The sequence below is a fragment of the Anabrus simplex genome, chromosome 8 (assembly GCF_040414725.1).
Source record: "Anabrus simplex isolate iqAnaSimp1 chromosome 8, ASM4041472v1, whole genome shotgun sequence".
Taxonomy (NCBI): domain Eukaryota; kingdom Metazoa; phylum Arthropoda; class Insecta; order Orthoptera; family Tettigoniidae; genus Anabrus; species Anabrus simplex.
The window spans coordinates 14,434,265-14,578,443 of record NC_090272.1 but is presented as its reverse complement, the minus strand read 5'-3'; the positions used below and the strand labels follow the sequence as shown (position 1 = coordinate 14,578,443).

At 40.2% G+C, this 144,179-nt stretch overlaps 1 protein-coding gene across 1 annotated transcript; it reads right to left on the bottom strand.

Moving 5' to 3' along the window:
* Window positions 1-60,288: 60,288 nt before the first annotated feature.
* LOC136879275 (cilia- and flagella-associated protein 20-like) lies at window positions 60,289-136,922 on the bottom strand. Its single transcript, XM_067153096.2, has 3 exons — window positions 136,839-136,922; window positions 136,564-136,755; window positions 60,289-60,600 (listed from the first exon to the last, which is right to left on the bottom strand). Exons 1-3 carry the CDS (start codon window positions 136,920-136,922, stop codon window positions 60,289-60,291), a joined length of 588 nt encoding a protein of 195 aa, XP_067009197.1.
* Between the last annotated feature and the right edge of the window lie 7,257 nt (window positions 136,923-144,179).

The following is a 144,179-nucleotide window of genomic DNA, read 5'->3' as shown; positions in this document are numbered from 1 at the left end:
GAGAGAAAGAGGAATTTAATAAAATATTGAGTGGAGTTCGTTCTAAATGAAAATTCCCTTCGATTGTGAGCCTAAATTTCCAAGACTCGAAGAAAACAAACAAAGGGCAATAATTACCAGGCAGAAGCATCGGAACTGGAACAGTATTTCAGTCATACCTTGCACCGACGAGTTGATTTCAAATTACGATTTGAAGCAAATCGAGATGTGCTCTCCGCTTTCAACATTGTATTGCCCAGAAATTTAGTGGAATATACTTTTGGCAGATTAAATGGTTCAGTCAAGGGGTTAAGTTTCACAGATGTTGAGGAAAAGTGCAGTTTGGAAAATAACAGAAAAAAATCAAGACCAAATATTGCCCCTGTTTCTTTGGATGCTTGCCGTGTGGAATCATATCTCACAATTCGTTGTCTCCTTAAAATATTTTCCACTCTCCCTGTTCCAACTGCCAGTGCTGAGAGGTTTTCAAGAATGAAATGACTTAACATATCCGAGAAACAAAATTGGAGATAAACGTTTAACCAGACTTTATTTGTTATCCTTTCACTGGGACCGAGATATAATCCAGAGGAGGTGCTAGATATAACGGGAAGAAGAAGCCGACGTATCGGTTAAGCAGTATAGAACTGTGTAAATAGTGCTGCTGTGAAATTATAAACACTTAATTCTTGTCTGCTGTGTGTGTGAGAGACCGCATTCTGCAAGTTTAAGGGGGTGAGTTTTCTCATGGTATAATTTTCTGTGCTATGAATATTGTTGTGGCAGAAAAAAGAATGTAATTATTTCACACTCCCTGCTGGAAATTAATTTTCTAGCGTGAACTGAACGACATCTTCCGTTTCACATTTGATTCTGGTCGATCATGACAGCAGACTTTTACATCCACTGGCGGGAAGAAAATGTTCAACTATGGACCTGTGTGCGGGATACTGGATCTTTGACCAGGCCGAAAAAGCAATATAGTTATGATTCAGGACAATCAAACTGGCTCAGTGAATTGGTGGTCATTTTACTAGAATTTCCTTTCTAATACTTATCATATGTATGTCAACGTGAGTGACTCTTAAATGTATCCTAAAAATGCGTTAAGGAGAAAGCCTTCTAAAACACTCTTATGGGATTTTTTAAAATGGTCTTGGAATGGAGCAGGAACAGAATTTTGTGCATCTCGTTGAATTACTCAGCGCGTAACAACTTACCTGTACCATGACGGTTGACGTACTTGAAAGGCAAATTGAATCGGCATATGGAAGAGGGCGACATGTAACAAAAGTGAAATTTTACAGGAAACACAACAAGCTGAGTATCCTTTTTAACGTTTCAAATAAAGAATGGAAGCAACTTTATTTAATTCTCATATGATTTCTTTATAATCCCATCCGAATTGGATTTCATTTCACCAGCAATTTTAGCTCAAAAATCCATTATTAATTTGTCTCGCACATCACCTTTATGCAAATTTTAATTTTTTCTGAACTGAACTGTATTGTGTATTTCCTTAAAAATAATGTGATCACATTTGTAAAATCAAATTTATATGCAATACACCGAAAATGTCAAAATAAACAATAATAGTGACATTATTACTATCACATCACAATAAAACACTAATGAATCACGTGTTTAACATAATGTGTGTTTGAGTCATCAGCCCATAGACTGGTTTGATGCAGCTCTCCATGCCACCCTATCCTGTGCTAACCTTTTCATTTCTACGTAACTATTGCATCCTACATCTGCTCTAATCTGTTTGTCATATTCATACCTTGGTCTACCCCTACCGTTCTTGCCACCTACACTTCCTTCAAAAACCAACTGAACAAGTCCTGGGTGTCTTAAGATGTGTCCTATCATTCTATCTCTTCTTCTCGTCAAATTTAGCCAAATCGATCTCCTCTCACCAATTCGATTCAGTATCTCTTCATTCGTGATTCGATCTATCCATCTCACCTTCAGCATTCTTCTATAACACCACATTTCAAAAGCTTCTATTCTCTTTCTTTCTGAGCTAGTTATCGTCCATGTTTCACTTCCATACAATGCCACGCTCCACACAAAAGTCTTAGAAAACATCTTTCTAATTCCGATATCAATGTTTGAAGTGAGCAAATTTCTTTTCTTAAGAAAGCTCTTCCTTGCTTGTGCTAGTCTGCATTTTATGTCCTCCTTACTTCTGCCATCGTTGGTTATTTTACTACCCAAGTAACAATATTCATCTACTTCCTTTAAGACTTCGTTTCCTAATCTAATATTTCCTATATCACCTACCTTCGTTCGACTGCACTCCATTACTTTTGTTTTGGACTTATTTATTTTCATCTTGTACTCCTTACCTAAGACTTCATCCATACCATTCAGCAACTTCTCGAGATCTTCTGCAGTCTCAGATAAAATAACAATATCATCGGCAAATCGCAAGGTTTTGATTTCCTCTCCTTGGACTGTGATTCCCTTTCCAAATTTCTCTTTGATTTCCTTTACTGCCTGTTCTATGTAAACGTTGAAAAGGAGAGGGGACAAACTGCAGCCTTGCCTCACTCCTTTCTGGAATGATGCTTCTTTTTCAAAGCCCTCGATTCTTATCACTGCAGACTGATTTTTATACAGGTTGTAGATAATTCTTCGTTCTCGGTATCTGATCCCTATCATCTTCAGAATCATAAATAGCCTGGTCCAATCAACATTATCGAATGCCTTTTCTAGATCTACGAATGCCATGTACGTGGGCTTGTCCTTCTTGATTCGATCCTCTAAGATCAGACGTAAAGTCAGGATTGCTTCACGTGTTCCTACATTTCTTCTGAAGCCAAATTGATCTTCCCCCAACTCAGCTTCAACTTGTTTTTCCATTCTTCTGTAAATAATACGTGTTAAAATTTTGCAGGCATGAGATACTAAACTAATAGTGCGGTAGTTTTCACACCTGTCAGCACCGGCTTTCTTGGGAACAGGTATAACAACATTCTGCCGAAAATCGGATGGGACATCTCCTGTCTCATACATCTTGCACACTAAATGAAATAACCTTACCATGCTGGTTTCTCCTAAGGCAGTCAGTAATTCAGAGGGAATATCATCAATTCCAGGTGCCTTGTTCCTATTTAGGTCACTCACAGCTCTGTCAAACTCTGACCTCAAAATTGGGTCTCCCATTTCATCAGCATCAACAGCCTCTTCATGTTCCAGAACAAAATTATCTACATCGTTACCTTGATACAACTGTTGGATATGCTCCTGCCATCTTTCTGCCTTGTCTTCTTTCCGTAGAAGTGGCTTTCCATCTGAGCTCTTAATATTCATGCACCTAGATTTCCTTTCTCCAAAGGTTTCCTTGATTTTCCTGTATGCAGCATCTACCTTTCCCAGGACCATACAGCCTTCGACATCCTTGCACTTCTCCTTCAGCCATTCTTCCTTAGCTACCTTGCACTTTCTATCCACTTGATTCTTTAATCGCCTGTATTCTTTTCTGCCCTCTTCATTTCTAGCATTTTTGTATTTTCGTCGTTCATCAATCAGGTCTAGTATCTCCTGAGTTATCCACTGATTCTTAGTTGATCTTTTCTTCCTTCCTAACATTTCTTCAGCAGCCCTACTGACTTCATTTTTCATGACTCTCCACTCTTCCTCTACTGTGTTTCTTTCGGCCTTTTCATTTAGTCCTTGTGCAACATGTTCCTTGAAACGATCCATCACACTCTTTTCTTTCAACTTGTCTAGATCCCATCTTTTTGCATTCTTTCCTTTCTTCAATTTCTTCAACTTCAGATGGCATTTCATGACCAACAAGTTGTGGTCAGAGTCCACGTCTGCTCCTGGGAAAGTTTTGCAATCCAACACCTGGTTTCTGAATCTCTGCCTAATCATAATGAAGTCTATTTGATACCTTCCAGTGTCTCCAGGTCTCGTCCACGTATACAGCCGTCGTTTGTGGTGTTTGAACCAAGTATTGGCGAGGACTAAATTATGGTCAGTGCAGAATTCAACCAGCCGACTTCCTCTTTCGTTCCTTTGTCCCAATCCAAATTCTCCTACTGTGCTACCTTCTCTTCCTTGGCCTACCACTGCGTTCCAGTCTCCCATCACAATTAGATTCTCGTCACCTTTGACATATTGTATTAAATCTTCTATCTCCTCATATATTCTTTCAATTTCTTCATCATCCGCTGAACTAGTAGGCATATAGACCTGCACTATTTTGGTGGGCATTGGTTTGGTGTCTATCTTGGCGACAATAATTCTTTCACTATGCTGGTCGTAGTAGCTTATCCGCTGCCCTATTTTCTTATTCATTATTAAACCAACTCCTGCATTACCCCTGTTTGATTTCGTGTTGATAATTCGGTAGTCGCCTGACCAAAAATCCTGTTCTTCCTGCCAACGTACTTCACTTATACCAACTACATCTAACTTTAGCCTATCCATCTCCCTTTTCAGATTCTCTAACCTACCACAACGATTCAAACTCCTAACATTCCACGCTCCGACTCGCAGAATGTCAGTATCCATCTTCCTGATGATCGCCCCCTCTCGTGTAGTCCCCACCCGGAGATCCGAATGGGGGACTAGTTTACCTCCGGAATATTTTACCCGGGAGGAAGCCATCATCAGTACATCTTTCATACAGAGAGAGCTGCATGTCCTCGGGAGGTGGTTACGGCTGTAGTTTCCCGTTGCTTTCAGCCGTGTAGCAGTATCAACACAGCTAAGCCATGCTGAGTATTATTACAAGGCCGTATCAGTCAATCATCTAGACTGCCGCCCTTGCAACAACCGAAAGGCTGCTACCCCCCTTTCGATGAACCATTCGTTAGTCTGGTCTCTCAACAGATACCTATCCGATATGGTTGCACCTGCGGCTCGGCTATCTGCATCATTGGGACACGCAAGCCTCCCCACCGCGGCAAGGTCACATGGTTCGCAGAGGAGGTTTAACATAATATTTGCATATAACACAGTTTGCTTTCAAAACATCTTTGATCTTGTGCATTACTCATTGATATCTATTTCTATCTCCTGATCATTTTCCCATTTTGATTTTGTAGGCCAATGTAAGAGTTCCTTTTAGAAGTCCATATCTGGACAGTATTTCATTACCTTTGTAATGTCTTGTTTTCGGTTGGAATTCTCTGACTGTAAGCTTCTTCTGTTGGTAGATTGATGGATACAGCACGAGATTTCAATTAAATGTATGTGATATCAAGCCATACGGGTATCATAAAACAGATGGTTGAATTGACTTATTTGGAATGGCATTTTTTGACATCTTGGGATATGTCTGCCATAAGATTCAATGACAGACAATTAATATAATATTATAACATTTGGGCCACTTAATGCAAAATTTGTTATACTCTGGTACGATAGAAAAAGAGTCAGTGTTTGATGGTCTGAGCATTATCCCATAATACTATTCTACAGTGTAGATTCGTCTAACCAATCGCTCAATCTATCCCAAATCTCTATCACACGGTAAAACGGAATGGCCCACTTACCTTCAAATGATAGACATATGAGATATTCATTCTTTTCGTAGCAATGCCTTCTTCTTTGCTACTGTCTTGTTGCTTTATCCTACGGACAATACCTCTTGAACATTCGTAGTTCAGTAAGGGCCAATAGCATTCTCACCACTGTTTGGCCTCCACAGCCGGCACTAAAGATGATCAGATTTTCAGCATCGTCGCTTCTGTCTTTTAGTATAGTCTAGGAGGAAAGAGCATGCGTACCTCATTGAGAGTTTTTCGTTCCATACTTGTATGATACACACGTAATTCTGTTTTATTAGTGTTGAAGCTACGGATTCAAAATGTGAACGACCTACAACTGACACAAATAAAATGTCCTGCACCGTTATGTTTGGGAGAGGCAGATTTTGCATGTAGTCAAAAGATACAACTATATTTCCTTGAAAAATCATATTCTTTATCACGTATTTTTCCTTCGATATCATTGATTGCGTTGTTTTTGCCAGACATCATTTAGTCTGCTCGTCTACTGTTATCAGTAGGTGTTCCGTAATTTCTGGCCTAGTTCCTCGCAATATCCAATGTTGTCATCATAATACTAGCAAAGAAAGGTCATATGACACCGTAATATCAGTATCTTGTGATCTGAATGTGCCAAATAGTATTTTAACATTAAACTAGCATCCAAATATATATATTTTTTACTTTCCCTACGTAGTGAGATTCTTTCTCATCCAGCCCAGCCACAAAGTCATGTATTTTCTTACACACTGAACCAGCAATGGCATTTACACTCGACTGTTTTCCCCTTAGGTCTTTTGGCAATTTACTTTCAGATAAATGGAAACAAATTCTATCTACCCTTTTACGGGTTATACCACAAAAAGCTACAAATTCTTTTTTGCATACTTGCATGCAATGCCCACTTACGGGACACGGGGAGTGAAATTTAGCCAAAAATTGTCGAACAATCGATTTTCTGATTTTTCATTATAAATACACCTCTAACCTTTGCGGAACGATTAGTGATATTTTTTTCGGCACTCCACACCATTTTTAAAGGTCTACCACAGGTTTTAAATGTCCGGTGCGTGGACCTTTAAACGCCCTCTTCTGATGGATTTGCCCAGCGAGTGTATTTTCTTTAATTTTCAAGCTATTTAAGTCAAATTTTTTCCCGTCGCGTGTCAGAAGACTATTTTTCAGCTATCTAGTAGCAAAGATGAAAACTATTACTAGTAGTACTACGTAATGAATATAAATACTAAAATAAAACAATATTTTTAAAATCAATTCAGGATTTGTTTGATGCATGGTGCTTTATACATGCATATTTTTACCTTACATATTGTAATGCGTTACTATAAGAATAACATATCAATACCCATCTAGTTCTGAAATATTTTACACTAAGTAAAGTAAAGTAAACTCGTGTCCTCACCCCGAGGTGGTGCAGCTCTTTTCAGGCTGCATGTACCATTTGAACCACATACCAGCCCTCCTGCCATTCTTAAATTTCTGGCAGTACCGGGAATCGAACCCGGGCCCCTGCGGACGGCAGCTAATAACACTAACCGTTAAGCTACGGAAAACACTGATTTTGATATATGATGTTCCGCTATAAACACATGGTTTTCATGTTCTGGTTTAGGGACGAATACACGTGCATTTGTTTATATCTGTGTGAGTGTTATTGTGTTTATTGAAATGCATTCCGTCAGTTCACAACGGCGTAAACCAAAAAGTAGGAATAAGAAAATTAATACTTTAGCCCGACTGTCAAGATTTTCACACCCGCGCAACGATTGTCGTTTGACATTCACTCCCGCGTAACGATTGTCGTTTGGGTTACATTGCGCATTCCTATCTACAAAATTTCATTGTAAAATTTGTCACAAATGGAACATAATAATTGCTTTTACTTAAATGAAGTGAAAAATCTGCGGTAAATTAAGAAATACCGTCGTTATTAGAGAAATATTAATACATACGTAATGCCTGTAGGACATGACTCCTTTATGTCGTATTCCGCTGCTGGTGCCGTCTTTTGTTTATTTCTTGAGGCCCAGGGCTAGCACCGAGGAATGGGAGTGCTATGCCTGTGGATTCTCATTATCTTTGTCCATATGACTAGAGCGGCCAGTTCAAACAGCAAAATGGAGGTCAACAGCATTCACGATGTTATTTCGTTCTTCAATGAGGCAAATGACCATGTTATAGTGATGTGGCTGGAACTCTACGGAAAAACAACTAAGGACGCATTCAACAACTTGGTGCTGCACATTACAGAGAAATATCATTAGTACCACAACAATGATTTTTGTTGAAAGTAAACTAGCATGATCCCTGGACCAATAAATATTTTTTATTTTTGTTCGAACGAAAATAGCATGATCCCTGGACCAATAAATCACTAGTCCAAAGAATTCTTCTTATGTACATTGGCCATAGCTTTTTTTTTTGCTAGGGGCTTTACGTCGCACCGACACAGATAGGTCTCATGGCGACGATGGGATAGGAAAGGCCTAGGAGTTGCAAGGAAGCGGCCATGGCCTTAATTAAGGTACAGCCCCAGCATTTGCCTGGTGTGAAAATGGGAAACCACGGAAAACCATTTTCAGGGCTGCCGATAGTGGGATTCGAACCTACTATCTCCCGGATGCAAGCTCACAGCCGCGCGCCTCTACGCGCACGGCCAACTCGCCCGGTACCATAGCTTTTTGTCGCCTATTAAATCTTGCATATCGCGATACAATTCAGGAAATGATGTCATTGACAACTGAAGCAATGAAACGAAAGCAAGGAACTTCAGTGAACACAGACATCACACACGAAATTGTTGAAAGTGTAAGACAAACAAAAGACATACGTGTGTCACTGTGAGCGTAGTACCAAAAGTACTTGTAAAGTATTCAAGTAGGTATACATAATATTCTCCAAAAATAAAATATCTCTTAATCTACCGCAGAATTTAGACTTCAACTGGGTAAAAGCAATTATTATGTTCCATTTGTGACAAATTTTGCAGTGACATTTCGTAGATAGGAATGCACGACGTAACCTTCGTTTGTTTACACGCTCGTTGCCGTCTAGGGAAGGATGTTGTCGAATGGTGCTCAGTGCTGACAACCTCTGTACTTAGGAACTAGTCATATTCACAAAGAAAATAAGAATTCACAGACATAGCACTCCTATTCGTCGGAGCTCAAGAAAGTTCTTGCCGTGCAGACGGTTAAGAATAGGATCTGGACAAGACCTTTTCTTGTGCTTTTATTGAGCTGGAGTTGGTAACGGATTATGATTAACATAATTGACTGCAACGACATCACATTGCACTTCACATTAGCCAATAGGGATGCAAAAAGCTACTTCATTAGGTTATAAAAGTAAACATACTTCTTCTGGCGGGATGGTGGGTTCCTAGACTTCGCAATGATCACATCTCTCCTCTGAGATGCTCTCCAAGTAAGATTTCATTATTTCCCATTTAATATAACATTACAAATAACATGACAGCCGGGCTACATTTTTGCCATAAGAAGAAACGGGAAATGGCAATGAAACGAGCTGCTGCTAAGTGGAGGTCACGAAAGGGATCGGTAGTCAGGAATGTGATTTACATGAAAACACAACTAACCTTCATGAAGCAAGTGATACTAGTGAAGGAGTGGATGTTATTCCTACTAAAAGTGAGGAGAAGATGATGTATTTTGATAATAAGCCTAATCCTGCAAGTTCTTCCAATACCCAAATGTGCAGTGGTGAGTGGTGAGTGGTGAGTGATTTTCATGAAAACACAACTAACCTTCATGAAGTAAGTGATACTTGTGAAGGAGTGGATGTTATTCCTACTAAAAGTGAGGAGAAGATGATGTATTTTGATAATAAGCCTAATCCTGCAATTTCTTCCAATACCCAAATGTGTAGTGGTGAGTACATTTTGGTACATACTAGTGCTTTGGATCAGTTGGTAAATAAACTAAACTGTAGTGAGTGTGGTAAATCTTCTCTGACTGTTCGACTGAGAGAGAGACATGGTCTGGCTCATAAATTATGTGTGAAATGTACACAGTCCAACACAGACATATACCAGTCCTCGTGACCAAACTATGGCTTCCGATTGAGATAGCTAGAAATAAAATTCAGGAAACTCAATCGTCGAAAGTTACCAGTGTTTCGCCCAGAGTGCGGCATGGGCTCATCAGTTGGATACCGCACCTTCTCCAAGACACTGGCCGGCTAGCACGCCGGTAGCGACACCACTGCAAAAGCGAAAACAAGTTATTTCATTCCACTCCTCAGGCGAGGAGGGGCGGGCCATCAGCTCAACTAAGGAGCTCTTCGGCCGTGTGAAGGGAAAATGTATTGTAGAAAAAAGAGAAAATGTAGGGGGGGGGGGTGTTGTACACACCAGAAGGGGAAGATAATGTATGAATCTGGCGTAAGGGCACCGGCACAACAAGACGGAAGCCAGGGCGAACCCCGCAAAGCACCCCGCACAGGCAAACCCCTACGAACAGCAGGGAAAAGGGGGACTAGTGACTTTATTGAAAACTGATGTATCTCGGGCGCGCGTTACAGAGAAGGACATTTATTTACAGACATGCACATAATCGTATTACATATACGGTGTGGGGAGAAAGTGGGTGTGAGGGGGTGTAGTATTGTGAGAGAAGGTAGGAAAGGGAGGTGGTAATGTTAGTAAGGAAGGTGGCAAGAAGGCGGAGGAGGTCCAGGGTCGGGAGGGGTGGGAGGAAGAAGGTAGGTTGTGGAGCTGGCAAAGGGATCGCTTGCGGTGGCGGCGGGGGTGGCGGGGCGGACGGTGGGCTAGGAGAAGTGGTAATAGGAGGTAAACGAGCGGGGCGGTGTGGGGAGCGAGATGGCTCCACTCGATATTTTCGCCCGCGAAATCGGACGCCGGCGGAGATCTGCCAGGATGTCATGCTCGGTGAGTGCTGGGTCCAGCCCACGGATGACACAGCTCGATGACGAAGGCCGGTCTTGAACTGGTATGGAGGAGTCTGCAGTGTTGGGGGAGTGTGGCTGAGCTGCGACAGTGGCATCAGTGAAGGGAGTAGGGGGCGGCCGGGAGTGAGCAGGGAGGGAGAGAACGGGGGCAGACATGATAGAAGAGGGGTGACAGGGCGAAACAGTGCAGGCGGAAGTAGACGGAGCAGAATGGACAGAAGTGGTGATGGTAGTGGTGGTAGTAGTAGTAAATGTGGGGGTGGAGTGGGTAACGATGGGAGGAATGGTAGGAGAGATGGGGAAGTGAGGAAGGGAAAGCATTTGCTGGAGGAGATGCTCCGGAGTAGCGACAGCAGCGTAGTCTGCATCATAAAGTCGTATGCCATTTTCAATGATGCCGAGCGGGGGGCCTGGAAAGCGGAAGAAGGCGACGACATCTGGAGAAGATTGTCCGGAGAGGCCATCCTGGAGGCGAAGAAGTGCGTCCACATACGTTGCGTTGCGGCGAATTTCATCACGGATTGAAGTCGGAGAATAAGATGTGTCCACGCCCTTAATGAGGCAAGAGTACATGGTGGAGAGGGGAGGCGACAGCCAACTAGGCGTCTGCCCGTTTGATTGTTCTTGGGCCGACTGATCAGAGAAGAGCGCCACCCAGCCGAAAAATGAGAGTGGAGAGGTGAAAAAGAGTTGTCACCGAAGCCCTGTTCGTAGTGTGACCGTGTATGACGACACCACTGCAAGCCATACATGTGATAAGCACAATGCAGTGCCGACGTACTAGGGGAGAATTGCATCTCCACTTGCTATATTGCCCTCCCGGCCTAGTATGACCAAACTATGGCTTCCGATTGAGATAGCTAGAAATAAAATTCGGGAAACTCAATCGTCAAAAATTATCAGTGTTTCGCCCAGAGTGCGGCATGGGCTCATCAGTTGGATACCGCACCTTTTCCAAGACACTGGGCGGCTAGCACGCCGGTAGCGACACCACTGCATCATCATCATCATCATCATAAGGTTGGTTCATTCCCACTCCTCAAGAGAGGAGGGGGCGTGCCATCAGCTCAACTAAGGAGCTCTTTAGCCGATAGAAAAGGCGAGGTATGTAGAAAGTGCGACTGGAGAGAAGTATGTATTGTACATACGTTAAAGTGGGTAGTGTAGCAACTGGCGCAGAGTAAGACTCAACCCTGCACGGGTCGGCACCGCACTCGCCCTATTGAACCCCCACTAGTCCCCGGTTTATTGAGCAAATATCAGATACAGACATAGAAATAAAGAGTTTTCAGTGAGGGAAAGTAGCAGCACAGGAGTCCGTTCGAGTTCCTGTGGTCTACATGAGACAAAAGAAAAAAAGGTACGAACATATCGTAGTATAACAAAGCATCAAGCAACGTAAGGGAAATTCGATACAGACACAGTTGGTTATTAATAGGTAGAGAAAAATTGAAGTTGGTAGAGTAGTATAATTGGACAGTTCTGCGGCCGCCTCCGCCTCAGGGCTCCGAGAGGCCCCCTCCGCCTCCGCACACGGGGGGCCCTCCCAGAGGCCTCCTCCGCCTCCGCCTCCCGAGGGGTCTTCCCAGAGGCCTCCTCCGCCTCCCGCGGGAAATTCGAATCGGCAAACAAAGCCACGTGCTTTTTGACAGCTGTCATCGACAACAACGCATCGCTAACCTCACTGCTGCCATCTTGACGGGCCTAAACCTCAGTGGTACCAACTTAACCTAACTAGCGCGAGGTAAACAAATCCACGTGTTTTTTGACAGCCACGTGCTTTTTGACAGACAACAACGCATCGCCAACGTCAGTACTGCCATCTTGACGGGCCTAAACCTCAGTAGTACCAACTTAACCTCACAAGCGCGAGATAAACAAAGCCACGTGCTTTTTGACAGCTGTCATCCGCCATCTTTAAACTATAGAGCACCGTGCTGCCCTCTTTATCGCAGTAGCCGCAAATTCATCACCTGTCATCGGCAGTGCTGCCATCTTAACGGGCCTAAACCTTAGTGCTACCAACTTAACCTTACTAGCGCGAGATAAACAAAGCCACGTGAATTTTTTGACAGCTGTCATCCGCCATCTTTAATCTATAGAGCGCAGTGCTGCCCTCTTTAGCTACTTACCTTTGAAATGTGGTGGCGGATAATTTGAAAAATGCTTTTTTGACAGCAGCCATCTTTAAGCACCGTGCTGCCCTCTTTAGCTAGATACATTTGAAATGTGGTGGCAGGCAATTCCACATGTTAGCAGCCATCTTTAATCAAGAGAGCACCGTGCTGCCCTCTATGGGGTGGCGGCAATTTGAAAAATTCTACATGCTCTTGTTTGGAAACAAACCCACGTGCTTTTTGTCATCCGCCATCTTCAAACAAGAGAGCGCAGTGCCGCACTTTATGCAGTAGCGGATAATTTGAAAAAATTCTTCTTGACAAACAGCAATCTTTATTCAACGCAGTTACCGCTATTTTACATGGCTTACTCGGCGCTGCACTCTTTAGTTGAAATGTGGTGGCGGTTAATTCGAACAAGTTTAATCATACATCGGGGGAGCTAGAGTAAGCACTGCTGCAGTGATGACGTCATCATGCATGTTTAGACTTGTCCGTCTTCTTAAGAGTAAGTCGGTGTAAAGGAATGCAATAAATATGCATCATAAAAACAAGAGATTGCATGTGCTGCTGCGATGACGTTATTGTAGGTGCGCATGTTTAAACCCGTTCGTTGACTAAAAGCTTTAGTCTTCAAGAAACAGTGATAGAGAGTGGAGTGCAAACATGACGAAAACATTAATAGTTGATGCATAGAAGCAAAACTTGAAGTAGACAGCGGTAATGAAGTAGAATTAAAAATTTCTTTGAGTGGTGTACTTAGTTGTGTTTTTAAAAATAAATCCGAGTCTGCTTGAATACGTTTAAGCTCTTTAAATTTCCGTCGGATATTGTTTCGAGCTTGGATGATATGTTTTGTGATCTTCTTGCTAGATGTTAACATGATGATGGTTTTTAATCAAGTAGTTACTGTAATTCTGTGTTAATGCATATAAAATGATCGAAACCCATGAGATATCGTCCATGCTGTACATCATTTTCTTTATCAATAACTAAAAAGCTGTAACGGTGTAATGACCAACATTTAGCAGACATACGTTTAAAGTCATCGAATGTCATATCAGTGTTAACATGATCGTTATACACATGTCGCTTGTTGCGCTCATCTTGCCGAAAAAGCACAATAACATTTGCGTTGTTGCGTATCAACTGCTTAGGCACACGAGAATAAGTTTGGCACAAATAGATGCAATCAACATACACTGACTGACAGAGCAAATGCAACACCAAGAAGGAGTGGTCAGAACTGTATGCCAATTGCAGGGTAGACTGACGTCACTGAGGTATGCTCATGATGTGAAATGCGCCGCTGTGCTGCGCACGTAGCGAACGATAAATGGGACACGGCGTTGGCGAATGGCCCACTTCGTACCGTGATTTCTCAGCCGACAGTCATTGTAGAACGTGTTGTCGTGTGCCATAGGACACGTGTATAGCTAAGAATGCCAGGCCGCCGTCAACGGAGGCATTTCCAGCAGACAGACGACTTTTCGAGGGGTATGGTGATCGGGCTGAGAAGGGCAGGTTGGTCGCTTCGTCAAATCGCAGCCGATACCCATAGGGATGTGTCCACGGTGCAGCGCCTGTGGCGAAGATGGTTGGCGCAGGGACATGTGGCACGTGCGAGGGGTCCAGGCGCAGCCCGAGTGACGTCAGCACGCGAGGATCGGCGCATCCGCCGCCAAGCGGTGGCAGCCCCGCACGCCACGTCAACCGCCATTCTTCAGCATGTGCAAGACACCCTGGCTGTTCCAATATCGACCAGAACAATTTCCCGTCGATTGGTTGAAGGAGGCCTGCACTCCCGGCGTCCGCTCAGAAGACTACCATTGACTCCACAGCATAGACGTGCACGCCTGGCATGGTGCCGGGCTAGAGCGACTTGGATGAGGGAATGGCGGAACGTCGTGTTCTCCGATGAGTCACGCTTCTGTTCTGTCAGTGATAGTCACCGCAGACGAGTGTGGCGTCGGCGTGGAGAAAGGTCAAATCCGGCAGTAACCGTGGAGCGCCCTACCGCTAGACAACGCGGCATCATGGTTTGGGGCGCTATTGCGTATGACTCCACGTCACCTCTAGTGCGTATTCAAGGCACGTTAAATGCCCACCGCTACGTGCAGCATGTGCTGCGGCCGGTGGCACTCCCGTACCTTCAGGGGCTGCCCAATGCTCTGTTTCAGCAGGATAATGCCCGCCCACACACTGCTCGCATCTCCCAACAGGCTCTACGAGGTGTACAGATGCTTCCGTGGCCAGCGTACTCTCCGGATCTCTCACCAATCGGACACGTGTGGGATCTCATTGGACGCCGTTTGCAAACTCTGCCCCAGCCTCGTACGGACGACCAACTGTGGCAAATGGTTGAGAGAGAATGGAGAACCATCCCACAGGACACCATCCGCACTCTTATTGACTCTGTACCTCGACGTGTTTCTGCGTGCATCGCCGCTCGCGGTGATCCTACATCCTACTGAGTCGATGCCGTGCGCATTGTGTAATCTGCATATGGATTTGAAATAAACATCAATTATTCGTCCGTGCCGTCTCTGTTTTTTCCCCAACTTTCATCCCATTCGAACCACTCCTCCTTGGTGTTGCATTTGCTCTGTCAGTCAGTGTATTTATGCCGACCCATACTAAAGAATGCACGAATAACGTTTTGCTGTTCTGTTGCGACATCATAAAAGATCATAAGAGAATTAGGAAGCACATCGTCTGGGGATGGTACTTGCTCATGTGAATTAAATTTAAAATATCTTATTCCATCTTTAACTAGATCGTGCATTACAGTTTGAAGAATAGTATATAGCGGCTGATAGTGCGAAAACGTAAATATTCTCGAAGCGTACACCATTTACAGAAGTAATAAGTGTGAGTAAAAGATGTTTTACCGCATCCCGACGGACCTGATATAATACATCGAATTCCAAATGGAAACAACATTCCATGACGTTTTCTTGTAGTTGTACTAGAACTAGGTAAGAGATGTGGTACAATGTCGGTGACAGGTAGTGTGTCTTGCTGCTTTATAATCTTCATGATAACTGAATCATAAAGTACGTAATAGTAATATATATATATTCTGCCCGTTTAAGCCATGACTAGCATTTGGAGGCACGCGACCCTCTCAGGGGTGCTCAGTAAGGGATTGACATGTTCCATGATAAAATGGTGTGGATCAAGGAGATGGGCAGATATTCGTAAATAATGAACCATCAAATCCAAATAAATGGTGGATGATTTATTCCAAAAGAAAATAATACCTTCCTCAAAAATGATGATTATGTGAAATGATCGCTAAAATTTAATTTTATATCAACTCTTGCTGTACATCCAAAAATTAAAACAAATGAGATGGTACAAGTTAATGAATTCTATTTAATTCTGACAAAATTGTTTCGTCCATGTCACATTGTTTTGTGAATATTGCTTTGAATATTATCTTTGATTTTCTAGAGAATGATGCTTGCACGCATGTCAATTCATGCCGGAAAATCTGGAACAAGATTTTAAATATTGAAGTTATGACTGAGCAAAATAAAAAATTAAAAATACAAAAGAATTTTAACGATTTACTTCTATCGCTTAATTTCACTTTTAATTTAATTACTTTCCAATTTAAATCGACTTTTCAATAATTATCTGCTCGTTGTAACATAACACACGTGATATTACGTGGCAAAGTAGGCAAGCAAATGAGAGAAAGAAAAAAATTTAAATTAAATCCTTAACCATGTGTCATAATCCTGACAACGCCGAAATTCGGAACAACGATGGTTACACATAAAAATCGATATTGCACGACAAAATTAAGTCACACAACCTGTGGAATAACAACATAAAATACACGCAATGATCTCCCATTACCATCATCCACCAAAGAAAAACAATTACAACCCACTACAACTAAGAGTAATATTTACAAATATACATCTGCCCGCACGTTGTCCATTCATCTCCTGGGAATAGCAGACTCCTGTAAATAATGATCTGTACCTGTATAAAATCCACCTGGTACAAACAATCTAGGTAATGATGACAGAAAGAAAAAAAAATAATAATATCGCCAATCTACGTTACCAACATTTAGCGTATATTGAGGAAGTGAATAATATTAGACAACTTCGATTTAATACCATTGGTGATGACGCTCATCCAGTATGACAAATAATTATCTCATACACTCAATTTTATTTGAAAGGAAGACATGTGGTTTACTTCGTGATTCATTATTGAATGAAGACGCTATCGCCTACCGCTCACAAATAACAACTCGCACATGCGTCAAATGACGATAAATTATTCCAAAATCTCAGTTCATCAATGCATTCAACATCGCAAAAATATATTAAATGTGCCTCTATCCATAGAAACGTGAAGATTCGCCTTCAAATAGCACATAAAATCAGCATAATTCATGCCATAATTCACCACATGGCACAAGGTGAGAGGTAAAATAGCGAAAATAACTCGCAACATCCGTTCAAAAAATTACAGGAACATTTACATAAATGACTTGAACCACATATAAATATAATAATAAGATACTATCCTTCCTTAAAAAAGTATGAAATAGGATTCAAAGAAAGCTATCCGTATCGTTAGCACAGCGTTAATATGTCAGATGAGCCGGTTGCCTCGTGTGGAAAAAAAATCATCCCTTTGTGTTTCTCTGTCGGCACACCGCGCGAGACACCTGGGGTACAGTCCGGTCTTATAAAATTCACGGCCGATCACAGTAGACCAAAATGTCACATCCACCTCTTGGCTAGATTAAAATTTTATTCCCAATAAAATTTTACTTAATGATTCCAAATGTCTGATCATGTGGCATTTTGGTTTCAGATCCAGCAGGTAATTCATAGGCGAAGTTATTGAGTGAGTCCTTGCAATGACTGTGAAAATTGGAGATATGTTGCTAACACGATGACTGTGGTTACTAAGCGTACGGGGTTTGTGTGTCTCTTCTTTCTTCTATTCTCCCATGGCTCGCTCCGTAACGTGGACACGTGCTGGACTTTCGCCTTCGGATGGATAATACCGTTTTAAGTGAGCCGAGTTGAACATAAATTCATGTCTGCCGTCCAAACTTTGCAGTTTATAGGCATTGTTGTTACAGGCTTTAATGATCTTTTAAGGACCGACGTATAAATCTGCAAATTTCCCATATTTGCGTTCAGTAGGCTCAGATAGTATGGGTTTACGGATCAACACATAATCCTGTTCATGTAGTGGTTGGCGGAACTTCTTATTCGCTACCCTCTTCAGTCGCCGTTGTGCCTGTTTATGTAGGTGCTCGGCGGTCTGAATAATACACCTTTCGAGAGTTGGTCTTGGGTCTGGTAAACATGGTACTACATTTTCCCACGGTCTCGCTGGATACTGATTGAGATGAATGACTCTTGGAATTTGTCTCGTGGATTCGTGCACCGTGTTGTTTACACATTCCATGATGATGGGTAAGACACTAACCCATTTCCAATGTGCGTCCTTGCAATAGATGCGACAAAACTTGGCGATTTCCAACATTATACGTTCAGCCGGATTTCCAGATGGGTATCGCACGGAATTTAAAGTGTGCTTAATGTCCAGTCTTCTCATAGCCTCCTGGAACTCGAGCGACGTAAATTGGGAACCGTGGTCTGTCAGTAGGAACTCTGGTTTACCCATTAATGGAATAATATTCTGGGTGATTCGTCTCAGAACGGCATTGGTGTTACCCTTTTGAATGGGAAACAGGGACACAAATTTTGAGAAAACATCCACTGTAACTACCACATGACGGTTGCATTTGACACCACGGGGCAAAGGTCCGAAGAGGTCTAATGCGAACAGTTCTTTGGGTTTGGTTGGCAGTATCGGGATGGGGTACTGCTTCTGTAGATGAGAGCTGTGCTTGACCCGCTGACACCTATCACATGTCCTAATTGTCATTCTGACACTTTCGCGTAACTTTGCCCATTGGAATGCCTCCTGGATGGTCGCGACTGTTCTATCTACTCCTCCGTGTCCAATCGTTCTGTGCGTAAGCCAGATAATTCCCTTTTGCAGTTTATTCGGTACGACAATTCTCAGTTTCGTGCGGTCTTGATCCAGAAACTTGTAAAGTATGTCATTCCTTAAAGAGTATTGAGGAGCCATACGATGTACTTGTTCGTAGTTTGCGTCCCCAGGTACCATTCGTTGTTCAAAGTAGTTAATGATCTTCCTGGTGAACTCATCTCTACGTTGCGATTGCCGTAAATACCTCAACTTACGGAGTACTTCTTGATCTTCGTCATTCAATGCCAAATAGTTTACCCTAAAGGTGCTGACGTCAGGGTTCCTGCTTAGGACGTCGGCAATGACATTATCTCTGCCATGGCAATGTTCTAGCTCAATTTGAAACTGTTGGACAAAAAGTGCCCAACGCGACACGCGTTCGCTTGACATTGTGGTTTTAAGCATGAAAATGAGTGCTTTATGATCAGTTCGTAAAATGACTGGGAAACCGAATATTATTTTTTTCCAGTGTTGCAAGGCACAAACAATTGACAACATTTCAAGTTCGGTGGTATTGTAAGAAACCTCGTGACTCCTCAATTTACGGCTGTAGAAGGCAAGATAAACTTTATGTTCTAGGTTAACCGGATCCTCTTGATACAAGACTGCTCCAATCCCTACGGTGGAAGCGTCTGTCTGGATAATAAATTTAGAATTGAAGTCCGGGTATCCTAACTTAATGTTGTCTGTCAGCACCTGTTTGGTTTTCATAAAAGCTTGACTGCACGTGTCATTCCAACACCAGCGATTGTTTTTCTTTAATAAATCCTGCAGAGGAGCGACGGTAGTAGTGTAGTTCGGGCAATGGTCAGAAAAGAACTGACACATTCCTAAAAATTGTCGGACATGTTTAATTTTGGATGGTTGTGGGAAGTTTTGAATAGCCTGGATTTTCACAGGATTAGGTCTTATGCCTGTGCCATCAATGATGTGTCCCAAGAACAATATCTTTTGCTGGCAAAAATTAGATTTTTGGAGATTAATTTTAAATCCGGTGACTCTTAAGTTTTCCAGCAGCTTTTCCAGATTAGTTAAATGTTCATCCATATCTTTCGAGGCCAGCAACACATCGTCTACATAGCGAATTGTAACCTCCTTAACTTCATCAGTCAAATTCTTATCTAATGCCCGGAAGAGAGCTGATCCAGACGTCTTAATGCCAAAGGGCAAACGTTCAAAAACATAGGTCTGCTGGTCGAATAAGAAACCGGTTAGCAAACGGGATTTTTCCTCTAATACAATGTGGTGATATGAAGATGTGAAATCTACCCCAGTGAATAAGGACATGCCTCGAAATCGTCTGATCACATCTTTAATAGATGGTACCTGATCGAACTCCGGAATAAGGCTCTCATTGAGCTGTCTGGCGTCCAAACACACCCTTAACGATCCATTAGGTTTTTGCACCACCGTCAGTGGGTTAACGAAAGATGTTACTGCCTTCGAAACAATACCATTGGCCTCCATTTCATTAATTATTTTCTTGACCTCGGAGTGGTGTTTCTCTGGAATAGGGTACGGTCTCCGTTTGTAAGGTGCCCAACTATTTACTCGTAGAGCGTACCGATAGTTTGGGATTTTTCCTCGTTTATTGTCAAAAACCTCCTCATACCGTTTTAGAAGATGGAATAATTTCCGTCTTTCTTCGTTGGAACAGTCAGTCTCTTGAACCTTCTTTCTTAATTGGTCGCCGAAGTCTTCTTCTCCCCTTTATTCCATTACTTTCTCTATTGCAGCGAGGATTTCTTCCGTGTCTTGATCGGCATTCTCCCTGTCCCACAGAAGTATTTCGTTTAAGGCTTGGGTATCAACGTCTTCCGAATCCTTGCGTTCCATTTCAATGGCCTCCAGTACAAGAGGATTATCTATAGTAAAGGACATCCTTTCAGTACTGCCTGATCCACGGAACTTGATTTCATTATTGGGAACGTCAATAATAGCATTGTGCTCCTTTACAAAATCGAATCCTAAGATAATATTGAAATTAATTCTAGGCATGACCACAAATGGATGAGAGAATATAGTGTTGCCAATCATTAAGTCAAGGAATGTCTGTTCTTTGCATGTAGCTGATCTATCATTAATTATCCCTTTAATTTTCACGTTGGATACGGGAATAACAGGAAGTGTCTCTCTTCTTTTCAATTCTTCAAACAGTGATTTTGAAATTACACTAATGGTTGCTCCTGTGTCAACAAGACAATGGATTCTAAGTCCACCAGCTCTGGCTTATATAATAGGCAAACCCTGGGATGGTTTTGCATGAAATTGATGGGCGTCTTCGATTAAATCCTCGGATTTAATAAACCATGCGTCTACTTGGGCGATTGTCCATTCTTCCGGGTGGAAATTACTGTTTTCGGCGCGCTGGAAGTTTAGTTTGATGGGGACGTGTTTTTTTTTCGGAGCCTTCATCTGGCTCGTATGGAGGTGCAGATGGACTTAAGCTATTCGATCCAGATTGTTTTCTATATTCTTGGAATGCTATACTTTCTGCATTCTCACAATCCGGATTTACAGCCATATTTTGCATTGCCTTTTTCCACTTGTCCTCTTCATGATTTCTTCTCCGTAGCTCATCGATGTATCTCATACTTTCTCTATGTCGTTCTTCCATGGTATCTCGGAAGTTCCGCTGATTTTGACTAGTATTTTGTCGTGAGTGGTCGTAGGGTCGATTTCTTCTGTCCCTTCTAGATCCGTCTCGGTATCGATTGTATCGATACCCTTCCTGTCTCCTATCCTCTCTCCTATAATGCGGAGGTAATCTTCTGCACTCTTCTTCCCTATTCAAGCCCGATCTGCGTTGTGGATTAGGGTAAGAGTACTGTCGATTTGCTCCTCTTCTCCCTGTTACATTTCCCTTCTCTTCTGATCCAGAGATTTCTACGACATTAACTTGTGGATGGTGTGGTTTCGGAGGTCTTTGCGCCAGCTGAGCGTTAGAATTATCCAGCTGTCGCAGAATTGCATCAGCTTGAACTGCATTTTGAACATTGGCAGCTATCAAAATGCGTTGGACTTCTAGTGGAAATTGTTTCTCTAAGGCTCTAATTAAATCCGTTTCTGATAATGGAGCGTCCAACTCTTTCATCCGCCTAAGCTGTAAGGCAAAGTAGTCCGCATAGCGTGTAGGTCCATTAACATTGTATTTCCTGGAGTATAATTCTAATCTAAGATTTTGTTGATGGTCCGAACTCCAATACTTCTGCAGAAATGCCCCTTTGAAACCTTCAAAATTTTCAAAAGTATAGCGGAACGCATGGTACCAGTTTACAGCTCCTCCGTCTAAGAATTTCTCCGCAGTTCTAAGTTGTCGATCAGGTGGAATTTTGTTTTCTTTCATGTACTCCTCCAGCTCACGAATAAAGCCTTTGGGAGACTGTTCCTGAGTGCCGCTAAATTTCCTAGGTTTATCTTCTCCCGTCCGTATAATATTTATAATTTGCGGAGCATTCCCAATTGGTGAACTAGCTATTTCCGGATGGAAAAGATTTAAGTTAACAGGGTTTTGTTGACCCTCTGCGTTATCCCGCTCTGTCCGGATGTTTACATTGGCCTGTTCGTTGACCGTTTCTTCGATCTGGCTCTGGCGATCCAGGATGGAATTGATTAAGTCTCTCGTACTTCTGTCTTGGAGTTTGAGAAAGCTGAGGTCCTTTTCCAGGTTTTTCACAACGTCGGCCATTTCCCCGACTCTGAGACAGTTTCCTCGAACATCCTCTGATAGAGTACTGACTTTATCCGTGATGTTAATTTTATCCTCGTCCATGATTTTCTTTAAGTCATCGACTTGGAGATTTAATTCTTCGATCTCAATCCGATTCACCTGGCAATTACTTTTGACCTCAGTGAGATCTTCACTGATATTTTTAAGATCATTCCTGATGTCGCCTATTTCCTTTGCCTGTTTCACCTTCGCATCCGATACCTCCTTTTGTATTGACTCAACTTCGTCCCTAATATTGTCCATACTGGCTTTAACAAGGGCTATATCACTTTGAAGTGAAGTGACCTTGCCAGTGAGAACTTTATTATCCTCTTGTAATTGTTGAGTTAACTGGGTAACCTTTTCTACCGTTTTATTCTGATTCTCTCGACACTCTAACGCGATGTTATCAATGCGACAATGTGTCTCGTCCAGTTTCGCAAGAAGTTCGTCCCGACCTTTCCGTGACTCTTCTTGGATTACCGCCCCCATAAGGTTCATCCGTTGTTCCACCTGTTCTATAGCTTTCCTATTCTCCTCACGAGCTACCCTATTTTCTTCTATCACTTTACTTAAAGTGTTCGTGGTTTCCTCACGAGCTTTTCTATTTTCTTCGCAAGCTACCCGATTTTCTTCTATCACTTTACTTAAAGTGTTCGTGGTTACTTCACGAGCTACCCTATTTTCTTCTATCACTTTACTTAAAGTGTTCGTGGTTACTTCACGAGCTACCCTATTTTCTTCTTGATGATCGTTCATACGCTGATTCAGCGCAGCCAACAACGCCCTAATCTCGTCCATTATGAATAAGGATCAGTTATACAATGCGAACCTAGCCAACAGACGTCAATAATGCCAAGAATCCCCCCAAACAGTATGGTCATCAAGCATAAGTGAAATTAAGTATTTACTGCGAGCATCATTCTTTCAAAACGCATGATCCTACTACAATAAAATAAATGATAAGTAATTTGTCAGAATTCAAATATAACAGAACAAGATGGTTCAAAGAATGTAAATTTGATAAAGTATCGAATATTACGATTATGATCCACCATGTCAATCCATCGAGCCCCACGGTGAAAGAAGCCAATTAATATACTTTGGACATGGCGAGGTAGGCAGGCAGTGACTTGTGCTCTAGGCTTTCAAGATTTTATAGTGGATATAGTAATGTTTGGCTGAAAAGGCTGCAATTTTTTCAAACTGTAAGTACTCATGTTTAAACTGACGTAAAAACATTTCAATTGTAGCTCAACTAAGTGCTGTAAATCAGTTTTTAAACTGTAGTGAGATTCAGTGCAATCTATAACAGTGTTTACAAAGTTGCTACCAACATAGAGTGTTGAAATTTCTGTGGCGTCAATTGAACTATCGATTGTTACAAACTGCTACCAACTTCAGTGTTCACTGTTTCCAAGGAGTAAAAGTGTATTGTACTGAATCGATTGCAACGAGTACAGCCAACATTACGAAAGTTTATCTGTAAAGAGCACAAGTATTTCCTGTTGTAATATGGGTCTGTGCGGGAAATGTTCTAAAGTTGTTGCACGTCAGGATGTAAATGGAAAAATTCAGTGCAAGTTATGCAGTAATATATTTCATAGTGCATGTGTAAATCTTACGGAAGAGTACGTGAAAAACTTGCGATCCAATGATGAGATGTGGTTATGCAGTAATTGTGAGAAAACTCCCTGTAGTAATGTGAGTGATCAGGAGGGCAGTAAAGTTGCAGAAAATATACCGACTGTAAGCGAGATATATCGACTTCTGCTTTCAATTAGTAAAGAAGTTAAGGAATCGTGTAAGAATCTTGAGGTAGAGCTCGGTAAATCTCTGAACTCGGTTCATGAGAAACTGGAGGAAAACTTTATTTTACTCAAGAGTCATGGAGAAGAATTGAAATCATGTAAGGAAGTTATCGAGAGCCTTAAATCAGAGAACTGTGCATTAAAGAACAAGATCAGCAACTTACAGCAACAAATAGATGACCTAGACCAATATGGAAGGCGGAATACACTGGAAATACATGGAATTCCTGAAACGCCAAATGAAGATGTGATCTCCTTAGTGAAAAATGTAGGTCGGGCATTAGATGTTACTGTGACTGATAATATGATTGACACATGTCATAGGTTAAAAAAGCCAGTAAGTCAACCTCACGCAGGAGTTATCGTGAAATTTGTTAGAAGATTTGATAGGGATATGTTTCTCCAGAGGCGTAAGGTTAAACGTAACTTGAGCTGTGCTGACATTGGACTTACCTCTGGGGGGCCTATCTATGTCAACCAAAATCTCACTTTAAACAGAAGGATTATTTTCAGCGAAGCGAGAAAGGTGAAAGGGAGAGAGATTTTGCATATTTGTGGGTGGATAATGCAGGAAATATTAAACTTAGGAAGAAAGCAAGTGACACTTATGTATATACTCTTAGAACGATTGATGATGTTAAGAATTTGGCATGATATAGATGGCTGTAAGGGATAAATTGTTATCATTTTACTATCAGAATGTTAGAGGGTTGAACACCAAAATAAGTGAGATATACACAAGTGTCCTTGCTAGTAATTATGACGTGATTATGGTTACAGAGTCATGGTTGACGAAGAACGTATATAATGGAGAAATATTTGATACAAGATATAATGTTTTTCGGCGAGATCGTGTTCATAAAAAGGGTGGTGGTGTTTTGATAGCTGTTGCCAATACTTTTAAATCTGTTCTTGTAGAAATTGATGTAGAGAACATCGAATGTGTCTGTGTTAAATTTATTTTAGGTGAAAAGGTATATCTCGTGGTAACTGTTTACTTTCCACCAAACTCTGATTTAGAAACTTATAATAATTTTTTTGCTGTACTTGAAAACATTGAATTCATACAACATTATAATGTTGTTATAACGGGTGATTTTAACTTACCTATGATCAATGACAGTAACTGTAATTTACTTAACTGTGGACCAAAATGTCTTGCTCTGGCTAACTTTATTGCTTTACTCAATCTGAATTCGTTTAATAACGTAAAAAATGCCAATGGTAAAACACTTGATTTAGTTCTGTCCAACTATGTAGGAAATATTAATGTATTCAGAAGAGATTGCCCCCTTGTGCCTGAAGATTCTAATCATCCTGCTTTATATTTTGAACTGGTTGCTAACATTGAGAGAGTCAAAATATTACCTGTCAGCATCTACAATTTCAAGAAGGCCGATTTTTATGAGTTGTATGCATCGTTACAAAAGTATGACTGGAATCAGTTACTATTGAGCAAAGACCCCAACAATGCAGTAAGCTATTTTTATGAAGTCCTTAATAACCTTTTCACAAAATATGTTCCTAAAAAAACAGTGAATAAGAAAAGAACGTACCCTTGTTGGTTTACATTAGATATAATTAAAATGTTGAAATTAAAGGAGATTCACAGGAAGCACATAAAGCATTCTGAATACAGTGCTCACATGTACAAACAATTAAGAAAACAGTCTAAGACACTTATTGCAAGGGCATATAAATTGTATATATTACAGTCACAGGATAATATAAAAAATGATCCGAAAACGTTTTGGGGTTTCATAAAAAGTAAACGAAATAATAGTTTGTTCAAACAGTGTATGACATATGGTGGAAAACATTTTGTAACTGCGCAAGGAATAGCCAATGCGTTTGCATGTAATTTTCAAACTGTTTATGCACCCCAGCCTTCTTTAGATATAGCCTCCGAGTCAGTGTCAATGATTACTGCTCATAGTTTGCAGATGGGTCCCATACGCGAAGACGAGTATAAAGATGCAGTAACAAAACTTAAGGCTTCTAAATCGGCGGGAATTGATCACATACCTCCTTACATTATTAAAGGATGTGCAGAGGTGCTAATGGTTCCACTATGTACCATATATAATTTAATTTTAAAGACGCAAATATTTCCTGAAATTTGGAAAATAAGTAAAATAACTCCGATCCTTAAATCTGGTGATAGTTCGAAAATTGAGAACTACAGAGCTATTTCAATAATATGTGCTCCAGCGAAGCTCTTTGAACAAATACTCTATGTTAGAATATTTAATCATATCAAACCATACGTATCAGAATTTCAGCATGGGTTTTATCCCAAGCGTTCTACTACGACTAATCTTATGAACTTTATTCAGGATATTTCTGATTCATTGAATGAAGGGCTTCCTGTCGATACAGTTTATACTGATTTTGCAAAAGCTTTTGATAAAATTGATCATGGTATTCTTTTGAGAAAATTATCATTATTTGATTTATCTTCTGAATTTCTGAAATTAATTTCTTCATATCTATTAGACAGAAAACAGTTTGTATCTTACGCACAAAATACTTCATTCAAGTTCAAAGTTAATTCTGGAGTCCCTCAGGGCTCAAATCTTGGTCCATTGTTTTTTTTATTATTTATAAACGACTTACCGAATGTAATAAAATATTCAAAATGCTTACTCTTTGCTGACGACTTAAAGATTTATAAGCAAATTACGGGGTATGATGATGCTATGGAATTGCAAGCCGATCTGAACAACTGTTACAAATGGTGTGTTGCAAACAGGCTTTTTTTCAATATTAAAAAGTGTTTTGTGACCACGTTTTCTCGTAATAAGAATGTGACTGTGAATAACTACAGTATAAATGGTGAGATCTTGCAGAGGTGTAATTTAGTAAATGATCTGGGTGTTATGCTTGATTCAAAACTTTCATTCAACAGTCACATTCACAAAATTACAAATGATGGATTTAGACAATTAGGGTTTATTATTAGAAATACTCGGGAACTTAGCGATGAATATACTTTAAAAATCTTATTCAGTCATCTTGTTAGAAGTAAACTTGAATATGCATGTGTAGTGTGGTCTCCTCAGTACATGTGTACAATTAACGAAATAGAAAAAATACAAAACAAATTTTTGCGATATTTATATTTTAAAAAATATAACCGATCATCATATTATCAAAGAGTTTCTTATAGAACTCTATTAAATGAATTTGGTTTAATGCAGCTCAGTACACGTAGAATATTAGCTCAACAGATATTTCTTTACAAGACAGTTAATGGAATATTAGATAACCAAGAGTTTCTTAAAAGAATCAACTTCAATACCAAGGGAGTAACTCTTCGTTTGAGACAAACATTTTACTGCCCCTTCTCAAGCACCTCACATCATAAAAATTCACCTGTTGTAAAAATGTGTGAAGTATATAACAAAATATCTTCAGACAGCAGACAAATAGATTTTGCTTTATCACTTCCTTTATTTTCAAAAATTTTAAAACAATATTTACATTATAATGAATAATTTATTGGAGAAAATTCAGCACTGAAATATGATGTATGTAATGCCACTACTATTTTTCAAATGTATATGTGTTCGTGTATTTGCCGTTCTTTTGAATATTTTTTTTCTCTGCTTATTTGTTTTATCTTCCTTAACTTTAATACTTTATATGTTTGTATGTTTTATTGAAAATATGTTAAAATTATTCTTAATTTAGTCAAGGCAATCTTGGTTTTTTAATTGTTATATATTATTTTGTACATATAGGTAACATTTATATATTGAATGTATTTTGTACCATCCATTGTAATTGGGGATATACCCTGTTATGGATGTATTAATAAATAAATAAATAAATAAATAAATAAATAAATATCTGCCCGTTTAAGCCACGACTAGCATTTGGAGGCACGCGACCCTCTCAGGGGTGCTCAGTAAGGGATTGACATGTTCCATGATAAAATGGTGTGGATCAAGGAGATGGGCAGATATTCGTAAATAATGAACCATCAAATCCAAATAAATGGTGGATGATTTATTCCAAAAGAAAATAATACCTTCCTCAAAAATGATGATTATGTGAAATGATCGCTAAAATTTAATTTTATATCAACTCTTGCTGTACATCCAAAAATTAAAACAAATGAGATGGTACAAGTTAATGAATTCTATTTAATTCTGACAAAATTGTTTCGTCCATGTCACATTGTTTTGTGAATATTGCTTTGAATATTATCTTTGATTTTCTAGAGAATGATGCTTGCACGCATGTCAATTCATGCCGGAAAATCTGGAACAAGATTTTAAATATTGAAGTTATGACTGAGCAAAATAAAAAATTAAAAATACAAAAGAATTTTAACGATTTACTTCTATCGCTTAATTTCACTTTTAATTTAATTACTTTCCAATTTAAATCGACTTTTCAATAATTATCTGCTCGTTGTAACATAACACACGTGATATTACGTGGCAAAGTAGGCAAGCAAATGAGAGAAAGAAAAAAAATTTAAATTAAATCCTTAACCATGTGTCATAATCCTGACAACGCCGAAATTCGGAACAACGATGGTTACACATAAAAATCGATATTGCACGACAAAATTAAGTCACACAACCTGTGGAATAACAACATAAAATACACGCAATGATCTCCCATTACCATCATCCACCAAAGAAAAACAATTACAACCCACTACAACTAAGAGTAATATTTACAAATATACATCTGCCCGCACGTTGTCCATTCATCTCCTGGGAATAGCAGACTCCTGTAAATAATGATCTGTACCTGTATAAAATCCACCTGGTACAAACAATCTAGGTAATGATGACAGAAAGAAAAAAAAATAATAATATCGCCAATCTACGTTACCAACATTTAGCGTATATTGAGGAAGTGAATAATATTAGACAACTTCGATTTAATACCATTGGTGATGACGCTCATCCAGTATGACAAATAATTATCTCATACACTCAATTTTATTTGAAAGGAAGACATGTGGTTTACTTCGTGATTCATTATTGAATGAAGACGCTATCGCCTACCGCTCACAAATAACAACTCGCACATGCGTCAAATGACGATAAATTATTCCAAAATCTCAGTTCATCAATGCATTCAACATCGCAAAAATATATTAAATGTGCCTCTATCCATAGAAACGTGAAGATTCGCCTTCAAATAGCACATAAAATCAGCATAATTCATGCCATAATTCACCACATGGCACAAGGTGAGAGGTAAAATAGCGAAAATAACTCGCAACATCCGTTCAAAAAATTACAGGAACATTTACATAAATGACTTGAACCACATATAAATATAATAATAAGATACTATCCTTCCTTAAAAAAGTATGAAATAGGATTCAAAGAAAGCTATCCGTATCGTTAGCACAGCGTTAATATGTCAGATGAGCCGGTTGCCTCGTGTGAAATATAGCAAACACTTTAGGGCAAAATATAAGAGAAATATATTTCGAAGTTTGAAAATATCACGCTTACACAATCCTCAATATCATAGTAACCGAATAGAAATGTAAAATTCCTTAAAGATTAGTAGATGGCCGATATTTAAATCAGATACATGTCCGATGACATTACTATTTGAAACCCGCATGGCCGATGATGTTGACACCCTGTCATCATCCACCTTAAAATCACGTAGTAAGTGAAACCGCAACTCCAACATCGAATAACGCCAGACACTAACATGGTAAAGATATCAAAAAGCTACTCAAACTACTGTACAATTAATAATCCCTTCAAGAAGAAAGTTAACTACATACTACAGCTACATAGAACAGATAATACCCAGTATAAATGAAATATCGACTTAACTTGGATGTCTTGATGACCATGGTGTTCTTCTAGGCAGGATTCAAGGCATTAGGACGTCGTTGGCGTCGGTTCTGGGTTATTAGTGCTGCATCATGATCCAAGTGATGTCTCCAAGGCACACGAACTTCACACTGCAGGCTTCCATGTCCTTGGCCGGTATCGAACTCGTATTACTTGTAGTACGCTGAAACTTTCACAAAAATATTAACACAAATGCATCGAACTCGTGGTTTCACAATTAGCAAAGGATGATACGTGCCTTCTTTCCTAACACTATTGACGTCTGTGAGGATGTTGAAATGAAATGTTAAAGCCGCACTGAAATAACACGGCTCCCCTCGTAGAGCGAACAACAGCTGTCCAGGCTTGTACGAGATCTTCTGTAGTAGCTTCCCGAGCAATCACCCAGCCAGCAGAGAACAGCAGCGAAACAGACTTGAGAGAATGACTGCGAATATTCCAGTACTAGCTTGCCACCGATGTTCCGAGCTCTGACGTCACACCTCGTGGTTCAACTGACATCCTGAATTCCTCGGCGTTGTAATTGAGATGTCCGTTAATTTCTTGTTAAATAATTATATAATTAATTTCCTAATTAACTTAATTTTCAATTATTACTATTCGTGCCTTCCTGAAGTATGGTATCACGGTTTTATGCATACTTGTTGGAGAGTGACTATTAGGATGTCGGATCTGACGTGTTAATCTGACGAAAGATTTTAAATGTAATACTTGTCGTGGGTGAAAGGTTCGGCTGTATTAAAATTTTTCTCGTCTTCTCTCGTGGTAATAACATGGTCTTTCACTCCTCAGCAGGTTACCCCATTTATTTGGAAAAAAAAATCATCCCTTTGTGTTTCTCTGTCGGCACACCGCGCGAGACACCTGGGGTACAGTCCGGTCTTATAAAATTCACGGCCGATCACAGTAGACCAAAATGTCACAATATATATATATTAAACGAAACAAGAGGTGGCGGTTAGTTTATGATATGCTCTTGATTAGTAAAGCATGGTGAAACAACGATATCCAAACGACATGAAGAAGAATAAAGCAAAAACTGTTGGATGGAAAGATATTATAAAGGCTGCGCAAGAAGCTATTCGAGGGTAATACAATCCTCGTGTAGCTATTACTAAAGCGTTACGCGCTGCAAGAGCGAGAATTTCTCCAAAGTGCAGAGCAATATTTAGTAAACGTGCACGAATTATTCCTGTACCAAAACGAGGAGGATTTCTTCCTGCGCGGTTTGCTGGTTTAGCAGCTTTAGGGTCATTGCTAGGTGGTGCTAGTGCTGTAGCGAGAACTGTCAAAGCTGTAGAAGAAGCGAAACAACAGTTGAAAGAGAGTGAACGTCATAACAAGACGATGGAGGTAATTGCGTTACGAGGCAAAGGTGTGAACATGAAGCTAGCGCCATACAAGAAAGGGCTTGGTATCTACATTTCTCGAAAAAACGTCTACTGAATGCACTGCCACATCGAGCTCTAACGCATGATGAAGATTTTACGTTTGCTAAACAACTAGGAATTTATTATTTTCGAGGAGTGTATATGTACGATCAACTACCAGCGCGCCCAAGTGAACGTGAAAGTGCCGTAATTAACTTAGACGACAGTCGTGGACCTGGAACTCATTACGTTGCTTATGTAAAACGTAAATCTAAAGTATGGTATTTTGATAGCTATGGAGATTTACCTCCTCCTTTTGAGCTCATACGTTATTTCGGAAGCAGTGCAGACATTGTTTACAATAAAAACCGTGTGCAAAACTTTAATACACACATGTGCGGACGATTATGTCTTATGTTCTTATATCAAACCCAGACAGTAGAGAAAGTGCATTAGTGTCTACGTGATAACGAACAGTGAAAGAACGTTTGCTGTACGTGGAGAAGGACATGAAAAAACCATCTATTTTAATCCACCAATCGAACTTAGCTATGAGCCGCATAGTCATGGACTAGTATAGTTTGAAAGCTACAATAAAATCTATAATGTGCGTGATGGTGTAAACAAGTTCTATTACGATGAGTATGTGCTAACACTACCTTCAGGTAGTTATACAGTAGACGATATTCACGACTATATTGAAAGTACGTTAATTGATCAGTTTGGGGGAAGATAGTTTTAGTAATCATAATTACAAGTTCTCTATCACTATACGCAACATTACACATAAATGTGTTATTGAATCATCATTTAAGATTGACTTCAAATCACAACCTGATTCGATTGGACCACTGCTTGGATTTTCATCGAGGGAGCTCCTACCGAACGTACGTTACGAGTCTGATCAACCTATAAAACTCTTCGATGATTATAATGTGAACATTACTTGTAATATTATTACAGACTTGAATAGTAATCTACAACCTTCACACGTCCTGCACGACTTTATTGTTACAGAGGAACGTGGATATACTATTTGTGAGAAACCAGCAGTAGTTGTTTATCATCCTGTGTCTGTAAAACACATTAGCAACATTACTCTTAGACTTGTAAATAAACATAATCAGCTTATTCATTTAGATCAGCACGCGTACGTAGCTTACAAACTGCATTTAAAACCAGTATGAAAACCATCTATAAAACACGGTGTACATTCCGAAGACATACTACATGTGTGCAGAGACTCATCGAGTTAACAGATACCCATAAGCAGATACTCCAAGATTTAGGATATACACTACTACAACAGAATGGAAGAAATGCTAGACATTACGAATACAGTAGAAAGTCGTGAAGGTGTAGTACGAAGTGAGCTTATTCCTATCAACGTTTGACGTTTGGATTAAATAACAATGATGATACTCATTTTATTATTAATCAACAAGTTGTTTACAAGTTACCACATGAAAGCTACCTCTATATTGAAGGACGACTAGAAATGTCTGATGAAAGTGGACCAAGCACTTCACAACTAAACAACCATGCTCTAGCTTTTCTCTTTTCTGAAGCGCGATATGAAGTAAATCATGTTGAAATAAATCGAACGAAGAATGTTGGTATTACAAGTGCAATGAAACTCTACCCTTCTTTCTGTGATGAAAAAAGTAATCATTTTGGGATGGCTGGATGGTGTCCAAAAGCTACTAACAACTGGATGATTAATGAGGATGGAACTTTTACGGGTATGTTATCACTGAAACATATTTTTGGATTCGCAGAAGACTTTACACGTATTATAATCAACGCAAAACAAGAGCTTGGTCTAATCCGTGACCGAAGTGATTACAATTCTCTTAAAGCAGTAGAAACACCAGTAGAATCGAAAATAACACTGCATCGTATACTGTGGCGGATTCCACATGTAACCTTATCTGATCGTGAAAAACCTCGATTGCTCAAGATTGTAGAAAATGATACACCATTACCTATACGTTTTAGAAGTTGGGAGCTGCATGAATATCCTGTGTTACCACCTACAAACAAGCATAGCTGGGCTGTTAAAACATCACGTTTTACTGAGAAGCCCTTGTACATTATTTTTGGATTTCAAACTAATCGTAAATTCAATCACGAAAAAGATAGCTCACTGTTTGATCACTGTAAATTAAGACACGTTAAACTATATCTCAACGGAATTACGTATCCCTACGAAAACATAGACATTAACTGTGAGAAAAATAAGTTTGGGATGCTCTATGACATGTTTTGTAAATTTCAATCATCGTATTATCAGAAAGAAGATCGTCCGCTACTTACACCTCAAGAATTTAAAAATAAAGCACCGATTGTAGTTATAGACTGCTCTTACCATGAAGAATCTATAAAAGAATCTCCAGTTGATATTCGTTTAGAATTTGAAACATCTGAAAACATTCCTGCTAACACAGCAGCCTATTGTCTTATTATTCATATGAGTGATGTTACTTACCATCCGCTAACGAATATTGTTACGAGACTATAAATAAGGATAGCTCTTTATCATTTTCATTAGTGTGTGCTTCGACATCGTACGCTATGGAACAAACCTGTAAATGTGCATGCTGTTTGCATGCTCATACGCAACATCTTATTTATCTTACACGAGTGAGTGAGGCTATTAAGATGTTCTATAAACATAGATCGTCGATGCCGAAACATCTTATTCAATACTTACCACCAGGATTTTTATCTACGTACGCTGCCTCTTACGTACATAATTTTTGGGACATCCTTCCTCTACACAGTAAGATGTCGATTGAAGTAGCTTTATGCAGAACTTGTGAACGACATTACAAGCATCGAGGAGAAAATGGTGATGATTGGGATGGACCAAATCCGAGGATTGAACACTGTACACAGTGTGTGAATGAACTCTCTCTAGTACCTCATGATGATGATGATGATGATTCCGAAAAGGAATAACAACAAGGTAAGAAGTATATGATCTTCTCTGTAAAGCATAACATACTTAGTATAATATATTTCTAAATGTTTTGTTTAATTTGAATATTGCAGGAGGCATTTCAGAAACATACGTTGTTAAGAAGCACACCAACCTTGTCAGCAGCAAAAAACGAACACTGTTGTATTACATTTGTAAATAAATATTTGATCGCATTCAAAAAATGTTGTACTTATTGCATTGCTTTACACCGACTTACTCTTAAGAAAAACGATCAGGTCTAAACATGCACAATGACGTCATCACAACAGCACGTGCTTACTCTAGCTTTCCCGATGCATGTTTAAACTTGTTCGAATTTACCGCCACCACATTCCTTTACACCGACTTACTATTAGGAAAACGGACAAGTCTAAACATGCATGATGACGTCATCACTGCAGCACGTGCTTACTCTAGCTCCCCCGATGTATGATTAAACTTGTTCGAATTAACCGCCACCACATTTCAACTAAAGATTGCAGCACCGTGGTAAGCGGTGTAAGATAGCGGTAACTGCGTTGAATAATGATGGCTGTTTGTCAAAAAGAATTTTTTCAAATTATCCGGTACTACATAGAGTGCGGCACTGCGCTCTCTTGATTAAAGATGGCGGATGACAAAAAGCACGTGGGTTTGTAAAGCACGTCGAATTTACCACCACCACAAAGAGGGCAGCACGGTGCTCTCTAGATTAAAGATGGCGGATAACAACTGTTAGAAAAAAGCATCTAGTTTTTAAATTGCTCGCTACTACGATAAAGATAGCAGCACGGTGCTCAAAGATGGGTGCTTGTCAAAAAAGATTTATTTCAAATAATCCGCTACCACATTTCAACTAAAGAGTGCAGCACTGAGGTTTGCGATGCAAGATGGTGGGTGACGGCTTGTCAAATAGATTTTATCTTTCAAATAGTCCGCCTCAAAGGTAAGTAGCTAAAGAGAGCAACACTAAGGTTAGCAATACAAGATGGTGGATGACAGCTGTGACGTAAAAATTACCCGCAAGATAGCGGCACGATGCACTTTTCATTAAAGATGACAGTTTGTCAAATAGAATTTTTCAAATTAACCGCCTCAAAGGTAAGTAGCTAAAGAGGGCAGCACTGTTCTCTCTGGATTAAAGATGGCTGCTTTTCAAAAATAATTTTTCAAATTATCCGCCACCACAAAGAGTGCAGCACGGTGCTCTCTTGATTAAAGATGGTGGATGAGAGCTGAAGAGCACATAGAATTTGTTTCCAAACAAGAGTACGTGGAATTTGCCGCCACCACATTTCAACTAAAGAGTGCAGTACGGTGCTCTGTAGATTAAAGATGGCGTATGACAGCTGACGAAATTACCCGCATGATAGCAGCACGGTGCTCTGTTGATTAAAGATGGCAGATGACACCTATCAAAAAAAGCACATGGCTTGGTTTCCAAACAAGAGCACGTGGAATTCGCCGCCACCACATTTCAAAGGTATCTAACTAAAGAGGGCAGCACTATGCTCTGTTGATTAAAGATGGCGGATGGTAGCTGTCAAAAAAGCACGTGAGTTTGTTTCCAAACAAGAGCACGTGAAATTTTTCAATTTGCCGATACCACATTTCAAAGGTATCTAGCTAAAGATGGCAGCACGGTGCTCTCTTGTTTAAAGATGGCGGATGATAGCTAACAGAACTTTTCAAATTGCCCGCTACTACGTGCTTAAGGTAGTACCCATAAAGAGGGCAGCACGGTGTTCTGTGGATTAAAGATGGCGGATGACAGCTGACGAAATTGCCCGCATGATAGCAGCACGGTGCTCTGTTGATTAAAGATGGCGGATGACAGCTGTCAGAAAAGCACATGGCTTTGTTTCCAAACAAGAGCACGTGGAATTTGCCGCCATCACATTTCAAAGGTATCTAGCTAAAGAGAGCAGCACTGTGCTCTGTTGATTAAAGATGGCGGATGACGGCTGTCAAAAAAGCGCGTGAGTTTGTTTCCAAACAAGAGCATGTAGAATTTTTCAAATTGCCGCCACCACATAGAGGGCAGCACGGTGCTCTCTTGATTAAGGATGGCTGCTGTCATGTGGAATTGCCTGCCACCACATTTCAAAGGTATCTAGCTAAAGAGGGCAGCACGGTGCTTAAAGATGGCTGCTGTCAAAAAAGCATTTTTCAAATTATCCGCCACCACATTTCAAACGTAAGTAGCTAAAGAGGGCAGCACTTCGCTCTATAGATTAAAGATGGCGGATGACAGCTGTCAAAAAATTCACGTGGCTTTGTTTATCTCGTGCTAGTAAGGTTAAGTTGGTAGCACTAAGGTTTAGGCCCGTTAAGATGGCAGCACTGCCGATGACAGGTGACGAATTTGCGGCTACTGCGATAAAGAGGGCAGCACGGTGCTCTATAGTTTAAAGATGGCGGATGACAGCTGTCAAAAAAGCACGTGGCTGTCAAAAAGCACGAGGCTTTGTTTATCTCGCACTTGTGAGGTTAAGTTGGTACTACTGAGGTTTAGGCCCGTCAAGATGGCAGTACTGACGTTCGCGATGCGTTGTTGTCTGTCAAAAAGCACGTGGCTGTCAAAAAGCACGTGGATTTGTTTACCTCGCGCTAGTTAGGTTAAGTTGGTACCACTGAGGTTTAGGCCCGTCAAGATGCCAGCAGTGAGGTTAGCGATGCGTTGTTGTCGATGACAGCTTTCAAAAAGCACGTGGCTTTGTTTACCAATTCAAATTTCCCGCGGGAGGCGGAGGAGGCCTTTGGGAAGGCCCCTAGGGAGGCGGAGGCGGAGGAGGCCTCTGGGAGGGCCCCCCGTGAGGCGGAGGCGGAGGGGGCCTCTCGGAGCCCTGAGGCGGAGGCGGCCGCAGAACTGTCCAATTATACTACTTGGTAGCACTGCACCGAAGCAACACACGAGTGGATAATTTAGCGAATGCTCTACACACGAGGAGCACTAATTAAACACACGAGTATAATCTTCATCACGTGGTGGTTGTGCACCGGGATAGTACCAAAGTAAGATAGAGAAGAGAAGGTGCAGAACATAAACATAGAGGAAACCAACAGGAAGAGAGATGTAGAGAGTAAACGAAAGGGAAAAAAGTAGTTAGGGAAAACGTGAAGGAAAGTAAAAGGCGGAGGAGGAGTTCGTGGGTAAAAGAGATGTTTAACAGCAATAAATTATGCGAGAGCACTGGTAGTGCCTTTGGATCAGTTAAGTTGGCAGTAGAAGTAAGTGCCACCGCTGCCAAGAGCACCGCTAGAGAGTCGTATAATTAGAAAAATATATAAAAAACCAGTAGAATAGAGGGCAGAGTGGCGGGAGTGAGAGTGGGAAAGAGATGTGACGAGGAAGGAGTGGGAGAATGACGATGTATGGCTTTAGCTAGGGGGGAGAGTGTAATCGCTTCGAGGATGGAGGAGTTATGATTGGTAAGACCATTGGTAATGTAAGCGAGCCGGAGATCATGCATATGAGTGAGGATGGAGGGAAAAGAGTAGTACGGTTGGAAATGAGCAGTAGGAGTGTCATAGGGAAAATGGTATGCTATACGGATAGCATGGCGGTCTAAAGTAAGAAGTTTGACGTCAGCAGTCACTTCACTAATGATTTGAGCGGGGCGGAGTCCCCACCTATGTCCAGAGAGAATGCGAAGGACCCGAAAACGCTCAAGGGCTTTTTTATAGATGACGGTAATATGGTGGAGCCATTTCAGGTTGTTTTGAAAACTGATGCCAAGATATTTAAGAAGAGAGGTTTCAGTTAAAGGAACGTTATTCATAGTAAGATGGACACGATTGCGGGGACGACAGAGGCGAGATTTAGCACGAAAAACAATTAATTGTGTTTTTGTAGGATTAACAGTAATGTGCCAAGAATTTAGCCATGATGCCAAGATATTTAAATAAGTCTGAACGTGACGTGTGAGGGTCATGCCTGTAAGGGTGAGGGCCAGGACAGCCAGGTCATCAGCATATTGGTAAAGGCGAATGGGGGGGTCTGGGTGAGGGATGTGATACGTAAAGAGTAAGTAGAGAATTGGGGAGATGGGTGACCCCTGGGGCAGACCTACTGCCACAGGGAAGGAATAGGAAGGCGTACCGTGTAGGAGGATTTGGGCAGGGCGATGATGGAGAAAGTTGTGAATGAAACGGATGACGGTGATGGGAAGCGGAAGGTGACGAATTTTATATAGTAGGCCTGGATGCCAAACAGAGTCAAAGGCTTTAGTAGTATAATATGACAGTTCTGCGGCTTCCTCCTCCTCCCGCGGGAAATTTGAATTTTGGCGGGAAATTTGAATTTTGGCGCGAGATTTGAATTTGTAAACAAAGCCACGTGCTTTTTGACAGCTGTCATCGACAACAAAGCATCGCTAACCTCACTGCTGCCATCTTGACGTGCCTAAACCTCAGTGGTACCAAGTTAACCTAACTAGCGCGAGATTTGAATTGGTAAACAAAGCCACGTGTTTTTGATAGCCACGTGATTTTTGACAGACAACAACGCATCGCTAACCTCAGTACTGCCGCTTTGACGGGCCTAAAACTCAGTGGTACCAACTTAACCTCACTAGCGCGAGATTTGAATCGGTAAACAAATCCACGTGCTTTTTGACACCTGTCATCCGCCATCTTTAAACTACAGAGCACCGTGCTGCCCTCTTTATCGCAGTAGCTACAAATTCGTCACCTGTCATCGGCAGTGCTGCATCTTGGCGGGCGTAAACCTTAGTGCTACCAACTTAACCTCACTAGCGCGAGATTTGAATCGCTAAACAAATCCACGTGCTTTTCTGACAGCTGTCATCCGCCATCTTCAATCTATAGAGCACAGTGCTGCCCTCTTTAGCTACTTACCTTTGAAATGTGGTAGCGGATAATTTAAAAAATACTTTTTGACAGCAGCCATCTTTGAGCACCGTGCTGCCCTCTTTAGCTAGATACTTTTGAAATGTGGTGGCAGACAATTCCACGTGACAGCAGCCATCTTTGAGAACAGTGCTGCCCTCTTTGTGGTGGCGGGGAATTCTACGTGCCCTTGTTTGGAAACAAACTCACGTGCTTTTTTTCTTACAGCTGTCATCCGCCATCTTGCATCAAAAACCTCAGTGCTGCACTCTTTAGCTAGATACCTTTGAAATGTGGTGGCGGCAATTGAAAAATTCTACATTCTCTTGTTTGGAAACAAACCTATGCGCTTTTTTTGACAGCTATCATCCGGCATCTTTAATCCACAGAACACCGTGCTGCCCTCTTTAGCTACTTACCTTTGAAATGTGGTGGCGTCAAATTCTACGCGCTCTTGTTTGGAAACAAACCCATGTGCTTTTCTGACAGCTGTCAACCGCCATCTTTAATCCAGAGAGAACAGTGATGCACTCTTTAGTTGAAATGTGGTGGCAGCAAATTCCACGTGCTCTTGTTTGGAAACAAATCAACGTGCTTTTTAGACAGCTGTCATCCGCCATCTTTAATCAACAGAGCACCGTGCTGCACTCTTTAGTTAAAATGTGGTGGCGGCAAATTCCACGTGCTCTTGTTTGGAAACAAATTCTACGTGCTCTTCAGCTGTCATCCACCACCTTTTATCAAGAGAGCACCGTGCTGCCCTCTTTGTGGTGGCGGATAATTTGAAAAATTCTTTTTGACAAGCAGCCATCTTTAATCCAGAGAGAACAGTGCTGCCCTCCTTAGCTACTTACATTTGAGTCGGTTATTTGAAAAATTCTGTTTGACAAGCTGCCATCTTTAATGAAAAGAGCATCGTGCTGCTATCTTGCGGGTAATTTTGCTTTACACCCACGTGCTTTTTTGACAGCAGTCATCTGCCATCTTTAATCAAGAGAGTGCAGTGCCGCACTCTATGTAGTAGCGGATAATATGAAAAATTCTTTTTGACAAACAGCCATCTTATTTCAACACAGTTACCGCTATCTTACATCGCTTACTTCAGTGCTACACTCTTTACTTGAAATGTGGTGGCGGTAAATTCGAACAAGTTTAATCATACATCGTGGGAGCTAGAGTAAGCACGTACTGCAGTGATGACGTCATCATGCATGTTTAGACTCGTCCGTTTTCTTAAGAGTAAGTCGGTGTAAAGGAATGCAATACGTATGCATCATAGAAACAAGAGTTTGCATGTGCTGCAGCGATGACGTTATTGTAGGTGCGCATGTTTAAACCCGTTCGTTGACTAAAAGCTTTAGTCTTCGAGAAACAGTGATAGAGAGTGGAGTGCAAACATGACGAAAACATTAATAGTTGATGTGCAAGGCTTTAAAGTAAACGCCAACAAATTTGTGTTTAAAGAGGTGGCTGTGTTAGATTGCAGTGAGTTGTGGGCACCAAAACTTGTTAGTTTAGTATTTAGTCCACCGTTCCCTTACTGTTTGCAAACAGATGAAGATAAAAAGCAGACTTAGTGGATTAAAACAATTTAGGTTTGAAGTGGGTAGAAAAAGGAATACCTTATCGTTTTCTACCTTTAATGATGAATGCACATTTGTCAAGAGCAGATCTTGTTTTTTTAAAGGGTTGTGAAAAGAAAGAATGGTTGCGTGATTTTCTAATATCATCGTGTGAAATTATCGACGTGCATGAATTAGGGTGTCCATCATTTAAAACTCTTCTGAAAGAGCATCGTAGAGGAACAAGTAAACAGTCTTTACAACATCTATGCATGCTCTTTGACTGGTTGTGTTGCAGTGCATGCCTGGAAGTGAACAACATATGTAAACTGCAGTGTCGAAATAACCTTAGTGTAAAAGAAACATTTTTAGAGTAAAGACATCATGTCATTTCTAACAGATACTAAGTGTAACGCAGTTGAAAAGGCGATCGTAAGTTTTATGCATGCAAAAAGAAATTAAACACTTTTACCAAAGGCATTTTTGGTTAATGTAGCTGCGAATGCTGTAAAGAAGACTAGGGATAAGGCTCCTCGTGAGTGGACTCAAGATCCTGTTTTGTCAGAGCTTCAAACGTGTAGTTTACATCATGAACACGTGAGTTTAGGTAGAAGACCTTCTGTGAGACAGTGCCGTACATGTCAACTAATTAAACTGTATCACGGACCTAAAACTAACGAGTTGTCTTCGCTTATAAACACTTATCATGGCTGTGGAGAGAGTAAACTAGGAAAAGGCGAAGAAACGTGCTGGGAAAAAGATGAGGAAGCATGTTGGTAGTGGACTCATCAATAGAGTGATTTATCTTTTTTCTTCGTGCTTCATCTACCTTGCGGCCCTAGAACACGTTCGCCTGACACGTAGTTACATGCTGCCTGCATAGTGTATGTCGTGTAGCTGTTAAAATCTGCTTCGTAAAGTTATGCTGTGTGTGTGTGTGTGTTATTACCTAGTGCTTTAGCTCCTCAGAAGATAGCGGCACTTGTCGTTGTTGCAGCAATAAAACGAAAACTGAGAGACAAAGACCGTAAAATAAACAAAGGATAAAAATGTATATATATTCTAAAATAAATATGAATTGTTAAAACATATTACAGGTGTTGTTTAATCCTACAGCATGTCCTAGTGACTTAGAAGAAAGGAAACGTAGAGGATTAAAAGAAAACACACATAAGATTTAAAGTACATCCTCTTTATTAATCCATGAATTAAAACTGTTGTTAAAACCAAGCCATTTAACATACACTTTATTCCCACGACGTCGAATAACACGTTCAACTAAATAGTGATCAGGAAATTTTGTTTTCTGCAGTTCTTCGATGTAGAATACTCCTTCAAAAGGCTGTCCTCTGAGATCGCGAAGTAAATACGTAACTGGATTAGTAAGCTTAACACTTCTGATTTGAAAAATTTCAGTGCTCCAGTTAGGTGTGTTTCCTTTTGCAAAGATAGACTTTTGTTTGCTGATGCGAACAAAATCACCTTTAAAGCGATGGCGACGTGGATAAGCTGTTTTAATTACAAGATGAATAGCATTTATACGAGGTATATTCTTTGTAACAAGACGTGGCTTTGTTCCGATAGTGCGACGAGGTGTATAGTTGTAGGTAGATAAAAGTCTAGGTAGCAGATCAATCCAACGATATGAACCTTGTGCTGTAAATTCTCGCCACATCATTGTTTTGAGTGTACGATTAAGGCGTTCTACAACAATTGCCTTGAGATTGCTGAACGTAGAGTAGTGTTGAATGCCAAGTAACTTGAGGTAAGAAGAAAAATCCTTGTTGTAAAACTCTTTAGCTTGATCAGTTTGAAGAAGCCTTGGGTAGCGTTTCGATTCTTCAACAATATGTTTAAATGCTTCTTTAACTTGAGCTGCTGTTTTAGAACGCACAGGTTGTGCAAAAGCAAACTTCGAGCTCACATCGATAACAGTAAGTAGATACTTATACCCCTTATTACTAGAAGCATATGGAATCATTTCTACTAAGTCTGCTTGCCAGAGATCATCTTTACCTCGTGTAATAACGCGTCTGCGACAGTAGGTGCGACGTGCTGGTTTATGTAACTCATGTGCGATGTTTACCTTTACAGGTGAGATCTTCTCTTGACGAGCCATTACAAAATAATACCGGCATAACGTACTTTAGTTCTCTTTCTATTTCTAGAATTTCTGATCCGTGACTAGTGTGACCAGCCTCTTGCGATGCTCTTAAAAGTTGTAATCTTTCAAGAGTAAGTTTTGGTCATTCCAGTATCTTACATCAACATACGGCAACAAAGACTTGTAGATAACATCAAGACTACGTGCAGTCGGAAACAGCTTACAAATAAACTCACGATACTTGTAACTCTTATTCGCATTTACAGCTTCTGTTCTCTTGTAATTACGTCGTGTTGCGTCAGTAGCAAAAAGTATTGCTTTATATATTTTAAGATCATGTTGTAAAATTATATCCTTGTCAGGTATTCGTGAGAAAAGAAGTTCTAAGAGTCCTTTCGTAGGTTTATAGGTAACACCTTTTACAATGGGTTTGTTGTTATTAATCTTAACATTTGAATTTCCTATCCAGAAACAGTCACCTCCGTAGCGAATACCGTAGGTTGTGTCAGTTTGTCCTGTAAAAAGTTTTTCTATATAAAGTGCAAAGAGAGATCCATGGGTATCTTGAATAAAAGTTCTAAACTGATTGCGATACTCTGGTGTAATCATAACCTCAGACAAAAGTGGTAGATTTTGCAGCGATGTAGTAGGTGTTTCAGCAATAACATCTGTAGTTAAAAACTCAACACGCTTAGATGGTGATCTATCATTAAGTTCTTCTTCTTCTTTCTTATCTCCCTCTTCCTCTTCTTGATCTACATCCTGCTTCTTCTCTTCCTTATCTTGTTCATGCTTTTCTTCTTCTTCTTCATGCTTCTCTTTATGATATGATGTTTGCATAGAAGCAAAACTTGAAGTAGACTGCGGTAATGAAGTAGAAGTAAAAATTTCTTTGAGTGGTGTACTTAGTTGTGTTTTTAAAAATAAATCCGTGTCTGCTTGAATAAGTTTAAGCTCTTTAAATTTCCGTCGAATATTGTTTCGAGCTTGGATGATATGTTTTGTGATCTCCTTGCTAGATGTTAACATGATGATGGTTTTTAATCAAGTAGTTACTGTAATTCTGTGTTAATGCATATAAAATGATCGAAACCCATGCGATATCGTCCATGCTGTACATCACTTCCTTTATCAATAACTAAAAAGCTCTAACGGTGTAATGACCAACATTTAGCACACATACGTTTAAAGTCATCGAATGTCATATCAGTGTTAACATGATCGTTATACACATGTCGCATGTTGCGCTCATCATGCCGAAAAAGCACAATAACATTTGCGTTGTCGCGTATCAACTGCTTAGGCACACAGGAATAGGTTTGGCACAAATAGATGCAATCAACATATTTATGCCGACCCTTACTAAAGAATGCACGAATAACGTTTTGCTGTTCTGTTGCGACATCATCAAAGATCATAAGAGAATTAGGAAGCACATCGTCTACTTGCTCATGCGAATTAAATTTAAAATATCTTATTCCATCTTTAACTAGATCGTGCATTACAGTTTGAAGAATAGTATATAGCGGCTGATAGTGCGAAAACGTAAATATTCTCGAAGCGTATACCATTTACAGAAGTAATAAGTTTGAGTAAAAGTTTTGTTTTCCCGCATCCCGACGGACCTGATATAATACATCGAATTGTAAAAGGAAACAACGTTCCATGACGTTTTCTTGTAGTTGTACTAGAACTAGGTAAGAGATGTGGTACAATGTCGGCAACAGGTAATGTGTCTTGACGCTTTATAATCTTCATGATAACTGAATCATAAAGTACGTAATAGTAATACACATATTAAACGAAACAAGAGGCAACGGTTAGTTTATGATTTGCTCTCTACTAGTAAAGTCGTGTACAGCATGGTGAAACAACGATATCCAAACAACATGAAGAAGAAGAAGAAAGTAAAAACTGTTCGAAGGAAAGATGTTATAAAGGCTGCGCAAAAAGCTATTCGAGGGGAATACAATCCTCGTGTAGCTATTACTAATGTGTTACGCGCAGCAATAGCAAGAATTTCTCCAAAGTGCAGAGCAATATTTAGTAAAAGTGCACGAATTATTCCTGTACCAAAATGAGGAGGATTTCTTCCTGCGCTGTTTGCTGGCTTAGCAGCTTTAGGGTCATTGCTAGGTGGTGCTAGTGCTGTAGCGAGAGCTGTCAAAGCAGTAGAAGAAGCGAAACAACAGTTGAAAGAGAGTGAACGTCATAACAAGACGATGGAGGTAATTGCGTTACGAGGCAAAGGTGTGAACATGAAGCTAGCGCCATACAAGAAAGGGCTTGGTATCTACATTTCTCCAAAAAACGTCTACTGAATGCACTGCCACATCGAGCTCTAACGCATGATGAAGATTTTACGTTTGCTAAACAACTAGGAATTTATTATTTTCGAGGAGTGTATATGTACGATCAACTACCAGCGCGCCCAAGTGAACGTGAAAGTGCCGTAATTAACTTAGACGACAGTCGTGGACCTGGAACTCATTACGTTGCTTATGTAAAACGTAAATCTAAAGTATGGTATTTTGATAGCTATGGAGATTTACCTCCTCCTTTTGAGGTCATACGTTATTTCGGAAGCAGTGCAGACATTGTTTACAATAAAAAGCGTGTGCAAAACTTTAATACACGCATGTGCGGACGATTATGTCTTATGTTCTTATATCAAACCCAGACAGTAGAGAAAGTGCATTAGTGTCTACGTGATGACGAACAGTGAAAGAACGTTTGCTGTACGTGGAGAAGGATCTGAAACAACCGTCTATTTTAATCCACTAATCGAACTTGGCTATCAGCCGCATAGTCATGGACTAGTATAGTTTGAAAGCTACAATAAAATCTATAATGTGCGTGATGGTGTAAACAAGTTCTATTACGATGAGTATGTGCTAACCCTACCCTCAGGTAGTTATACAGTAGACGATATTCACGACTATATTGAAAGTACGTTAATTGATCAATTTGAGGAAGATAGTTTTAGTAATCATAATTACAAGTTCTCAATCACTATAAGCAACATTACACACAAATGTGTTATTGAATCATCATTTAAGATTGACTTCAAATCACAACCTGATTAGTTTGGACCACTGCTTGGATTTTCATCGAGGGAGCTCCTACCGAACGTACGTTACGAGTCTGATCAACCTATAAAACTCTTCGATGATTATAATGTGAACATTACTTGTAATATTATTACAGACTTGAATAGTAATCTACAACCTTCACACGTCCTGCACGACTTTATTGTTACAGAGGAACGTGGATATACTATTTGTGAGAAACCAGCAGTAGTTGTTTATCATCCTGTGTCTGTAAAACACATTAGCAACATTACTCTTAGACTTGTAAATAAACATAATCAGCTTATTCATTTAGATCAGCACGCGTACGTAGCTTACAAACTGCATCTAAAACCAGTATGAAAACCATCTATAAAACACAGTGTACATTCCGAAGACATACTACATGTGTGCAGAGACTCATCGAGTTAACAGATACCCATAAGCAGATACTCCAACATTTAGGATATACACTACTACAACAGAAAGGAAGAAATGCTATACATTACGAATACAGTAGAGAGTCGTGAAGGTGTAGTACGAAGTGAGCTTCATTCCTATCAACCTTTTACATTTGGATTAAATAACAATAATGAAATTCATTTTATTATTAATCAGCAAGATGTATACACCTTACCACACGAAAGCTACCTCTATATTGAAGGACGACTAGAAAAGTCGGATGGAAGTGGACCAAGCACTTCACAACTAAACAACCATGCTCTAGCTTTTCTCTTTTCTGAAGCGCGATATGAAGTAAATCATGTTGAAATAGATCGAACGAAGAATGTTGGTATTAAAAGTGCAATGAAACTCTACCATTCTTTCTGTGATGAAGAAAGTAATCTTTTGCGGATGGCTGGATGTTGTCCAAAAGCTACTAACAATTGGATGATTAATGGGGATGGAGCTTTTACGGGTATGTTATCACTGAAACATATTTTTGGATTCGCAGAAGACTTTACACGTATTATAATCAACGCAAAACAAGAGCTTATTCTAATCCGTGATCGAAGTGATTACAATTCTCTTAAGACAGTAGAAACACCAGTAGAATCGAAAATAACGCTGCATCATATACTGTGGCGGATACCACATGTAACCTTATCTGATCGTGAAAAATTTCGATTGCTCAAGATTGTAGAAAATGATACACCATTACCTATACGTTTTAGAAGTTGGGAGCTGTATGAATATCCTGTGTTACCACCTACAAACAAGCATAGCTGGGCTGTTAAAACATCACGTTTTACTGAGAAGCCCTTGTACATTATTTTTGGATTTCAAACTAATCGTAAATTCAATCACGAAAAAGATAGCTCACTGTTTGATCACTGTAAATTAAGACACGTTAGACTATATCTCAACGGAATTACGTATCCCTACGAAAACATAGACATTAACTTTGAGAAAAATAAGTTTGGGATGCTCTATGACATGTTTTATAAATTTCAATCTTCGTATTATCAGAAAGAAGATCGTCCGCTATTTACACCTCAATAATTTAAAAATAAAGCACCGATTGTAGTTATAGACTGCTCTTATCATGAAGAATCTATAAAAGAATCTCCAGTTGATATTCGTTTAGAATTTGAAACATCTGAAAACATTCCTGCTAACACAGCAGCCTATTGTCTTATTAATCATATGAGTGATGTTACTTACCATCCGCTAACGAATATTGTTACGAGTCTATAAATAAGAATAGCTCTTTATCATTTTCATTAGTGTGTGCTTCGACATCGTACGCTATGGAACAAAACTGTAAATGTGCATGCTGTTTTCATGCTCATACGCAACATCTTATTTATCGTACACGAGTGAGTGAGGCTATTAAGATGTTCTATAAACATAGATCGTCGATGCCGAAACATCTTATTCAATACTTACCACCAGGATTTTTATCTACGTACGCTGCCTCTTACGTACATAATTTTTGGGACATCCTTCTTCTACACAGTAAGATGTCGATTGAAGTAGCTTTATGCAGAACTTGTGAACGACATTACAAGCATCGAGGAGAAAATCGTGATGATGATTGGGATGGACCAAATCCGAGGATTGAACACTGTACGCAGTGTATGAATGAACTTTCTGTAGTACCTCATGATGATGATGATGATACCGAAAAGGAATAACAACAAGGTAAGAAGTATATGATCTTCTCTGTAAAGCATAACATACTTAGTATAATATATTTATAAGTGTTTTGTTTGATTTGAATGTTGCAGGAGGCATTTCAGAAGCATACGTTGTTAAGAAGCACACCAATCTTGTCAGCAGCAAAAACGAACACTGTTGTAGTACATCCGCTACCACATTTCCACTAAAGAGTGCAGCACTGAGGTTTGCGATGCAAGATGGCGAGTGACAACTTGTCAAATAGATTTTTTTCAAATAGTCCGCCTCAAAGGTAAGAAGCTAAAGAGGGCAGCACTATTGTTAGCAATGCAAGATGGTGGATTACAGCTGTGACGTAAAAATTACCCGCAAGATAGCAGCACGATGCTTTTTTCATTAAAGATGTCAGCTTGTCAAATAGAAATTTTCAAATTAACCGCCTCAAAGGTAAGTAGCTAAAGAGCGCAGCACTGTTCTCTCTGGATTAAAGATGGCTGCTTGTCAAAAAGAATTTTTCAAATTATCCACCACCACAAAGAGAGCAGCACGGTGCTCTCTTGATTAAAGATGGTGGATGACAGCTGAAGAGCACGTAGAATTTGTTTCCAAACAAGAGCACGTGGATTTGCCGCCACCACATTTCAACTAAAGAGTGCAGCACGGTGTTCTGTTGATTAAAGATGGCGGATGACAGCTGTCAAAAAAGCACGTTGATTTGTTTCCAAACAAGAACACGTGGAATTTGCTGCCACCACATTTCAACTAAAGAGTGCAGCACTGTTCTCTCTGGATTAAAGATGGCGGTAGACAGCTGTCAGAAAAACACATGGGTTTGTTTCCAAACAAGAGCGCGTAGAATTTGCCGCCACCACATTTCAAAGGTAAGTAGCTAAAGAGGGCAGCACGGTGCTCTCTGGATTAAAGGTGGCTGTCAAAAAAGCGCATAGGTTTGTTTCCAAACAAGGGAATGTAGAATTTTTCAAATTGCCGCCACCACATTTCAAAGGTATCTAGCTAAAGAGTGCAGCACTGAGGTTTGTGATGCAAGATGGCGGATGACAGCTGTCAGAAAAAAGCACGTGAGTTTGTTTCCAAACAAGAGCACGTAGAATTCCCCGCCACCACAAAGAGGGCAGCACTGTGCTCAAAGATGGCTGCTATCACGTGGAATTGTCTGCCACCACATTTCAAAGGTATCTAGCTAAAGAGGGCAGCACGGTGCTCAAAGATGGCTGCTGTCAAAAAGCGTTTTTCAGATTATCCGCCACCACATTTCAAAGGTAAGTAGCTAAAGAGGGCAGCACTGTGCTCTGTAGTTTAAAGATGGCGGATGACAGCTGTCAAAAAGCACGTGGATTTGTTTACCGATTCAAATCTCGCGCTAGTGAGGTTAAGTTGGTACCACTGAGGTTTAGGCCCGTCAAGATGGCAGTACTGAGGTTAGCGATGCGTTGTTGTCTGTCAAAAAGCACGTGGCTGTCAAAAAACACGTGGCTTTGTTTACCATTTCAAATCTCGCGCTAGTTAGGTTAAGTTGGTACCACTGAGGTTTAGGTCCGTCAAGATGGCAGCAGTGAGGTTAGCGTTGCGTTGTTGTCGATGACAGCTGTCAAAAAGCACGTGGCTTTGTTTACAAATTCAAATCTCGCGCCAAAATTCAAATTTCCCGCCAAAATTCAATTTTCCCGCGGGAGGAGGAGGAGGCCGCAGAACTGTCCTATTATACTACTGGCTTTGTTAACATCGAGACAAACCAAAGCTGCAGTACGGCGAGGGCGAAGATAAGCATTTAGGGAGGCAGAAGTATGAGAAAGATGATCTTGTGTGGCGTGGTGAGAGCGAAAACCGATTTGCGATGTGGGAAGAAGGCCGAGGGAACCGAGATAAGAGGATAGTCACTTACTCATCATTCCTTCAAGAATCTTAGAGAGAACAGTTAAAAGAGAGATTGGACGATAAGAGTGAAGAACAGAGAGGGGTTTATTGGGTTTGGAAAAGAGGAGAATATTGGCGTTACCCCAGTGGGGGGATAGTAGCCAGTGTAAAGAATGAAAGTATATACGATACTGAGATATTCAAAAAAGATGGGAGGTGCTTCTTTAATATGACGGTAAGTAAGACGATCGGGGCCGGGAGATGTGTTTTTCTTATTCTTTAGGTATTTATGAATATCAGACCGAGTAATGGGGGCATTTAAAGGGTGAGTGTGATCGACAGTAGAGAAATGATAGAAAGATGGTTGAAATTCAGGTAAGCGACGATGGGTATCAGGGTGGAGTAGGTCTGGGTCAGCACATGGGTAAAGAGAAGACGAAAATAATCAGCGAAAAGGTCAGCTTTATCTTGATCAGTAAGAGGGCGGGGTCGGGGATGTAGTAAGAGGATTAGTGGGAAGAGGCTTAGTAGTTTTCGTGAGACGGCGGAAAGTCTGCCAAAATTGGCGGGGATCATGATAATCAGCAAGTTCAGTGTATTTATCCGTCCATAGTTTGCGTTTGATAGCCTTTATGTAAGAACGAGCGTGGCGTATTGTGTGTCGATGTTGTTGTAAGGTGGTAGGGTCGCGAGTTCGAACATAATTATGGTAGAGGTCGTGAGCCAATTGTAAGAGTCGGAGGGCTTTAGGGGGAATCGGGGGTTTGAACGGGTGGTAAGAATGGCGAGGTATGTGGAGTGCGTCAGTAGTAATGAGAGCCTGTTCAAGTTGGGTAATGATAGTGTGAATATTGGGAATGGAAGTAGGAGGAGGTAAATTTTGAAGTCGGTTAGCAAGGGTAAGACGATAAGCGTGTCAGTTAGTATGTTCGAAACGGCGGGTGGGAGGAGGGCGGGTAGAAGTTTGGGGGAAGGGGAAAGGAGGCCTGGAATGGTAATAAGGGCAGGAGCATGATCACTCCCGACAAATGGAAGTTTACGGATGGTAACGGAAGTAGCTAGAGTAGGAGAAAGGATGAGAACGTCAGGAGTAGTTTGATATAAAGGTAAAGTATGAAATGGAAAAGGGATATGCATACCCCGGATATGGGTACAGAGAACGTTAATGTCAGCATGCTGGGCGGGGGTATAAGAATTAATATTGATGTCGGCGACGATGACATAATCAGTGAACCGTTGATCTATGTATTTAATGAAATCAGCAGGAACGGAGTGACCAGATGGGAGATAAAGAGTAGCAAGTGCGAACGTTTTGCGAGGAGCAAGAATTTCGAGAAGAAGATATTCAGAAAACTTGTTATGGTAGGGTGGGAAAATGTGTTCTATGACTGTAAGGTCTTTCCGAACACCTATTGCAACGCCGCCCCTGGAAGCATGGGGACGGTCGCCACGAAAATATTGAAGTAACTGAATGTTAGGGTATGATGTGCAGTCAGATATGTCTCATTGAGGACAAAGATGTCCGGGGTGAACTGAGATAGGAAAGTGTCAAATAACGGCCGGTTAGCATTAAGAGAAGGGATGTTAGTGTAATATATTTTCATATAACTATTACATGAAGGGGAAAGTACTTAGGGGAACAAAAGCAAAGTGCATTTTGCTCCCCGAATAGGCTACATCAACATGTGTGTTAAGAACCGACCGAGCCGCTAGTTGCACTTGTTGAAGGATGTGAGGGAGGCGGAAAGGTAGAACATTCTGGAGGATCGTGGTAATGAATCGTATAAGATTCTCAGAGGATGGTGGGGGGGATAGGGGAGAAGGAAGCGAGAGTGGGGAGGTCCTGGGACATGACAGGAATGACCGTTTCTGGATGGGATGGATCCGGGAGAGGTTTTTCTTTACATTTGTAACTATAGGCCGGATGGGCTTGACCACAATTGATACATTTAGGTTGTGATTTGTTAGTACACTGAATGGTAGGGTGCTCCGGGCTAGAACAAATGGCACATACCTCCTGCTGCATACAAGGCGCTCTAGGTGCATGATCATAGCGATGGCATCTCCCGCACCGGATCTTCTGTGGGGGGGGGGGCTGCGCGATGATTCCACACGATGGCGGCGTCCATTAATGATAGCACCATCCCGGAGCAGAGAATCAAGTGTAGCATGGTCCTGAGAGAGGATTCTGATCAGGCTGGTGGGACCCTGGGCCTTCTGGATCCGAATGACTTTGTAGAGCGACGAACATGTCAACTAAAGCTGTGCCAGTACCTCTTCAGTGGTATAATCTCGGTCGACGCCATACGCGACGACAGAAAGGACATGCCTTGGTCTAGTAGGAGGCGTAGAACGTTGAACCGGACGGATCTGAGGTAGATGTTTTGCCTGACAATGATCACCAAATCGGTGAGCCCCAATTTTACCATTGAAGTAGTCGTAAAACGGCTTGCAGGTTTTCAGGTTGAAGCCCTCTCGTGTCTTCTGTATCTCCAAGTTGTATTCTGGCAGAGTAGGAGTGAACTTAGAAATGAGGTGGTAGATGGAGCGAGTGTTAGCCTTGGTAGGGTCGATGTTGGTGAGTTTTATGACGAAGAAAGATGGGGGTGAAGGAGGAAAAGACGTCGAGGAAGGATGTAGCAGACTGCGATTTCCGATATGGGAAGGTAAGGCAGGATTTTGAGCAGCTTGAGCATAACTTTTCACATGAGGTGGCATGTAGTCCGGAGCAGACGACGTACCAGGATGGTTGTAAGAAGGCGTCGGGTGTCCAAGTGGAGATATGCCCAGTTCTGGTGGTGGTGGAACTGGGGAAGAGCGATGAGTTGCACTTAGAAAAGAGCTGGACCCAGTATACGTTGAGCTGGAAGTATGTTCTGGTGATAATGGAGCCCGAATTTTTTTAGCACGAACAGCGCCCGATGCAGGGCTGTCTTCCACCTCACGACGGCGGCTGGTCTTAGTCTGCTCAGCGTCCATGTCCCTTTCTGAAGGTGTAGGAGACGGCGGCGGGGACCGTAGGCGGTGTGGTGATGGCGGAGCCTGGTGACTCATGACACTAGAAGATTGTAGAGTCGTCACGTAGTTTCGAGAAAGTTCTGCAAGAACTGCCGAGAAGAGCGACGGGTAGCTGCTCATACACGCGCGAAGATATAAACTGATCCATGACACCACTGCAAGCCATACATGTGATAAGCACAATGCAGTGCCGACGTACTAGGGGAGAATTGCATCTCCACTTGCTATATTGCCCTCCCAGTGTCTTGGAAAAGGTGCGGTATCCAACTGATGAGCCCATGCCGCACTCTGGACGAAACACTGGTAACTTATGACGATTGAGTTTCCTGAATTTTATTTCTAGCTATCTCAATCGGAAGCCATAGTTTGGTCATGCTAGCCCGGGAGGGCAATTCTGGAGATGCAATTCTCCCCTAGTACGTCGGCACTGCATTGTGCTTATCATGTATGGCTTGCAGTGGTGTCGCTACCGGCGTGCTAGCCGGCCAGTGTCTTGGAGAAGGTGCGGTATCCAACTGATGAGCCCATGCCGCACTCTGGACGAAACACTGGTAACTTATGACGATTGAGTTTCCTGAATTTTATTTCTAGCTATCTCAATCGGAAGCCATAGTTTGGTCATGCTAGCCCGGGAGGGCAATTCTGGAGATGCAATTCTCCCCTAGTACGTCGGCACTGCATTGTGCTTATCATGTATGGCTTGCAGTGGTGTCGCTACCGGCGTGCTAGCCGGCCAGTGTCTTGGAGAAGGTGCGGTATCCAACTGATGAGCCCATGCCGCACTCTGGGCGAAACACTCGTAATTTTTGACGATTGAGTTTCCTGAATTTTATTTCTCACCAGTCCTCGTGTTGAAACAGAGACTACATCACAGAGGCCTCCATTTCAGATAAATAGGAGCATTGTGGATGTATTTTTGGGCTTAGGTTTAGGGCATAAGGGAATGGAAAAGTTATGTGCTGCTCTAGGAATGTCAGGTATGGACTCTAGGACATTCACAAGTCATCTGCGTAAAAGAGAAAGTGTTGTGACAGTCGACTGCATTTGTCCGAAGGGCATATGAAACTCTTGAGTCAAATTTGGACAGTGAGACTGTGATTGATGTTTCTGTCTCATATAATGGAACGTGGCATAAGTTTGGGCACACTTCTGCTTATGGTATAGGCATAGTCATAGATTTATTAACCGGTTCGATTTATTAACCGATCTGGTGATAGATTACGAGGTTGTGTCCAAATATTGTGCATTGTGCAGCATTTCTGCTTTGGAACTTGGTATCCTATCCCCAGAATATCACATATGGCTTGAGGGACCTAAATCTAGTGGGGAATGCAATAAGAATTATGATGGTTCTTCTGTAGCCATGGAAATGTTTGCTGCAGATATTCTTTGAAAGCGTTCCATTTCTCATTGTAAGATGCGCTATACTACAATGCTCTCAGACGGTGACTCTTGTGAGTGAACATGTTTACGGTAGTGAGGTAACACTCAAGAAGGAGGAATGTATCAACCATGTTGCAGAGAGAATGGGTACAGGCTTGAGTCAGGTAGTGCAGTCATGGAAGACAAAAGGGGTACAGTTAGGTGGACATGGAAAAGGAGCTCTTACCAATGCTGTCATTACAAAACTTACCAGCTACTACACAAATGCAATTGTTAATAATATTCCTAGTGTAGGAGACATGAAAAGAGCCATATATGCCACTCTCAGTCATTACATGTCAACAGATGTGAAACCATAGCATGGCAAATGTCCCAAAGGCTCTGATTCCTGGTGCTTCTATAATGAAAGTATGGCACAAGGCATAAAGCCGCAGAGCCATGATAAAATGTCCATCAAGTTATCAGAACCATTAGTACTAAAATGATTCCAGTCTATCAGAGGCTGGCATCTGATGAGTTATTGTCCCGATGTATTCTACAAGCAACACAAAATCAGAGTGAGTGTTTGCATTCTCTAATTTGGCGGAAGTGTCCGAAAGAGATTTTCATCTCGCAGAAAAGATTGAGTATTGCTGTTTGCAATGCAGCAGGAGAATTGGAGGCTCTAAACAAGAATAAGGAAGGTGTTACTTATGGTGCAGGACATTTCTAGTTGATAAGGTAAGCTGACATAGTGTAAAAACTGCTTGATCCATAAAAATGCGTTTTTCTCCTATTTCTATTTTTGAAAATAAAATTTCTTCCTTGCACACCAGTTTTAGTGCAAATGAGCTGTAAATTCTTATGTATATCTTTTGATGCATGTTCTACAACTGAAAGCATTAGTTTTGCTGTTGAGCAAGTGGATTGCTCAGAAAAAATTTCAAACTCCAAAAAATATTATTTTGAGAAAAAAGTTGTATCAGAAAATGTACTATATCACAGTAAGTAATATAAAACTGTTAAAATGAATGCTAACATTAATTTGTACAGGAACAACACATCAGAAAATAATTTAATAATTGTACTAACTTTCTTAGTATTGTGCAAGGGGTATTTTGAAAAGTTGCGTAATTTGAATAATATTTTATCAATATCTCAAAAGCTATTAAAGGTACGAGTATACAATTTGGTAGTATGGTATATAATAACTCACACATGTAGTATACCGAATTATATTTAAATGGGATAATAACTAAAGGAATTAGGAAACTCACTCCCAGTGTCCCTTACCTTCAAATGATAGACATATGAGTTATTCATTCTTTTCGTAGCAATGCCTTCTTCTCTGCTACTGTCTTGTTGCTTTATCCTACGGACATTACCTCTTGACTCAAACAGTGACTGTAAATAAACATCTTGCATGTCTTTGCTATCATAGTTGTTAAACTGCTTGATAATTTCCATGAAATCAACATCCTCAAACTGAGAAAAACAACGGTACCTACATTTACAATCATCACCAGTAGCTATTGCAGGGTTTTCCAATTCACATGCTCTTCTCTTTTCATTTTACACTTCTTAATAATGTTTCTTTTGTACGTTTCAGTATTATTATGTTTCCGCTTTTTACCATTCACTATAGATTCAGGCTCGGGAGAATCCACATGAATACACTAAATAAATAAAAACATGTACTTCACTGCAGGGTCACTTACCATTCATGAGTAACAGCTGTGTACACAGTCCCACCATTTTGGCCATCTGAAACACACGGCAGCCAACTTAAACTGTGCATAAACGAGATACGAGCTGCTTCTTGCTTCTTTCCTATTTAACACATAAGGAACCGCGTCACGTGTAGGTACCCTGCTTATGTTTATTGCAGAAATAATATCGGTTTTGAAAAAGTCACATGTCACCTTTTTGAAAATGCCGATTCAATAATGGTTCACCCTCTGCGTGTATTATGCTAATCTCATTTTAATTTTCATCACATTAAGCGTTTTCCGTTTGAAATGTAAAATTTAAGGAATTTTCATTTTCCTAATGGCGAGGTGATAAGACCAAAATATTACAGGAGTTCCAAAGGCACTTTGAAACTTTGCTGAACTGTTATGAAACTGTCACTCCATTAGACGACAAACCTTATGATTTTGGCAGCACAAATACCACTAGTCTGACATGGTTGTAAGTAGAGACAGCAATATCTAAGCTGAAAATCAACACATCAACTGGATCCGATGAATTAAGTGTTGAGATGAGAGGTAGGACAACAGTGGATGTGCAGGGTACTATAAGAATCTGGAGAGAGAATGTAATACCCAATGACTGGAAGCAAGGAGTCATCATCCCATTGTTGAAAAAAGGTAATAGAAAGAAATGTACCAACTACTGTCACATCGCCTCAAAATCTCCGAATCCATCCTTGAGAGCAGGATTAGAAAATATGTCGAACCTACACTTGAGAAGGAACAACATGAATATAGACCTCATAGATCAAATATAGACCTCATTTTTGCCACCAGAATGCTCTATGAGAAGTATTGGGAGAAAGGTAAAACACTTATAAATGTTTTTCTGGTCATCGAGAAAGCGTATGACCATGTTCCACCCAGGCATATATGGGAATGTTTGAGACATAAGAAAGTGCCCGATGACATCATAGCACGAGTACAACGATTATATCATGAAACCAAGTGTTGTGTCCAAGTCCAGGATGGAAGGTCAGGTTGGTTTGAAATGAAGAGTGGAGTCCAGCAAGGAAGTTGTCTTTCACCACTTCTCTTCATAATCACAATGGATGAAGTTTTAAAAGCGGTTAAGAGAAAGGATCCAACAACTAATGCCCTGGACTTTGCTGATGATATAATGGTATAGGGTGAAACAGAAGCGGAAGTGCAAACTAGACTAGATATCTTGGATGAAGCTTTTACAACCTTAGAACTCAAAATCAGCAAAACGAAGCCAGTTGGCTTGGTGATAAGTAGAAACTCTCCAACTGTTCATCTAAGAATTGGAGATGAGGAGATGGATATTGTAGACAACTTCCAGTATTTAGGTAGTGTTTTGTCATCATCAAGAGATTAGTAATAGAATACAGAAAGCTTCCAAATTTTATCACGCTGTAGTCAAATACTTTGGGATGAAACATTTCCATTAGTTTTCAAGATCATCTTGTACAAAATATATCTAGTACCAATATTGACGTATGGCCTGGAAGCAGCAACACTTACTGGACCAACAAAGAGTCGTCTTCAGGCAACAGAAATGAAGTTCCTCCGTTCTTGTCTACAAAAACAAAAATGGATAAAATAGAGAATGTGGATATCCGACAACAGCTTGGATTGGAAAGAAGCTTGCTGGAGACTCTAGAAGTGAAGAGATTGCAATGGTATGGTCACATGAAAAGAATGAATCCTCACAGGACTCCTAGAACATACTTTAACCACAATGTTCCTGGGAAGAGACCAAGAGCAAGACCTCGTGATATTTGGGAAAAACAGACATTGAACGACCTTGAAATTAGAGATGTGAACTGGCGTCGCATATATGAGCAGCATATGTGGATGGATAGAACAAACTACCGCACCCGGCTTGCTGGAGCGACCGTGTACGACTCCATAAAATGTAATTATTAATATCACTTTGTGAGCGATCTGCTAGTAATTGTACGTCCCGTTGCCCATATTTTCTTGATTTTGAATATTTCTCCTCAGTAATAATTATTTAAAATGTTCATCCTATACATTGCTTTTTAAAATATTATTGTTAAAAACTCTAGGCTGATATTTATGACCGCGAGTTTGAGAGTTTGAAACTGTAAAGCACTCTGATGAAAGCCCGTGGCCTGTGGATTTTAGAGAGTTATTAAAAGAATGAATATGTCTTACCACAAATTTTTAAATTATTAAAGAAAAATGAAACATTCCGATTGTCCAAAGATGCTCGCCAGTACTACAAGGCCGCCTGATCCGTGAGAGCGCTGAGGCATGTGGCACGAGAGAGGGGGGTACGTACGAATACTCAGTCAGACGCTGTACTTTGTGGACAGGAATAGCCGTTGTTTTGCTGCCCAGCGCTTGAAGGTTCAAAATTCCTCTAAATTTAAATGAGAGTTCGATGTCTGGATTAAAATTATATTCCAAAGCAGATGACGATATTCGATTAGCACTTTTCAAAAATGAAAAATGTAAAATGTATTCTAAAATATATGAGGAGCAACCAATCAAAACCTATAATGTGCACCTCTTGATAAAATTGAGTTTGATGCAGTTCCAGGGAGTATTTTGCCTGTTCTACATATTGCCGCATTCAGATTGTATCTATCTCTATATTGCAACTTTGAAATAATATCTTGAAAGTGAGCGGTTAAAACAAATCGTATATTGTCCACGCGGGTGACCGAATCATTCCAATGTCCACCAATTACATTTTTTATTTTATTTTCCTTTCATAAAATGTAATAAATATAGTCTATTCCAGACAATATTCTGCCTATAATAAATTATTGTATTGAACCAGTTTTTAAAGCAAATTTAGTCTTTGTTGAATTCCTTCAGGTAGATATTCATCTTAACTGTTATAAGTGGGTAATGTAAATTTGAAGTGATTAAAAGTAAGTTTTAATTTTCAGGTATTAAAATTAATGAGATCTAATGATGACAAAAATTCAGTAAACTCGCCAAAACATATAATGTCCTATGAAATATATCGAAACGTATATTGTCCAAAATGTAAATTAACTTTCTAACAACCCCAATTAATCATTGATCTCTTGCAACATGGCATCTAATTCAGTATCCAAATAAGAAACTAAGTGTAAAAACTGAATTATATTTTATTGAATACTTTAGGAGCTATCAGTTTTTGGTTCCCCTGAAAAATTTGCATTAATGGACATTACACATCTTAATATCATAGGTAACGACATTCCATTCCTTCTGGCGGGAAAATTATCCTTCTTGGGAAAGATTTCATAAAGGTTTTGTCTGTTTGGCCACATGTTATTAAATACTCCCCTCTTTGACCCTTCACGAAAATACGCAGCTTACATAAACATAGGCCTATGTGGGCAAAAGCACAAGAAATGAAATTCGTTTATTTTTGTAAGAAACCCCTCTGTAAATGGGGACGGACCAAATGTTATTGAACTACCAGCTAGAATTTTAGCGCGTGATGATATGTCGATTGACATTTATAGCCAAACGATCCCTTTGGCAAAAGATGTCATTTTCTCTAAAGCTAGTGTTCTTAATTAATTTTGAAGCCTTTGTGGTTATACCCAGTAGTTCAAGACCATAGACTAGCATCAACAGATTAATACTGAATATGGAAGCGAGCTACTTCAATTGTCTACATCATTCTAATCCTTGGAATTAAAAGTAGGACGGATCACAATACCAAGGTAAAGTTACATTCAAGAGGGCAAATTGGGCCAAATATTGATTGGTAGGAAGAAGAATAAGGGATTCATACATTTACAAGTTCTTTGGGAACATTTAAGAAAAGGTTATTGATAGTGAACTTACTTTAGGTGTGGAGGAATTAAGCGCAAATGTTAGTGAGGGTGAGGAACAAAAGGAAGACCGAAAAGAAGAAAGTGCCGAGGGAGTTGTTCGGGTTCGAATCCCATCGTGGGCAGCCCTGAAGATGGCTTCCCATGTGTTCACGAGGCAAATGCTGAGGCTGTACCTTTCTCTTCGTTCCGTGGCCGGAAACCTTTCACGCCAAACGAGTAGCAACAGGAGTAAGGTATGACTAACCCTGAAGGCGAAGGAGAAGAAGAAGAAGAAAATTTCGAATATTACATTATCTGTAAATGATTTCTGCTTACTACAGTAATACTCTAGACTGTGGCTCATTTTCCTCGGACTATAGCTGTGGACTGCGCCTTCGGCTGAGCCATTCGCCTTTTGATGTGTCCGTGCCTGTGTCTGTATAATCACAATCTTTTCAGAAAAATGTTGATAGACTTAGTTTTCAGCAAACAATATATTTCATGCAAATATAGACAAAACATTATCTTACAATTTGATCATGTTTTTCCAACTTGTTTGGCCATGTGAGGTGAATAGAGTTTAAAATCGGCTGGCAATTCGTCTTCAGTGTACAGCCTGTCTGCGAAGTAAACACGCCTTAGTCTACAGTTGGCGTGGATTTGTACGCGGTTTGTTTCAATGTAATTCGTGCCGTACGCTCTCCGAGTGAAGTCGACTAAATTAAGCTGAATTTGATTCCAACCAGGATTCAAACCGATGGGAATCATACAGGAGAAGGGTCGTACTCGAGTCGTAGACTGGTAGTTGCTCAGTCGAAAACGTCGGCGCATATCCTTGTCATCAAGGATCTGAAAGCAAAAGAGTAGATTATTAATTGTTATAAAAACTAAGTCTACTAAGACGTTATAACCGTGTAGCATAATGTAAGTAGTGGTCTGTCGTGCCGTGGTGAGCCACGGCTATACTTGGAGTGGTGCTCATTATTGTTGTCTGCCATCACCAAAGAGGTGGCTATACTTTGTAGTAGATTAAAGAGACACGGGTGAACATACTAAGAATGAAGCTAATGGAGGTATATCGTTAACAGGCACATTGCAATCGAACCCAGATTACTATGCGTTAGGCATCAAACCAATACAGACAGAGATGAATACATGAATGCAATTCCAATATTGACAACGAGGAAGAAGCCTAAGACCGCTAAGAAACGTCAAAACAGGCATGCATGACAAGGAGAAGAAGAAGAATAGAATTGGCACTCTCATTTATCAACGAAGGTAGAGCAAGGAAGTCCTTGAATTTATTTTCCAAAGGTGAGAAGAATTGAAGCCCGTTCTGTAAAAAATGCCGTTATCTGCGTGGTAAGTGAAATATTAACGGGTAACGTTTATGGATCTCCCTTATCGGTGAATCTTTTATATACATTAAGCCGATAATTGCTGTAAAACCTGCAATAGAAGGAACTCCAATAATAGCACGAGAAAAACTTCGAAAACATTTCTCAACCAATGGTTTCACAGAACTAATCTTCCTGTCTTCATACGTCCGTACCCCTAGAATGGATGGGTACTTCGCGTTAAAGGGTTGATGGTATAGAATCTAAGAACTGAACAACTCTCCTCCCCGCCACTGCTATCGAGCTGCTGAACCTTTTCTTTCTTTCCGTATTCCTAGAGAAACGTGTTCAATTAAAATTCAAAATTGAACATTATTATTATTATTATTATTATTATTATTATTATTATTATTATTATTATTATTATTATTATTATTATTATTATTAGCATCCCTTGGCTTGTAAAAGTCTAAGAGTGTTGGAATTTACCGTGCAGTGTATCTGTCAAAAGCCAACAGCGCGGAGTTGTCGCATTGGAACACCTTCAATAAAGTCATCAAACTTGACTATGGTTGAATAAGAGGACGACGATCGTCTGGCAACGCCGCTAAGCTTGCCCAGGGCTGTAGTCCCAAAATTCTTACAAGGTATACTCTAAAGTTAGGCCCTGATAAATCCCGAATTTTAGATTGCCATTGTCCCTAGAATTAGTGGTAGGCGCCTCATATACAACTGATTTTCACTTTAAGATGGAACAGAACCAAAATAAACATAAATACAGAAAACAGTTTGAAATCAAAATTGCAGGTGTTTTGTTTATACATTTGTGGCGTTATAATTTAAGGAACATTATTATAATTATTACCAACCATGATATTTTAATACGTGAGGAATTATTCTCACAATAAAATGTATCATTTAGGCCTAACAAACTGCAAGACAGCTATTGGCTGTAATTGATCAATTAATGCACCCCCCTCCCAAAAGATCATGACTGGACTAAATTGGAATATAACTTCGTCATGTGACTTTTAACTGTACATTATTGACTACGAACTTGCAAAGGGTTTTTCTGAATGTTAACCTTCTCTTCACCCTCTGCGAACCATATGACCTTGCCGCGGTGGGGAGGCTTGCGTGTCCCAATGATGCAGATAGCCGAGCCGCAGGTGGAACCATATCGGATGGGTATCTGTTGAGAGACCATACTAACGAATGGTTCATCGCAAGGGGGGGGGGGGTTAGCAGCCTTTCGGAAGTTGCAAGGGCGACAATCTGGATGATTGACTGATATGGCCTTGTAATAATACTCAACATGGCTTAGCTGTGTTGAGACTGCTACACGGCTCAAAGCAATGGGAAACTACAGCCGTAACCAACTTCCGAGGACATGCAGCTCTCTCTGTATGAACAATGTACTAATGATGGTTTCCTCCCGGGTAAAATAATCCGAAGTTAAACTAGTCCCCCATTCGGATCTCCGGGTGGGGACAACACGAGGGATGGATACTGACATTCTGCGAGTCGGAGCGTGGAATGTTTGGATCGTTGTGGTAGATTAGAGAATCTGAAAAGGAAGATGGATAGGCTAAAGTTAGATGTAGTTGGTATAAGTGAAGTACGTTGGCAGGAAGAACAGGTTTTTTTGGTCAGGCGACTACCGAATTATCAACACAAAATCAAACAGAGGAAATGCAGGAGTTGGTTTAATAATGAATAAGAAAATAGGGCAGTGGGTAAGCTACTACGACCAGCATAGTGAAAGAACATATGAAGGGATAGAAGATTTAATACAATATGTAAAAGGTGACGAGAATCTAATTGTGATGGGAGACTGGAATGCAGTGGTAGGCCAACGAAGAGAAGGTAATACAGTAGGAGAATTCGGATTGGGACAAAGGAACGAAAGAGAAAGTCGGCTGGTTGAATTCTGCACTGATCATAATTTAGTCCTTGCCAATACTTGGTTCAAACACCACAAACGACGGCTTTATATGTGGACGAGACCTGGAGACACTGGAAGGTATCAAATATACTTCATTAGGGCAGATATTCAGAAACCAAGTGTTGGATTGCAAATCTTTCCCAGCAGCAGACGTGGACTCTGACCACAATTTGTTGCTCATGAAATGCCATCTGAAGCTGAAGAAATTGAAGAAAGGAAAGAATGCATAAAGATGGGATCTAGACAAGTTGAAAGTAAAGAGCGTGAGAGATTGTTTCAAGAAATATGTTGCAAAAGGACTAAATGAAAAGGCTGAAGGAAACACAATAGAGGAATAGTGGATAGTCATAAAAATGAAGTCAGTAGGGCTGCTGAAGAAATGTTAGGAAGGAAGAAAAGATCAACCAAGAATCAGTGGATAACACAGCGGATACTAGACCTGATTGATGAACGACAAAAATACAAGAATGCTAGAATTGAAGAGGGCAGAAAATAATACAGGCGATTAAAGAATGAAGTGGATAGAAAGTGCAAGGTAGCTAAGAAAGACTGGCTGAAGGAGAAGTGCAAGGATGTCGAAGGTTGTATGGTCCTAGGAAAGGTAGATGCTGCATACAGGAAAATCAAAGAAACCTTTGGAGAAAGGAAATCTAGGTGTATGAATATTAAGAGCTCAGATGGAAAGCCACTTCTAGGGAAAGAAGACGAAACAGAAAGATGACAGGAACATATCCAGCAGTTGTATCAAGGTGAAGATGTAGAGAATTTGGTTCTGGAACAAGAAGAAGCTGTTGATGCTGACGAAATGGGAAACCCAGTTTTGAGGTCAGAGTTTGACAGAGCTGTGAGCGACTTAAATAGGAACAAGGCACCTGGAATTGATGACATTCCCTCTGAATTACTGACTGCCTTAAGAAAAACCAGCATGGCAAGGTTATTCCATTTAGTGTGCAAGATATATGAGACAGGAGAAGTCCCATCCGATTTTCGGCAGAATGTTGTTATACCTATTCCCAAGAAAGCCGGTGCTGACAGATGTGAAAACTATCGCACCATTAGTTTAGTATCTCATGCCTGAAAATTTTTAACACGTATTGTTTACAGAAGAATGGAAAAACAAGTTGAAGCTGAGTTGGGAGAAGATTAGTTTGGCTTCAGAAGAAATATAGAAACACGTGAAGCAATCCTGACTTTACGTCTGATCATAGAGGATCAATGTTTACATAGAACAGGCAGTAAAGGAAATCAAAGAGGAATTTAGAAAGGGAATCACATTCCAAGGAGAGGAAATCAAAACCCTGAGATTTGCCGACGATATTGTTATTTTATCTGAGACTGCACAAGATCTCGAGAAGTTGCTGAATGGTATGGACGAAGTCTTGGGTAAGGAGTACAAGATGAAAATAAATACTGTATGTCCAAAACAAAAGTAATGGAGTGCAGTCAAACGAAGGCAGGTGATGCAGGAAATATTAAATTAGGAAATGAAATCTTAAAGGAAGTAGATGGATATTGTTACTTGGGTAGTAAAATTACTAACGATGGCAGAAGTAAGGAGGACATAAAATGCAGATTAGCACAAGCAAGGAAGAGCTTTCTTAAGAAAAGAAATTTGCCCACTTCAAACACTAATATAGGAATTAGAAAGATGTTTTTGAAGACTTTCGTGTGGAGCGTGGCATTGTATGGAAGTGAAACATGGACGATAACTAGCTCAGAAAGAAAGAGAATACAAGCTTTTGAAATGTGGTGTTACAGATGAATGCTGAAGGTGAGATGGATAGATCGAATCACAAATGAAGAGATACTGAATCGAATTGGCGAAAGGAGATCGATTTGGCTAAATTGGACGAGAAGAAGAGTTAGAATGATAGGACACATCTTAAGACACCCAGGACTTGTTCAGTTGGTTTTCGAAGGAAGTGTAGGTGGTAGGAGCGGTAGGGGTAGACCAAGGTATGAATATGGCAAACAGATTAGAGCAGATGTAGAATGCAATAGTTACGTAGAAATGAAAAGGTTATGACAGGATAGGGTGGCATGGAAGCTGCACCAAACCAGTCTATGGACTAATGACTCAAACAACAACAACAACAACAACAACCTTCTCTTATTCTGATTTATTTTATTGTGTCTGAAGACATATTATGATTTTAAAAGCCAGGTTATTCAAGAAGTTCTTCTTCTTCTTTCTTTCGTTTTGGCCAACTGTGGACCACGTTAATTCGATTTCAGCTGCTTCTGGGCTTTGATCTGCGCCCAGTAATCCTTCATTCTTTCACTCTGCAACCTCCTTCTCTCTTCCGTCCATGGTGTTTGGGTCCGTAAACTAACTTTTTCTTGGAAACTGTTTGTGTTCTTTATTTTCGACTTGTAAGTTTCCCTGTTGCTTATTTCCGATCCTTGTATTCCCATTTCTGTCAGGTTCTTCTTCACTTCCTGATGCCAGCGTACCACAGTTTTCCTGGTCTCAAAAACCTTACTATCTGGTTGGTCAGTCTTCCCCGGTCCATTCTGTAGATGTGTCCAAAGAACATGGCTCTCCTCATCTGGATGGTGTATGAAACTTTTCTATCTTGCGGTACAATTCTTGGTTTGCTTTCTTTCTGTATGATCCATCCTCTGTTCTTTGGGCTACCAGTATCTTCCTTAGAATTTTTCGCTCCACCAGTTCTAACTTCTTGACAAATCCTACATTCATCAGGTTCAAACATTCAGCTGCATATAGGGCTTCTGGACGGATCACTGTCTAGTAATGTCTGAGTTTTGCATTGATTGAGACCTTCTTGTTATAGGTGTTCATACTTAGCTTGTATGCCAAGTTCATTTTCTTGGTTCTCGATATCAGTGCCTCCTTCTCTGACAAGTTCTAGAAGGCATTTATTTGTTTTCTGTTACCAATTTAAAATTCAATTGTTTAATATTTTCTTGTCCACCCACCTTTTAAATTATTTTTATTCGCATTACGTTTTTGGTCCTTAACTTTGAAGGTGAGTTGTGTTATTTTAATTGAAGTTGTTTGTCCAAAATCCACCCTTTTGACCTTGGTTTTCCCAGGTTCAATCGCTTCCCAGTCCTGTTATTTGTGTTTTGGTCGTGGCCTAACACGCTAGGATGGCCTCTTGTGCTAACAATCGACAATGTGTGTTTGCGGTGTTGTTTCGTTGTCCTTGTGTTTGATTGTAGGTATGCCTTCTACGAAAGCACCTTTCAGCTATTTAATGAAAACACTCCAGAGTACCTACTCCCACCCGTGTTCTATTGGATTTTAATCCGGACGTTGATATGACCATGACAAACTTCATTTTTAGCACATAATCTGTTCCACATTTACATAGATGTTTGGGATCATTATCATATTGAGAACACGTTATCGAGGCATGCTTTTTCTAGCATATGGTGGCATATGCTTGTCCAAAATATCCTTGCATTCAGGGCCTTTATTATACCATCGATGCGCAGAAGCATCCCAAGACCTGCCCATGTTTTTACAGTAGGAACCTTGTGGCCGAGCATATTGAATACCATCAGATGGCTTCATATTCCAGGAGTAATGGAGTAGACCGTACTGGGCGGCGGGACCAACGGCTTCGGGCGGTTGAGCCTTTAGGGAGAAAATGCCACTGGAATACATAATGACGGAGAGCAGTAGCTTCGTTGGCGCCAGCCAAGGTATCGGCTGATACGGTGATGCAACCATAGTAACGATAGTGGTGCGAGCGGTCTCAAAACTGCGCGAGGAATGCAACGACAAACCCCTCGTATATAATACCCAGCAACATTTTTAGTATGACTGTAAAACATAAAACCAAGGCATATTTTCAATATTTTAGAGCATATGTGCATGCATATTTTTGGAGTTTTTAGTGCATATGAATCCGGGCGCTAGTTATAAGGTGCAAGATATAGTGACAGGGGAAACCAGCTTTAGATCTTGTAAACCGAGGGGAGGAAACAGTATCATGACAAATCTCCTCCCTGAGAGTTCATTAGGTAGACTGTCTAGTGTTCTTAGCATGTTATTGACAGCTACTCCACGTCTGACATGATCAAAAGTCAAGTTAATGAATTCTAGAAGGTACCGACGCACAAAGTCATAGAATAAAGCCTCAGTCTTAAAATAATAATATTTTAAGGAAGGGAACATGTGGTTGTGTATTTAAGAAAATATTGCTTGCAACTTGATAAACCAGTCCTCAGTTCAACCACTAATGTAAGTCTACTTTTCAGGATGCTGAACTACAACGTGATAGAACAAATTCAGAAGTATGCATTCAACGAGTCACAGATAGCAAAACTGTAAGTACTTTCAAAATAATCAAATTCTTATCAGGCCCTTCAGTAGGCAGGGGGTGCTAAGAATCTCCGGGCCAGTCATGAGAATGATAGCAACGTGGAATGTTCGCAGCTTGTTTCAAAGTGGAAAGACTCATGACGCCATCAAAGAGATGGAGACACTCAAGATCGACGTTCTACGTTTTCAGCATTCTTTTATTCGGCGTTGAGTCATGGACACTAACTGAGACCATGTGCAAGAAGTTGCAGGCATTTGAAATGTGGACGTACCGGACGATGCTGAAGATACATTGGGCAGCTTAAATGACCAATATAGGTTTTGCATCGTATGAACAAAGAATGAGAAATTGTCACTACGATCAAGACAAGGAAGCTAGAATACTTTGGTCATATGATGCGGAACAGTAAATACAACCTTCTGCAAGTAATACCACAAGGGAAAATTAATGGAAAACGTGGTCTGTGGAGAAGTAGGACATTGTGGCTCGGGAACTTGAGCCAGTGGTTTGGTTGGGGTGACAAGAGAATGTCTTTTAAGAACAAAGATCCTGTAAAGTAAAAAAGTTTGCAGAAGTTAATACGACAAAAAAAAGGAATGCAAAAGAACAATCCTATGAGTGACGTGACAGCGCGGTGCGGGCAGCGAGGACATCTCACAGCTGCTGCGTGCACTAGCAAGGGCGGTGATCTTTTAACGTATGTTTTACATGGACATCAGCAGTGATAAGTCATTGGGACTTTCACCCTGCAACACGCAGACACTTCGTCAAAAGACTTATGAGTGCTACTTTATTTATGAAATGCAAAAACAATACCGTGCTGTACAATAGGTTTTTAGATAAATTGCATTGTAACATACTTCAGTAAAATGTATCGGTAAAATAACAACATCGGACATAATCAATCAATCAAAATCTGAAGTCATGCTGGGTTTGTATCATCCATAACCAACTATTGTCGTCTATACCCGTAACGACCAGACTGCTGCCAGCAAATTGCTAGATACTCGTATTTCGATAGAACACGCATTATTCAACACATGTCGAGAGAAAACTGATACACGTGCAATCAGTTGCACAATGACGAAATTAAATTAAATCAATAAAGCAATACGCAATAAATCAGACGGTATACTCTAGTGAATGAAGGCCCCCGTGGTCGCCATCAGAATGTTGGCCAGTAGGGTATGCGAGGTGGTCGTATACAATTTCTTACGTGCCAGTGTTCATGTCGAGTGAGGACAGGAGTAGGCTACGTGTTGACACCAGGTTCTCGGATACTCCCGGCACTAAGATACACACGATAAACTACGTTATACCTCACAAGGCCATGAAATGCAGGTCTTTTCAATAGTACTGGTGAAGTGGGGGGGGGGAGGGAACAAGAAGTACCAGGGTATAGCGGGAGGGTGAAATATTTTGCTAGTCGGTAAAGAGAAGTATATATTTCACAACACATGCTATGCACGTTTACCTTGTCCTGGACCCAATGTGTTTTGAATTGCCAAACGCCGGTTATGTCCTCGTGTCGTCGAGCCACAGTAGCGGAGTATAGGGTTTTCTTCCCCGAAATATTTCCTTGTAGTTCGTCTATGCTCCGACACCAGTCTAGCGTAACGTTATTGGTTTCTACGTCCCACTAACTACTTTCACCGTTTTCGGAGACACCGAGATGCCAACTAATGATTTTGAAAAATATTTCTGTACATTAATGAATAATTCCGTCTTCGGTAAAACAGTGGAAATGTTAGAAATGGAAAAAACATTAAAATAATAACTGATCCAGAAATATATACAAAATAAGTTTCAAAACCAAATTATAATCACACAACAATATTTTCTGAAAATTTAGTTGCTGTTCATTATACAAAATAAAAATATTGATAAACCAATTTATATTGGAATGCGTATATTTTAGATATTTCAAAGATAAAAATGTATAATTTTCACTATAATATTATGAAAACAATATTGGAAAAAATATTGATTTGTGTTATATGAATACCGATTTTTTATATATGATACAAGAACCCATAATGTTGTAGCTATATGAAAACAACGTTAAAAGAACATGACGAAAGCGAATATGGAAAAATTAACAAATTTGCAATAACACAAGTATTGGGATAATTTAAAGGTGAAAATTGTGGGAAAATAATGACAGCACATGTAAGTTTGAAATAAAAAATGTACGCTTATAGAGTAGAAGACAAAGAAAATAAAAACTCAAAAGGAGTTAAAAGTCAGGACTTCAATATGAAATTATTTCGATGATTATAAACAATGTTTAAACGAAAAAAACAATATAGAACAATGTCCTCAATTAGATATTATAAACACGATTTATAAACTGTTGAATGTAATAACAGTTTTAATTCCTGATGACTATAAAAGATATATATGTGAAAATAGATTTCATATATTACCTTGGGCTCATAAAAAAAGGAAAGTGAATAGAATGAATGAATGAATATGAGTCGTATAGGTACGAAAAGCACTGCACTATACTATCAACTACCATGTTTCACTAGCTCATATAGGTACGAAAAGCACTGCACCATACTATTAACTACCATGTTTCACTAGCTCATATAGGTACGAATAGCACTGCACTATACTATTAACTACCATGTTTCACTGTCTCATATAGGTACGAATAGCATTGCACTATACTATCAACTAACATGTTTCACTAGCTCATATAGGTACGAATAGCATTGCACTATACTATCAACTAACATGTTTCACTAGCTCATATAGGTACGAATAGCACTGCACTATACTATTAACTACCATGTTTCACTGTCTCATATACTGTAGGTACGAATAGCACTGCACTATACTATCAACTAACATGTTTCACTAGCTCATAGAGGTACGAATAGCATTGCACTATACTATCAACTAACATGTTTCACTAGCTCAGAGAGGTACGAATAGCATTGCACTATACTATCAACTAACATGTTTCACTAGCTCATACAGGTACGAATAGCATTGCACTATACTATCAACTAACATGTTTCACTAGCTCATAGAGGTACGAATAGCATTGCACTATACTATCAACTAACATGTTTCACTAGCTCAGAGAGGTACGAATAGCATTGCACTATACTATCAACTAACATGTTTCACTACCTCATATAGGTACGAAAAGCACTGCATTATACTATCAACTAACATGTTTTACTAGCTCATATAGGTACGAATAGCATTGCACTATATTATCAACTATCATGTTTCAACTACCTCATATACTGTAGGTACGAAAAGCACTGCACTATACTATCAACTAACATGTTTCACTAGCTCATATAGGTACGAATAGCATTGCACTATACTATCAACTAACATGTTTCACTAACTCATATAGGTACGAAAAGCACTGCACTATACTATCAACTAACATGTTTCACTACCACATATAGGTACGAAAAGCACTGCACTATACTATCAACTAACATGTTTCACTACCTCATATAGGTACGAATAGCATTGCACCATACTATCAACTAACATGTTTCACTAGCTCATATAGGTACGAATAGCATTGCACTATACTATCAACTAACAATATTTCACTAGCTCATATAGGTACGAATAGCATTGCACTATACTATCAACTAACATGTTTCACTACCTCATATAGGTACGAAAAGCACTGCACTATACTATTAACTACCATGTTTCACTGTCTCATATACTGTAAGTACGAAAAGCATTGCACTATATTATCAACTAACATGTTTCACTAGCTCATATACTGAAGGTACGAAAAGCACTGCACTATACTATCAACTAACATGTTTCACTACCTCATATACTGTAGGTACGAAAAGCACTGCACTATACTATCAACTAACATGTTTTACTACCTCATATAGGTACGAAAAGCATTGCACTATACTATCAACTAATCTGTTTCAACTACCTCATATACTGTAGGTACGAAAAGCATTGCACTATACTATCAACTAACATGATTCACTACCTCATATACTGTAGGTACGAAAAGCACTGCACTATACTATCAACTAACATGTTTTACTACCTCATATAGGTACGAAAAGCATTGCACTATACTATCAACTAATCTGTTTCAACTACCTCATATACTGTAGGTACGAAAAGCATTGCACTATACTATCAACTAACATGATTCACTACCTCATATACTGTAGGTACGAAAAGCACTGCACTATACTATCAACTAACATGTTTCACAACCTCATATAGGTACGAAAAGCATTGCAATATACTATCAACTAACATTATTCACTACCTCATATACTGTAGGTACGAAAAGCACTGGACTATACTATCAACTAATCTGTTTCAACTACCTCATATAGGTACGAAAAGCACTGCACTATACTATCAACTAATCTGTTTCAACTACCTCATATAGGTACGAAAAGCATTGCACTATACTATCAACTAACATTATTCACTACCTCATATACTGTAGGTACGAAAAGCACTGCACTATACTATCAACTAATCTGTTTCAACTACCTCATATAGGTACGAAAAGCATTGCACTATACTATCAACTATCATGTTTTACTACCTCATATAGGTACGAAAAGCATTGCACCATACTATCAACTAACATGTTTCAACTACCTCATATACTGTAGGTACGAAAAGCATTGCACTATACTATCAAATATCATGTTTTACTACCTCATATACTGTAGGTACGAAAAGCACTGCACTATACTATCAACTATCATGTTTTACTACCTCATATAGGTACGAAAAGCATTGCACCATACTATCAACTAACATGTTTCAACTACCTCATATACTGTAGGTACGAAAAGCATTGCACTATACTATCAACTATCATGTTTTACTACCTCATATAGGTACGAAAAGCATTGCACTATACTATCAACTAACATGTTTCGAAACCTCATATAGGCACGAAAAGCATTGCACTATATTATCAACTAACATGTTTCACAACTTCATATAGGTACGAAAAGCATTGCACTATACTATCAACTAACATGTTTCACAACCTCGTTCACTGTAGGTACGAAAAGCATTGCACCATACTCAGGGGCGTAGCCAGGGGGGTTACTGGGGGTTAGAACCCCCCAATTGAACTTTCACAAAAAGAAAATAAATAGAAACTGACAGTAAACAATAAACTTCTTTTATGTGATCAAGATAAACTCCCTGCAATCTACTGCTTGTTGAGAGTGTTTGCCACCCTACCTGTCACCACTGCAGCCATTCAACATTAAGATGCCTTAAAACCTACCTCAGAAATACCACAAGTGAAAGTCGACTCAACGGGTTGGCTCCCTTGAACATTCACAGAGACATAGTTGTAAAACCAACAGATGTGTTAAATTTATTTTCTAGGAAGCCACAAAAATTAGATTTTAGATTGTAAACTGAACAAACCGTTTGAGATAAAACTGCTGACCTCGATCATATTGTTCTTGTTCTGTATTTTCAAGTAAGAATTTTGTAGTGTATTGCAATCTGAATATCACATACAGTAATTCACTCTTGTATCAGTATCCTTATGACAGTCATGCATGCGCGTACCAGACACGCACAAGCACAAGCACTTTCATTATGTTATATCTAAATTTTGTAACTGTAACCCCCCCATTGGCAGATCCTGGCTACGCTACTGACCATACTATCAACTGACATGTTTCAACTACCTCATATACTGTAGGTACGAAAAGCACTGCACAATACTATCAACTACCATGTTTCACTACCTCATATACTGCAGGTACGAAAAGCACTGCACTATACTATTAACTACCATGTTTCACTACGTCATATACCGTAGGTACGAAAAGCACTGCACTATACTATCAACTAACATGTTTCACTACCTCATATAGTGTAGGTACGAAAAGCACTGCAGTATACTATCAACTATCATGTTTCACTACCTCATATAGGCACGAAAAGCATTGCACTATACTATCAACTATCATGTTTCACTGCCTCATATAGGTACGAAAAGCATTGCACTATACTATCAACTATCATGTTTCACTACCTCATATAGGTACGAAAAGCATTGCACTATACTATCAACTATCATGTTTCACTACCTCATATAGGTACGAAAAGCATTGGACCATACAATCAACTATCATGTTTCACAACCTCATATATTGTAGGTACGAAAAGCATTGCACTATACTATCAACTATCATGTTTCACTACCTCATATAGGTACGAAAAGCATTGCACTATACTATCAACTATCATGTTTCACTACCTCATATAGGTACGAAAAGCATTGCACTATACTATCAACTATCATGTTTCACTACCTCATATAGGTACGAATAGCATTGCACTATACTATCATGTTTCACTACCTCATATAGGTACGAATAGCATTGCACTATACTATCAACTAACATGTTTCACTAGCTCATATAGGTACGAATAGCATTGCACTATACTATCAACTACCATGTTTCACTGTCTCATATACTGTAGGTACGAAAAGCACTGCACCATACTATCAACTAACATGTTTCACTAGCTCATATAGGTACGAATAGCATTGCACTATACTATCAACTAACATGTTTCACTAGCTATTATAGGTACGAATAGCATTGCACTATACTATCAACTAACATGTTTCAACTACCTCATATACTGTAGGTACGAAAAGCACTGCACTATACTATCAACTATCATGTTTCACTAGCTCATATACTGTAGGTACGAAAAGCACTGCACTATACTATCAACTAACATGTTTCACTACCTCATATAGGTACGAAAAGCACTGCAATATACTATCAACTAACATGTTTCACTACCTCATATAGGTACGAAAAGCACTGCACTATACTATCAACTAACATGTTTCACTAGCTGATATACTGTAGGTACGAATAGCATTGCACTATACTATCAACTAACATGTTTCACTAGCTCATATACTGTAGGTACGAAAAGCACTGCACTATACTATCAACTACCATGTTTTACTACCTCATATAGGTACGAAAAGCACTGCACTATACTATCAACTAACATATTTCACTAGCTCATATAGGTACGAATAGCATTGCACTATACTATCAAATAACATGTTTCACTAGCTCATATAGGTACGAATAGCATTGCACTATACTATCAACTATCATGTTTCAACTACCTCATATACTGTAGGTACGAAAAGCACTGCACTATACTATCAACTACCATGTTTCACTGTCTCATATACTGTAGGTACGAAAAGCACTGCACTATACTATCAACTAATCTGTTTCAACTACCTCATATACTGTACGTACGAAAAGCATTGCACTATACTATCAACTAACATGTTTCACAACCTCATATACTGTAGGTACGAAAAGCACTGCACTATACTATCAACTAATCTGTTTCAACTACCTCATATACTGTAGGTACGAAAAGCATTGCACTATACTATCAACTAATCTCTTTCAACTACCTCATATACTGTAGGTACGAAAAGCACTGCACTATACTATCAACTAACATGTTTCACAACCTCATATAGGTACGAATAGCACTGCACTATACTATCAACTATCATGTTTCAACTACCTCATATACTGTAGGTACGAAAAGCATTGCACCATACTATCAACTATCATGTTTCACTACCTCATATACTGTAGGTACGAAAAGCATTGCACTATACTATCAACTATCATTTTTCACTACCTCATATACTGTAGGTACGAAAAGCATTGCACCATACTATCAACTATCATGTTTCACTACCTCGTATACTGTCGGTACGAAAAACATTGCACTATAGTATCAAATATCATGTTTCACTACCTCGTATACTGTAGGTACGAAAAGCATTGCACTATAGTATCAACTATCATGTTTCACTATCTCATATACTGTAGGTACGAAAAGCACTGCACCATACTATAACTATCAAGGTTTTTAGCTACCGTTAGGAAAAACTAATTTTTATTAATTTTTTTATTTTATAGAAATATTATCTTTTGTGAATTTGTACTAAAATATATAATTTATAATTATTTTTCCTAAAAGTTTTGATTTTTAACTTTTAATTTTATAAAAAATTTATTTTTTGATATTTTCCCATAAAATGGCTGATTTTGGGGGATAAGATATGATATTCTGAGAAAAATACGCAAATTTGTGTGTGAATGGTTAAAAGTTGTAGGTGCGCCTGAATCCGCAGAATGTGCCTACTGGAGGATTTAGCTGGAAATACATTATATTACTCTAGTACATTTAAAATATATTTTCTGTGTATTAGGAGGTGTGTCCTTCACTGAATTGCTCGAGTGTAAGGAATTTTTTTTCTGCGATTTTCCTAAAGAGCAATTTTGTAAATTGATTGATGTCTATGGAAAATGTTTTGATTATAACACTAATAAGGGACCAAAAATGGAAAAATGAAGGTATCGGCCAAAGGCAGACAAGGGCCAGCTTTTTGACAGGTGTCTTTTTGACGGACCCTAACCTCACTTTGAAGGACAATAGAGCGTCGCTAACCTCACTGTTGCCATCTTCACGATGCTAAACCGCAAGTCTGCCACCTTATGCACGTTGTAGCGCGGAATTTAAAATCCAACAACAGAACATCGCTAACCTCACTGCTGTCATCTTTACGGCGGTAAACCTCAAGGCTGCCACCTTATGCATGTTGTAGCGCGGAATTTAAAATCCAACAACAGAACATCGCTAACCTCACTGCTGTCATCTTGAAAAGTTCAGTGTTCCAAACACTTAAAACAATCAAGCAGATACTGATTTCTGTTAGAAAAACGCAACTCATCGCACCTCGGGGATTTTATTAGGTAATTCTGATAAAACGTGATCCCTAGGTTCCATTCCTTGTTCTGAACATAAAACCATTTACCAATAAAGATTACTTTTCTACACTTACCAAAGTAGAAGCGTTCTTGCTGATAGCGATCGATGAGGGTGATAAAATGTACCTACTTCAGCTAACTCCTTCCTGAAGGAGAAGGGCGTAGTAAGGTAGTGGAGGAGCCCTTTTGCCCTTTAGCCCATTAGCTGTTTAGCCCTTTAGCCCTAGGAGGAGGAGGATGCAGTCAGGAAGAGGAGGAGGTGGAGGAAAAGTCCTTTTGTTCTGAACACATCAATCACATGTTGAAGTTAACGACATCTATTCTAGTCTTGTTATGTTTCAATCTGATTTTCTTAGAACAAAGGTATCCCGTAACATGTTCTAAACACATGTTGTATCGAGTACAGTGTTCTATTCTAGTCTTGATCACTTATCTAGTGTTCTGAACACATCAAGCAATGTTCTAAACACATGTTGTACCGTGTACATGCTTGTAACCCATACCAACGGATTGACTGATATTTCATGTTACATGTTTATGAGATAACTTGTCGACTGCTCGGGACTTAAATGTAACAAATGTATTTCTTATAGCACCAATCGTTCTGTTTAATTTTACTCTCCGTGTTTGCGATAATAGAACAGGGTTTAAATCTATGTTTTTCTATTGTAACTAAATCAGATTATCGTTTAACGAGCGAGTTAGCTTCGCAGTATAGTTTTTCTGTAATTTTTTGATTTTCGCACAAGACCAATATCATAAGTTGTACTTTTGCTATATCGTTTACCGAACAAGTTGGCTACGCAGTATGTGTACAGCGTGTTATTGATTTTTAGACTAGGCAAATCATTGAAGTTGTACTTTTGCAATATCGTTTACTGAGCGAGTTAGCTTCGCGATATGTACACAGTGTGATTTCGATTTTTACACTAGGCAAATCATTGAAGTTGTAGTTTTACAATATTGTTTACTGAGCGAGTTAGCTACGCGATATATGCACAGTGTGTTTTTGATTTTTACAGTAAGCAAATCATTGAAATTGTACTTTTGCTCTGAACACATCAAACAATGTTCTGATTACATGTTAAAGTTAACAGCAACGATTCTAGTCTTGTTATGTTTCAATCTAATCTTCTTAGAACAAAGGTATCCCCTAACATGTTCTAAACACATGTTGCATCGAGTACAGTGTTCGATTCTAGTCTTAATCACTTATGTAGTGTTCTGAACACATTAATCAATGTTCTGATCACATGCTGGGGTTAACGACATCGATTCTAGTCTTATTATGTTTCGCAAGTCTAAACATGCACGATGATATCGCTGCACACTCTTGCCTTCGCAATGCAGGTTTAAATTTGTTCGATAGAGCGATGCCTTGACATAGGTAGAGGCCTTAACAGCTTACGTATAACCGCTATTGTTTAAAGATAGCTGCTGTCAAGAAAAAGCACGAATAATTTTTAATTACCCACCACCACATTTTAAAAGTATGAGATTTAGTGCTGTAAAGATAGCGGCACGATGCACTGTTGATTAAAGATGAGAGCTGTCACAAATTGCCCTTCACCGCATGCATAACAGAAGCCGTCATCTTGCGCAGTGGCCTCTAAGCTAGCTTTCTTCATAAGAGTAGCCGCCATCTTGTGCGACCACCCCTAGGCTGTCTCATAAGGAGCTATGTATAGCCACCATTGTGTGTCCGCCATCCTGCGTAAGCATCCCTCGGGTGTCTCAAACCATCTTGTGTAAGCACCCTTCAGCTGCCTCATAAGAGCAGCTGCCATCTTGTAGAATTAGATAGCTGTCAATGCCAAAGGGCGTAAGTAGGAATCGAACCGTTGATCTCATAATTAGAGTATGTTTGTCTTATGCTATCATGTTCCTGATACTGCGAGCCCAGGTATTAGGCTGATAAATTTTGTCCGATTTGCTCAACATTGCACCGTTTTCGAGATATTTAACGTTTTGCATTTACGCCCCAAATTTAATGAATCGAAGTAGCATGACACGTTAGCCTCTAAGCTAGCTTTCTTCATAAGAGCAGCAGCCATCTTGCGCAAGCACCCTTAAGGAGTCTCATAAGGAATCGTGTATAGCCACCATCTTGTGTCCGCCATCTTGCGCAAGCATCCTTAGGACGTCTCAAGCCATCTTGTGCTAGGACTCTTAAGCCGTCTCATAAGAGCAGCCCCCATATTGCGCAAGCATCCCTAGGGCGTCTCATAAGGAGCCATGTATAACGGCCATCTTGCGTAAGCAACCCTAGGGAGGCTCATAAGAACCTATAAATAGCGGCCATCTTGCGTAAGCACCCTTAAGGAGTCATGTATAGCCACCTTCTTGTGCAATTAGCGTCGAGAGATGGCTGCCGTAGAATTTTTCTTTTTAAATTATCCGCCACCATATTTCAAAGGTATGTAGCTGAAGATGGCAGCACGGTGCTCTCTTGATTAAAGATGGCGGATGATAGCTAACAGAACTTTTCAAATTGCCTGCTACTACATGCTTAAAGTAGTAGCCATGAAGACGGCAGCACGGTGCTCTGTAGATTAAATATGGCGGACGACAGCTGACGAAATTGCCTGCATGATAGCAGCACGGTGCTCTGTTGATTAAATATGGCGGATGACAGCTGTCAAGAAAGCACGTAGGTATGTTTTCAAACAAGAGCACATAGTATTTTTCAAATTATCCGCCACCATATTTCAAAGGTATCTAGCTAAAGAGTGCAGCACGGTGCTCCCTTGATTAAAGATGGCGGATGGTAGCTGTCAAAAAAGCACGTGGCTTTGTTTCCAAACAAGAACATGTAGAAGTTTTAAAATTGCCGCCACCACATTTCAACTAAAGAGTGCAGCACTGTGCTCTCTTGATTAAAGATGGCTTTTGTCACGTGGAATTGCCTGCCACCAGAGTGCAGCACGGTGCTCTGTCGATTAAAGATAGCTGCTATCAAAAAGCATTTTTCAAATTATCCGCCACCACATTTCAAAGATATGTAGCTAAACAGGGCAGCACGGAGCTCTCTTGATTAAAGATGGTGGATGACAGCTGTCAAAAAAGCATGTGGATTTGTTTACCGATTCAAACCTCGCGCTAGTTAGGTTAAATTTGTACCACTAAGGTCCGCAGGATGGTAGTACTGAGGTTTGCGATACGCTGTTGTCGATGATAGCTGTCAAAAAAGCACGTGGCTGTCAAAAAGCAGGTGGATTTGTTTACCGATTCAAATCTCGCTCTAGTTAGGTTAAGTTGGTGCCACTAAAATTTAGGCCCGTCAAGGTGGCAGTACTGAGGTTAGCGATGCGTTGTCGTCGATGATAGCTGTCAAAAAGCACGTGGCTTTGTTTACCAATTCAAATTTCCGGCGGAAGGAGGAGCAGGACACTGGGAAGTCTCCCGGGAGGAGGAGGAGGCACGGGCCACTGGGAAGGCCCCCCCGTGCGGAGGTGGAGGAGGAGCCCTCTGGGAAGGCCACCCGTGCGGAGGTGGAGGAGGAGGCCCCTGGGAGCCGGTGGAGGTGGAGGCGGCCGAACTGTCCAATTATACTACTTCCGATGTATTATATTCCCGCAAACGTCTTCTATCTACCACATCACACTGTGAAAAAGCAGAAGAGGCAGGGCATAAAACGGAGGATCGTGTCCAATGCCTATTCTCCTGAACGAAGCCACCCAGCATGAAGTGATCCCCTGGGGAGTTTTGAACGTGGAGTACAGTAGCAAAACGGACAAAATGTTTCTGCCTAATACGCAGGTTCGCAGTATCAGGAACATGAAAGCATAAGAAAAAAGTAGTCTAATAATGACATCAACGGGTCGGTTCCTACTTAGGCCCTTGGGCATTGACAGCTATCTTATTCTACAAGATGACGGCTATACATTGCTTCTCATGAGACTGCTTAAGGGGGCTTGCACAAGATGGCTGCTGCTTTTATGAGACGCCCGATTGATGCTTGCGCAATATGGCGGACACAAAATGGCGGCTGTACATAGCTTCTTATGAGGCTGCTTACGGGTGTTTGCACAAGATGACTGCTGCTCTTAAGAGACTCCCTAGGGATGCTTGCGCAAGATGGCTGCGACAAGATGGCGGCCATACATAGCTTCTTATGAGACGGCCTAGGGGTGCTCGCACAAGATGGCGGTTATACGCAGGCTCTTATGAGACGCCCTAGGGGTGCTCGCACAAGATGGCGTTTATACACAGGCTTTTATGAAGTAAGCTAGCTTAGAGGCTACTGCGCAAAATGGCGGCTGCTCTTAGGTATGCGGTAGAGGGCAATTTGAAATTCCACGTGCTCTTTAAAGCTACGTTCTTTTTGACAAGCTGCCATCTTTAATCAACAGAGCACCGTGCAGCTATCTTTATCGTAGTAGTGGGCAATTTCAACGTGACAGCTGTCATCCGACATCTTGCATCGCTAATCTTGGTGCTGCTATCTTTAGCTATTACTTTTGAAATGTGGTGGCAGCAATTTCTACGTGCTTTTATTTGGAAACAAACCCACGTGCTTTTTGACAAGCTGACAGCAGCCATATTTAATCAACAGAGCATCGTCCTGCTATCTTTATCGTAGTAGCGGGAAATGTGAAAAATTCTAAACAGCTGTCATCCGCCATCTTTAATTAACAGAGCACCGTGTTGCTATCTTTAGCTACATACCTTTGAAATGTGATGGCGGGTAATTTGAAAAAATCCGTTAGCTATCATTTACTTTAGTGCATACGTGAACCTAACCTCTCATCTACCATCTTGAAGGAAACTATCCTTAGTTTACGACAAGATGCCTTTCCCGACGCTAATTAGCACTTAGAGGTTACTTACAAGATGGTGGCTGCTCTTATGATCTTCTCCTCTGTTAGGGTACATGTGTAAACATGCATCGCGAAGGCTAGAGTGAGCACGTGCTGCAGTAATGATGTTATTGTACATGTTTAGGCTGAAGGGCTAATGGGCTAGGGTGCCTCTCCCCTCTTTATCCGGGCTTGAGACCGGCTCTACATCTAGACGCGGAGTTAACACCCTAAGGAAGGGAGAATGTTGGAAAATAATCTATACGAATATAGCTACTCGATCGACTGTATACTACAGAAGGATGACTTAGGTGAGGGTAAGCGCAGGGATTGTAGGAAGGTGTTTAAGCTGTTGTACTGTCGAGAGAGAGCTATTACTTAATAATACCTACACGACGTAATTCATGTTCTATTTCAAAAATATATGCTTCGTACTCTGTGTAACCAGCATCATGATAGGCTCTTAGCAGTTGCAAACGTTTTACGAGTACGTTTGGGTCTTTACAGTATGTTATGTCTACATAGGGTAACAGAGGCTTGTTATGAACCTATATGCAGACAGTTGATGCGTAGGGACTTGTTTTGATGCAATACGAGCTTTATCAGAAACGTTTCTAGGTGCAAACTTAACTTGTTTCGATAGCAATGAAGCGTCGAAATTTTCTTCTTCTTTATCTTGCATCTCTCCTTGAGATGTTTGCACTGCGACAGAACGTGTAGTAGGCTTATAAAATGAAGTAAATTCATCAAGCTGTAATGGCAATGAAACATTGAGATCTTCGTCGTCTTCTTCTACTACATCTATTACTTTGCCTTTACTACTGTTTTGATCAACATGATTATCCTCATTATCATAATCATGATCTTGCCTCTCTTTATCTTGAAGTTTGTGCTTAGTAACAGAACTTATAGCAGGCCTATACAACAAGGGAGAATTAAAAATCTCTCTCGGAGGTGTACTTTTTAAAAATAAATCAGTGTTCGCTTGAATACGGTTGAGCTCTTTGTATTTTGTTCTCGATGAAGCTACATTACACGCGGCTTCATGACGTTGAGCGTTGTATGCGTTCCTGAACTCTCTTCTACAATGTTTGCATTGAAAAATTGTCCTACATGATATCTCATGACGTCTCTGGTGATAGCTTCGGGAAAATCCTTTTCCACACTCTTTGCAAATATACCTAGAAATATGGTTTCCCATGACGAACTTTTATCTTCTGCTAACAGATTCTTCTTTAAATCTGCTAGACACTTGTTACTCTCTACTTCGATGATGCGAACAGCTTAGCGATTAACAGTAAACTAACACAAAAGCGTATAAATAAGGTAGGAACAGTAAGGTTTAACCCCGTCAGGAAGGCAGCAGTGAGGTTAGCGATGTTCTGTTGTTGGATTTTAAATTCCGCACTACGATATGCATAAGGTAGCAGCCTTGAGGTTTAGCGCCGTAAAGATGGTAGTAGTGAGGTTAGCGATGCTCTATTGTCCTTAAAAGTGAGATTAGGGTCCGTCAAGATGACAGCTGTCAAGAACGCACGTGGCTTTGTTTACCAACAAGAGCACGTGGTCGTGACGTCACGGTCACGTGGTATGCTACCCGAAATTCTAGCAACGATGCTCCGTTTTCGAATGCGTCAAAGTGCCATTGTCTGCGACGGTAGTCAAGCGTTTCTACAGCTAGCTCTAGATGATAACGACAGGGATTTCACAAGATTTCTGTGGTACCGGGTCCAAACTATCATTGATGGAATGTACCAGATGACCAGAGACGTCGTGATGTATCGCATCACGCGATTACTCTTTGGACTTACCTGCAGCCCATTCCTTTTGTGTACTACTCTACGAGAACTGGTTACACTGCATCAGAACGTTGTAGATGCGTCTTTGTCTTTTTGTCGTAGTAATAGTGTTGTTAGAAAGACGTAGTCATTATTTACACATTAAAACTCAGGACCCGTAGGGTCATGCAGTACACAGAGCCATTTGCAATAGGACTATTGCTTCTATCTTTGTAATCAACCGATACAAGCAACTCACGTTTAAAGGTGATTTCAAAAATTGGACACTTTGGAATATTTTCTAGACTATTTAGCTGCCTTGAAGGTAGTCAGCTCCCTTCTTATCTCATTTGTGCGGGAGAAAACCTGACACTTCATGTAGTGAAAAACAAGTTTAGCTAGCAAAACAACACATGATCATCGCAGCATCCCAACTGCGATGACTTCACTTTAATAACATCTAAACACTCAAAAAATATATCACCCCACAAACTCTTAGCACACAATTGCTTTTCCACTCGCAACTGCACATTATAAACATTTCCGACGCATCAGATGAGTGCCGCTCTGTGTAGATCCGTTAGTGTTAGCGAAGCAGGTACATTATCAGTTGGTTTTCTGCGGAGGAAAGATACGCGTGACGTTTGAGACATTTCGCACTATGTATCCTGCGAAATGATACACTAAGCATTCTTTGCTAAAACTCTGCTGACTTAAGTCAGGTGAACTGTTTTCCCAGAACGGTTGTTGAATTTCATCTTCATTATTCAAAATTCTTCTTGATTTTATCTTCAGCTTGTATTATCACTGCACAAATTTTGTACTCAAATGCTCTTGCAAGAATACGCATTACATTAACAAGGGACATTAATAGGGATTCAACTCGGTACTCGCAGTTTCACCAGAAGATAACACAAGTTTATCTGGTACGTAAATGCACTGCAAAATGCATAAATGTAAGTAGTCAATGGTGGACAGGTGATCGTCACAAATTAGTGATCGCAGGATATCAAAATGACTTTCTAAGGGATCTTGATTAAATTTTCCCGTCCAGACATAGGTCTAGTTATAATTGCTTTTCCACAAATATTCAGAAACTTCTAAAGTGCTTTCTAAGGTAACTCTCAAGGGCTCCAGCGTTATTTGCGAAGCGAATGTATTTTGAGTAACTGACGATATTCTGCAATTAACTAATGTGCCATGTACCTGTAATCCTTCGTACAGCGCTTCACTAGATAAGGATTAATATAATGCGTCAATCAGGCAGTTTAAATCACTTGTGAAATTTTCTGTTTCTGCACCGTCTTCTAAACACTCTGAATTAATACCCCGATAGAATTATATACCGGTAGTGACAGATCTATTAATCAGTCGAATTGCTAGCCTTATATTCATTCGTTGAAATGAATTAGGATCCAAATCGACAGAGATGAGTTTATAGCGAACTTTCAATCCGGAAATTTCTGGAGATGTATCACATTCATAAACTTTCCAGTAAAATGAATAATCAACCATATCACCAGTGTACTTTGTCATGAAAATGATTTATTATACTTTGATGTACGACAATTGAACACAAGGATGACGAAACAACTGACAGCACAACACTTAGTTTCTATTGCCAGCACTACTCGATGAAAACACAATCAATCAATACTGATCTGCATTTAGGGCAGTCGCCCAGGAGGCAGATAACCTATCTGTCTTTCCTAGCCTTTTCTTAAATGATTTCAATGACACTGGAAATTTATTGAACATCTCCCTTGGTAAGTTATTCCAATCCCTAACTCCCTTTCCTATAAATGAACATTTGTCCCAGTTTGTCCTCTTGAATTCCAACATTACCTTCATATTGTTATCTTTCCTACTTTTAAAGACGCCACTCGAAATTATTCGTCTACTGATGTAATTCCACGCCATCTCTCCGCTGACAGCTCGGAACACACCACTTAGTCGAGCAGATCGTCTTCTTTCTCCAGTCCTCCCAGACCAAAATTTGCAACATTTCTTTTAACGCTACTCTTTTGTCGGAAATCACCCAGAGCAAATCGAGCTGCTTAATTTGGATATTTTTCCAGTTCCTTCTTGAATTAAATAATCCTGTTGAGGGTCCCATATACTGGAACCATACTCTAGTTGGGGGTCTTACCAGAGACCTATATGCCCTCTCCTTTACATCCTTACTACAACCCCTAAACACCCTCATAACCATGTGCAAAGATCTGTACCCTTTTTTTACAATCCCATTTATGTGATTACCCCAATGAAGATCCTTCCTTATATTAACACCCAGATACTTACAATGATCCCCAAAAGCACATTTCACCCCATCAACGCAGTAATTAAAACTGAAAGGACTTTTCCTATTTGTGAAACTCACAACCTGACTTTTAACCCAGTTTATCATCATACCATTGCCTACTGTCCATCTCACAACATTATCGAGGCCATTTTGCAGTTGTTCACAACCTTGTAACTTATTTATTATATACAGAATAACATCATCCGCAAAAAGCCTTACCTCTCATTTCAATCCTTCACTCAAACCATTTATATATAACAAAACATAAAAGTCCAATAATACCTAGAGGAATTCCTATCTTAATTATTACAAGGTCACATAAAGCTTCGCCTACTCTAATTCTCTGAGATCTATTTTCTAGAAATATAGCAACCCATTCAGTCACTCTTTTGTCTAGTCCAATTGCTCTCATTTTTGCCAGTAGTCTCCCATGATCCACCCTATCTAATGCTTTAGACAGGTCGATCTGGATACAGTCCATTTGACCTCCTAAATCCAGGATACCTGCTATAACTTGCTGGAATCCTACAAGCTGAGCTTCAGTGGAATATCCTTTCCTAAAACCGAACTGCCTCCTATCGAACCAGTTATTATTTCGCAGACATGTCTAACATAATCAGAAAGAATGCTTTCCCGAAGCTTACATGCAAAGCATATCAAACTTACTGGCCTGTAATTTTCAGCTTTATGTCTATCAATCTTTCTTTTATACACAGGGGCTACTATAGCAGCTCTCCATTCGTTTGGTATAGCTCCTTCAACCAAACAATAATCAAATAAGTATTCATGAAGTAAATTTACTTCATGAATAGTTACACGGGCCGTGAAAGTCTAAATGATAATATTAATCAAATAAGTAATTCAGATATGGTACTATCTCTCAACCTGTCTTGAGTATCACCCTGGAAATCTTATCAATTCCAGCCGCTTTTACAGTTTTCAAAAGTTGTATCTAATTGTATATTGAACCCATGATCTTTGTGCCCTAAGAATATTATGTTTTAAATTGTCAATTGGAATAAGAATTTCGATTTCTCGATATCACGGGAGTGACACGTGGCAAGGGGATAGCTACTTTCCGTCCCACGCTCTGGGATACGTGACGTCATCCGCAAGTGTCGTACGTGGAAGAATACCGAAGAAAGTTTGAGACCGCTAAGCCATTTTGGTGGGTTATTTCAGAAGAGCGGGTGTGTACGGCGTACCCACGCCAATTCGACAAAAATATAGTGCCTATCAAATGAGGTCATTTATCCAGCTAATTTAATATGTATGAATTTTAAATGTCCATGAGTACTACCGCCAGCAATGTAGCAAGTATGTGGTTACCTTCAAAACTCCTGTAATTACAGTTCATTTAAGTTAGAATGATTATGCAAATTTCTTTGCGGCAAGGGAAATGCCTGGAGAGAGGGGGTAGTTTCCATAAATAAGAAGGGACGCCATGTTGAAACCCCTGCATTTTGTATCACGAGGCTGAAGACGGAGGTTTGAACTGCTCTGTAAAATCGAACGACAAAAGTAGACTAAGTCCAACCAACAGATTTTAGCCGATGTGGCTGGGGTCTTGACTCCATGTGGAGATAGTTTTTCTTGAGTGGAAGTAATTGTAGAAAAGGACGGTCAAGGTGCCGAAGAAATTAGTATAAATTGTGTGTGGTGAAGAAAGTAATTCCTGTGCGGGAATAATTACAGTCCGTCGTGTGCGATGAACAAGAACGACAAGTGAAGGGCATTTTCTGTTTTTTATATGCTTTATTTCCAGGCAACCGGAATATAAAATGATCTGTACAGCCAGAATTGTAAAAATGGCCAAATAAAAATGCCAGGGTCACAGGTGATCTCTAAGATGAATGCTGGCGTGACTTAAGGTATGTGACTTGCCATCTTAGAGCCTACTATATCTTGTTTCATGATGTCTAACTTATATGTATTTGAAGGGGTTATATACGACGCAGTTGGTCGCCTCTATGTGGTTTTTGTAAATTTTAGAATACGACGAAAAAGGGTCATTTGTTTTATTTTCCACTTGGGTAAATTTTTGAAGTCTTGCGAGTGCCGTATGACGTAAAAAGTTATTAAATAGGGTTTCGAAGTGATATCACGTCCAATGTAGATCGACATTTCCGTGTGTTTATTGCCTATATTTTGTGATGTCAAATTAAGATGTTCATTCGACGTAAACTTTTCACTTGGAATTTTGATGGAGTTGGTGCAAAAGGAATCCGTGGTTACCCATTTTCAATCGGATGGAAGCGCTGTACGTAGTGTTGAGTAACGCATGTCGGTGAATTTGTCATGAGTGTAATAATATCAGGAAATTTGTCAGTCATTTTCGTGAAAATCCAGTTATTAAAATACAATATCATTTTATGCGAAGTTATTCATTATTAAAGCACTGTGCGTTATTAGACGTCGTGGATTCTAGTAAGGATTTTTATTCCAGTTCTTTTGTCAGTGATAGTCGTTGAGTTTGGGAAACAGAGGTTAGTTTTGTCGTGTGAGCCGAGATAGGATTTGTGAATCAGGTGTTTGGAAACCTGTCGATGAAGCCGGGACTTGTGGGAGCCCGAGGAAGATTTTATAATGTTGGGAATGGAAATCAGAATACGAGAATCCGCGCCGGTATTAATTAGCGACGTGTACAATTATTGTGGGACTTTTAAAAGTAAATCTATGTGCATATTTGGTTGGTCAGAATATATCGTATTTTGTAATTAGTCTTTTGCGAAGTTAAATGTTTCATTCTTTGAGGTCAGTCAGGCAAGATGAACATATGTTTCATAGCGAGACTGACAGACACAGGAGGGTCGTTTGTGTCGAGACCACCAGCTGATCGAGGGGGGACAGTTTTGTATAACGGAACGTGTAGTGGCTTACGTGTAGGATGGAGATTGCATTCGTGTCAACTGAGATAGGTAATTACAGAATCTAGTTGAAATTTCCACCCGGGAATAACGTGCGAGTTGTTGGATACTGGGAATTTGTTTAATTGAGATCATAATGTACGTTTGAGACCACGAACTTAGAGTATAATGAGTAAGGTTAGCCAATTTCAGGGTTGTCCAAAATATAGAGCGGTGGTAGTGATGATTGTTTTGTTTGTGAGGGGTGCGCAAACTTTATGAAATGTTATGGCGAGATATGACATCGTAATTGGCTTACATTATACGGCGAGTTACTTTTGGTTTGTGCGTATTTATTAGGGTTATCCAAGTGTTAATAATGGCTAGGGTTAGATTAGGTTTAAAGTGTGATGTCATGAAACAAGATATAAAACTGGACATGAATGATGTAATATTTCTTTTTCCAGCTACAGGAATTAACAGATAAACATCCAACGTAATTAAAATGAATTACGTCAAGAATTGTGTAGGGACCTGTGAAGAAACCATTCGTCCGTGGAAATAGAATTTGTTGTTCTTTAAGATTTCATCAAATCATTTAAATTTATTTAATTATTAAATTCAGTGAAAACCGTATTTTGAAATAACTTTAAATCAAGCGAATAACTTGAAGATGCATTCTGGAAATCGTAGTTTCCCATATCCGAAGGTAATGGATTTTACAGCCACAAGGTATTGTGAGCATTGTTGTTGTTGTTGCATTATTTGACTTTGATTGATTGAGCAGTAAATGTGCTGGGGATAGTAAAGTGAAAGCTTTGGTTTTTAACCGATGTAACTTAATTGTGTTTAGCCTTCAGCTTAGAAACATGGATGGTCAGGGGGTCATCAACGTCAGTGACTTAGATTAGGGCCATATGCCACTGTAGCTTCATTTTCCTTGCGGTTATCATCCACAATGCCTTTCAAGTAACTTAGAAGTTTAGATGTCGGTCCATGACATAGTCGCAGGTCACATCGATTCAATTAAGGGTCCATGCCGTGTAACCACTGTGTGGCACACACCGATTGGACTGCATTAATTATACCCATTGTCCAGAGTTCGCGTTACGAGGGCTGGACCATAAAGAATCACTATGATGATACATGTAGTCTCACATGGAAGCCGAATTTAAGGATTTCCAGACTTTCCTTTCTTTCATTAATAATTGAGACAATGGTTTCTAGTAAGGATGCCCATCAGGCAGTTACGTCAAAGGCTCACACCAACGTTCTGACCCTCTATGTAAAAAATGATTGTGGTATCCAGTGGACACGATTGAGTTCAATGATACCGTTGATAAAACATAAATTCTTCAGGAATTACTTGAATAAACAGGAATTATTTAAACAGACCTTTCATTCGAGTAAATAGATTAGAATTACTGAACCCTACCTTTTACCTCAGCAAGTGACGAAGAACCCTATACGAACAAGAGACGGAGCCCAAGAAATTTTTGCTGATAGGTAAGGAAGGTAGGTATCCTTCAGGGTGGACCAAAGGGTTCAATATATCATTGTTATCATATGTAAATTTTTATACTTCTTTAGCATTAGTCACCTCCTCTATCTGACATTATCCTTGTAACCTACAATCTTTACATACTGCTGATAGAATACTTCTGCCGTTTGAAGATCCTCACATATACACTCTCTTTTTCATTAATTATTCCTGGAATGTCCTTCTTGGAACCTGTTTCTGCCTTAATAATATTTGCTAATGTTTGTATGACTGCCAATTATGCTTGCCATCATATTATCCGTAGGTGTTTTCTTTGCTATATTCAATTTCCTAGTAAGTTACTTCAATTTCTCCTTACTTCCACTGCCATTTCTAACTCTATTTCTTTCCAATCTGCACTTCCTTCTTAGTCTCTTTATGTCTCTATTATAATAAGGTGGGTCTTTACCATTCCTTACCACCTTACAAGGTACAAATTTGTTTCCACATTCCTCAACAATTTCTTTAAGCCCATCCCAGAGTCTGTTTACATTGTTATTTACCGTTTTCCAACGATCATAATTACTTTTTTAAACTGCCTCATGCCAGCTTTATCAGCCATATGGTAATGCCTAATAGTCCTACTTTTAAGACCTTCCTTTCTATCACACTTACTTTAACTACGACAAAAACAGTTTCGTGATCACTAATACCATCTATTACTTTGGTTTCCCTATAGAGCTCATCTGGCTTTATCAGCACCTCGTCCAGAATATTTTCCCTCTAGTTGGTTCCATCACTTTCTGAGTCAGCTGTCCTTCCCATATTACCTTATTTGCCATTTGTTGGTCATGCTTCCTGTCGTCCGCATTACCTTCCCAATTGACATTTGGTAAATTGAGATCACCTGCTACTATTACATTCCTTTCCGTATCGTTTCCACATAACTGATTAACTTATCAAATAATTCTGAATCCGTGTCAGCACTACCCTTTCCCGGTCTGTACACTCCAAAGACATTAAGTTGCCTATAATCTTTAGAAATGAGCCTTACACCTAGAATTTCATGTTTCCACCTTTAACTTTTTAGTAGCTTACAAATTTTTCTTTCACCAGAATGAATAATCCCCCTCCTACCAATCCTATCCTATCCCTATTATACACACTCCAGTTCCATGAGAAAATTTCTGCATCCATTATATCATTTCTCAGCCATGATTCAACTCCTATTACCATATCTGGTAAATATATATCTATTAAATTACTTTATTAAATTACTCTATTCCTTTCTTTACAATACTTCTACAGTTCAACACTAACATTTGTATGTCATCTCTACTTGACTTCCAGATCTCTGTATCCTTATCACCGCTCCCTAGGCCACCCTGTTTCCCTGAATGTACCTCCCTATTACCCTTCCAAACGAATTTCCTAACTTATACGTACCACTGCGGTTTAAGTGAAGGCCATCCGAGCGCAGATCCCTATCTCCTACCCACCCATTAGGATCTAGAAATTTCACTCCCAGTTTCCCACATACCCACTCCATAGTCTCATTTAAATCCCCAATCACCCTCCAGTCAGTATCCCTCCTATACAGTATTCCACTAATAACGATCTCCGCTGTCTTAAACTTCACCCGTGCTGCATTTACCAGATCCCACACATCTCCAACTATGTTGGTACTTATATCAGCTTGCCTTACGTTGTTTGTACCAACGTGAAACACTACCACCTTCTCCTTCCCCTCTTCCCTCTCTTCTACTTTCCTGAACATCTGCCTCAACCTAACTCCTGGTTAACATTCTACCCTGGTTCCCTTTCCTCCACACACTTTACACACGTGTCTAACGACGTAATCATCCATAACCAGAGCCTCAATCCTACCCACCTCCTCTATCCCCTCCCCTCCTGGCCAGCTATGTATTTCCCGAGCTGCAGAAGCTACTTCCTCCTCCATTTTCTCCCCCCCCCCATGTCCCTGTTCCACCTGTCTTTTCCTATCCTCTGCTCTACATTTCCCTTCCCTACATTTTCCTTTCCTCCTACTTCGACACATCTTGCAACAGTTCCTTATTTTTCATCTTCCCTCTGTTGCTCTACCTGGAGTGGCTCGTACCGATTTCTCACAGACACATGTCCTGAATTCTGATCCTGAATAGAGCCCTTAGCCTGCAATCTCCTTCCCTTTAAACATTAGACTACCTGTCTTCTACAACTCCCCCCTTTCCTTCCCATCCCTCTTTTACACCTGCTGTAACCTGTACATTGTTTGAGGGAGGCCTACCTTCCTTCCTGTCTTCTGTGAGAATCCTAATTATCTCCCTCAAACTCTCCAACTCCTCCCTCATACCCCTCAATGCCTCGCCATATCCACACTTCCTCCGCTTGCACTCCTTAGCCATCCTTTATGGAAAAAATGAAAAGATAAGGAAAATAAAATAATTGTTTTGTGCAAAAAACGAACGGAAAAAATATTTTTGACGATAGTACTCAAAGATCACACGACAATAACGTAATTAATATACTACTACACTACAATATTCCTTAGTTGTACTCTATTTTTATCCTACAATACCCTAACAGATAAAAACTGCTGTTAATTACTGAATACCGAAAGGAATACACAAGAATTACGCAATTCTATACTGCAATTAAGCATATCCTAATTACAACAACAGAATTTTTGTAAGAGAGTTTCTACAGATACCACTACTATACTACACAAATATTTTAATAATAAAATAAGTAAGTCCCAGGACTGAGAAGCGATGAGACCAAGGTCAACAGAGGGCGGATAATTCATGAGAAACACAACGAAACACCATAAATAGTCTAAACCACAAAAAATAATAAATGAAGAATATTTTAAGGAGGAGACTAACACTCATAAATAATTCCTAAAATATGAGGGTTGGGGCAAAAGTCACGGAAACTATTTTTTCTTGAAGATACAAGTCCGTTTGGAGAATGTGACATATACAGACGAAAAGAAAAGGTGTTAACTACATGTATGGACAGTGAATAGCACTGAAATATAGTAACACACTAATTTATTTCGGTAGTATACAGGGCAATATGGCGTCATCTCGGTGCAAAAGAATGACAACACAGTTCACATAAAGTTGACATGACACACCTGGGCCTAAAGACCCTCAAAGTAGTCCCTTGCTACTGACACCACACGCTGCCAACGATGTGGGAGGCGCTGAATACTATCTGCCTCAGCATTTGCCGTACCATGTGTGAATCGGGTCACCTGTTGGCGCACAGCATTAGCAATGTCCTCTCGTGTTGCAAACCGCCTACCACGTAGTGGTTCCTTAATCTTTCGAATGAGATCAATGTCACATGGCGAAATATCGGGAGAGTACGGTGGGTGCTCCGATTCTTCCCATCCCCAACGTCGCAGTAGCTGCCCTACACACCCTGCTTTATGTGTTTTTGCATTGTCCATCGTCTGTCTTCATCCCGGAGCTGCTCGACGATGGCACACTGACAGGTCGTCCCGAACGTTGCTCATCACTGGTTGACACACGTCCTTGCTGAAACTTTCCTACCCACCGTGCTACTGTACAGTATGATAGGGCATTATTCCCAAGGGCTTCAACTAATTCTCTGTGAAATTCCATCGCATTTCTCCCTCGGAGAACGGCTATTTTGATGTAAGCGCGCTGCCCAACACGGGTTACTTCCATATCGCACGATACTCACCAACTGACTCATTTCACATCCCTCGCTGCGCTACTACCAGCTATCACAGAACCATCTGTTCTTCTGCATGCACACTATGCCTGCAGAACTTCCACACGACACATATACGTTTGTGATTCGTTCACATATCTACAAGAAAAAATAGTTGCCATGACTTTTGCCCCAACCCTCGTAAAAACAACGAAATTAAACTAAATAAATCAAATGAAGAATAAGAAGAAATAAATTATTTCACTGAAACAGTTTTAAAAGAAGGAATCTTCCAAAATAATAGTTAAAACATACATCTTGTGTACCAATTACCAAAGTTCAAAGTGTGGTACTTAATGACTTAATAACACATCGTTTAATACCTCTATAAATGTTACACACGAACAGCAGTTCCTTTTAAAAACGTTTTAATCGATGGTCATATGACCTTACCAGTTTGAGAGCTCTCAATAACTACGATTTTAAAAAAGGAAACAGGGTACCCCCTTTTAGTAGACTAAATTTTCACTAGAAGATTGAAGAGCATAATAATAACAACTCCATTTAAAGGTCATTCGAAATAAATAAACGAAATTCACAAGAAGGGAAGGTGAAACATCCCAACAAACAAATTCAAAACACCATGAATGGCAGAAGGCGAAACAGGCAACTTGAAAATTTACAAGTCGGCTACATGACTGAACACGGCATATTCACACTAAAATAATAAATCTCACTAAATCACATGACAAATAAAACCAAAGAAATATCGTAGGGATTACATTCCTTAAATCACCTCGAAAACGTTACTTAGTATGAGGTACAATTAACCACAAAAACCATCAATCAATACATCACTAAAGCGTCTAATGCACGACGCTTCTCGAAAGTCAATGACAACTCGTAACGGTGACGCAACCCGTATCAAATCTCATCTTACCGATACATATCATCTTGTCACAACAATGACATAACCGTTATAAGATGATACAAGAACAACAACAATAGCAAGAAAAAAGTTTCTAGAAACAGAATAAAACCATTACATAAAAGGAAATGAAGGTCCAAAAGAATAATAGCAACTTCAAAAATTATGTAGAAAATAAATGAGTTAGCTACCAAGGAACCTACTACCGATGAAATCAAGCAAGTTTTCCACAGTTGAGAACATTAAATTTAAATATTAACAACGATAATAATATGCTTTTAAATAATGACTCCATAGATAGCAGTCTTTAAATTATGATACCAGAGAAAAACAATTACGGAGACCACAGGTTTGTTCGTGTTTTAAAAACTTCAAAGTATTTACTGAATATCAACTTAGAATTTAGAGGCGAACGTTTTTAAACTAGTTCAAATATTATTTCAACCGACGAACCCAAAATTTGAGACATTTTCACTCAATACCACAGGAACTATCAACACATCAGCATTGCGCTGTATAGCCAATAAAGCAGTCGGACATGTTTGAATTTGTGGGAACTTTTTGTGCCAACGCGGTCATGGCAGACGAGATACATTCACTAAGATATGTTTTCAAAACTTACCGATGAAGAGGTCCATGAATAATCCTTACAGGCACCCTATTATTAAATAATAGTACAACACACGGTTAGTTAAAAACATTAAATTATACTGTACTAATCACCTACTTGAAGAGTAAATAAAACAAAAACAAATAACTTATCACACAGCCAGACACAGCCATCTTGGAGATGACCAGCTGCTCTGCGGAAATGAATGAAAACGCGGTAACATGTTGACAGGTGCCTCCCACCTGGCGTGAGGTGAGCGCGACTCTAGCGCCAAATGGATCTGGCCGCACAAAACGAGGCAGTTGAAGGAACGGGATAAGACAATGAGTGAGCTGATACGGTGCACTTGGTGGTGTTATTCAGTGCAACATGGCCCGGATGACTTCACACAGGGAAGAATGATCGGGAAACTGGAAGAAGGACGAACTACGCCGAGTGCAACCCACGAGTTTGTTATTGCTCGCAGCATTGTTTGACGTGCATGGAGAGCATTCCGAACCACAGGCACTGCTGCTCGAAGGAGAGCAGGGGTCGGCCACATTCAACTGCAACAGCAGGTGATCGCGACATTGTGCAGCAGGCAGGAAGGGACACACTTCAAACAGCGAGTTTAATTGCAAGCACATTTAACAGGACTGCAAAGCACTCCATCTCACGGTCCACAGCGGCACGGCGATAGTACGTCCCGCACATCGGCGGAACAGTTTGCGATAGTGCCAAGAGCATCGGGTCTGGACCTACGTGCTCTTCTCAGATGAAAGAATATTGAGTCTGAATAGTGATTCTAGACGTATCTTCATTTGGCGAAAGGCTGGAACACGTAATGCACCCAGGAACATTGTCGAGCAAGATCATTTTGGTGGCACAAGTGTTACGGTGTGAGGAGGCATAATGTTTGAACGGGGTGCACTCACCGGTCAACGTTATTGTCACAGTATACTCCTTTCCCACACGCGTATTTTCAGTTGTGCATTCGGCCCTGACTTCATTTCTATGTATGGCAATGTACGACCGCATCGAACAGTGCAGGTGGAGGAGCTCTTGGAACAAGAGAATATTCGACGAATGGACTGGTATGCCCGTTCCACCGACTTGAATCCCATCAAGCACGTGTGGAACATGCATTGCGACCCGTGGTGATCACACACCCTTTTAAGAATCATGTCCCTTCTTTTGTGATGTCCAGGGGACCATCACGTGTAGCAGGACTTAAGTGTAATTTATCATCTTTGTATAAAAGTGTAATTTCTGCTTGCCTCATCACATATTCCTTTCAGTTGCTTATTGTACCATACTGTAGCAGCTCTTCCTATGTATGGTTCAAGTTTCATTATGCTATGTTATTTGGCAGTGACACAACATGCGTAAGTTACTTTCGTCCTTACGTTTTACACAGCAGTGTATATTTGGCGCGTCTGAAAATGCCCACCGTTTTCTGCTAGAATCAGCTGGATTTGAAATTGAACACTTTAGATTCTTTATCTTACCGACTACTCTAAATACTTTCCATAAGTTTTTATTCGACTGGCTACCATCTGACGTGAAACCAATGATTCCTACACCCGCTTGCTCTAATTGTATGATGACCTGAATGAGAATTTTTACAATTATATAACCAGGGGTGGTGTTCCGGCTAGCTATTGCTATGGGTTGGATCCAGTTGTAAAGAAAGGGAAATCACTTGATAACTAGGGTATGATAATTGCTTTTCTCTGAAATGTTCCTAATTCAACAAAACCGTTCACTTGTAACGAATTCGAGTTAAAGCGAGCCTCCCTAGGTGTTCGTACTCCTTTCCACTATAAAATTGAGCTACGGAAGGAGTGGCATGTCCATATATGTCATACGAACATTTAAGGCCTTTCAACGATTTTCTCAAATGACGTCCAGTCGACAAAGGCAGCAAGTCATAATTTAAGCAGTGTCGGTAACTCTTGGGAGACTTCACTTTTAAGAGAATCCAAGAGAAATTAATCACTATATTTCATTCCATTGTCATTTTTCATTTGGCATTACTTTAACATTTTATCGAATATAATTTTCTTCTTTTTGCTGAAAGATGCGAATTGTTTTGACTGTGTGAAACTGCTCTTTGAGTTTATATTTGAAATGTTTTTTTAAGTAAATGTAGTTTAGCTTTAGCGACGTTAGTTTATTCTGTGTTCTAATGAAATTACATTTTCGATTCTTCAGTCTCCTCCTTAAAAAAGCAATTGTTTTCGTAGCATTTATGGCATGAGGACTATTTTCAACTGCTAAGCATACGGGCTAATCACTGACATTTGTGTTCTGATTAGGGCTTTTAATAGTGTCATCTGTTCGCGTGGATTGTTTCTTCACGGGAGAGTTACGTTTCTTAACTGTCGCAGAGAGATACTTGGGCAGATTAAAAAATATATTGGGAACGCTTTTGGTTTTAATTTCCACCTCTGTCTTAGCATCTCTACTTTTTCACTATTGACCATAAATGAGTCTACTTTTATTAAAAAGTTATCGCAAAAATGTATATCGCACACCGATCAGTTACGAGTGAGTTTTCTATCTTTTCTTTGGAGGGCTTCCTCCCATTTCAGGAAAATATGTGGGTGAATCAAAACGTAAGTTACACTTCCAAGTTATGACACCACCTACACATAGGCAACACGGCTATGACAACATACATAGAATCTCCAAGAGACTGTAAACAACCAACTTTTCGATCCCGGATGGGTAGAAATCTCCTCCAGTGCTATGAAATCTGCTTTCACCTCGTCATCGTCTATCGAGATCCTTTTTCAGCTTACCGAACACATGATAATCGCAAGGCGCTATGGAGGACGTTGCGTTTGGCGGGCCATGTGAGGTGTTGCGTTATCGTGCAAGTAAATTACACCGGTGGTCAATTTTCCGAAATGATGAGGTGAAAGCAGCTGTCATAGCGCTGGAGGTGATTTCCACGCATCTGGAATCGAAAAGTAGTTTGATCGTTCCGAGAAATGTTAACAGTATATTGCGGACTCTGTGGAAAAGTGAACTTACGTTGTATGTTGTCATAGCCTTGTTTGCCTATGTGTAGGTGGTGTCATAAATAGCCATAACTTGGAAGTGTAACTAATTCTTTCATTCGCCTTCGTACTACTCTCCTTAGGAGGCCTAAAGAAATGCCTACCTGAAGAGGTGATATGGAGATCTACAAGCACAACACAACTCGCACTATTCACTGCCCAAACGTCTTAATGGAGAGCAGCCTGCGATTGTTCTACCGCTAGACTCTCTTCAGTGAACTTCTATCCGCTATGCTATAAGTGTAACACTATTTCAGTCATCATGTGCCCAAGAAAATCTTTGTACCTCAATCATTCTGTTATCCTCTTAATAGCACTTTCCTCGTTACACCAGAGAAAATTCGTTTCATTAGGAGGATAAACGTGTGCAGTCCGCGTGACGTGTTTGACATCTGTGCAAGTCTGGGCTGATTGACCAATAAGCCAAAGCATGGTATTACTTCAGTGAAAGCGTTCAACATGAACCAGCTGTGAGCAAGAAGAGCTCAGTTTCAGGGAGCTTCGGATATATATTTCCAAACTAAAACAAGTTTTGTTTTTGCAGTTTTATTTTTAAACATTAACTTAATGTGCGTCATGCAAATATTGACCAATGAAATGGCTTCAGTAATTTCAGACGGACGTTCTAACATAATTTCTTTACAGGTACGTAGAAAACACCATTGTGATTCTAACTCACAAATACACTGCTGTTTATAAATACCTGAACGCCATGAAAGAAGTATGAAAGGCGCCAGACTTTCAGTCATTTACTGATTCTAATAGCGTAAAGAGATACACACGTTCCGGTTTTGGGTGAAACCATCAGTGACTGTTGACCAGTGGTTTGTTGAAGCCATACACTGTTCTTAGTGGCTCCCAATAAAGTCACATCGTTTATGTAAGGTGGTGTCTAGTCAAATGAGCGCATAGTATTGTAGAAGTTGTTCACACAGTTTGGCTGATCTATTCTGGGCAGTTACACACGTCGCTTGTTCGCACGTGAGCCAGGTGCTGGTGATTATTGTTTCACATTGCCTCACAAACGAGAGTTGACCAAGGGATGTCGGATGAAAGTGAAGAGCAATGTCAGGCTCAGCTAGATGAGCCTACGCTCTCAAGTGAAGAGCCTCTGGTCCCTCCTTTTAGTCGCATCTTACGACAGGCAGGGAATACCGTGTGTGTTATTTTACTGCCCCATCATCAAGGGGTACACTGATGAGGCATAGCCAAACATCGCGAGTTCGATTCCCCTCCAGAATAATGTATACCATTTTTATTTGCGCATTTCGTCATTCAGTTCACAGATGTCCTTGCTTAACCTTAGTCATTCCATTCTCTTGTGTTTGTTACGAAATATGAACCGATTTCTTGTCCACTCTTGCGATGTCGATACTTTTTACTACCTACTGTCTGATATCCCTGCGCGTCGGTGTTGCTGTTTCAGTCATCAATCTATAGACTGGGTTGGTGCAGCATCCACGCCACCCTATCCTGTGCTGAACTTTTTTATTTCTACATAACTACATCCTACATCTGCTTGTGACACTCATACCTTGGTCTACCCCTCCCATTCTTATTTCCTATACTTCCCTCAAAAAGTAATTGTGCAAGTCCTGGGTGTCTTAAGATGTGTCCTATCATTCTATCTCTTCTTCTCGTTAAATTTAGCCAAATCCATCTCCTCTCACCAATTCGATTCAGTATCTGTTCATTTGTGATTCGATCTATCCACCTCACCTTCAGTATTCTTGTGTAACACCACATTTCAAAAGCTCGTATTCTCTTTCTTACTGAGCTAGTTATTGTCCATGTTTAGCTTCTATACAATGCCACGCTCCAGATGAAAGTCTTCAAAAACATCTTTATAATTCCTATATCAATGTTTGAAGTGAGCAAATTTCTTTTCTTAAGAAAGCTCTTCCTTGCTTGTGCTAGTCTGCATCTTATGTCCTCCTTACTTCTGCCATCGCTAGTTGTTTTACTATTAACCTATTCCCTTTAAGACTTAATTTCCTAATCTAATACCTCCTGCAACACGTGACTTTGTTTGACTGTAGTCCATTAAATTTGTTTTGGACTTATTTATTTTCATCTTTTACTCCTTACCCAAGACTCTGTATATACCATTCAGCAGTTTCTCGAGAACTTCTGCAATCTCAGATAAAATAACAATATCATCGGCAAATCTCAAGGTTTTGATTTCCTCTCCTTGGAATGTGATTCCCTTCCCAAATTCCACTTTGATTTCCTTTACTGCCTGCTGTATATACACATTGAAATTGAGGGGGACAAACTGCAACCTTGCTCCACTCCTTTCTGGATTGCTGTTTCTTTTTCAAACCCCTAAGACTGATTTTAATACAGATTGTAGATCATTCTTCGTTCTCGGTATCTGATCGCAATTATCTTCAGAATCTCAAATAGCTTGGTCCAATCAACATTAATAATGCATTTTCAACATCTAAGAATGCCATGTATGTGGGCTTGTCCTTTTTAATTTGATTCTCTAAGGTCAGACGTAAAGTCAGGATTGCTTCACGTGTTCCTACATTTCTTCTGAAGCCAAATTGATCTTCTACCAACTCAGTTTCAAATTGTCTTCCCATTCTTCTGTAAATAATACGTGTTAAAATTTTACAGGCACGGGATACCAAACTAATATTGTCATAGCTTTCGCACTTGTCAACACCGACTTTCTTGCAAATAGGTAAAACAACATTTTGCCGAACATCGGATGGCACTCCTTCTGTCTCATACATCTTGCACACTAAATGGAATAACATTGCTAATTCAGAGAGATTGTCATCATTTTCAGGTGCCTTGTTCCTATTCAGGTCTCTCAAAGCTCCTGTCAAATTCTGATCTCAAAATTGGGTCTCCCACTTCACCACCATCAACAGCCTCTTCTTGTTCTAGAACCATATCATCTACGTCTTTACCTTGATACAACTGTTGGATATGTTTCTGCCATCTTTCTGCCTTGTCTTCTTTCTCTGGAAGTAGTTTTCCATCTGAGCTCTTAACATTCATACGCCTAGTGTTACTTTCTCCAAAAGTTTCCTTGTTTTTTCTTTAAGCAGCATCTACCTGTCCTAGAACCATACAACCTACAACATCCTTGAACTTCTCCTTCAGCTATTCTTCCTAAGCTGTCCTGCACTTCCTATCCACTCCATTCTTTAACCTCCTGTATTCCTTTCTGCCCTCTACATTTTTTGCATTCTTGTACTTTTGTCGTTAATCGATCTGGTGAAGTATCGACTGAGTTATCCACTGATTCTTAGTTGATCTTTCCTATTTTCGCATATTACAAGTTATTTTATTATTCATTTTATTTTCATGTTACAGTAGGTGTAAAAGAGGAATGGGAAGGAAAGGGGGAAATTGTAGAAGACACGTGATCTAATGTTCTAAGGGGAAGGAGATTGCAAGCTAAGAGCTCCATTCAGGATCAGAATTCAGGTGTCTGTGTAAATTGGTAGGAGTCACTCCAGGTAGAACAACAGAGGGAAGATGAGGAGCAGGGAACTGTTGCTGAGATGTGTGGAAGTAGTAGGAAGGGAAAATGTAGGAAAGGGAAATGTAGAGTAGATGATAGGAAAATACAGGTGGAACTGGGTCATGGGAGGGAGAAAAGGGAGGAGGAAATAGCTTCTGCAGCTATCGGGAAATATAGGACTTACCAGGAGGGGAGGGGATCAAATGAGATGTGTCTCTGGCTCTGGTCATGGGGAATTCCATCGTTAGACATATGGGGAAAGTGTGTGGAGGAAAGGGAACCGTTATCCAGGTATTAGGTTGAGGCAGATCTTGATTAGAGTAGAATAGAAGGACGAGGGGAAGGAAAAAGTGGCAGTGTTTCACGTTGGTATCAACAACGTAAGAAAAGCTGGTATAAGTACCAACATACACTGACTGACAAAGCAAATGCAACACCAAGAAGGAGTGGTCAGAACTTTATGCCAATTGCAGGGTAGACTGACGTCACTGAGGTATGCTCATGATGTGAAATGCGCCGTTGTGCTGCGCACGTAGCGAACGATAAATGGGACACGGCGTTGGCGAATGGCCCACTTCGTACCGTGATTTCTCAGCCGACAGTCATTGTAGAACGTGTTGTCGTGTGCCACAGGACACGTGTATAACTAAAAATGCCAGGCCGCCGTCAACGGAGGCATTTCCAGCAGACAGACGACTTTACGAGGGGTATGGTGATCGGGCTGAGAAGGGCAGGTTGGTCGCTTCGTCAAATCACAGCCGATACCCATAGGGATGTGTCCACGGTGCAGCGCCTGTGGCGAAGATGGTTGGCGCAGGGACATGTGGCACGTGCGAGGGGTCCAGGCGCAGCCCGAGTGACGTCAGCACGCGAGGATCGGCGCATCCGCCGCCAAGCGGTGGCAGCCCCGCACGCCACGTCAACCGCCATTCTTCAGCATGTGCAAGACACCCTGGCTGTTCCAATATCGACCAGAACAATTTCCCGTCGATTGGTTGAAGGATGCCTGCACTCCCGGCGTCCGCTCAGAAGACTACCATTGACTCCACAGCATAGACGTGCACGCCTGGCATGGTGCCGGGCTAGAGCGACTTGGATGAGGGAATGGCGGAACGTCGTGTTCTCCGATGAGTCACGCTTCTGTTCTGTCAGTGATAGTCACCGCAGACGAGTGTGGCGTCGGCGTGGAGAAAGGTCAAATCCGGCAGTAACTGTGGAGCGCCCTGCCGCTAGACAACGCGGCATCATGGTTTGGGGCGGTATTGCGTATGATTCCACGTCACCTCTAGTGCGTATTCAAGGCACGTTAAATGCCCACCGCTACGCGCAGCATGTGCTGTGGCCGGTGGCACTCCCGTACCTTCAGGGGCTGCCCAATGCTCTGTTTCAGCAGGATAATGCTCGCCCACACACTGCTCGCATCTCCCAACAGGCTCTACGAGGTGTACAGATGCTTCCGTGGCCAGCGTACTCTCCGGATCTCTCACCAATCGAACACGTGTGGGATCTCATTGGACGCCGTTTTCAAACTCTGCCCCAGCCTCGTACGGACGACCAACTGTGGCAAATGGTTGACAGAGAATGGAGAACCATCCCTCAGGACACCATCCGCACTCTTATTGACTCTGTACCTCGACGTGTTTCTGCGTGCATCGCCGCTCGCGGTGGTCCTACATCCTACTGAGTCGATGCCCTGCGCATTGTGTAACCTGCATATCGGTTTGAAATAAACATCAATTATTCGTCCGTGCCGTCTCTGTTTATTCCCCAACTTTCATCCCTTTCGAACCACTCCTTCTTGGTGTTGCATTTGCTCTGTCAGTCAGTGTATTTCGTGATGTGTGGTATCTGGTAAATGCAGCACGGGTGAAGTTTAATGAAGCGGAGATTGTTATCAGTGGAATACTGTATAGGAGGGATACTGACTGGAGGGTGACTGTGGATTAAACCCTGGAACAACACACTGGGGTCTGAGCGACCCTATGGAAAACATATTACCGAATAAATCTTTTATATGAAATTGTAGGCTACTGAGTAATGTTTGTAAATTGAGTAAGTACCTATTCACACTCTCAAGGAGTAATTCAGATCTGTCAGCGAAAGAAGTCATCTGTAGGAGATACGTAAATAAAGCGCAGGGTCACGGAAACCCCAGTGTGGTTTTTACGGTTGTCTTTTCCTGTTGCTGCAATTATTGCTACAGTGTGTGTTAAAATGACATGCTAGATTGTTAGAGACAGTGTTTGAAATGGCCAATTCCAAGGAAGGACTATCAGATCGTAACATTAGGGAATGATTACAAGATAGTGATATTGGTGGTCATTCAAATTTGAATCTGACAATGTGTTCGAGGACAGTGAACACTAAAGTGAGTTCAGCGCTGAGTAAGAAAGTGACACCGAAGTTGAAGATGAGGTACCGGGTTTAAATCACAATGTATCCAGCCTGAAGGGGATACTTACTATGTTTGCAAACTGACTGAACCTACTATTTTTTTTTAACGGGAATGCAACGGTCGACTACCGGTTCGCATCAGTTCCACTTGCTGACATGCTCCTCAATCAGTACAGTCTTACAATGGTGGGAACGCCAAGGAAAAGTAAGAAAGATATTCCACCAAGTTTTCTCACCAAATAACCTACAGGAACAACTAGGTTTGCGTTCCATCGTGAGGAAACACTTGTCGTATTCACCCAAGCAAAACAAGATCGTCATTTTATTTTCAACTATGCATCATAACACCGTGAATGAAAAGTCAAATAAACCAGTCATAATTCACACAAACAATGAAACTAAAGGTGGCACTGACACCTTTGATCAACTGTGTAAGACATACTCTACGTGTAGAAGAACGAAGCGGTGGCCACTTCATGTCATGTTGGGAATCCTAGACGCTGGTGGAGTCAATTATGTTATTCTTTTTAATCTTTCCTATTCGGAATTGCAACAAGGAAAGAAGAATCGTAGACAGTTTTTGAAAGACTTAGGCATGTCGCTTATTGAGCCTCACTTTCACAATCGGCTCAGTATACCTGCAGTACAGAGCTACATAAAGAAAACAATTGCTCAAATTTTGAACATTGAAGTGATTAATTAAGTGCCTATCTAACGTGATGTTCGAAGGAAACTTCGATGTGTCATTTGTCTAAGGCAGAAACACAGAAACCAACGCAGTCTGCTCGCAGTGTTGCGAAACCTTTCTGCCAGAGTCACCGTGCCATGGGATGTGGCGATTGCGAACATCACTTAATAAATTTACTGCAAACATTTTCCAAAAATTGATTAAATTTATCCATTGTGTTAGCAAAAATTATGTATTTATAACGCTGCAATGTTCAGGCTGCAACTGCTTTCATTGTAATTATAATTTAATTAATTAAAATTTGTAAGTGCTAAAGATCATAATAGTCATTTACTGGTGTCCCCTAACTATACAGTAGACAGCTAGAATAAGAACAAATGGTAAAATTCAAAGGATGTGATATGAAAAACTACAGATTGATTGGGTCAATCAGACTCAGCTGTGGTATTTACGTATGTGTTTTGTGAGTGTGGCATTCCACGGTTAAATGAGACAATCCAGTGGGTATGTGGGAAACTGGGAGTGAAATTTCTAGATCCTAATGGGTGGTTAGGAGATAGCAAACCCAGTAGAGTCAATACGCGGCATTTCCAGATTTAACCTTGTTAAAATGGGAGACAATTCGCAAATGGCGCTCCTAGTGGCGTGACCTGGAAATTCGAGCTAAATTCATATATCAATGGAAAAGCATATACGGAAATGGATAAACAAATTACGTCTAGAAAAAAGTGTCATCACGATATTAACTTCAAAGTTGGTAAAGCAACTCTAGATAAACGAATGAAGAATTATGTAACAGGTTATTATTTAAAGACAAATTAGACATATAATCAAGGTGTAAAATGGACTGCTGGGAAAGGGTTTGGTTTTTCATTTAAGGATTACTTTTTTAGCTTTAGCATTCCTGTCTGAACTTTTACGGCTAGATTAGTCTTTTTTCTCGTTTAAAAACATCACATTAAGACACTCGTCAATAAAAATATCGGCATATTCCTTACGCACATGATTCAATGAATTACCATTTAAGAGCTGGACAATTTTCCTCTTAACTTGAAGCCCACTAACAGGAAGAAAATCTATAAATTTAGCCTCAAAAACATTCAAAATTTCTCTCTAAGCAATACTTGTCATTACATTAGGGTAAAGCAAATCTGCATCATCATTTTGTTTCAACAAAATGTGTACATTTCTTAACTCACACACATTTTCTTCCGTGCTGGACAACGCATTACGGCACACAAAGAGCCACACATATATGCACTTGCATTTTTCTGAATTAAATCAAAACCCACAGATCGCACCTACAAACACATCGGTATTGATGGTTAACTGCTGCACTATACAATAAGCTTATTATTTTTTAAGCCTGTTAAAATACAGGTCGCACAGGTCAGAAGTTTATGAAGTACTATAAAAATCTCGTGTCACTTGAAGAATATGTATGCAAATACAACACATAAGATGGCGACTACAGCCAGTCACTCGTAAACTTGCTCCGCACTTACCTGCCTAATTATCAAGATAACTAGCACCTAGGATTCCTTGAGTGTCATCACTAAGTTCATGCTTTGATTTAACGGTCAAAATGACTCTCAAGGACGTCTAGAAGAGGTTGTCAGAATACGAGAACCGTATGGCTGAATTTCAAGCTCGCTTGGAGGAAGCCATTACGGGTTCCGACCGCAGTGCCGCCAACCACCAGGAGCGGCTCACCAGCCTAAGCTCCGACTTTAAGAACTTCCGAGACTCCATGGATGCTGAGATAGCTGACATGAAGCAGGCCATTGCGGAGATCCAGCAGAGGATGGATAAACTAGAGGAGATGGCTGATGAAGCAGCCCGGTATAGTAGGCGAAATTGCCTACTGATACATGGGCTTAAGGAATCACCTGAGGAGGACACCTATGGGGCTGTTATAGACGCCATTAAAGCAGACTTAAGTTAGATATTGGCATGGACAGTATCGATAGGTGTCATAGACTGGGGGGCCACCGTAGAACGACTGCCAACGTAGTAGCCACTGGGAACAGGTCAATAATTGTTAAGTTCCTGCGTTATCATCAGCGGGACCAAGTCTGGCGGGTGAACCGACTACGGAAGGGCACTAACAACATGGTCATGGAATCCCCCACGGCAACAAAAAACGGGATTTTGAATAAGGCACGGGACGCATTTGGACTGCGCGTGTGACTGTAAATACACCAGACGGCAAGAAAACCACTCTGATCACTCCTAGAGACCTAAACGTTCTCATCAGGCAGCGTAGCGGAGCACAGAATCAGTGTCAATGAGTGAAAGTGTTATAACAGGGCTAGTTTTAAAGTATATAATAGGAGTCTTGTTTACCATGAGTTTCAAATTTGACTCAAATATTGTTAGTTATGTGCATGAGTGTGAATGTGTGTGTGCAACAGTCAGCGATCTCTTTCAGCTGGAGGCAGTGGTGTTTCTGTCAATCAAAGTTAAATATAATCCTCTTGTACTGTTAGCTCAACGCCCGCTACCTGAGTCTGGCTCCGGTCAGCAACAAGGCTCTCTCCTCCACGCCACGTGGTTTGCCATGTGAACGCTCTCTCTCCCTGCTCACATAGATGAAATACGTACAATTGTTAACGACAACGATATACAGGTGTTTTTGTATTGGAGAAACTTGGATAAGGCCTACCATCCCCTCCGCCATGGTAAATATTAATAATTACGAACTCGTCCGCTGGGACAGAACGTATGGTAGGAAAGGCGGCGGGGTAGCCCTTTATTTCAGAAATGACTTGAGAGGTAGAGTAATATGCACATCACAAAATGCCACTCAGCCGGGGCCAGAGTTCATGTTCGTGGAGATCACCGTGAAAGGGATGAAAGTCCTCTTTGTCGTAGTTTATAAACCTCCAGATATAGTAAACATGACGGAGTTGGAAGCTTGTTTATTCAACCTAGTACCAACTTAAGAACATATCGCACTATTAGAAGACTTAGATATAAACTTACTGAAAGAATCAGCTCAGAAGACAAAGTACTTGATATACTATTTTCCTGTAGCCTTGCGATTCTCCCATTAAATCCCACCAACCATATATATAGCAATAATCACACTTCACATTACTAATTGACCTAATCATAACTAACAATCCACAGAAAGTTTTAAATCACGGCCAAATTCCTATTCCATCGATCTCAACACACGATCTAGTCTATTTAACCTATTCTCTTCGAATACCCAAATACAAACCTAAATTCACCACAAGTATGACGCCTACAACCTACCCTGGAATGATATTCTACTGCTAGATGATACTGATGCAAAAATAGACAAATTAATTCCCTCATCATTAGCCTATACGACAAAGAGGTTCCCAAACGACAAGTGAAAGTGAGTCGTCCCCCCTGCCCATAGTTAAATGACGAAATTAAGAATTTGATGGCTCGCCGTGATTCATGGTTTCGATGGTATAAACGTACCCGTAATGAATCCGATTTTGAAAACTATCGGGTACTCAGGAACAGAATTAATCAAGAAATCAGAAATCAGAAATGTAAGTACTTAAACTGTCTTTCAGGTAAACTGAATGTAAGGAATTCCTGGAAAGAACTACGCTCACTTGGTATTGTAGAAGGCCAACAACAGCAACGAGAACCAACTCTTCACTTAGACGAGCTTATTACATATTTCTATGGAGAACGAATCGCGTTTAAACCAATCAATCAGACAGAATTGAATACGAATCAATCAGCCATCCATCCACTTAACCGTCCTCAATTTTGGTTCCAAGAGGTCACTAGCAACCAAATTTAAAAAGTACTATACTATATTAAATCTAAAGCAGTAGGAGTAGATGACATCCTTATGCATTTCATACATAATAATAATAGGCGCCATCCTCCCGATTATCACACATATATTCAATTACTGTCTCAGAAATGGAACTTTCCCTGCACTCTGGAAACAAGCTAATGTCATCCCAGTGCCCAAGATAAACGATCCTTCCAGCGCTTTCTAAGGCTTTGGAAAGACTGGTGTATGATCACATACTGAAGTACTTAAATAACTATTCTCTCCTTGACCCATTACAATCGGGCTTTGCGACAGCACTGCCACGGCTCTCCTTAAAGTGACAGAAGATATCAGACTAGCTGTGGAACAACGACAAGTTACAGTACTAACGCTACTGTATTTCAGTGGTGCATTTGACACAACAGACTTACAGCTACTAATTAAGATAATGGAATCCTACTTGTTTGACCCTTTAGTACTGAAGTTTTTACGTCATATTTGAAAGATCGGAGGCAGCGGGTGGTAACCCGCGAAAGAAATTCAGAATGGCGTATAGGAAAATGGTCACACCACAAGGTAGTATTTTAGGACCGTTGTTTTGCACATTTTATGTATATCGATGACATTTCATCTTCTCTAAAAACGTGTAATGATCACCTATATGCTGATGATCTCCAAATATATTACCATTGCAGTTTAAGCGAATTACCAAACGCAGTAAAATGCATAAATGATGACATGAAAGAACTCAGCGAATATGTTCTCGCAAACAGACTTCTCATAAATCCATCAAAATCGCAAGCGATCATTGTCGGTTCCCAGAAGATCTTACACAAGATCAACGATTCGATCACTCCTCCTCTACAAATAAATAATAGCACAATCCCGTACAGTAAAAGAGTGAGAAATCTTAGGGTGATTATGACAAACTCCAAATTGGACAGAACACATCAAAAACGTAGGTCAGAAGGCGTTTGCTACTCTACACCCACAGAAATTAAATAAAGATATTATACCACTAAATATGCGGCAAAGATTAACACAGACCCTAATTCTTCCTATCCTTGACTACTGTGATGTTATCTTGGTAGACGCTACTAAAGAACAAACTAGGAAACTGCAGCGTATTATGAATTGTTGCCTTAGATTCATTTCTAACCTAAGGTATGATGTGCATATTACTCCTTACTATCAAGCACTGAACTGGTTAAACCCTGATAAGAGACGTGAATATCATACTTGTCTTAATACACAAACTCCTGCATAGTAACTCACCCCAGTATATTTCATCTAAACTTCACTTCCTTTCTTCTTTCCATAACCGTAACACTCGCTCGGGCTCCACTCTAGCTATTTCTCTTCACCACTCTCTGTGTATAATAATTCTTTTATTGTAACCGGTTCCAGGCTTTGGAATTCCCTGCCAGTAAGTGTCAGGGGCATTGACTCTTTCCTCAAATTTAAAATAACTTGCCGAGACTTCCTGTTGAGAGTTACCGATTGAAGTGTGTATATGTGTGTTGTGATTGGAAATTGAAAAATTAAAAATGATTCTCACAATTTTATATAATGTAAACGTAAGGGTAGTTGATAAATATGTAAATTGTAAGTGTGTGTGCAAGTATCTGTGCGAGAGAGAAAAGAGGACTGAATTAACGAGCTATTAAGCTAATAAGCTGCATGTTGTGTGGGTGTGTAACTTAAGCTTAATTAGGAAATAGTATATTTAGTATAATTAGTAATAGGCAGCCTCACTATTATTTGTTGTATTGTGTTTGAGTGTAAGAGAGGGCAGGGTGCCCTAACGTCGCCACGTGAAAGAATCCATAATAAATAAAAAAAATAAAAAAATGCATTTTCTTACACGAGGGAAACGGAAGAATGACCGTGAATCCTTCTGCACTTCATAGTTTTTGCAGCTAAACACAGCACATATCTTTCCACTCATGTTGAGAGGAGGTATAAAAGAATAACACACGCTACTATTTACTAATGTCAACTTACTGCGAACACACAATAATATCTCCCAAAACTTCACAAACAAATACACGTGCTCTTAAGACAGAATCATTAACTCAAGGTTATTCCGCTAGACAAAATTCTAATCGCTGTCCCTCGATATTTCGCAGTGTCGCATATTGTTTCTACTCTATTTGGAGATAGGGATCTGCGCTCATATGGCCAACACTTAAACAGCAGTGGTATGTATACGTTAGGAAATTTGTTTGGAAGGGTAATAGGGAGGTACATTCAGGGAAACGGTGTGGTCTAGGGAGCGCAGAAAGTCAAGCAGGGATGACATTACCAATCAATCAATCAATCAATCAATCAATCAATCAATCAATCAATCAATCAATCAATCAATCAATCAATCAATCAATCAATCAATCAATCAATCAATCAATCAATCAATCACTACTGATCTGCATTCAGAGCAGTCGCCCAGGTGGCAGATCCCCTAGACTTTTCTTAAATGATTGCATAGACATTGGAAATTTATTGAACATCTCCATTGGTAAGTTATTCCAGTCCCTAACTCCCATTCCTATAACCGAATATTTGCTCCAATTTGTCCTTTTGAATTCCAACTTTATCTTCATATTGTGAACTTTCATACTTTTTAGGATACCACTCAAAATTCGTCTACGGATGTCATTCCACGCCATCCCTCCACTGGCAGCTCGGAACATACCACTTAGTCGAGCAACTCGTCATCTTTCTCCCAGTTCTTCTCAGCCCAAAACTTGCAACATTTTTGCAACGCTACTCTTTTGTCTGAAAACACCCAGAAGAAATCGAGCTGCTATACTTTGGATTTTTTCAGTTCTCGAGTCAAGTAATCATGGTGAGGGTCCCATACACTGCAACCATACTCTAGTTGGGTTCTTACCAGAGACTTATATGCCCTCTCCTTTACATCCTTACTACAACCTCCAAATAACCATGTGCAGAGGTCTGTACCCTTTATTTACAATCATATTTATGTGATTTCACCAATGAAGATCTTTCCTTATATAAAGGGAACTTTCACTCCCATCAACGCAGTAATTAAAACTGAGAGGAATTGTCCCATTTGTGAAACTCACAACCTGACTTTTAACACCTTTTATCAGCATACCATTGCTTGCTGTCAATCTCACAACATTATCGAGGTCATTTTGCAGTTGATCACAATCTTGTAACTTATGGATTACTCTGTACAGAATAACATTATCTGCAATAAGCCTTACTTCTGATTCCACTTCTTTGCACTACTTTCCACTTCTTTCTTTGTTAGTGTTAAACTGAAGAAGTATTAAACAGAAAGGAATAGAATTGAGTAATTTAATATATATATATATTTACCAAATATTGTAATGGAGTTGAATTATGACTGAGAAATGATATAATCGATGCCGAAATTTTTCTCACGGAACTGGAGTGAGGTGAGAGGGGGTTATTAATTCTAGTGAGAGAAGAATTTGTACGGTATGAGAAAGTTAAAGATGACAAACATGAAAACCTAGGTGTAAGGCTCATTTCCAAAGATAATAAGCAACTTGATATCTTTGGAGTGTACATTCCGAGAAAGGGTAGCACTGACACGGATTCAGAATTATTTGAATTATTATTATCTATGCGGGAAATGACATGGAAAGGAATGTGATTGTAGCGGGAGATCTGAATTTACCAATTGTCAATTGGGAAGGAAATGCGAATGACCGGAAGCATGACCAAAAATGGCGAATAAGCTAATATGGGAAGGACAGCTGATTTAGAAAGAGGGAGAAATATCCTGGATGTGGTGCTGGTAAAACCAGATGAGCTCTATAGAGAAAACCGAAGTAATAGATAGCATTAGTGATCATGAAGCAGCTTTGTCGTAGTTAAAAATAAATGTGATAGAAAGGAAGGTCTTAAAAAGACTATTACGCAATACCATATGGCTGATAAAGCAGGCATGAGGCAGTTTTAAAAAAGGAACTGTGATCGGTGAAGAACAGTAAATAAAAATGTAAACAGACTCTGGGATGTGTTTAAAGCCATTGTTGAGGAATGTGAAAACAGTGAATATTGAATTTTCACGACCGCATTGTAATCGAAACAGACTTTCAACGTATTAGGTCGTGTTAGTACATGTGGTACGTGTTGAAGAGATGGTAAGTACAGAACAAAAATGGCCAGCCGGACACCAGTGGGATCCGAACCCACAACCTCCCGAAAACAGGTTTTAACCTTTAAAGGTGGTAAGGATTGGTAAAGACCCACCTCATTATATTAGAGAAATAAAGAGACTGAGAAGGAGGTGCAGATTGGACAGAAATAGAGTTAGAAATGACTGTGGAAATACAGAGAGGAATTGAAGGAACCTATTAGGAAATTGAATCTGGCAAAGAAGGCAGCTAAGGATAACATGATGGCAAGCATAATTGGCAGTCATACAAATTTTAGTGGAAAATGGAAGGGTATGCATAGATATTTTAAGGCAAAAACAGGTTCTAAGAAGGACATTCCAGGAATACCGTAAAATGGGGTGAATAGGAACATGGGGGTGAAAGGGAACGCACAGTAGGGAATTTATTTTATGGAAGGTTTGCATCGTATGTAAAGCAGTTCAGTGGGATTTTTTCACCCAAAATATTTCCTATCCTTATTTCCCGCCATTTCTATGTGCTCTGAAAGGATAACAATAACTTGTAGCAACAATAGTGCCCAATAATGAAACCTTGAATTTTTTATAGCTATTAAAGACCATAAAATCTTCTTCTGGATTAGAAAATCACGTGGAGGTAAGTGCTTTTAATGTCTAGAATAAGTAACTATGCCATGTTTTGATACAATTAAACATAATTTTACCATGACATACAAGCACACTTTTCTACGTTAACACTATGTACAATTAGTGAACAAAAACATTGAAAAATGGGGTGAATGGGAACACATAGATGATGTGTAAAATGAGATTAAATGTGAATACAGTCTTCATATAAATACTGTTCGGTAATTCTATCCCTTATTTTATCTGTATTCCAGTTGATGAAAAAAAATGCCAAGGCAATGTAAACCAGATCAGAGGGGCAAAATCCACAGGAAAGACCCACCGGAAACACTTTCTGCTGCATTAGAGGATATTAAAAGAGAATCATCATACAGAAAATGTTCAGAGAAGTATGCGATTCCTACAACAGTGTTAAACAGACGTATGAAATATAATAAAAGTGAAGGAGGAATAGAAATATAACCAAAAGTTGGACAGACATTGTTTAGATACTGAAAAGCATTTGGTTGATCAGCTGGTGATGTGTTCTCCTCTGATTACCCATTTGATGCATAACGACCTCCGCTGTATTGTTAAGGCTTACCTTGATAGAATGGGAGTTACTGTGAAGAGGTTCAGGAACAATATGCCAGGTTATGACTTTGCACTCAGTTTCCTTAATCGTCATGAAAATGTTTTATCTCAACGAATGTGTCTAAACAGAACAGACACTGTATTCTAAGTCGCTTGCCCCGTTCATCAGCAGAAGAAACGGTGGATGATGTTGAAGGAAACATTGGTATCACTGATGACTGCATTGTTTCTGTACTCAATGATATGAGGTTCAGTCCTGGGACAGTAAAAATTAGAAAGAGAAAGCTAAACATTCATCCTGGTCAGAGTGTGAAAGCTGACGACTTGGAAAATGATAGCCAAGAAGGATATCTGTCAGATGATTAGCAACAGCAGAAGGAGATCTCAAAATAAAATGAAGTTCCTACTGATAAACATGCTAGTAAAAGAAAGTTGCCAATCCCAACCACAGGACGCAAGAATCAGAATCCTAAATCACACCTAAGGCAGGACTGCAACTGAGAACTACATCCGGTTGAAAAAATAATGAGAGGTGTGTACAAGAAAGCACGAGTTGTAGGTGTCTGGGTTATGGTAGATTTTTCTTCTCCATCCACATCATTAATCAAATCACCCAAATTCTTCAGAGCAATCCTATTTCATTGAAACAGTCACCAGTGTTGGACTATGAATGCTTCACAGTAACGTTTCTGAAGTAGGCCTACTGTATGTGCCAACTAAAGTTGAGAGCAGACAAATTTTTAAGTGGTCCGAACATAAAAATGTCTGTGAAATTGATAAGGCAAGCGTTGTTGGTGTGGTACACCACCCTAATCTTTTTTAGAAGGGGACTCCTGAAATTCGATGTAAATTTCCACGTATGGTAACATTTTGGAGCATGTTTTAGGTCGACAATTACCTTATTGTATTATTTCTTACTGTTTATGCATTTTTCAGATCTTAGATAACATTTTTAAAGGTTTTCAGTGTTCCATTTCACCCCAGTATGAGGAGAATAGGTTTAGACGGGACACTTAAGTATCTGTTCCTATTGACCCCATATTTGGGGTGAATGGGAACACTAATTTTTCAGTCAATATCACATAACTTTTTGTACCAATCTGTTCATTTCATGTGCCATAACTAGCTATCTGACCTTATCAACACTGCTACACGAAGAAATTTATTAAATTATCTAAATCAAGAAAACAGCGACAGAAAATACTATAAAACCGTTCCCATTCACCCCATTTTACGGTAATTAATGAACAATGGGAGTGTGTATATCAGGATCTTCAAAAGGCAGCAGTATTCAGTCAGCAATATGTAAAGACTCTTTGTTACAAGGATAATGTCCAATAGAGGAGGAGACTAACGCTAAATAAGTATTACAATTTATATATGACAACAATGACATTTACAATAAGATGCAAAAATTGAAAACTAGAAAAGAGTCTGGAATTGATAAGATTTCTGGGGATATAGTACCATACCTGAAGTACTTATTTGATTGTTATTATTGTTTGGTTGAAGGAGCTATACCAAATGAATAGACAGTTGCTATAGTAGCCCCTGTGTATAAAGGAATGTGTGATAGACATTACGCTGAAAATTACAGGCCACTAAGTTTGATATGCGTTGCATGTAGGCTTTCGGAAGGCATTCTTTGTGATTATATTAGTCATGTTTGCGAAATTAATAACTGGTTCGATAGAAGGCAGTTCGGTTTTAGGAAAGGTTATTCCACTGAAGCTCAACTTGTAGAATTCCAGCAAGATATAGCATATATCTTGGATGCAGGAGGTCAAATGGCCTGTATCGCTATTGATCTGTCTAAAGCATTTGATAGGGTGGATCATGGGAGACTATTGGAAGAAATGAGTGCAATTGGACTAGACAAAAGAGTGACTGAATGGGTTGCTATATTTCTAGAAAAAAGATCTCAAAGAGAATTAGAGTAGACGAAGCTTTAGCTGAACCTGTAATAATTAAGAGGGGAATTCCTCAAGGCAGTATTTTTGGACTTTTATGTTTTCTTATATATATAAATGACATGAGTAAACACACATGTTACCTTGCCGCGGTGGGGAGGCTTGCGTGTCCCAATGAAGCAGATAGCCGAGCCGCAGGTGCAACCATATCGATGAGTATCTGTTGAGAGACCAGACTGACGAATGGTTCATCGAAAGGGGGGTGGCAGCCTTTACGAAGTTGCAAGGGTGGCAGTCTAGATGATTGACTGGTATGGCCTTGTAATAATACTCAATATGTCTTAGCAGTGACTGCTACGCTGCTGAAAGCAACGGGAAACTACACCCGTAACTAACTCCCGAGGACATGCAGCTCTCTCTGAATGAATGATGTACTGATGATGGCTTCCTCCCGGGTAAAATATTCCCGAGGTAAACTAGCCCTCATTCGGATCTCTGGATGGGGACTACACGAGAGGAGGCGATCATCAGGAAGATGGATACTGACATTCTGCGAGTCGGAGCGTGGAATGTTAGAAGTTTGAATCGTTGTGGTAGATTAGAGAATCTGAAAAGTGGAATGGATAGACTAAAGTTAGATGTAATTGGTATAATTGAAGTACGTTGGCAGGAAGAACAGAATTTTTTACCGAATTATCAGCACAAAATCAAACAGGGGAAAGGCAGGAGTTGGTTTAATAATGAATAAGAAAAAAGGGCAGCGGGTAAGCTACTACGACCAGCATAGTGAAAGAATTATTGTCGTAAAGATAGACACCAAACCAATGCCCACCACAAGAGTGCAGGTCTATATGCCTACTAGTTCAGCGGATGATGAGGAAATCGAAAGAATATATGAAGAGATAGAAGATTTAATATTGAAACGGGAATGCCCTGTGAGCATTTGCGTTCATGTATTTCTTGAGGAGAACGCGCTAACACCCGACTGTATGGATTCAAAACGAACGCCGACCGCGCAGGCATCATGGGAGACAACATGCAAGCGAGCGCTGCTACGAAGTGCCAGCCAAGGCCAAGTGACGTCACAACGAAGATTCTATTCGATTCGATGGCATTTCATCCCGAAAGGAAGGGTAGATCGTGAATAGAAGGACGTCACCTTGTAGGCCTGGACAACAATTGCTACTGCCCAAAAGTTCTTAAAAATCAACGGAAGTTTGGCCGAGATATGAATTTTTTAAGAAATTCATATTTCCAGTCTCGCCATCCGACCTTGAGCAATATGAGTGGGTTGCCAGCCTCGAGGTAGCCAGTGTGTGAGTGAGTACTTCGTCGTGAACCAGCCGCCTCATTGTTCGGGCCCGCTGATGTGATACAGTTCGATACTCTGTCCGGCTTAGGACCGGTGGTTGAATGTACGTAATACGAGTGTTGAAAGCCTTCTCAGTGGGCTCTAACTTCGCGCGTAAGCGAAAAACTTAGTCGACCTGTTGAGCCGAGTAACATTATTTCCTTTTGTGAATTTTTGTATTGAAGAGACTGTACAGGAATCACTAGATATTTTGAAACTGTGCTTAAAGGACTTCGGGCATAAATACTGTGCTTTAGCTGTTTCCTCTCCAAGAGACTGTGTTAGGTTATTTCGTGAAATTGTGCCCTAATGAAAGTACAATTCTATTTATGGACAGTGTCAATTTGTTTCATAAAGGACAGTGCCAACCTTTCAAAGTCTGTGTCAATTCACTCCGTGAAAAAAAAACAGTGTCGACATTTCTTTTCATAAGACTGTGCCAAACTTCATTTTCAAAAGACTGTGTTAATTTACTTCGCAGAAACGTGTTAACATTTTCTTTCATAAGACAGTACCGATATTTTCTTTCAAAGACTGTGCTGATTCGTGAAAAACGGTGCCTTTATTTCTTTTCAAGGGATTATGTTAATTCCCCACATAAAGGATTGTGTCTACATTTATTGCCGAGAAGTTGTATTAAATTACGTGTGAAACTGTGCCTCTGTGGATCAGCGGTAGAGTGTCGGCGTTCGGATCCCAAGATAGCGGGTTCAAACCCGGCAGAGGTGGTCGGATTTTTAAAGGGCGGAAAAAAGTTCGTTCGACACTCCATGTCGTACGATGTCGGCATGTATAAGATCTCTGGTGATACATTTGGTGTTTACCCGACAAAATTAATTAAATCTGAGCCATAGACGCCCAAGAGAGATCCAGTTTACTCTGTCTGCCATCTAGCAGACCTAGAGTAAAACGGAACGTCGAAATTGACGAACAGACAGCCAGATGGCGTCAAATCGAAATGTCTGCACACGGTAGCCGAGGCCATTCTATTGTTATTATTAGTGGAAAATTTTCTCTGAGGAACTACGTGATTTTTCGTTAAGACTGTGTCGTAATGGAACTTGGTTCTTTTTCACGAGACCGTGTCATAAACTGTTTCTTTTCTGTCTTCGCAGAAACTTTAATTTATTTGTACGTATGCGTGTGCTCGTTACAAAGACGGTGTCTTTTCGCACTGAGATTAAGTGAAGTGGTAAACAGTTCATTGCCTATCACTATTGCACGAACAATATTAATATTAATTATTTTCACAGAACTGTGATTTTGAATTCATCTATTTTCCGAAAGTAACGTGCGTCCAACATCATTTACAGTAGAACTTGTTCGGCCAGTAAACAGTGTCTCGCCACAATTTGCAGTGCAGTGCGGTAGAGAAGTGTCGTATCAGATTCTATTGACATTATGTGCGAAAGTTTTAAATTTCTGTACTCCCTTCATGGGACATAGTGGAATACGAAGCTAAACAACTATTCTACGCTGCACTATCATCAGATGACCGCCCCAGGTTCGAGTCTCCTTCAACATCAAGGGCTAACAACCTCCGTGGGACAACGCTGACGCTGACGCCGCAGCACGACGCTTTTCCACATCTTTGAGGACATTCAAACCATTCGTCTGTTAAAGGTGATATCATTTCTATGCATTTTTTAATAAACTGCAAGCTCCTCTTTAAAATGAACTCATTTCACTACCCTTCTCTCGTACTCTCTAAAGCATGAACCGTACACGCCTTGACGTTAATCCATGCTCTCCACAAAGCTGAAGTACGGGCGTTCCTGTTTCAATACAATATGTAAAAGGTGTCGAGAATCTAATTGTGATGGAAGACTGGAATGCTGCGGTAGGCCAAGGAAGAGAAGGCAATACAGTAGGAGAATTCGGATTGGGACAAAGGAACGAAAGAGGAAGTTAGCTGGTTGAATTCTGCACCCATCATAATTTAGTCCTTGCCAATACTTGGTTCAAACACCACAAACGACGGCTGTATACGTGGACGAGACCTGGAGACACCGGAAGGTATCAAATAGACTTGATTATGATTAGGCAGAGATTCAGAAACCAGGTGTTGGATACAAAACTTTCCCAGGAGCAGACGTGGACTCTGACCACAACTTGTTGGTATTGAAATACCACTTGAAGATGAAGAAATTGAAGAAAGGAAAGAATGCAAAAGAATGGGATCTAGACAAATTAAAAGAAAAGAGTGTGAGGGATAGTTTCAAGGAACATGTTGCACAAGGACTAAATGAAAAGGCTGAAGGAAACACAATAGTGGATTTTCATGAAAAATGAAGTTAGTAGGGCTGCTGAAGAAGTGTTAGGAAAGAAGAAAAGATCAACTAAGAATCAGTGGATAACTCAGGAGATACTAGACCTGGTAACATATCCAACAGGCGTATCAAGGTAAAGATGTACATAATTTGGTTCTGGAACAAGAAGAGGCTGTTGATACTGATGAAATGGGAGACCCAATTTTGAGGTCAGAGTTTGAGAGAGCTGTGAGCGACCTAAATAGGAACAAGGCACCTGGAATTGATGAAATTCCCTCTCAATTACTGACTACCTTACGAGAAACCAGCATGGAAAGGTTATTCCACTTAGTGTGTAACATGTATGAGACGGGAGAAGTCCCATCCGATTTTCGGCAAAGTGTTGTTATACCTATTCCCAAGAAAGCCGGTGCTGACAGGTGAAAACTACTACACCATTAGTTTAGTATCTCAGGCCTGCAAAATTTTAACAAGTATTATTTACAAAAGGATGGAAAAACAAGTTGAGGCTGAGATGGGAGAAGATCAATTTGGCTTCAGAAGAAATGCAGGAACACGTGAAGCAATCCTGGCTTTACGCCTGATCTTAGAGGATCGAATCAAGAAGGACAAGCCATCGTACATGGCCTTCGCATATCTGGAAAAGGCATTAGATAATGTTGATTTGAACCAAGCTATTTAAGATTCTGAAGGTGATTGGGATCAAATACCGAGAACGAAGAATTATCTACGATATAATAAAAATCAGTCTGCAGTGATAAGAATCGAGGGCTTTGAAAAAGAAGCAGCAATCCAGAAAGTAATGAGGCAAGGCTGTAGTTTCCCACACCCTCCTTTCAGTGTTTACATAGAACAGCCAGTAAAGGAAATCAAAGAGGAATTTGGAAAGGGAATCACAATCCACGGAGAGGAAATCAAAACCTTGAGATTTCCCGATGATATTGTTAATTTATCTGAGACTGCACATGATCTCGACAAGCTGCTGGATGGTATGGACTAAGTCTTGGGTAAGGGGTACAAGATGAAAATAAGTCCAAAACAAAAGTAATGGAGTGCAGTCAAACGAAGGCAGGTGATGCAGGAAATATTAGATTAGGAAATGAAGTCTTAAAGGAAGTAGATGAATATTTTTATTTGGGTAGTAAAATAACTAACGATGGCAGAAGTAAGGAGTACATAAAATGCAGACTAGCACAAGCAAGGAAGAGCTTTCTTAAGAAAAGAAATTTGCTCACTTCAAACAATGATGTAGTAATTATAAAGATGTTTTTGAAGATTTTCGTGTGGAGCGTGGCATTGTATGGAAGTGAAACGTGGACGATAACTAGCTCAGAAAGAAAGAGAATAGAAGCTTTTAAAATGTGGTGTTACAGAATAATGCTGAAGGTGGGATGGATAGATCGAATCACGAATGAATCGAATTGGTGAGAGCAGATCGATTTGGCTAAATTTGACCGGAAGAAGAGAGAGAATAATAGGACACATCTTAAGACATCCAGGACTTGTTCAGTTGGTTCTTGAAGGAAGTGTAGGTGGTAAGAACGGTAGGGGTAGACCAAGGTATGAATATGACAAGCCGATTAGAGGAGCTGTAGGATGAAATAGTTACGTAGAAATGAAAAGATTAGCGCCGGATAGGTTGGCATGGAGACCTGCATCAAACCACTCTATGGACTGATGACTCAACAACAACAACAACAACATCTGTAAACAAGTGGAATCAGGGGTGAGGCTTTTTGCGGACGATGTTATTCTGTATAGAGTAATTAATAAGTTACAATGTTGTGAGCAACTGCAACATGACCTCGAAAATGTTGTGAGATGGACAGCAGGCAATGGTATGATGATAAACGGGGTTAAAAGTCAGGTTGTGAGTTTCACAAATAGGAAAAGTCCTCTCAGTTTTAATTACTGCGTTGATGGGGTGAAAGTTCCTTTCGGGGTTCATTGTAAGTATCTAGGTGTTAATATAAGGAAGGATCTTCATTGGGGTAACCACACAGAAGGGATTGTAAAGAAAGGATACAGACCTCTGCACATGGTTATGATGATGTTTAGGGGTTGTAGTATGGCTGTAAATGAGAGGGCATGTAAGTCTCTGGTAAGACCCAACTAGAGTATGGTTCCAGTGTATAGAACCTTCACCAGGATTACTTGATTCAAGAATTGGAAAAATACAAAGTGAAGCGGCTCGATTTGTTCTGGGCGATTTCAGACAAAAGAGTAGCGTTACAAACTGTTGCAATGTTTGGGCTGGGAAGAATTGGGAGAAAGAAGGCGAGCTACTCGACTAAGTGGTATATTGCGGGCTGTGAATGGAGAGGTGGCCTGGAATGACATTAGTAGACGAATAAGTTTGAATGGCTTCTTTAAAAGTAGGAAAGATCACGATATGAAGATAAAGTTGGAATTCAAGAGGGCAAATTGGGGCAAATATTAATTTATAGGAAGGGGAGTAGGGATTGAAATAACTTACCAAGGGAGATGTTCAGTACATTTCCAATTTCTTTGAAATCATTTAAGAAAAGGCTACGAAAACAACAGATAGGGGATCTGCCACCTGGGCGGCTGCCCTAAATGCAAATCAGTGTTGATCGATTGATTGACCTCATTCTTCATGACTGTCTATTCTTCGTCTATTGTGTTTCCTTCAGCTTTTTCGTTTAGTTTTCGTGCAACATTTTCCTTGAAACAATCCCTCACACTCTTTACTTTCAACTTATCTATATCCCATCTCCTTGCATTCCTTTCTTCTTCAATTTCTTCGACTTCAGATCGCATTTCATGACCAGAAAGTTGTGGTCAGAGTCCACGTCTGCTCCTGGGGAAGTCTTGTAATCCAACACCTGGTTTCTGGATCTCTGCCTAATCATACTGAAGTCTATTTGATACCTTCTAGTGTTTCCAGGTCTCGTTCACGTATACAGCCGTTGTTTGAGGGGTTTGAACCAAGTATTACCAAGGACTAAATTATGATCAGTGCAGAATTATTCCAGCCGACTTCCTCTTCTTTTGTCTCAATCCGAATTCTCCTAATGCATTACCTTCTTTCCTTGGCCTACCAGTGCATTCCAGTCTCCCATCACAATTAGATTCTCGTTGCCTTTTACGTATTGTATTCAATCTGTTCATAGATTAATTCAATTTCTTCATCATCTGCTGAACTAGTAGGCATATAGACCTGCACTATTGTGGTGGGCATTGGTTTTGTCTCGATCTTGACAAAAATAATCCTTTCACTATCCTGGTTGTTGAAGCTCATTCGCTGCCCTATTTTCGTATTCATTATTAAACCAATTCCTGCATTCCCCTGATTGATTTTGTGTTGATTATTCCGTAATCACCTGACCAAAAATGCTGCTCTTCCTGCCAACGTACTTTACTTATACGAACTGCATCTAATTTTAGCCTAACTATCTCCATTTTCAAATTCCCTAACCTGCCACAACGTTTCAACTTTCTAACATTCCACGCTCCTACTCGCAGGATGTCAGTATCCATCCAGCTGATGATTGCCCCTTCTCGTGTAGTCCCCGCCCGGAAATCTGAATGGGGACTATTTTACCTCCAGAATATTTTACCCGAGAGAATGCCATCATCAGTACATCATTCATACAGAAAGAGCTGCATGTCCTGAGGAGTTACTTACCGCTGCAAATTTTCATTGCTGTCAGTCGTGTAGCAGTAACAACACAGCTAAGCCATTTTGAGTATTATTACAAGGAGATGTCAGTCAATCATCCAGACTGCCGCCCTTGCAACTTCCGAAAGTCTGCTACCCCCTTTCCGATATGATGGCATCTGCGGCTCGACTCTCTGCATCATTGCATCATTGGGACATGGAAACCCGCCACAGCGGCAAGCCTCCTATAAGGACGGAGCTTGGGGACCGGAGGTCAGCCATGTTGGTACTGGTGAAGGTTGATTTTTCCGTATTAGAATTCTGTGGTAGGATAGGTGTTCCCACTTCTGCTGTTAGATGGGAGCATGCTCAAGAAGCAAAGACGCATCCTACAGGCCGCCCCTTCCTCTCAGCTGTTTCACTGAGCGTCCTGCTTTCATCTCCTCGTGGAGTGCAGACTACACATAACCGAATTAAGGTGCAGGACTCCGAAATTACGTCGCCACTAGGACGGATCATTTGGCCGATCGGCTCGCATAAGAACTTCGCGTGGTAAGATGTAGTCTTCAGCGATGAAACAACGTTTCTCTGTGCAGATCCACATGTACCGAGAACGCAATGCCAGGTACGACACTTTCACAGAAGTGGTCGTTTTAGCATCCATTGCTGGGGTTGTTGCCTCACGAGGTGCCGGGATATGCTGGAATTCTCAATGCCGAGATTTAAGAAGACTTTTGAGTTTCTGGTTGATTCCATCATTGGATATAATATATCACTAAGAACAGCGTGTTAGTTTCCTGCAGGATAAAGAGCCAGTTCATACCTCGGAGGCAGTTTGGTGATTGTTTGCCTCGTCGAATAGTCCTATTGAGAAGAAGAGGACTCAGCGGGAAAGTCGTCGTCGCCAAAATTGTGGGCAATGGTGTTCAACCCTTGGGTAGAATCGGCCCTTAAGAAGGCGTTCTTCCAGACCTTCGCTGCTCCTGTTCCCGATCGACTTGGAGCCGTCATACATTATGAGGGTATTCGGTTAGTCCAGCGACCACATCTCACCAGCTCCAAGTACCCCACACTCACTACGTTTCTTTTTGACGCAGGCATTCCTTTTGTTTTTATTCGCAGTGACGAAAGTTGTGTCTCAGTACATATTTTTCCGTTCCTACTAGTTTAGTTCTCCATTTCAGAGCCAAAACTCAACGCCTAGTATTGTCTTCTTAAACTACCCTCGTGTAAAGCCGTCATTTGGAATTGACCAGAGTTCTCATTCACTTTTTCTTTTGAAGGACTGTAGAAGAGTAGTATAATAGGACAGTTCTGCCGCCACCTCCTCCTCCGGCTCTCGGGAGATGCCTCCGCCTAGCGCGGGAAATTTGAATTTTGGCGGGAAATTTGAATTTTGGCGCGAGATTTGAATTTTGGCACGAGATTTGAATTTGTAAACAAAGCCACGTACTTTTTGACAGCTGTCATCGACAACAATGCATCGCTAACCTCGCTTCTGCCATCTTGACGGGCCTAAACCTCAGTGGTACCAACTTAAACTCACAAGCGCGAGATTTGAATTTGTAAACAAAGCCACGTGTTTTTTGACAGCCACGTGCTTTTTGACAGACAACAACGTATCGCAAACCTCAGTGCAGCCATCTTGACGGGCCTAAACCTCAGTGCTACCAACTTAACCTCACTAGCGCGAGATTTGAATTTGTAAACAAATCCACGTGCTTTTTGACAGCTGTCATCCGCCATCTTTAAACTACAGAGCACCGTGCTGCCCTCTTTATTGCAGTAGCTGCAAATTCGTCACCTGTCATCCGCAGTGCTGCTATCTTAAAGGGCCTAAACCTCAGTGCTATCAACTTAACATCACTAGCGCGAGATTTGAATCGGTAAACAAAGCCACGTGCTTTTTGACAGCTGTCATCCGCCATCTTTAATCAAGAGAGCGCCGTGCTGCACTCTATGGGGAGGCGGCAAATTCGAGGTGCTTTACAAACTCACGTGCTTTTGCCATCCGCCATCTTTAATCCAGAGAGGACCGTGCTGCCTTCTTTGTGGCGGTGGCAAATTCCACGTGCTCTTGTTTGGAAACAAACTCGCGTGCTTTTTTCTGACAGCTGTCATCCGCCATCTTTAATCAAGATAGCGCCGTGCTGCCATCTTTAGCTAGATAGCTTTGAAATGTGGTGGCGGTAAATTCTACATGCTTTACAAAGCCACGTGCTTTTTGTCATCCGCCATCTTTAATCTAGAGAGCACCTTGCTGCCCTCTTGCGTCAGCTGTCATCCGCCATCTTTAAACTACAGAGCACTATGCTGCCCTCATGCGGGCAATTTCGTTAGCTATCATCCGCCATCTTTAATCTAGAGAGCACCGTGCTGCCCTCTTTGTGGTGGTGGCGAATTCCACGTGCTTTACAAATCCACGTGCTTTTTTGACAGCTGTCATCCACCATCTTTAATCTACAGAGCACCACGCTGCACTCTGTGGTGGCAGACAATTTGAAAAGCTGCCAAGAGAGCAACGTGTTGGCATCTTTATTCTTTGACATGTGGTGGCAGCCACGTGCTTTTTGTCATCCGCCATCATTAATCTAGAGAGCACAGTGCTGCCCTCTTGCGTCAGCTGTCATCCGCCATCTTTAAACTATAGAGCACTATGCTGCTCTCTGTAGTAGCGGGTAATTTGAAAAGTTCTGTCAGCTATCATCTGCCATCTTTAATCTAGAGAGCACCGTGCTGCCCTCTGTGGTGGCAGACAATTTGAAAAGCTGCCAAGAGAGCGTGGCGTTGGCATCTTTATCCTTTGACATGTGGTGGTGATAAATTCCACGTGCTTTACAAACTCACGTGCTTTTTTTGGCAGCTGTCATCCGCCATCTTTAATCTACAGAGCACCGCGCTGCACTCTGTGGTGGCAGACAATTTGAAAAGCTGCCAAGAGAGCGTCGTGTTGGCATCTTTATTCTTTGACATGTGGTGGTGGCAAATTCCAGCAGTGATGCATGTTCAGTCTTGAACACACATTAGTATGTGTTAGAAAACCTATTACAACTAGAATCGCATACTATAGTTCGAGGTTGTAGAACACAGCATTGTAAGACTGGAATCAAGCACTCTTTAGAAAGAAAAATTATCTTCTCAACATACTTACTGAGCTACTCGTCCTGCTCTGTGATTGTAAAACATAACAAGACTAGAATCGAACACTGCACTCGATGTTGTTAACTTCAACATGTGATTAGAACATTACATCAGATTAAAACATAGCAAGACTAGAATCGAACTCTTTCTGCTCTGTCAAGGTACATCTCTATCGAACATGCATTGCAAAAGCAAGATTGTAAAACATAATAAGACTAGAAGCGAACACTGCACTCGATGTTGTTAACTTCAACATGTGATTAGAACATTAAAACATAGCAATACTAGAATCGAACACTGCACTCGATATTGTTAACCTTAAGATGTGATCAGAACATTAATTGATGTGTTCAAAACACTAGATAAGTGATCAAGACTAGAATAGAACAGATACGACATGTTTGAGAATACCTTTATACATATCGCGTAAGTGCAGTGATGCATGTTTAGACTTGAACACATACTGCTGTTTAAAACCTATTACAACTAGAATCGCGTACTATAGTTTTATGTTGCAGAACACAGCATTGCAAGACTAGAATCAAGCACTGTTTAGAAAAATAAAAAATTCTCTTCTCAACATACTTACTGAGCTGCTCTTCCTGCTCAGTCAAGGTACATCTCTATCGAACGTGCATTGCAAAAGCAAGATTGTAAAACATAACAAGACTAGAATCGAACACTGCACTCGATGTTAACTTCAACATGTGATTAGAACATTAAATCAGGTTCAAACATAGCAAGACTAGAATCGAACTCTTCCTACTCTTTCAATGTACACCTCTATCGAACATGCATTGCAAAAAAACAAGATTTAAAACATAACAAGACTAGAATCGAACACTGCACTCGATGTTGTTAACTTCAACATGTGATTAGAACATGAAATGAGATTAAAACATAGCAAGACTAGAATTGAACACTGCACTCGATGTTGTTAACCTTAACATGTAATCAGAATATAAATTGATGTGCTCAAAACACTAGATAAATGATCAAGACTAGATTCGAACACTGTACTCGATACAACATGTATTTAGAACACGTTAGGAGATACCTTTCTTCTAAGAAAATCAGTTTGAAACATAACAAAACTAGAATCGAACACTGCACTCGATGTCGTTAACTTTAACATGTGATCAGAACATTAATTGAAGCGTATAACTTCCTTTACCTTTACTTACTCTGCCAAGGTACATCTTTATCGAACATGCATTGCAAAAGCGAGAGTGTGCAAGTTAAGACTTGAACACATACTACCGTTCAAAAAAACATATATATATATATATACATACTATAGTGCGATGTTGTAGTACACTGCATTGCAAGACTAGAATCAAGCACTGTTTAGAAAAAATCTCTTCTCAACATACTTACTGTGCTAGACGATAACATACTTACGAATTTAATCAACACCTTCTTTCTTGCTCTTATTCTTCGAAAGGAAAGAGTAGGAGGAGAAGGTAATACCTAATCTAAAATAAAAGAATATGTCAATTCTACAGTATTTATTTACATCTTGTATGTACTAGTTTTATCATGAATGATTTTACTTGTAGTGATGTTTGCGTACTTTTGCCTTCTCGATGTAATTATTGTATGTACATGCTTTTACGCGTCAATAAAACTAATAACACAAGATTTGTTCTATATCCCGCGATATATAATGAAAATAGAACGTTGATTTAGTTCTTCTATTTCGAAATCAGTTAGCACGCTAAATCTATTAGGTAAAAAAACTTGAAAGTCTTTGCAGACGCATAAAATCCTTTCTCCAAATTTCGTTTTTAATCTTCGTAGTGAAATTACTTTAAATTGCTCATTTAGCGGTAGACTTGTTAACGGCTTGGTAGTTGGAGTTGAAATATGACCTAGCTGGTTAATCTTCTCCATGGTTTTCTAAAAAGAACAAATATATAAATGTAGCGTTAGCACTTGCATCACATAGTAATAATAGGATATAAAAGGGTAAGTGTGCTAGCCTAGAGTTACGATGTACGGAAGAAACCAAGTTTCAACCTATAGAGGTCAGATATTGCTGTAAGTTTGAAATTATAAGATTAACCCCTTCTACAGCATGCGGATAGAAGAGAATAACTATTTATCAATAGACTAAAGTTACGATGTTCGGAAGAAACCAAGTTTCAACCTATTGAGGTCAGACATTGCTGAAAGTTTGAAATTATAAGATTAACCTCTTCTATAGCATGCGGATTAAAGAGAACAACTATTTATCAATAGACTAATGTTACGACGTTCGGAAGCAACCAAGTTTCAACCTATAGAGGTCAGACATTGCTGTAAGTTTGAAATTATAAGATTAACCTCTTCTAAGGCATGCAGGTTAAAGAAAATAAATATTTATCAATAGACTAATGTTACGATGTTCGGAAGAGACCAAGTTTGAAACTGTACAGGTCAGACATTGCTGTGAGTTTGAAATGATAATATTAACCTCTTCTATAGCATGTGGATTAAAGCGAACAACTATTTATGATTAGACTAAAGTTACGATGTTCGGAAGAAACCAAGTTTCAACCTATAGAGGTCAGATATTGCTGTACGTTTGAAATTATATGATTAACCTCTCCTATAGCATGCGGATTACAGAGAACAACTATTTATCATTAGACTAAAGTTACGACGTTCGGAAGAAACCAAGTTTCAACCTATAGAGGTTAAACATTGCTGTAAGTTTGAAATTATAAGATTAACATCTTCTACAGCATGCGGATTGAAGAGAATAACTGTTTATCAGTGAAGATTAGCTTAAAGATACGATGTTCGGAAGAAACCAAGTTTCAACTTATAGAGGTCGGACATTGCTGTAAGTCTGAAATTATAAGATTAAACTCTTCTACAGCATGCGGATTGAAGAGAATAATTATTTATCAATAGAGATTAGCTTAAAGTTACAATGTTGTTGCAACCTATAAAGGTCGGACATTGCTGTAAGTTTGAAATTATAAGATTAACCTCTTCTATAGCAAGCGGATTAAAGAGAACAACTATTTATCATTAGACTAAAGTTACGATGTTCGGAAGCAACAAAGTTTCAACCTATAGAGGTTAGACATGGCTGTACGTTGGAAATTATATGATTAACCTCTTCCACAGCATGCGGATTGAAGAGAATAACTATTTATCAATAGAGATTAGCTTAAAGTTACGATATTCGGAAGAAACCAAGTTTCAACCTATAGAGGTCAGACATTGCTGTAAGTTTAAAATTATAAGATTAACCTCTTCTATAGCATGCGGATAGAAGAGAACAACTATTTATCATTAGACTAGAGTTACGATGTTCGGAAGAAACCAAGTTTCAACCTATAGAAGTCGGATATTGCTGTAAGTTTGAAATTTTAAGATTAAACTCTTCTATAGCATGCAGATTAAAGAAAATAACTATTTATCAATAGACTAAAGTTACGATGTTCGGAAGAAATCAAGTTTGAAGCTGTACAGGTCAGACATTGCTGTGAGTTTCAAATTATAAGATTAACATTTTCTATAGCATGCGGATAGAAGAGGGAAACTATTTACTAATAGACTAAAGTTATGATGTTCGGAAGAAACCAAGTTTGAACCTATAGAGGTCAGACATGGCTGTGAGTTTGAAATTATAAGATTAACCTCTTCTATAGCATGAGGATTGAAGAGAACAACTATTTATCATTAGACTAATTTTACGACCTATAGAGGTTAGACATTGCTGAAAGTTTGAAATTATAAGATTAACCTCTTCTATGGCATGCAGATTAAAGAAAATAACTATTTATCAATAGACTAAAGTTACGATGTTCGGAAGAAACCAAGTTTGAACCTGTACAGGTCAGACATTGATGTGAGTCTGAAATTATAAGATTAACCTCTTCTATAGCATGTGGATTAAAGCGAACAACTATTTATCATTAGACTAAAGTTACGATGTTCGGAAGAAACCAAGTTTGAACCTGTACAGGTCAGAAATTGCTGTGAGTTTGAAATTATAAGATTAACATCTTCTATAGCATGTGGATTAAAGCGAACAGCTATTTATCATTAGACTAAAGTTACGATGTTCGGAAGAAACCAAGTTTCAACCTATAGTGGTCAGACATGGCTGTAAGTTTGAAATTATAAGATTAACCTCTTCTACAGCATGTGGATTGAAGAGAATAACTATTTATCAATAGACTAAAGTTATGATGTTCGGAAGAAACCAAGTTTCAACGTATAGAGGTCGGACATTGCTGTGAGTTTGAAATTATAAGATTAACCTCTTCTATAGCATGAGGATTGAAGAGAACAACTATTTATCAATAGACTAAAGTTGCTATGTTCGGAAGAAACCAAGTTTGAACCTTTAGAGGTCAGACATTGCTGTGAGTTTGAAATTATAAGATTAACCTGTTCTATAGCATGAGGATTGAAGAGAACAACTATTTATCAATAGACTAAAGTTGCTATGTTCGGAAGAAACCAAGTTTGAACCTTTAGAGGTCAGACATTGCTGTGAGTTTGAAATTATAAGATTAACATCTTCTACAGCATGTAGATTGAAGAGAACAACTATTTATCAATAGACTAAAGTTACTATTTTCGGAAGAAACCAAGTTTCAACCTATAAAGGTCAGACATACCTTAAAATATTGGCGCTGCAAATTGTTACTCGGATGAATGAAATGCGTACCTTCAAGCCTGTGACTCGAACGATAATATTCTAGTTGTACCTTAAAAAGAAAAGAAAATATATGAATGTAGATGTTTATTACCTAGCGTAGAAGTTGCTTTGCAAACACTAACCAACAGTTCAGGCTTACCTTAAGTTGAAGGCTGAAGAATAATATTCACAGCAGACAGTACTTAGACGGGGATGTGCACGTAATAAACACACACAAAGAACTGTGAGCGCTTCACGCAGACTGCAGCGAGTAAATATGCCGCTTGTTACCAAGCGGATATCAGAGTCGCTGACATCTGCAGTACAGTGTAACTAAATGTTTATGCAACAAGAGCTCTCCTGAGTGCCTTACGCTGAGTTCTGCAGACTGATGTATTTAAGCACTAAGCCGGGATCGAACCTGCTGTCGATGCCGAGGTGCTAGAATTTAAGAGTTCTGCAGCGGATCGAACCTGGGAAAGTTAGCGCGCGATCCTCGACCTCTGAACTTAAACGGGAGGGTACTAAGCTAAGCAAAAAAGCCGACATCCGCGGTATTCCTTGCCTGTAGGTACCGAGCTAAGATCACATCTACGGTACCCCCTACCTGTACTTAGCAGGGGTGCTGAGCTAAGCCTACATCTACGGTATTCCTTACCTGTAGGTACTGAGCTAAGATCACATCTACGGTATACCCTACCTGTACTTAGCAGGGTGCTGAGCTAAGATCACATCTACGGTATCCCCTACCTTACTTAGCAGGGGTGCTGAGCTAAGCCTACATCTATGGTATTCCTTACCTGTAGGTACTGAGCTAAGATTACATCTACGGTATCCCCTGCCTGTAAGGGTGCTCAGCTAAGCAAAAAGCCAACATCTACGATATTACTTGCCTGTAGGTACCGAGCTAAGACTGCATCTACGGTATTCCTTACCTGTAGGTACTGAGCTAAGATCACATCTACGGTACCCCCTACCTGTAAGGGTGCTGAGCTAAGCCTACATCTACGGTATTCCTTACCTTTAGGTACTGTGCTAAGATCACATCTACGGTACCCCCTACCTGTAATTAGCAGGGTGCTGAGCTAAGATCACATCTACGGTATCCCCGACCTGTACTTAGCAGGGTGCTGATCTAAGCCTACATCTACGGTATTCCTTACCTGTAGGTACTGAGCTAAGATCACATCTACGGTATCCCCCACCTGTACTTAGCAGGGTGCTGAGCTAAGATCACATCTACGGTATCCCCTACCTGTTCTTAGCAGGGGAGCTGAGCTAAGCCTACATCTACGGTATTCCTTACCTATAGGTACTGAGCTAAGATCACATCTACGGTATCCCCCAACCTGTACTTAGCAGGGGTGCTGAGCTAAGCCTACATCTACGGAATTCCTTACCTGTAGGTACTGAGCTAAGATCACATCTACGATATCCCCTGCCTGTATGGGTGCTCAGCTAAGCAAAAAGCCGACATCTACGGTATTCCTTGCCTGTAGGTACCGAGCTAAACTGCATCTACGGTATTCCCTACCTGTAAGTAGACAAAGAGAGGACTAGGCTAAGAAGCGATTTTCAAAGGGGCTAGGCTGAGAAATAATCCTCAAGAGCACTAAGCCTACATCCACAGTACCCCCTACCTGCTAGCAACAACACGAAACGCTGAGGTACCGAAATATACAAGTTCTACAAGCAGACGTATTTTTACTACGATGAAACGGGAAGGTTTGAGCTCAACTCTACAACCCGCTAATAATTTTAATGCGAACTGTACGCGTGCAGTGGAGGCAAACACATTCCAGGTAGGAGCTCGCTAGCCGGATGCAGCTTGCGCGCGCGCGTGTGTGTGTAGGCATGCTTCAAAAACACATCCCAGATATTTTTTCTCGTTCTAGAGTCTGCTTATTCTAAATCCGGTGCTAGTACATAGCTACTCGTAAGGCATAACACCTGAAATGCACTAGGGAGCAGCTAGCTGCTGCTCTCCTCCTGTTTTTACAACCGGTTGCCCCTTCCTAACATGAGATTTTAAATTGTAAGAACCTATTTTACGGCCGGATGCCCTTCCTGACGCAAGAATCAGTTTTTGCAGCTAGAAATTTAAATCACAGTTTCTTGAACTATTGTTTTACCGCTAGATTCCCCTCCTAGCGCTGAAAGACCAGGATTTAGCTAGTTAACATTCCTGATGTAACAACAAGCATGATAGGTGCAAGTTATGCTAAGCAAACAATCGCTATCTTACGCAAGCTATTCAAAACTGTAGTCTTGTTTTCTCTTAGAACAAATCGATGTTCAGATCATATGTTGTATCGAGTACAGTGTTCGATTATATATTCTTAATCGCTTCTTTTTAAATTATCCGCTACTACGATCAAGAGCGCAGCACGGTGCTTTCAGATGGTGGATGTGGAATTTGCCACCACCACATGTCAAAGAATAAAGATGCCAACACGATGCTCTCTTGGCAGATTTTCAAATTGTCCGCCACCACAGAGTGCAGCGCGGTGCTCTGTAGATCAAAGATGACGGATGACAGCTGTCAAAAAAAGCACGTGAGTTTGTAAAGCACGTGGAATTTATCACCACTACAAAGGGGCAGCACGGTGCTCTCTAGATTAAAGATGGCGGATGATAGGTGGTGATGGTGTGATTATTGTTTGAAGAGGAAGTACAACTAGGCAACCATCCTCTATAAAACACTAATCAGAGGGAAAAAGGGAAGGGATCCGACACTTCGAAAAATGAAGATATCGGTCAAAGGAAGACAAGGGCCACGAAGGGCGTGAAAACGAAAAACTCCCTAGCCCTCGCAAACCTAATAGCGCCGGGGTCGGAAAAGAACAAGAGTTGACCAAGGGAGGTCGGATAGGACAGATGAAAGTGAGGAGCCTGGCACAAGTAAGTGGAAGCAATGCCAGGACTCAGCTAAGGGCCCCGTGGTTGCCAACACATGCTCTGAAGTTCAGAGCCCCTGGGGCCTCTTTTAGTCGCCTCTTACGACAGGCAGGGCATACCGTGGGTGTTATTCTACCGCCCCCACCCACAGGGGGGTGGCGGATGATAGCTGACAGAACATTTCAAATTACCCGCTACTACAGAGAGCAGCATAGTGCTCTGTAGTTTAAAGATGGCGGATGGCAGCTGACGCAAGGGGGCAGCAAGGTGCTCTCTAGATTAAAGATGGCGGATAACAAAAAGCACGTGGCTTTGTTTCCAAACAAGAGAACGTAGAATTTACCGCCACCACATTTCAACTAAAGATGGCAGCACGGCGCTCCCTTGATTAAAGATGGCGGATGACAGCTGTCAGAAAAAAGCACGTGAGTTTGTTTCCAAACAAGAGCACGTGGAATTTTCCACCGCCACAAAGAGGGCAGCACGGTCCTCTCTGGATTAAAGATGGTGGATGGCAAAAGCACGTGAATTTGTAAAGCACTTCGAATTTGCCGCCACCACATAGAGTGCAGCACGGTGCTCACTTGATTAAAGATGACGGATGACAGCTGTCAAAAAAGCGCGTGGCTTTGTTTACCGATTCAAATCTCACGCTAGTAAGGTTAAGTTGGTAGCACTGAGGTTTAGGCCCGCCAAGATGGCAGCACTGCGGATGACAGGTGACGAATTTGCAGCTACTGCGATAAAGAGGGCAGCACGGTGCTCTGTAGTTTAAAGATGGCGGATGACAGCTGTCAAAAAGCACGTGGATTTGTTTACAAATTCAAATCTCGCGCTAGTGAGGTTAAGTTGGTAGCACTGAGGTTTAGGCGCGTCAAGATGGCTGCACTGAGGTTTGCGATACGTTGTTGTCTGTCAAAAAGCACGTGGCTGTCAAAAAACACGTGGCTTTGTTTACAAATTCAAATCTCGCGCTAGTAAGGTTAAGTTGGTACCACTGAGGTTTAGGCCCGTCAAGATGACAGCAGTGAGGTTAGCGATGCGTTGTTGTCGATGACAGCTGTCAAAAAGCGCGTGGCTTTGTTTACAAATTCAAATCTCACGCCAAAATTCAAATTTCCCGCGGGAGGAGGAGGCCTCTCCCGAGAGCCGGAGGAGGAGGTCCTATTGTACTACTTAGAAGACAACAATTGATGCATCAGTTGTTCTCTCAACCGCACAGAAACTGGCCAGCAAAGAAATATGTAATATTATACATTCCAAACACGAGGGTATGGGTACATTTCAAAGAAGAGGACGTGCGAGGCTTGAGTGTACACAACACAGGGAAATGTTAATATTTTTTTAACAATCATATCTTGTTAAAATCAGATTGCCATCCCAGATACTTATAAACAGTTGTATTTACCATAAAAGGCAACTTCGTGAAGAAACATGTAACACCGTATAGATTATCTCACAAGCTCCGTTCCCCTCTCCATTGCTTCAAAGCACCAAGTTAATAAAGAACTCTTTTTGAGTGCTTTCTTGTTTTAAGTCGCACCGACAGATAGGTTTTACGGCGACGATGGAATGATAGAGGGCTAAGACAGGGAGAGAAGCGACCGTGGCCTTAATTCAGGTACAGCCCCAACATTAAGCTGGAGTGAAAATGGGAACGACGGAAAATCATTTTCAGGGCTGCCGACAGTGGGGTTCGAATCTGTCATCTCCAGAATGCAAACTCACAGATACATGACGTTAACTGCGTGGAAAACTCACTCGGTAGGAGATAGTTTAAAAGCAATATTGAAGTTATTATGAGCCCGTACGGTACACACTGAGACAGACCAAGCTGTGAGGTTTATGAAACACTGCCTGTCTTTAAATTGACAATACGCGGAAGGACCCTACATGTCGAAAATACGTACATCATGGGAGGACGATGAAACCAAAGAGCCACTCATCTCATCGGAGAACTGTAAAGAGGAACTGTTTACGGAGTAGAAGTTGAAGATCCTCATCGATGGCTATGATAGTCTTACCAGCAGGTTCCAGACTTCGATTTCAGTATGAATAGAATTTAGAGTACACTTCTGAGATGCAGCCCCTGATTTGCGTAATTGGCAGGGATAATGCGTCTGCAAACTTGTATATGGCCCTGGATTCAGTCTTAGCCCCTGTCCGCAATCGAAAACCTATAGAAAGTTTCATTACATTGACACCCGTGACCCTGGAGTTCGTGTTGCAAGAAACAATGCCACAAGTATATGAATATGGAATCATAGAGTTAAGGAGGGGCAGACTCATGGACACTACGTGAATTTTAAAGATTTCATTATACTACAGAATGAGAATATGACTTTACGGATCGTACAGCTACAGGACAATCACTTACTGAAGAATTAGGGGATGTTGAACACAAATGCCTCCTTATGCCTTGAACACATATCGCAGACTTCTCAGGCATGAACGGAGGAATGGTATGATATTTTCTTCTCGACGAATATCGCTTCTATCTGGACCACCATTAAGGTCGTGTCTGTGTCTGGTAGCACCATGTCTTCAGACTCGGCATGTCCATACCGGCCCAGTACCTGGCTTAATGAAATATCAGTCGTACTTGTACCTAATGCACACCCCTCTCTTGTTTTCCCTTCTTCAGCCACTTACCAATAGAAAAATGACCGACCATAAGTAATTTGTAACGTAGGACAATTTCTGTATAGCCACTGTGTCCTCTTCCTACTTACTTTGAGCAAATACGTCTAGTCCATGATCAAAGACCTATTTATACTGCACCATGTAACAGAAGTCATCACTACGCTAGGAGATAGTGACTTAGGTGCACATCGAATCGACCTATAAACGCAATCGCTTTAAATCTCGCACCGTAATACCTCCGTAGATTTATTAAAGAAAGCTTTCATAGCTTTGATCTATCGAAGTGTTATCATTTAAATGGTTAACACCGTTGATTGATCCAATGATGAATGATTATTTCATTCTTTAAATAATTGATTTTACATTTTAACAAATTTGGCTTTTAAGTGGCGATGGTGATTATTGTTTTAAGAGGAATTACAACTGAGCAACCATCCTCTACTTTGGCATTTGAGCTTTCGGGCATGGATGTTAATAACATGTAATTAAGTTGACATGAAACTGGTAAACAAGTAAACATCCTCCTGAACATAATAGCTTGTAGTAGGTATCCTATACACAATATCATTCATAGGTAATCTGTAATGTCGCATTTTCTTTGCACTTTCGCAAATCAAATTACTCTAAATAACGCAAGATACTTGATGTTTTAATACTAGAAATGTCTGTGTAGTAAGAAGTCTATTGCTATGTTCTGATGAAATGAAGTCTCTTCAGACTATATAGATGTAAACATTACAATAATTTATCAATTAATGAATTATATTAAAATGGTTATCATACCGTAACTTCGAAGGTAAAATATTTCTTCAAATTTTTTACTGTTAATACTATATATGGCAATTTAACACCCAGACTTCCTTTTAAATCAGGAGGTGATGTTATGTACGTTGTGGCGACATTGGTGCCAGCTATTTCAATTGCCAGTGATCTCATATCTTCATCTGTGACCCGCTTTATGTGCCCGTTCTTTACCTGAAAACACTTTTTTTTTCAGTGAATAATTTCTAAGATAAATACCCAATAATAGTAATATGCGATATTATTAACAAACTTACTTTTCTGCCCCATATAGACATGGGGTTAGACCCAACGCTGTACAGAATTGAGAGAAATCCACTCTGGTACGTATTACGAAACATTTTTCAGTCATAAGTATGTCTCCTTTACCTTCTGAAGTAACTATGACAGATTATATAAAACACATGACCGAATAAAGAACGATCAATGCGGTCAAAAACGTATTGCATTGAACTTATAACTCATGCTGTTTCCGGAATAACTAATGCCAATGGTAAAATAGTAGACAGTATGGACGTTTGTATTATACAATTTCCTGTCATATTCTGTTATCCAGAGCGCATGTGCAAATTCTTATATTAATTTCTTCACCACCACCAGGTGTCTACAGAGTCTGCTGAAACATATTGAATAAAATGTTATTCTATTTCCTCGATTACAAGGAGTTATTATTTAAAAACTAAACAGTTTTCATGAAGACATCATGACATGGTGAGTAGAATAGTTAAAACGCAACCACTTACGGTACCATAAATGAAACATTTTAGATTTATCCGACCTTATAGGAACTTGAGCAGTGTTTAAATGAACAAATAGATAAACGAAACACTGAATAGGCTTACTTTCCAAACTCTGAAGTTGAAGGCCGATTTAACAATGGTTTATAACGGTGTCAACCTTACTTTACCACTATCAACCCACCGACCTTAAGCGTTGCATTTGAGAAAGTCCATGTTGAAGACAACTCGTAATCACGAATAAAATAAGAGAATATTATTCATAAGAAACGATTCGAGTCGTGTGGTTAAATAAGTATCAATCAGTCACCACTTATATGCATTTATGGCAGTCGCCCCGGTGGCAGATTCACCATCTGTTGTTTACCTAGTCGTTTCTTAAATAATTTCAAAGAATTTGGAAATGTATTAAACAACTCCCTTGGAAAATTATTCCAATGTATTCCAAGCACTTTTAGCTGGAGCCGCTTATGAGCTGTTTGAGCTGTTTCGCGACTAGTTTACATTGCTTTGTATGCAAAAAATGCACAGTGTATTAAGACTTCTCTCAGAAAAGGAAAAAAGCGTTTCAACCGTCTGTGGGGTGCTAACATTTCCGGCAGAGATTAATAACTGTTTCCGAGACTGTATAGTTAAATTGCGCGAATAAAATGTGTAAATAATAGTGAGTGAAATGTCAGTGGTTTAGATATATCTTCATATTTACTAAATCGTTTACATAGTTTCAAAATGGAGCAGTGTTGTGTTCCGTATTGCACATCGGATTATTCCAGAAGGGAAGACAGTGTCATATTTCACAAATTTCCCAGGGACACCGAACTGAGAGACGAATGGACTACAGCTATTTATAGGCAGAGTACAAAGATGGGTTCTCTGTGGAGCACTAAGCAGTGCCGATTTTGAACAACGTGGCCTTAGTATTAGTACAACTTAAAAGAGACTGCTGTACAACACAGTTCCCTCAGTTTTTCATGGTTATCTTTCTCACAAGCTGAAGTGTATTTCTGATAGAAAAAGATCAGCACCAATATCAAACTATTTGTCGCCAAAAAAAGACGGAGGCTAGTGCAAGAACGAAGCGATGGTGTTGAGATACTGTTCGATAATGCACAGCCAACTAGTTTCATAGCAAATACTCGCGAGATAGGTATCCGGACTTCATTTTACTCCGTAGGCAAAGGAAGAATTATACATTGAAAAGAAAATCTAGATTAAGAGCAACAGCAAGCAAATTAGAGGGAAAAATTATCGAAGAAACATCATAAGACGCAGAAAGCATCACCATTAGACAGAAAAGTAAAGAAGCTTCAGGAAAATGCTAGCAATGGAAAAGTAAAGTCGTCTTTCATTTTGGAACAAATTCCTATGGCAAGAAAATTGTGACGTATAAATAAACAACTCTGGAGGTATGCGTAGGCCTACCTTGGCATCCGGAAATAATTACTTTAGATCGATGAATGTTTTGAAACTTCCCCATTGAAGAACATTGAAAAGGTATATCGGGTTGTGAAACGAGACTAACCTCTAGCGTCTTCACTGTGAAATAGGCCAGATTATTGATGAGATGGCGATTAAAGCTAAAAATACTTTAAGATCGCAATCTTGACGAATATTTAGGATACACAGAAGCTGAAATACAATAGAAGAAGTAGGCGGAAGTCATAAAATCACAAACGAGCTTCTTTGTCTTTTGTTGCGAGGACAGTCAGCGGTTTATACGTAGAGCCCTGCACGGATGCGAGTACAAACTCTATGGCAGTGCGGATAATTTCTAAATAATGACGTTTATTGATGTTCACTCATGTACATTCTTGTCTTTGCTTGTGGTTAAGTGACCCTTGACATTGGTATGGGAGAATAGTGAGACCTTGAGACCATAAAGCCGTCAGTCTGACCTAAGTCTAACTGGTTTGCGTCCGCAATTAATGGAAGGAAGGAATAAAGGTCAATACGTCGGTAGTTGTCACAAGAGAAAATTCCTCACAAACCTGTGACTTTACGGGTTCTGGTGCCAGGTGCCAGGCCTATTGTATTATGTTATCAGGTCTATCCGTTTCAATACCTTGCGAGAAATATACTGTAGTTAAATATTTAAATTATCCACGGATAACCATTCGCGGATACGGGTGCGGATGAATGAAGTGCGGATTGCACAGGATACCCGACAGTTAAGTGGGGCACAACTAACGTAGTATAAGAAGTTGAACAAACAGGGTTTCGTTTATTTTCAGAAACACCCGTTAACACCGAACTCTCGACTTTAGCGATGATTGGTGGCTGCCTTGTTCGAGTAGCGGAGGAAAATACAGAATGCTCTTCTGTCAGTGACAGTCCATTGATCAGGGAGCCTAAAAAATGTTCTGAAATTCATTGTAGTGGCGTTGAGACATTTGGGACATGCCCAGGTGTTATAAATACTGAAGAATTGTATCGTCTCCAAATCTAGAGAAATGTTTAAGTGTTGTGAATATGAACAATGAATTCTGAGTGATACTATAGTGACACATTTTTTGAAACGAGTTCTCGATGACCACGCTTGGAACATCAGCAACGAACTTGATATTCCCAGGAATTTTGTGAGAAAATCTATAAGCCGCAAGCATTTGAAATAAAATCATCTGCATTCATATCACAAAACTAATGAAAATATTTTCTAGTGGTATTAAAAAAAGTAAATTATGTATCTATTCATAAAATATATTTTCACGCGATACCTGCGAGACAGGTCATACCAGAGCTACCTAGAGGATGATAGCGGTCTTGTCATGGCCGGGAGGCCTAATATTCCACAAGAGTCTAGCTCAACGAGCTGTTATTCTAGCTCATTGGTCTAGCTCCTGAGGGAGCAATAGTTTCATGTTTTGCCGCATAGCGCTGCAAGAAAATAATCGGAGCAGCAGTTCAAATAGTGCCGCTAGATGTCAGGCTATCCCTTCGTTCCTCAGCACGATTCCCATTGGGTTTACGAGAATAAATTGCACACAAAAGAAAATTATTTTTCAACTTTATGTCATCATTACCACCATTTCACTGGATTCTTCAAAGATGCAGGCGGCTCGGAAAGCTGGCATTGCTGTAGAGTCGAAGTCTGGGTTCGCTCCAAGGTCTCGGACTCCCCATAAAAGCAAATTAGAAAGTTAATACGTTGCGTTTTAAGTTGAAAAGTGGTATTTCTATAACGTTTAATAAAGAAAAATAAATGTATCACACAGTAATTCAAGAAGAGCTCATACGAGTCAGATCGTTGCGACTGGAAAGTTCACGTCCTAGAAGAAATGAAAATACTCCATAGTGTGTATATATATTTACAATTGGCTTTACGTCGCATCGACGAAGATATGTCTTATGGCGGGGATGGGATAGGGAAGGGTTAGGAGCGGGAAGGAATCGGCCGTGGCCTTAATTAAGGTACAGCCCCAGCATGTGCGTGGTGTGAAAATGGGACACCACGGCAAACCATCTTCAAGGCTGCCGACAGTGGGGTTCGAACTTCCGAATGCAAGCTCACAGCTGAGCGCCCCTAACCGCAATGCTCCCTTCAAGATTTTTCTTCTTCTTCTTCTTGATCGTTGTTGGACTTCGCGCATATATATATAGCCCCGTCCAGCCACTGAACCGTTTTAATGTTTACAATTATTATATTAAGTACCATTCTGAATATCTTGTTATGATAATTAATGTATATATCTATGAAAGTCGATTCTTGTTTATGGGATATGTAGTAAAACAGCAGGATAAAGTACACTATATCTTCTCGCCAGTGTGATTCTCGCGGCATTTAACTGTCAAACATGCAAGACCGTATCACATATAAAGGAGGTTGTTAGTTGAATTAGTACAGTTACATTATTAGTTTGCTTTCCTGAAGGAAATGAACAATTAACTCCGCCAGTTGAACTGTAGGATTATGTAAAAGGCAAGATACATTCAATGGAAGCGGGAAACCTAATTTCATTATTTTCTGACAAAATTTGTTCCGTCGATGATTGAATTTCTCACATTGGGAAAAAATATGGTTTGTTGTACCGACTAGTTTTACCACATTCAGAGATAATCGATTCGATCAACTTTATTCTAAATAAATGTTCAGGAGTACAGGCATGATTGAATCTTAATCTTATTATCATGGTTATGTGTCGTCCTGTACTCCTAGAAAATTACATTCAACTTCCTACTGCTCCGCGGTGGCAAACTCACCGACATTTTCCGAAGTGCTCCGATTATATTCTTACAGCGCTATGTGGTGAAACATGACACTATTGCTCCCTCAGGAGCTAGACTCTTGTAAGATTCACTGCCATCTAGCACCACGCGTGACGTCACGCAAATCCGGACCAACGACATTAAATAAAGATATATAGACTGCTAAACATACTCGTTACAGCGCCCCTGGTTGAAGCACAGCGAACTAACTTTTGCCTACAACTGTCATGGCGGCTGCCACTTCTTGGTCTTGACAGTTAGCCCTTATCAGTTCAATGAATTGATGAGATTATACGTTATTGCAAATTAAAGATATATTTAAGAACAAACACGACATTTTCAAACATGCTGAATGTTGCATAGATGTTATTATGAAACAAGCGCAGTAAATATGGTGAGCATTTGCTTGGTTAAAACGAGAATTACGTGTGTAGAAGAATGGATAATTCGGCGTCATGCACTAACAATAAAGTCATTCACTACAGAAAGACATGTTATACGTACAGCAGTTCATTGAGGAATTCACACGCGTAGAGAAAGATACCCTGCCTTTCATGACATACCTTCAGTGTCATTCTGGTATAATTTTTGAATTTTGCTTCTTTGTCTGGTTTGTTACGTTTTATGCTTTTTGCTACTTATGGCTACTTTCTAAGAACTGCTGTGCGACATGTAGCACAGACGTCCGTTGGTTGCGGTGTACAATATCTCTACGGCATCCTCTGCCTGTCGTAAGGGGCCACTAAATGGGGTAACCCCAGATTCTAAAGTTGAGAACACCTGACCCCTGGTTGAGTGTAGCATTCCTTCCACATACGGTATCCTACCAGCTTTACCACTTTAATATTTCTACCGGACCTCTCTTGGTCAAACCTCACCTGACTTCATTCGACTGAATTCATAGCCTATATTTATTTATTTATTTATTTATTTATTTATTTATTTATTTATTTATTTATTTATTTATTTATTTATTTATTTTAACCTTGCACACCTCTCAAAGACCGTACTCCATCACACAACAACTTCTGCAGAGCCTTTCTATGGCAGATTCAGAGGAAATAAGCATATGTTTTGCCTACAAGTGTCATGGCTGCCAGTGGTTCAAGTAGATTCAAAGATGGCCATCAGATTAGCAGTCATCCGAACATAGCTGATTCCGCTCCGCCCCAGAACAGTATCTTAATCCAGACCCGATAGAGGCCAGCGGTTGCGCGCGCAATGGGACTCGCTTTGTCATAATTTAAGAAAATACTGACATGTATATACTTTCACTGTAGTACGCAATTTATAAATGATCAAATGAGATCATCCCCAGTAGGGATAATTATTGAAGATAGTTGAAAATAACTGGAAGCATATTTTAAAATTCTAAGTATTTCTTCAGAAATATAAATAAAAAGTAAGCCTACACAATAAATTTGATACTACTGTAAGCCTCACTTTGTCGGAAACATAATGCTGAACTTCAACGGGACAGAAATATGCCATAAAATAATTTATTCAGAACTGCTCAGTTAGTTGTGTCTTCAGTCAGAATCCTTGGAAAACTCTCTGTAAATAAAGAATATTTATTCAATTCATGACAGCAGACGATATGTTTAAAATTCATTGCAACTTTATTATTAAAGTTAAACGAATATTCGGTTAGATGTCAGTTCTCAGTAAATGATTAAATTGTACAAAGAAAATATACACAGTTTTTATTCGTGAATAGCTAGTTATCTCCCTAGTTAATCTCCGTTTCAACTCAAACCTTGTAATTATCTCTATTTCTGTTTATATCACCATGACAGTCAGAAGGTGGTGGTGATTATTGCTTTAAGAGAAAATACAACTGGGCAACCATCAACGTTTAACAAACTGATCACAGGAAGAAGTCCGACACTTCGCTAAATGAAGGAATCGGCCAAAGAAAGACAAGGATCACAAAGGGCGTGAAAATAATAATAATAATAATAATAATAATAATAATAATAATAATAATAATAATAATAATAATAATAATAATAATAATAATAATCGTATGGCCTCAGCTACCGTGTGCAGGCATTTCAATTTGACACCATCTGGCTGTCTGTTCGTCAATTTGGACGTTCCGTTTTACTCTAGGCCCCCACTAGGTGGCAGACTGAGTAAACCGAAACTCTCTTGGGCGTCTATGGCTGAGATATAATGAATTTTGTCGGGTAAACACCAAATGTGTCACCAGAGATCTTTTACATGCCGACATCGTACGACATGTAGTGTCGAATGGACTTTTTTACGCCCTTCAAAAATCCAACTACCTCTGCCGGGTTCGAACCCGCTATCTTGGGATCCGAACGCCGACACTCTACCGCTGATCCACAGAGGCAGCTTGGCGTGAAAATGAAAGACTCCGTAGCATTCACAGATGTAATACCGCCGGGGTCGGAAATGATCAAGAGTTGATCAAGATAGGTTGGACAGGACTGATAAAAGTGTGGAGTCCTGCACAACTAAGAGGAAGCAATGCCAGGACTCAGCTAAGAGCCTCGTGGTCGCCAACCCACTCTCCCAAGCTGAAAGACCCAGGGACCCATTTTAGCCGCCTCTTACGACTAGCAGGGGATACCGTAGATGTTATATTCTACAGACCCCAAAATCTCAAAAGGCTCAATGAAAGGCCTTATATAT

Coding starts and splice junctions, on each gene's coding strand:
- LOC136879275 (XM_067153096.2), bottom strand. CDS start 136,922: ATGTTTCGTAATACGTACCAGAGTGGATTTCTCTCAATTCTGTACAGC. Junction 136,756..136,838: donor TGTCTATATGGGGCAGAAAA/GTAAGTTTGTTA, acceptor AAGTGTTTTCAG/GTAAAGAACGGGCACATAAA. Junction 60,601..136,563: donor ATTTTACCTTCGAAGTTACG/GTATGATAACCA, acceptor TTTTGCTTTCAG/ATCCTTGATGACAAGGATAT.